The 101,462-nt window shown below is 38.2% G+C and overlaps 2 protein-coding genes and 1 long non-coding RNA gene across 42 annotated transcripts; 1 reads left to right on the plus strand and 2 right to left on the minus strand.

Moving 5' to 3' along the window:
* Positions 1 to 1,478: 1,478 nt before the first annotated feature.
* Positions 1,479 to 10,496, minus strand: LOC111931175 (uncharacterized). Its single transcript, XR_002865472.2, has 3 exons — positions 10,214 to 10,496; positions 4,295 to 4,395; positions 1,479 to 4,206 (listed from the first exon to the last, which is right to left on the minus strand). It is a non-coding gene; the product is annotated as an uncharacterized LOC111931175 (long non-coding RNA).
* Positions 10,497 to 23,895: 13,399 nt separating this feature from the next.
* On the minus strand, positions 23,896 to 57,577 carry KIF20B (kinesin family member 20B). Of its 3 annotated transcripts, XM_086900512.1 has the most exons (34): positions 57,177 to 57,408; positions 56,051 to 56,120; positions 54,808 to 54,964; positions 54,253 to 54,339; positions 54,011 to 54,127; positions 53,678 to 53,816; positions 51,338 to 51,522; positions 49,335 to 49,383; positions 48,566 to 48,760; positions 47,877 to 47,988; positions 47,363 to 47,434; positions 46,786 to 46,932; positions 46,186 to 46,348; positions 44,963 to 45,217; positions 44,059 to 44,198; positions 43,366 to 43,516; positions 42,208 to 42,430; positions 41,588 to 41,649; positions 41,295 to 41,414; positions 40,544 to 40,709; positions 36,357 to 37,545; positions 34,963 to 35,101; positions 34,556 to 34,678; positions 34,027 to 34,087; positions 33,255 to 33,380; positions 32,832 to 32,968; positions 31,752 to 31,907; positions 30,695 to 30,871; positions 29,955 to 30,119; positions 28,441 to 28,644; positions 27,981 to 28,058; positions 27,090 to 27,237; positions 25,601 to 25,743; positions 23,896 to 24,133 (listed from the first exon to the last, which is right to left on the minus strand). In XM_086900512.1, the coding sequence occupies exons 3-34, from the start codon at positions 54,961 to 54,963 to the stop codon at positions 24,056 to 24,058; spliced, it is 5,463 nt and encodes a 1,820-aa protein (XP_086756638.1). In that variant the 5' UTR covers position 54,964; positions 56,051 to 56,120; positions 57,177 to 57,408; the 3' UTR covers positions 23,896 to 24,055. The 3 variants fall into 3 exon arrangements, with proteins under 3 accessions (XP_086756638.1, XP_086756637.1, XP_086756639.1); XM_086900511.1 differs by lacking the exon at positions 56,051 to 56,120 and having other exon boundaries at positions 57,177 to 57,577; XM_086900513.1 differs by lacking the exons at positions 28,441 to 28,644; positions 56,051 to 56,120 and having other exon boundaries at positions 57,177 to 57,577.
* PANK1 (pantothenate kinase 1) lies at positions 57,312 to 101,096 on the plus strand. 38 transcript variants are annotated; one of them, XM_086900556.1, is made up of 14 exons: positions 57,315 to 57,589; positions 57,671 to 57,877; positions 58,491 to 58,660; positions 64,569 to 64,655; positions 64,906 to 65,024; positions 65,849 to 65,919; positions 68,504 to 68,569; positions 69,662 to 69,774; positions 82,265 to 82,617; positions 91,755 to 92,008; positions 93,554 to 93,730; positions 94,065 to 94,188; positions 98,875 to 99,000; positions 99,615 to 101,096. In XM_086900556.1, exons 9-14 carry the CDS (start codon positions 82,282 to 82,284, stop codon positions 99,672 to 99,674), a joined length of 1,077 nt encoding a protein of 358 aa, XP_086756682.1. In that variant the 5' UTR covers positions 57,315 to 57,589; positions 57,671 to 57,877; positions 58,491 to 58,660; positions 64,569 to 64,655; positions 64,906 to 65,024; positions 65,849 to 65,919; positions 68,504 to 68,569; positions 69,662 to 69,774; positions 82,265 to 82,281; the 3' UTR covers positions 99,675 to 101,096. The 38 variants fall into 38 exon arrangements, with proteins under 38 accessions (XP_023785380.2, XP_086756682.1, XP_086756698.1 ...); XM_086900558.1 differs by lacking the exon at positions 57,315 to 57,589 and adding an exon at positions 71,555 to 71,610 and having other exon boundaries at positions 57,791 to 57,877; positions 64,565 to 64,655; XM_086900557.1 differs by lacking the exon at positions 57,315 to 57,589 and adding an exon at positions 71,555 to 71,610 and having other exon boundaries at positions 57,791 to 57,877.
* Positions 101,097 to 101,462: the final 366 nt, after the last annotated feature.

Here is a 101,462-nt window from a genome sequence, read left to right on the forward strand (position 1 = left end):
TCATCTATTTTTAGATGCTCTGGTGTTCAACTCAAAGCTTTCCTTAAAAAACATTTAATCTTCATGAACACCTGATACTGCTTTTTTGTATATTCATTTTGCAAATTGCAAAGCCTTACATACATGGGTAGCTTTTGTCCTCAAACAGGGGAAAAGCAAAGGCTTCTTACAGTCCCACAAAGTCTTTTCATTTACATCAGGAGGCACAACTGTAGACTGCTTTTTTGTTTAAAAAAAACAAAGTGAAGCAAAATAGAAACAATACTACCACACTGAAACACCACACATTGACCACAAAAACTTCCCAAAACTGACTGCAAAATGTCTACCCAGGACAAACACATAACTAATCTTCACATTCAAAGGTGAAGAGTACACCCCTGCACAGAACTAAGATTTCTGTTCATCACTGAATCAGGTCCCAGAAAAAAAAGTTATCTATAGGCTATAATCCTGTATTTAAAAAAATACTATATATATATAAAAAAAATCTGTAGGCTATAATCCCCCTTCTCTTTTCTTCAAATTCTTTATATAGATTTGACTCATTTTCCCAATATGTTTCCAAATCACTTTCTCTTGTGTTGTTGGAAGGGATTTCAAAATTCAAGGAATTTTGAAACCATTTGTTCAGCTCAGATGTGCAAATCTATTGTATTTCACTGGTTATTTTCAGCAACAGAAATATTCTGTGTTTGTCTTCATATCTCCAGATAAGAGGCTGGGAAGTGCTTGGCAAAGAATATTTTTCAAGATGATGGAAAATGTAGCATGTTCTTTTTCCACCTCCCAACTCTTGAGCAATAATTATAATTTATATACAAATGACAAATTTACATACAAATTACATACAAATACAGTAATTCCATCAGATAATGAAAATCCTAAGTGTATTTCCCATTCACTTCCAAAGGAACAACTTAATTTGGTAAAACGTTCTGAGCCATTGAGTTTAACTAATCAGAGGGTCCATCCTGACACATTCCAGATGACTCCAGTAATCTGACACCAGGATACCTGAGGAGGTAAATATGACATTCTATTTCTGCACAAATTGTTTAGAAAATTCAGTTAAAGACAAAAAATGTACCCATGTCAAAACAGCTGTTAAAAGCAGGATTACATTGGAGTAGTTTTGGAAATTATTTCAGTAGGCAATATGTTACAATTTTTTATATTCATAAAGCTGCAAACTTTTCCCTTCCAGCACTGGGAGCCTGCTCTCCAATAGCCAAGGTTCTGTTGTGAAAGAGGTAAGAATAAATTCAGGTGACCTTGCTGCTGCCATCCATAGCAGGGCAGCTGACATCTAACCTGCAGAATGTGAACTACAGACACCATCCCACACTGACTGCAGGCCCAGCTCTCTATACCCCATGGAATACAGGTGGCATCACACTCTATTCCTGAATGACTGATGGAACAGAAAGCTAAACCAAAATTCACCACAAAAAAAACTCACACTGCCACAAGCCAGGTAGACAGATATATTTTTTTATTTTGTTCTTAAAAGAGAAGTTCATTTTAGGCAACCTACAACAGCAGTCACAACCTTCTCTACATTTTTTCACAGGGAATAACTTCAGAGACCTTTGATCTCTTGTTATCTTGGTCACAGAGAATGAAGGCAGAAAGATTTAATGCAAGGCTTTAACTTTCTGGTTTTAATACTCACTCTGAATAGGTTCTCTTGGAACAGTCCTATTACTGCGTTCTTAATACAGCCAACCAAAATCAGGAGATTAGGGCAGAAATAATTTTAATTTCGCTGCCTCCTGAAAAGATGTACTTCAAGGTCTACTTTAAATTTAAATACTGAAAAGTGAAACTAGTAAGTTTGTCACGTTGTTCTGTGTTTTCAGCTATTGTTTCCAAGGAAACATTAAAACTAACTGTCCAGGTAAATGTCTCATTCAGAGCTACCAAAATGCAACAGGGGAGAGTTAGCAGTGGCAAAAATAAAGCAGCTTGTTTCACAGAATATTCTAGGTAGGAGAGAAGGACAAAGAGAGAGAGAGACAAAGGAAGGAGAACAGGAGGAGAGAGGTGTAAGGACAGATGACTGAACCCAGCAACTGAGAAGGCAAAGGAAGTGACCTAACATGAAAAATATGGCTGGCACAGAGGTGAACCAAAAAGACTGATCTCAAACAACATTTGTATGACCCTTTCCACCTTACAGCAGTTCTACAAATTTGCTGAAGGCAGGCAGGAGAATATTAGCAAACCCTCTGTTTTGAGAGGGAATGCTGAGACATCCAATACTGCCTGTTGTACGTGCAGGTCCATTGGTTGAATGTTCTCTTTTTCATGTTTAACTCTTCCATTCATCATGTGATTGTCTTAAAACAGTTTCTATAACTAGAAAACTTAATAAAAGCTGAGCCCTAATAGCTGTGTCATATGCTTGAAACAAAGGTCCATTTTCCCCTACAACTGAGCCATTACTCCCTCATCTCAAGCAGCACAAAGAGGTACACCATTCCCTTCAATTTCTCAAAAGAATCAGAGAGTTAGAGGTTTGATCACTACACCAGAAAGATTTTTTTCCCCTTATTATTAGCATTCTGGCTCATACCTATTTACATTACAGTTCTACCACACTGAGAGCCAGCTGGCTCTGGACTTGCCTAAAGCAGAAAAAATTCTGTAGTAGCTTCCTATTATCTCAGAGTGATTACTCACACAAGTTTTGGCCCTATTGCTTTACTCATCTTTGATAGTATTCTTCTACCTAATTATTTTGCACTCATTTTCCAGTTTTCATGGATGTGGTCTGTTTGTCCTTGAAGTGACAGAATTGCATCAAAGAGTTAACTCTCACTGCCAGGATTTAAAATTTAAAATAATGAGATATGTAGGAGGGAGCTGAAAAGAAAGGGAGTCTGGAACAGCAATATGACAAATGCTTTAGAACATCTTAGTGTAATTGATACTTAAAAAAATATTAAAAATAGGCAACACAACAACTTATTTGCATTGTTACTTTTTATAGGTATGTTTAAAAATAGAAGTTTGTGCTATGATTTTATGACTTATTTATTGAGTCAGAGAGCCCCTCTAATAAGTACTTTAGAACAAACTAAGAGAACAAAATAAATGAGTATTCACATATGATGGTAATTATGCAGGTTGGCTCCCTGTGCTATTATCTCCTACACAAAGATGAAGCAGAGGTGGTGAAAATTTCTGTTAAGGTTAAGAATGGAAAACATTGACAAAGTGGCAAAATGTTGAAATTTCTGCCTGCTGAGTATCACATCGTGGTGCCAACAGCATCACATCCCCATAATTTCTTGACAGGGCATTGGCAGCACTGGAGCAGCTTGCCCCATTGAAGTAGGTCAATGTGGTGGATCAAATTACTCTGAGGTAAAAGATTTTAAAGGTCTATTTTTAGGGTTTGTTGTTGTTTTTTCTCCCTTGTTCCTTTCTTTCTTGGGGAAGCTGAAAGCAAAGCTCAGCAAGAAGCACACAAACCTACCAACCTGCTGAAAAGGGACACAAAGCCACAGGCTGAGTCAGAACTATGTTTGCAGTGTTACTTTTTCAGCTTGTGGGCCCTGCAGAGTAAAGCAAACAGCAATAATTTTATTGGCATGACAGAGGCACAAGTCATTATAGGGCTAAAGAAAAAAAAGACAGGACTCCAGTGCTTCACCTTACAAGTGGTTCAAATAGTTTCATTTGCTGTCTAAATAGCATAACATTTACATACACTAGTAATAATTTATCATTTACAATCTCCTGACTGGGGCTAACCTTCCTACCCCTCTCCATGGCACTGGAGCAATGGATTTAAAGGTGAGTTTCAGACTGATAAACACAGAATTGAGATTAATGTTCAATACAGCAAAGACTGGGTATAAATTGGAGAAGACAAAATAGAAATTCCAGGCCAAAAGAAAATCGAACCATCATGTTATAAATAGGTATTACTTGGCTGATGGAGATGCTCTTACTCAACAGGGCTAAAATCCAGAGCTATGATAGGAAGTTTCTTAATTGAGAGGTTGACATGAGTCAAGCTAATACATTACACAATTATACAGAACACCCTTCACAGGAAGGGGAGATGAATATCGCTGCAGAGTCCCTTGGTATGACGTGTCTGGAGCCCAAAGGATTATAAGAAAACTCTTGCTACTGGCAGGCAAAGCAAGCAGCACTTCCTCACACATGCAGGGGTCCTAAGCTTAAGGATGCCTGGAAATAAGAGAGCATAATATTAGTGAGACAAATATTCAAGGGAGTGAGCTCTGGACACTGATAGGTGACAAGGTCATCATTTTACCTAACTGTAAGCCTCAACCCTTCAGCTTCTTCCCTTTTCATCACCTCATCATTTTCTCCTGATATGCACAGGATCTTAAGCAGATAGGGGTAAAGCTATTCCTGGCATGAAACAAAAAGGCAGTATCTTATTTCATCACTCACTTTAATGAGACCAAAATTCCACTTTGTTTAATAAAAATTAATAAAAAAGCTTATAAAATAAGACCCAGTTGAAATTCTGTGATTGAGTTTAATGCTGGAGTAGCCACTGCATAAACTAATCTTCTGCAAAATTGCAAGCTATTTTAGCCATGCTCCAAATTTTATTGGGAGCTTTTATTTTTTGCTTCAGCAGTCTTCATGATATACCCCAAGTTATGATTTTTTTCATATCCAGTTAAATTATTATACATAGAGTATAAGGTGGTTTATTTTTTTTTATTTTACATTTTATTACTGTAAGTGAAAACCAGCTGTGTTGCCCAGATGCATTAGGCAACATAACATTACTTAGGAGGAAGAGAACAAAAAGAACAACTGAAGTTTTTGCCTGACCTCTAGACCAGAAATCTGTCAAGCTGATGAAACTCAGTTTTGAGAGTTAAAGTTTAGGGGAAAAGTGAACTTCCAACGAGGAAGTTTTCAGGGCACTGTGGAGCTGTTACACCAGAAGCCCAAGTCTCCCAGCAGAAAGGTGCTGCTGCAGGAGGAGCAGAGGAAGAACCACACTGGTGGGACACCTACAAGGTTTTCCACAGACTAATGCACATATGCTGTCACCTTTGATGTTGAGAGGACCAGGAGATTGTGGAAAGCCACAAGCAATCTCCTATTCCCCTCTGCATTGCTTCTCCTCATCTGGAAAGTTTCAGACGTTCTCTGTTTTAGATCTTTACTACCAGCTGCTTGGCATTCTAGCTCCCTGTACCTCACACAGCTGATCAACTTTACAGCTTTTTCTCCAGCTTTATTGCAAATGGTGCTAGTGATGAAAAATGAGCGCTCTTACAGAGTACCAATTTGCAGACAGAGTCAAGAAAGGGGTACTGATATGGATCTGAGCAACTACATCTCAAAAGGAAATGCAATCAATATAATTCCATTTCCTAAACTTATTTAGATTAATTTTGTTCTTAGTAAGAATATTTTAAAAGCACACCTGCTTAATTCTAACAATCCCCAGAAAAACCATACATACATTAAATACATATATTGTGATCGTTAAAGTTCTGTGTCTTCCACCCCAGCAGCACAACTGAGGACACCTTTCTTTAGCCCATCAGTCCTTTTAACACTCCTATCACACACACTTTAGATGCATATGGGTATCCAGGTAAAGAGGAAAGGACATCGGCAGAGAGCTCAGGCTAACTGCAGTGTTAAAAAAAAAATAAAAATACAAAAGTAAGCCAAACCATAAACACTAACTTAAGAAGTCAATTAGAAGTATAAATTATATGTAGTAACAGTAAGGCCAAGCATCCTTTACAATCAGAGCTGTGAGTACTGCTGTTACCTAGGCAACATCTGCTCCTTCTATTTAGGACATAATCCATGTACAGGGACAGGAAAAACAAATGAGAGTTTTCAGAAATTATTAAGGACCCTTTAATTAAGGCCATAATACAAGTGTGACTCCATGTCTATGAGTAAGGTATTGTGTTAAGGGGAAAATGTCATACTTTATAGAAGAAAATATTATTAAAAACCTCAAAAAACTATTTAATATATTAAGAATGACAAAAAAGTTTAAGGCACCTGAAATTCATGCCTGGGCCAAAATAGGCATCATAATTATTTCAATACAGTGAATAATATTTGAATGATTTATGTCTTGCATACCTAAAGCCAGTTGGTGAATGAGTTTTATTCACATCAGCATTTTACATTTCTCTGAAAACAAAGAAAGCTCAAAACAAGAAATAAAATTCCCACATCATGAAAACCTGTTATGAGCATTGAGGAGCTTGTCAAATTGATGGGGATTATTCAGCTTACAAATCTAATGGAATGTGCACAGAAATATTTCAGAGTTAATGGAAGAGTTAAATCAATCCTCTTGTAACTTGTGTAATGGAGTACTTCAGGCAGAGAAATAATATGATTGAATTTGGTTTCCTTCAACACTAATATTTACTACTGTTAAAATCCTTCAGCCTAAAAAGAAAACCCTCATAGGCAAATTTGTATCCAGGAAGACAAATTACTGCATTAACTGAAATTCACTAATTTGCTCTTGCTGCAAAATGAAAATAGCAGTCATCAGATTGGAGCAAAGAACAAAATGACATTTCTGAGACATTAATCTTTACAAGATGTTAAATTACTTGTAAAAATCTCAAGAAAAACAAAGGAATTAGTCAGACTATCATTTTCTCAAGAAATGAGAGTGACTGAGCTAATCAGATCATGTAACATACTGAGAACATAATTCTTCAGGAAGTTTGGCAAGTTAGTGAGGTTCATTAAAGACTGATGACTTCCTGTGGACAAGCAATGAAAATTAAAATCAGAAAGTTTTTGTCTCCTATTAATTTTGCCTTTTTTACTTGCAACCTAGTCTTAAGCAACACCTTGTGACCCTGAATATTAATTGGACAGAATATAGGCTTTTGGAGCCAGGTGAAAGAAAGATTTAACCACATAAACTTCCAGAAAATCTCCCTAATTATGTGGAAAATGGAAGAAGATAATTCCACTGATATTAAAAAAAATGGATAAAAACTCATCTCATACCTATACTGGTCACGTCAACCTATTTGAATGATCACTGCACTTAAGCTAAATCCCAGATAATCAATTTCATTGTCTGTCTCTCTGTTTAAACCTTAATTATTTAGAAGATCCAAATTAAAGTCCATTAAAAAATTCACCCAATCACCATGAACTGGCATTGTTTTGCCATTACAAAGAGATGACACACCTATCCTTTTTAACTCTTTGAGAAGTTACCTAGTTTGTAACTACCCAAATGCACACTATTGTTTTGAAATTGGCTTGTAATCATTTTCCAGGAGTCCAGTGCTGAACATTGAATGGTTTTTCTTGGTTTTTGTTTAGTTTTTAATATTTTTTTTGAGTGCTTGGGTAGCCTTTTCTCACCAGGTCTGGTTTTTTCCTTGAGACCTTTCATTAAGAATTTTCCTCTTGTAGTGCTGTCACCCCTAGCCACAGCAGTGAGTTCTGTATGAGAAGAAACTGGTGGCTTTAACAGTGGACTGGAGAGTGGAGGTGGAGAGGAACAATTTTCCCAAGTGACCAAAATCCTGTGTACAAGGAAACCTGAGTCAGGTGGAGAGGGTGTCACAGCTGAAAGCACAACCAGCCCTTCCAAGCACAGCTGTGTCTGAAGACAGATGCTTGGTGCCTTTCCTAACCTTCCCTGCTACTCTGCTTTGTCCCCCAGCCATCAAAAATTGTGTCATGCCAACCTCCATGGTGTTTTCCATGGAAAACTCAGTGCTCCAACTTGGAAAATTTGTTAACAGTTCAGAGACACAAATTACGTCTCTATGGACCAAACAGTAGCTCTTGAATTGCAGCTGCATCTAAAATGCTTTGTGCTTACACAGAAAATTCTTTGGCCCTTGGGAATAAAGCAGGAAGCCCTCAGGACCAGCCAGGCATAGTTCACATTACAGTGCAGTGTAGCCATTAAATACAACTGTGTAATTGTCACAACAGAGGAGAGATGGTGTCAGTCTCTTCAGTCAGAGATGAAAATGTGCATGAGCAAGGTGGGATATTTATGAATCACATAAAACCCACATTCTAACCTTTGCATTTTAAATTCACACAGAGCAACGATTTACTGGATGTATTTTCTTAGAAGTGTTTAAGAACTTGCACTCTTCAGGGGAAAGAAAGTACTTTAAAAGGCATCTAAACAGCTTTATTAACTAAAAATTAAAGGTGCCAAGTGATTTTTAGTACTGTTCCAGGATGGCAAGTTCATCAGAATGTGAGTAGAAAAACCACATTTCCCTCTCCGAACTCTGGTCTCTTTAAGCAACATCTGACATTTCTACTGCCCACGTCATCCCACCCACAGAAATAAGCCTCTGTACAATAAGCTTCAAAGTCCTGTTGGTTCCCACAGTGCCATCAGCCCACTTTATAGCAATTACCTGTCATTACATCTGATGTCCCACTGATCTCCACTTTAACCACTGAAGACCTACAGGAGGCTCACCTCCACATCTCTGCAGTGAGGAGCTGCAACTGATGCTTAAGCAAAACCAGCTGGGTCTCCTCAGATGCAAAGCAGAGTAGCACAAAACCAGTAAGCTGAGACCCTAAAGCTCCTCACTACATCTGAGTCTCACAGCACTGCCATACAACCCCAACTGATCTGACAGCAGTTACACCCAGTGCAAACAGAATTATTTGAAGGCATCCTCTTTGGTACCACCACCTGCAGAGAGTGGAGATAAAGTTGTGCAAATCCTTGTATACATCCACATTTTCAGATGTTTGGTTCTTGCTGAAACCAGTATTGTGAATAAATTTAAGCTTTTGCCAAACCATTACTGCATTTAATGACCGAATTAAAATGGATCTAAGCAAACAAAAAAGCCTTTTTGTACTGATGTGTAGAGTGAAACAACTTTCAGGCAAAAGCACCCTTGTGTTGTGTCCCTCCACAGGGAGGCAGGGATTTCAGGGAACATGCTACTGCTTATGGCTGTACTTCCTCCTCTTTGTACCACCTAACACTTCAGACAGGTTTTGCTTTAGCCACCTGCTGAAAGTATCATCCACAGGTGCCACAAATGAAACACAGCTAACAAGGATCAGAAAGATCCAAACAGAAACCTGGTTTTATATTGGCAGGGCCCATACCGACATAAAACAGACCTACAGAAAGCAATCATGGCTTACTCAACACAGCTGACTTACAGATAGAGCTGTCCTTCCTTCCTTCCCCAGCCACAAATCAAAAGCTTTCATTCCACTTCTTCACTGTTTGTTCTTTTGCAAGAAAGGTCTTATAACAATTAATGAGAAATCGGGAAAACTTCATGAAAACTCTGTGTGTTTTGGCTAACAGCTTGGTATTTCAGACTGTCACATTCCAAGAAAGCCTGTTGTTACTCCCAGCCTGGACTGCTTGCAATGAAAGTCAAAGCAATTACAAAATCAAGCAGGTTAGATGGAACTCTTAACAGAAAATCACACTCAAAGTCAGCTCTGGAGCCTCAAATCCCCCAAATAATTTAAACGCCATGCAGTTGTTTCAAGCCTGCTTCTCTAGGAGAGCATTTGCTTCATGTGTGGACCTACAATTTGTTTTTCTGAGCCAGTCTTTCTACAAGTAAAGAGAAGAAGTGATTTGTCTGCTCAGACTCACAAGATAGTTCAGCAAAACTCAAGGTTTCCACTTACAATTAAGTGAGAAAAAGCAAAACACTTCTGTATAATATTTGGTTACATTCATATATTTTATGCCTTGAAAGCACCATATCATTTACCTACACACTTATTTAAAAATCTGATAGTTAAAATGCAGATAAAAACAACATACTGTACTTGTGAAAGCCCAAAGATTAACAAAAATTTAATGGAATTCTTAGTCAAGCATTCACTTCCCCAGCACCAAACACACAGCCCAGCACAACAGAAAAAGTACAATCTTTTCAACTGCTGCAGAAATAACTGTTCTTTAAAACATTTACTTCAGTTCTTATGTAAGCACAGCACTCTTTGAAGTGAAATAAAGTATTACAAAACACAGGCTAAATCAAGATCAGAGAACCTGAAAAATCTTCAGTATTTTTATCTCTTTCTGCACCACAGAAGATAAAGCCTACATCAGAAGTCTTCTTCAATAACCTCTCAGACAAACAGCAGAAACACTTTGCAGATGAGGAAAAGAATTAACCTCTTTAGATTGGATAAAAGATGGAAAGCAGAACATAAACATCCAGCTAGTACCTACCAGGGAACTGAAGCTACAGGATTTTGCTCCATGTCTTCAGCTGGCAGAGCTCCAAATTTGTGCTCAGTAGTTCAGACCAGCACCTGCTCCTCAAAATCTTCCTTTTCCAGCCTCCACTGTCACATACCTCCTCACCACATATCCCTTCTCTCCAGCCCCAGAAAACCTCACTACCCACTGTTTTCAGCTGTCCTTAATACATCTATTACCCCTGCAGAGATCCCTGTGAGCTCTCACACCTTGAATCAATTTACCTCAGTAAATAATTATGCTGAGAGTCAACAAATAGTAGTAGACTCTACCTCTTATATTTCCCACTAGAAATTTGTGAAATGAAAGGGACTTTTTAACTTTATATGATTTTCTGTAGTCAAACATATAATCAGACAGACTCCAATGTCACACCTAAATCTTTAAATATGCTGCACTTTAGGTAGGCACCATGTCCAGGGCTGGTCACTCTGGAGCTAACTTCAGATGCACTTTTCTGGGTGTTGATGAAGCTCCTTTTCAAACTGAGCTGCAAGCTCCTCTAGTCTTTATGACTCCCACTCAGGGATTGCTGAGTAGGATTGTTTCTAAACATTTTCACATCACAGAACATCTTCTGTGGGCTTTTACCTCATCTTGTGGAACACGTGAAATGCCATCCTGTGCTGCCCTATGGTGACACTGCAGGTGACAGGAACACAGGTACTGGCAGCTTTTGCCAGTCCCCTGCTTCAGTTTTGAAGGGAACCAAGGCCAGAAGGGTTCATAAGGAGATTAACTGGTTCCTTTGCAGTCCCAGATTTCTTTGGAATTGTTTAGAAGAGATCAGAGTTTTTAATTGAACCCACTAAGATGTTTTGTTGGTTACAACATCTTTTTTAGAAAGGCCTGAGGGTATCATGATAGTGTGTTTACCTCTTCCTGGAGATGTGCTAGAAACACTTCAGCTTTCTAAGTCTAAAAAGTGATGCTTGTTTTTCCATTTGAATTGCCTTGATCTCTGCACTCCTAAACACAGATCCTGAATGTGTCATTAAAAACCACATAGTGGTGTCTGATCTGCAACCCTGCAAAAGTATCAGAAACACCATATTCCAGAAGCACTCCTCCCTTCTGTAAGCACGGCTATCTAGCATTTCTGCTAAATGCTGGACTTGGCATTTGATTACATTTAACACACATCTCAGCTGAATGGGCTCAGCTTAGCTTAACATCATAAAAGTGTAAAAGATTTCCTATGCCTTTGTCATATTTTTTTTTAATAAAACCCAGGCTTGTTCCAGCACTAGCATTTACAGCTCCATTGGAAATACTGTTGGTTTATGACTTTTGTGGACCTGCCAGTCCATACACCATTTCTCCTAGGTTTTGCTCTTACAGTGCTATACATTTTTGGTTGCTTGCTTGATTAGGTTTGTTTTTTTGGTTTAGTTTTTTGTGAGCACACAAAACACAGTGAAGTCCCTGGATTCTTAGAAATTGCTTGGATGCCTTTGAGAAACATTACTGAATAGCATCTCTAGCTGTGTTTACAGTCCATAAGAGAAAGCCTCTTTATCAGAATGTTCTCTCATATAAAGCATATGGGTGTATTAGGATGTTGTAAAATCCATAAATGAGAGGTATCTATAAACTTCCTCACTGAAATGTTCAGCAGCTTCGTGCTGTTACCTCTTGAAGCACTTAGGGCTGAAATTATACTGAGAATCCTACAAACACTGGAACAAAGGACTTTTTACCCAATGATGATTTTGGCTTCATGACAAAGGAAAACTCTGATCCTCATTTCCAAATTACCAAGACCCTATCAGATACAGAGACAACACTGACAAGAAAAATACAGTTTACAATAGGGCACCTCAGAGTGGATGAAATAAGCCTTTTTCCTTTCCCTGCACATTTACACAGATATGTATTACAATGAAAATATATTTAAGCAGCTTTTGTAATCATCTTTGTCCAAACACTCCATGAGACAGTCTGATGTTAAGGCCAGCAGGATTCTGCAGTAGGAATATCACATCAGCATTTACCTTCTCACTCCCATAGGGGCCTCACTTCTGTGGCATGTTTAAATCTAATTGTTTTCCTGAAAAAAAAAACCAAAAAACAACCAGAAAAACCCAGCATCTGTACCTGGAATTGTTGACATAAGGCAATAGCAGTTTCAAGATTCTCAAATTCAGTGGCAAACAATGAAATATCATAAAATGGGTGTTCTAGATGTTAAAAAACCACAAAAGGAAAACATAAAACATTAAGTTTGGAACAAAGCTATACTTTTCAGACTCTTTATGGCAATTTTAACACATAGTTACAGCTCTTTTCTAACCATTTACAGCTGATTTTGAGGTCAGGCTGCTTTTTCCTATCCCACATAACTTAGAGGGAAATTATTTTGAAGATCCAGTTATACCATATAATGCAGTAGCTACAATTAAATGAGAGGGAACATTATGAGTGCTCAACTACATTGGGGTATTTAAAGGATTTGTGAGTAATTGGTTTAACTGAGAACAGCTGTAAAATTATGCTAACAAATCAGAGCAAAGGTTTGCTTACCATAATCGAATTTGGAGTTTAAAAGTATTTTTCTTTCCCCAATGCATGTGCACATACATTTTATTTTGTTAGTTGGGGTTTTTTTTAATACTGTAACATCCTGAAAAGTAAAAAAGAATTCCATAAAATGTGATTTTAGAGAAAATTCCAATAAGTCTTAACCAGAAACTGCCTCAGATTAACTCCTTTGGGTATTACATATTTTCCAAGCATCCTTTGTTGCACTTATTAATAGAAATCAGGATACTGAGCTCTGTGAAGGAGAAAGTTTAGCTGAGATTTGGGATGCTCCTAGATTTTTCAAAGATGGTCTTATGTGGGTTTTTTTCACATGGGTTTTAATTAAATAAAGTACAAATACTGTCAAAGACAACAAACGATGCTAAACTATACCACACTTCTTATCTGTTTTTTGACCCAAATACAGATTTTGTCCTATATTTTTTATGAGGTTTTTTAAGAGAAAAATATTTACCAAGGTCCATACCTCAGCACACATCAGATTATAAGGGAATACATAAATTGTGTGAAGACAGAGATAAAGCTGCCAATCCTTTACCAGTGTAGGGCTTTGCATCAAAATTTTGTGTATCACTTAAAACAAGCTGCCAAAAGGGAGGCCTGAGATGGAGGTAGAGCCTTTTGATCTTTTGTGGAGTAGTTTTGTACGCAGAGCTAAGAGAAGTGGCACTGGAGACAGCTGTGACCTGCATGAGCACTGCTCCATGGGCACTCAGATATTTGCCCAAGTGGAGCAGCAGCCATCAGTGTCTGGGGAGAGGGGACAGTCCTTGGCTCAGCCTCTGAGCAGGGCCACAGCAAGGCACCTCTGGTGTCCTTTCCACACCCCCAGCTAGCAGCTGGTGCAATCAAGGAGAAGAAAAACCTGTAATCAGGAAGAAAAATGGGTATCTATCCCATCCCCAAGCACTAAGAAAGCACCCCTCAGCCCAGAGTTATCAGGCAGGGTCAGCAAGTTTCCTTGCTTTGTATATGCTTCATCTAAAGCAAAAACTGCATTTGAAGGAAAGGCTTTTCATTGCAGAATTTAGTGCAATTTCTCCCTCTTTTTGCGTTGCTGTGGTGAAAGAAGCACAAGAGAAAGCTCTCGATTTATGGCCAGTGTAAATCTATGAAGGGACCAATGAAGGGCTGCACAAAACTAATTTGTCTGGGAGCCCCAGAAGAGTTTGGTAAGCACTAAGAGATTAGCAGTTCTCACTTACCCTAGAGACAAGTGTGCCTTCATCACTGATAAATACTCAGAGACTATCAGCTGCAGACTGCTCGCTGTGTTTTCACACAACTGTTCAGATTATCTCCATAGGGAAGCTGAGAGGGACAGAAGCTTAAACTGTATGAATTCTGAGATTGCAGCATGCTGCAGGGACTGAGCAAACCACAGGTTCAAAAATTTAGTGAGGCTTCTCCCCAAAACAGAGTTATGAAGGGCAGTACAATTGCTGTACTCACACAATAATCTGCCTGAAGCTATTCAGAGGTATCCTTTACTACAAATCTACAGTCCACATTGTTTCATAGTTACATTCCTATGTTTATAGTGTGTCTATAAACTTATCAATGTATCAGTGTTTACCTGAAGATTGTAAGTATACATGCTGTGTGTACCTCCACCTCCAGAAGAGTATTACAAGTACACCAGAAGCACATTAGCTTGTCAGAAACATTACTTTATTAACCATTTCTGCACTGAGAATTACTTTAACATCCTGTTTGGATTCTTTTCCATAGTTCCAGCTCTTCCCATAACACCTGAGGCACCAAGGGCACAACTAGCCTTCTACCACCAAGAAATTAAGAGCAAAAAATTTTATTGCCTTTTTTATGTGAAACTGGTACTGAAATTCTAGCATAAGTCATTTCAGATATCTAAATCAAGACATACAGACAGAAAAATAAACCCCAGGAATTTAAATTAAGCTAAGCAAAAGGTGAAAGGGCAGGCATAGTGAGACAGTCTTATAATAGCTTTTCATGGTAATATTCTTCCTGCTGTGTTTGATACACCATGCTAAGAAAAGTCTGGTAACACTAGAGGGGCATGTTAGTTTTCACCGAAAGCACATTCCTCCTCACCTCTGGCTTTTTCTTCCTCTTTGCATCTCACACCATTTGCTGGATGAATTTGGCTGGATGCACCTCTGACGACAGCAGTTTCTGTGAAACCCCAGCCTTAGCTCAAAAAGCAGAGCACATTACTACCAGACATTAGAAGACATACCTAACATCCATCCATCCATCCATCCATCCATCCATCCATCCATCCATCCATCCATCCATCCATCCATCCCTGCACCCACTGTTGTGCCCCTGTGTTCTCAAATCATCTCTGGGTCCTGCACCACCTGAGCCTACTCCCTAAACCAGCAGCCCCCACTCCTGCAGCAATGCCCACAGCAGCCCAAGAGATGAAACCTCTTGAATCTCAGGGAAGAGCCAGGGTTTGCTCTGGAGGAGCACACTGCAGCTGCTGGGAGACACCCAGAATTAGCTCAGTCTCTGTTCTGTGCTTGAAAGCAGAAACAAGAAGCTCGTCATGCTGATCTACCACTTGTCTTCAGCTGTTCAGTGAGGTGGAATATTGTGGATAAAGACTGACATTAGTAAGACAAGTGACTGGAACTATAATTAATAGAATAACCTTGCTCTGTCCTAGAGGAGTCTGTTGACAGCATTTCCTGATGGTCTTTTTTTTCTGATGAAAAAATTACCTTAAGTTTTATGTGCCAACATGGGAAAACTACAGGTAGAGCACATCTTGCAACAATTCTTTTTAATTCTCTCTACAGAGAAAAATTATGCTCCAGTTTACACAAAGTAAGAATCCATCTCTTGATAGAGAGAATTTTTATGATCATTTATGTATTTTATTTACTGTTATTTATCCCTGGAGAGCCTGAAGTCTCTTAGTTAAAAGCAGATGAAAATTACTTTGTTAGCTTTTTCCTTACAAGCACATAAATCTCATTACATATAGCAAATATTTGTCTCTAGAGAAAACAGATTTAAACCTCCCCTGAGATTATAAAAGCTCTGCTAAAGCAAGAAGCCACACAGAGCCAAAATGACATCTAAGCCCACCCCAGTCCCCTGTGAAGTGGCCAATTCTTCTCGCACCCTCCAGGTTTGTGTGTCAGGCACAGCATTACAGTGCCCTGGGAAGAAACCTGCTGGCAGCCACCTCCCAGTCAACCTCCAGCCAGGGCCAGTCAGCAGCTGGTGGGGCAGGTGGAGCTGGGGCAGGATGGGGACCAGGAGAACCCCCACACATATTGGGGATAACAAAAGGAGAGCACAGGGAATGAGCAGACGTCTAGAAAATACGACCTTTCAAGCAAGCCTGAACATCATAGGACAAAAATATGATCTTTAAATACATTGAAGTAGTTACAAAGGGGTTATATCCCGTGAGAGCAGAGCAAGGAATACAGTGATACTGTAGCAAAGAGATCCAGAGGGTAAAGAGTTCTTGGACTAAATTTCCAGATTTCCAGAACTGGTCTGGACTCCAATTCTAAAGGGCTTTGATACCAATTGTGCTACTGTCTGTTATGGGTGCAGCAGAGAGACCTGATTCTTGAAAAATCCATCTGATTCAACCCTATTCCTGTCTCTTATTCCTATAGCTATTTCTATTTTTTTTCTCCTTTATTCAAGACATTTTGTCTCCGCCCAGTAATCCTTACCCTAATTTTTCATGGAGGTAATCCACCCTATTTTCCCCTTAAATTTCTATTGTAAAGCTTACTGAAACAGTCAAAATAAAAATAAAGTACATGAAAGGCATTTGAAGTCAGCAAGATCAAAACAAATGTGAAATGTTTATGCCTAGATGTTTTCTGAAGTTTGTGTCATATAAAGGGGAAAAATAAATCTTGAAGAGATATGCAATGTAGGGCATTTTCTGAGGATTGTTTCCCACAAAAGTTGACTGCAGTTACTGTCAAAATTAAGAATTATCTTTATCCTTTGCAGAGATGTGCTATTCTTTCCTGCTTTTGTCATATCCCTCTGCAAGAGACAACACCTGACAGCCTGCAGACACTGCTAATCTCTATTACAGGAAAATTACATCACTGGCTCTAGAAAGTCCTTTTGCTGATGGGCAACTTAGATAACTGCAATCTCAGATTTATAGCCTCACATTCTTATCTTCCCTAGCTTCATGGATAAATTCACAGCTTTCAGGGTGTTTTTGACAGAATACAGATCAAACTGGGGAGAAGTGGGAATTCAGATTTCTACCATGCTGGTTTTTGTTCTCACTGGCTACTGATGAAACTCTGTGAGGTCTCTCTGCTCCTAAAGGTGCTGACACCATAACTGTATGCAAGAGAAGATTGATGCTAAATTGTGGAGACAGACTTGCAGAACTGATTTTTGTCAAAGGTTTGTGGTGTTCACTAAGGGCAGAAGGCTAGAAATGTGGCAGTTTTGCTTCATTTGCTTGGTTTTCATCCCTTTGGTATTCAGAGTCCTATAAAGAGCATTGTGGAGACCAAGCACCCATCAATAAAAAACTATTTAAAATACCTGAGGTAGTCTAAGCTTTATGCTCCTGCTGGTTTGAGGCTCTGCTCTTCATAGCAGCTGCCAACAGCTTCTCCAGCTCCCTGTTTAAATGAAATCACTTTTTCAGCACCTGCCTGTCAATGAATCTGATAACACCAGCAAGTAACTGAGTACTTCGGGAGCATTTTCTGATCTGCATCCATGAAACCGTAACTTTTTGTCATTTTGGCATACTCTAAGCCACACATTTTTTACTTTTCATTCAGAACTCATAGGCTGTGTCTCCTAAAGTATTTTCTTCTTACTACAGTCCCTCACAAAACCACGGGGATAAATTCTGCTTGCAGGCAAATGTCGATGGAAGCCAACCCAATCAGATAAAATTGCACTGAAGGACAGATTTTGGCACACTGTGAGAAGTCAGTTAGGACAGCTGGAACAATATAGCAGCTAAACCAGACATTTTATTTACCACACAGGAAAATTGTTCCAATTTGATTTACAAATTAAATCAATTTCCAGACTAGGACAGGATTTTCTAACAAAAAGGGATGTGTGCTCCCAACACAATGATGTAGTCTCCTCTTTCTGCTTTAGTCCTTAGTATATGTGAATGGCAGCAGGGGAAAGCAAAGCTGTGAGGTATGAAAGAATAATTCCATTATCTAAAGTTTTACAATTGCTACCTTCTCATATCAGTATTCTCTGCCAACCCAGGGTGCTTGGCAGATATCCAAGTACACGGAACAAGAGGCAGAAACTGATGCACAGGCTGTTCCACCTGAACAGGAAAAAAGAACATTTTTACTGTGCAGGTGACCATGCCCTAGAACAGATTGCCCAGAAAGGGTGTGGAGTCTGGACATATTCAAGAATCATCTGGACACAATCCTGTGTACTCTGGAATGACCTTGCTTGAGCAGGGAGGTTGGACACAATGGATGGCCCACTGTGGCTCTTTCCAACCTGATCCATTCTGTGATTCTGTCCTACCTGTGGTCTGCAAAATCTCAGTTCTGAATGTAGCTTTAGTGGGGTGTCCAGCAGTGCATCTATCATGACTTGTTCCCAACCATTTGTAGTTAGTTTTAGTATTTCCTGCGCCTGTAGTTAATGCAAAAAAACTGACAGCAACCAAGAGAAAAATATGTCAAAAGACAAAAAAAGTAAAAGGCAGTTTTGAAGTTCTCTGCCTACACTTTTAATTCAATTCAGCATTGTGCATGTGGTAATAAATTAATCAGCTTTCAGTCATTGGTGTGTTGACGTTAAAAAATACTATTTAAGGGCTCATTGGATCTGGAACCTGGTTTTTGAATTAAACAATAAGATAATTTTGTTAACTAACAGAATCTTTAAAACCTCAAACATTAGATGTTCAGAAAAAGTGAGAGGTGTTATTATGCTTTAGCAGTAAGATCTCTCTCAGTAAAATTAAAAACAAAACTAAGATTGATATTTTGATTCTGCACGTAGGCTGGGAGAAAAGGAGTGAAGCGAAATAATGTTAGATCAAAGGGGAACTGGGAACATTCAGCCCATTCCAACAGTGGTAAAATGGACCCTCAAGTGCTGTTTTACTGTAGGTGATGCTTTATTGAACTGTAAAACCAAAATACTGATAAAGAACATATTTTTTATAAGAGAACAGCTAAATAGTGGAATAAGACTGCCTCTATTTCACAAGCTGTGACATTAGAAAAAGAGCAAGAGAGGAAAAGAAGGAAGGGTAGAGAAGATTGAGACTTGTTTGCTCTCAAGAAGGCACAACTTCAGCACTTTATAGGCAGCTACAAGAGCAGAACCACCTGAGCATGGAGTGAGCCAGCCTCTGCAGCAGTTTCAGGTGCTGGTCAGGACCCACTAGCCCAGGCTGAGGTCTGTGTGGTGAGAGCCCTGCACCACCTGAAGCCACAGCCCAGCCCTGTCACTCCTCAGCTTGGCCAGGCTCAGGGGTGCAGCCCTGCTCAGAGGCACAAGCTCAGCAGTACAGCCACAGCCTGGCTGAATGGGGACTGGCCCCTCTGGGGCTCCAAACTCAGCCCTGGGATCTCACAAACCAAAGGTGCACCTGGAAAAACTTCAGGTGCCGACCATGCTGTGACTGCTGTAATTTACATTTTCCCTAGTGGCTATAATGCTAAGCAATGAGGAGGTGAGGAAGGTCATTTTACTCAAATTTTTGAAACTTCTTTTGTAACTAAAAACAATATTTCAACATCTTTGGGGATTAAATACTATAAATGTGTTTGAATCAAGCAGGACATTTAATTCCTGTAAATCACAAATGATAAGCAAATATGGCTTGCATATCTTTTACTGGAACACAGTTTTCTACCTCCCACAAGACTGAAATATTTAAGTTACTAAGAACTTTGTATTTTGGCAATATCTGTATAACAGATATTTCTTTCATCAGTTATGTTTATTGCATTAGTAAACAAGAAAATTTCCCTTAAGGGAAATTCAGCTTCAGGATTTTTCTTTCAAAAGCTGTCATGAGAATCAAAGAGACTGACTGTACTTGCTATTTAATTTTTTATTACTTATTTGCATCACTAGAGTCTGACTATGTTTATTAAATTTAATCTACAAGGAAGAGAAAATTTACTTTGTATGAGTCTGTCCAAGTGATTTCCTGCTGGAAACTCAGTGTTCCAGCTTTGCCTAAGCAGTGTCTGCAGGAGTCAGCATTTCACTGGCTGTTTTTTCATAAGCAAGTATAACAGTCAGGATTAGTGATGAAAATATCTATCTGATCATCTTGACATTATCAATAGATGCTACTGGAAATACCACGTGGTATTTCATATATGGACATTGTATGCTTAAAAAGATGAAATAAATTAAGCTCAAAGCAATACCTCCAAAAATTTATTTCTGAAAACAGTTGAAATTGTTGTTTGGAAAACAAGGATCATTCAAATTTATTATTTGGATATGTTATAGCTGGATAAACCACTTGGAAAGAAAGACATCGAGATCATCTTGGTCACAGAGTTTCCACAAAGTCTTCACTTCCCCAATTTCAAAATTATTCTTTGAATCACATAAGGCAAGCAGTCCAAGACTGTATCTTGGTGGAATGCTGGGTGATTCACACTTCAGAGCCGGAAAACTTAAATGGGTGATTAAAAGATAGACTCTTTCTCCTGACTTCTCATCCTAATTAAGACAGAAACACTTTAACATGTGAAGCATTCAACAGGCACAGCTGTGTTCTTTCCCAAAGAGGATCACATCTCATTCAAGTACCCACATGAGCATCACATTTAATACTATCAGATATGGGGTAGTGAAATTAGTCCCTGCCAAAAGAGGAATAAGTGACTTTCTCAATTACCTGTGGCACAGAGGTGTCTCTGTAAAACCACTTTCCTCAGGAATTCAGTCATTGCCTCTATTTCAAAACTCAGAACTGCTCAAAGCATAAGATTCCTTCAAAGCCACTTTTCAAAGACCTCCCTATTACAGAAGCATGGTCCTTCTGTAGAGAGTAAAGGCATGGATCTTTTTATCTCTTCTCAGAATGTCTCTTCCCCATCAAGCTCTTAAATCCCAAATAGAAAGAGATAAAACATGTCCAAATCATTTGTGGTGATAAAGCCAGAGCTTCTTGGGGGAGGAAAGGAGAATGTCAACCTGTGCACCAGCATCTCAACAATCACTGAAACCTCCTTTCTCAGAGATGATCATAAAGTTTCTTCTGATAAGGAAAGACTTGGACTGTGATTGTAGTTATTTCTTTCAGAGAAGGAAGCTGTGACTTCATATGTGTTGAGCAAAGCCTGAGACCTTCAAACACTTCTTACATTTAGATGCAAAAATCTCAGTTCCAATGAAATCATGGTCTAAATAATTAATCAAAACCTGAAAAGAAACATCATGTTGAATGTTAAAAGGCTGATGTATCTGGAAGTAAATGCAGGTGATTTTATTCCACTTATCATAAGGCAATAGTGAGCTCAGAGGCTTTGTAGAAATGGCAAGCCAGCCCCAGTTTACCTGTTGCTCAGCCAACTACTTGGCAGTGTCCACAGCCTGGCTCTGGCAGAGCACTGCAGCAGCCCAGAGGGCTGGAGAGAGAGGAGCCAATACTTTTGTTTGCTAGGAACTTGTGCTAACAAAAGTGCAGTGCTGAAATGCATTTGTGTAGTAATAATGTCTCTTGCCCTCATCACCTCACAAAGATTCAGCCCCGATGAAACTCACTGACAACATGGTATCTCAAAAAATTGCCAATAAATTTGTATGATACCCTATTGTCACAGCAGTTAAGAAAGGTATCAAACTGATAAAACTACTGTGTTAAATGTTCAATTACTCTTTTAAGTGGAGGAACTTATCTTCCCTGCCAGTTGTGCATTGTGAAAATGCACACAAATAAGTCTGATAATCGCCAAACATTGACCTTTTTAAAAGGTCAATTTTGTAGCAGCAGAGCACAAGTAAATACACTGTTGAGGGAGGACAGGTGTTATACAGTGGAAACAAGTAATTGGGCTGTTTTCCTGTTGCAAATGCTGTTACCAAAAAACACAAACAAACCTCTTCTGTGATATAATCACATATAAATATTAGATATAGATGAAACCAAACTAGCATGTCTTGTTCTAGATTGTTCACTACTATGCCCCTGCCTCCAATGTCACATTGTCAATAACTTGCAGATCTCTGGAATAGAAAAATCAGCTTAAGCAATTCACAGAGTGCAGTTAATCAGAGTCAGTTTCAATAGCATTGTGATCACTTCAAGTTACAGTGTTTGATTTTGCAATCTGGTCCTGAGTCACACTGCTGTCTACTGGAAGCATTTGTCCTGGTCTCATTAACACAGGAAGGAGATGACAGCTTTTATCTGATTAGATTCTTTTTTTTCTAGATACTTTTTCCTCCCATGTATTATTTTTTTCCCCCTCTTTTCAGTGCTATCCTAAAACCCAAATCCAAGTGAGTAATACAGGATAGATGTAGCACACACCTTTTGCAGTGCAATAAAACACTGATGATTTGAATACTCTTACAGTATCCAAACTTCTGAAAGTGGTTTCTCACGAAGTTCAAACAGTGTTAATATTGTAACTATTATACATTGAACAGGTTAAAAAACTCTGGTATGGCTAATTTCAAATGCATCTGCTTCTACAAATTCCTTGGCTTAGTACTTGTGTAGTAGCTGCCTGTCTCTCCTGGGAACATGATTCTATGATCCCTCTCGAGATCAGTACTAACTTCCATATTGGCATTGCATGCAGAAGTGTCTGATTAACACCAAGCAGTTAAACTAAATGAGGTATTTAAATATAAATATATAACTTCTCTCTTTTTTTTCCACCATTCCTTTTCTCTCAGAACACAAACCTCGATATCACAAGTCTATGAGCAAGGAAAAACTAATTTGTACAGCAACTGTGACTCTCTTCAGAAAATAAAACTGTGTTCTACTGTCAGCTGCTTTTAAGGCTCCTGTCAAACACTCTCAAGTAACTCACTCATGTTGGCTTACTTCCACATGCTTCCATTCTTTAAGAAATTGAATCTGTAGGAGATTGCATGGAGATGTACTGCCAGCCAAGAACCCTTCCACTGGCTCATCTGCCTATAGCCAAAGTATTAAAGGTAGCTGAGGGGAGAACTAGTATTTGGTGATTTGCAGAGCCCATGCAGTGTGCAATCATTTCTGGTGTCGCATTTCAAGTGTCGGCACAACACATGGCAGAGCAGAAGTAGTTTAAGGGATATTGACCAAATCCCCCAGTGCCAGGTTTCTGTGCCGATTGCTGCGCGGGCAGGCAGGAGCCGGGAAAAAGACCTGGAGGGCAAGGACTTGGGCAAGAGAATATAGTCCCGAGGCCCCGCTCTGAAGCTTCTTTTGCGGCTAGCTGGGATCAAAGGGGGTTAAAACAAAGCAAGGGGGTTAAAACAAAGCAGCCCCTCCGGCGGGCTCCCCGTGCCGCGGTGTCCCGGCGCCACCTCCCGGGGGCTGCGCTCCTCGGCGCCCGCACCGAACCCGGCCCCGCACACACCCTGCGGCCACCTTTGCTTAAAGCAGTCTTATTTCTCCTCTCTCACAGCACGAAGCAGCTTTCAACCACGTTCCAATACTTGCATGATCAGCGGAAAGCTGTCCTATTACTGAAAGACCTTCCAAAGAATATTCTCTTCCCTTTTTAATTCAAGAAAGTCACCCCCTCTTCATCAGCTCTCTGATCAAATGGTGCCATTCTTCCTCCTTGATTTAAAGGCTTAGCCTCTATGCAGTAGTGTCCTCATATTTTCCTTCCAGAACCCTTTACTTTATCTGTAACTGGAGTGCCATAAGGATAAGGGTAATAATAATAATTAAAAAAAAAAACATTCACCAAAAAGGAGCTGAACTTGAGGCAAGCCATTTTTTGAGTATTTTAGAAGAATTTAAGGATCTACAAGTATCAATGTGTACTCACTTCTTTCCACTCAAAGTCAAGGTAGATAGGCTGCCTGAAAAAAAGCAATTTAAACCATTCTACGCAGGCATAGCTCTTACTGCATAACAAATAAGTTATGAACATTTCCAAAGACACTGTTCCTAGTAAATGGAAGTTTCACACACAAGGTTTTTTGACCTTTGCAATTTTAATGGAGTCAGAACAATTCTATACAACTATATACAGATTTTGAAGCATGACTAAATATCTATTGCTTTCTACACAGAATGAGCTGGAATAATAAAATTGGAATAGGTCCTAGCTAAGAAATATAAACACTTTTGCAAGGTTATTTTGCTATTCTTGATCGCAGCCGTCGCTTGATGATTAGATGATCACTTTCTTTCTCTTTTTGTTCTACAAGGATCTGAAACAGATGGATTAAAAGACAGTTATTCAGCATTTTTTCAGTGACAAATTACATTCACCTTCTAGACCTGCATGCCTAAGAGAAGAGTTTCTCCCAGAATCTGTTTCCAGGGTTTGACCTGAGTCACTCTGGTGAAACTTATGCATTCACTGAGAGGCTGGCCAGGGAAATGCTGTAAACACCATACCTGGAAGAGTTCAAACACTGTGTGGATGTGGCCCTTGGGGATATGGTTTTGTGGAGTTAACCCAGTGGTGCTGTGTTAACAGTTGGGCTCAATGGTCTTAGAGATCTTTTTCAAGCCTAACAATTCTATGATTCTATTACCTTTTTTTGTCAGGGGTCTCCAGGATACAGAGACAATCTTAGTGCATTTGTTGCATAAGCAACAAATCCCACACAATAATTCCATACAAAATCCCATTTTTGCTGGAATACCAAAGTCCAAGGAAAAATCTTATTTGAATGCAGCTCTCACTTCTAGTCTCGGATATTTATTTTCTGACACAGGAAATGCCCAGAAAACATTTTCAGCTTAAATTTCTCTAGCTTTCTCTGACTTCCCCAGGATTCAGTCTTTCAGCTTTGTAGCTCATTTTGCTCAGCACTTCTGCCATTTTCTTCTTCCTCCTAACAGACAACATATTGGGTCCTGCTGCATCCATTCATACAATTTACAGAAAATTCAACAGTATGGGAAAATGCTTACCATAGCACAGGGAAGAAAGGATGGAACAGAATGAAGAGATGTACTTCCAACAGAGCAGAAGAATGCTGAGCACTACAGTTACTGTCTAAACCACAAAGCTGTATTTCTGAAACAATACATCAAACTCTGGGCCTGCAAGACTCAGACTGGCTTAGACAGAGCCACAAAATTAAAACAAATCCAGAAGGCTAATATTTAGACTATGCTTTGAAAAGCATGGATGTATCCACATGCTATTATGCCCAAATATCACTTGGGCATAAATGGAATTGAAAAATATCTTCGGTGCTCACCTGTAAAGTTAATTGTACATGCATACCTTTATTGTGTTTCAACCATGTAATTCCAAATCTGTGGATGCCTTACTGGTCTCTATTCTCCCTTTATGCTACACTTAAATGAACTGCAACTATTGGAAAAACAAATTATGACTTCACTGCTGTAGCAGAGAAAAAGTAATCCTCCACACACTACAAGTTATCTGTGAATCCAGATGTGAAGTTATCTCTATGATTGCTGTATCACCTACACAGTCAGTCAGCAGTCAAAGAAATACAGGTAAGAAAACAAAAAAAATAAGTAGATCAGCAGAAAGGAAAGACCAAAAGGAATGGCTAGGTAGAATAAATACGTATTTTCAAACCTCTTCTGTAATTCGATTAGACCTTCGGATTTGTCTTTTCCCCTGTAATAGTTTTAATTTAAGATTACAGGAAAACATTACAGTGGGCAAAACAGGAATCTTAATCACTTACTGAGGAACCAGGGGTATCCAGAGGGCAATAAGTGTCTGTTGAATACAGCTTTCTCTTAGCACGTTTTGGCTTGAGCTCGTTTTCTTTGACATTTTCTAGTTCTGCAGACTTGGGAGAGCTTATTGTCTCAATAAGCTTCTTTGCTAGAAGACAAATTTTATCATAAATACATAGCATGGTTTTGTGAGCCTCAAAATTAATGAATCAAATTTTATTAAAACAATTTAAAAATTAAACCAGTGTAGACCAAAGCTCAAATATAAAAATTCAGAAGTGGTATTTGACTACCAGTTTTCTATATCTGGAAGCAGTTTTCTGTAGCTTCAGGTGCAAAAGCTTAAAGGACACATTTAAACAGCACATTAAAAATCAATTAGGATTCAGATCTCACTTAAATACTACTAAGTTGAACAACAGGCATAACTTTTATGCTGACAGAAGCACAGTGTACAGTCAAATTTTTCTATACCTTTTTATAGTTTTATCAAACCAGTACTAGCGCTATAAAGAGAAGAGTATGTGTGTTAGAAAAAAAATAAAAACAATAAATAAGTAATACTATTATACAAACAGGGAAACTACACAGGACATGGTAAGAAATGTTACAAAACAGAATTCCTTTGCTCAAATTAAGGATGAAATTTTAAGTAGTCTGACTTTGGCTTCCATTGATAATAACAAATACTGTGTTCCTGGAACCAATATGACAAACATAGAAGTGTTAAGAAATTTCACACAGTTATTATTGAGACTGTATTATGTCAGATAAATTAAGATTTACTTTGTAGCAGGACAAGCTTTCAAGTTGGTACAGGAGTTTATTTTAACTGTCCACATTAAAAAAACTACCAACTTTGTTTTAAACAAGTAATAGTGTCTTTTAGAATTAAATAGTGGTGATTCCTTGTGCCCTCTGCTAATTTTAATTCTTTTTTTAAAAACACAGTAACCCGGAGATCATTCTTATTGTAGGCAAGAATAAAAACATATCCTTCAGTGGAAAGTCCAAGCAATTAATCTTCCAAAAGCTATACCTAAACTTAGCAAAATCCATTAATTGCTCTATATTCAGTTTAATGAAGTCTTCTAAATATTTTCATCACTGGCTTTCAGATTTCATAGGATTAATGTACATCAAAAAACATTAGCAAAGTTTCCACAGCAACAAGGGATCGCTTATAGAAGAAGGTAAGATTTGGAGTCTGGATTCAGCCCTTCATCTTTTTAGAGCAGCAGGGCAAGTTTGTAGAACTGCTTTTTATGTGTAAATAAGTACAGAGTAACTCCAACATTCCGGGCCCAACAATTATAATTGCTTTTTTGACAAATATGCACATATTTCACACTGCATCTTTCATTCCACTTGGTTTATATTTCACACTTATCTAGGTTTTAGAATTATGTGGTCCTCACAACCAAGACAATCTTTTCTTCTCTGCCATTGTAGAACAACCAGAAAATAGGGAATAAACAACACTTTAGTACAAACCTTTTGAGTGAATAATAGTAGGAGAACTTTGGAAAAAATCACCAATCTTCTGTAGCGTCCCATCTTTCTTCTTAGCTGACTTTTTATTTAGGGTAGATTCTTGCCTTCTTAAGGGATATTCTTTTCTAAGAGATTGTGCAGTAGCTGTCTGTACAGAAATACAGGATCATTGTTTAAGCTGAAAATTGTCTTAATCCTGAAGTTTCATTTCAATTTACTTCAATGTTATTTTCAAGCTGACATACTGAGCTTTGCTACTGACACTTTTGTTCAATTTAGTAATGATATCACTACAGTAAGTAATGTAGACAACCTCATTTTATACCTAGAAGAAAGAAAATTGCTGAAGTTTCACAGAATACAATTTAAGAGCATGAGTCATATAGGAAACAGAGGATTTTTTTTTAAAGGCAGATTCAAAGTTGTAGTGTATTTTACTAGACAAGGTAATTATAATACTATATTATTCTTAATAAAAGAATCTGATGGGGCAAATAAATCATTCACCTTCTGAACCTGTCCAGATTACTATGGCCTAAAATAATCTTTTTATAATTGCCATATATATAAATAAACTTTAGTTTTATTTCAAAGGCATTGCCTATAAAACCACACTTCAATAACATGCTCAAACTAGTCTTTTTAACTACTCAATATGCAACATCCCTCCCCTTTGAATCACTGCACACTGCAGGTAAGACACTACACATTCTTGGCAAATATAGACCTTATAGCTTATAGAGCTTAGTGGAAGGACACCATAAATGTTGAAAAATTCTGCTGAAACACAGATAAGGAAAAGGTACTTCTGAACAAGAATATTTGCTCTTTCCACAAGTTTACCTTTACAGAAAAGGCTAAACTGACTTAAAAAATGGAACAAAATCAAACCTTTTTTTTGTCGCTTGTAGATGGTGAATCAGCCATAGCAGGTTTTGCATTTCTCTTGTTCTCACTTGTCACAAAATCCTAAAGAAAATTAGAAGAAATTGTAATTTATACCAACCACCACCTAAATCAAAAGAAATGATTTTATAGAACTGATTTTTAATCCCACAGATCAGAGCTCGAGACAGCAAGAAATGGCACTGTCCGGGAGAAAAAAATGTAAAAGGTAAAGAGAAAGTGCAAATCAGACACAAAGGAGACAAAGTCTGGATCAGCTGAAGCCTATGACCTTACTCAACAGAGGCCAAAGACCCACCACTTGGGAGACATGGGGTTTAAATAATACCCTACATATATCCCTGGGATCTCAGCAGAAAATAAGAAGTTAGAGTTTTAATAAATTATCAGAGTAATAAACTGAAAAGCTGCACAAGCGATTTTTGTCAGTTGGTCGAGTTCACACCTCGTTCATCTCTACACTCTTCCTTTTCCTCCTTGGCTTGAGCATTTTAACTGTAACTGGTGAGGTGCTGCCCTGGTGCTTCACCTCCATCTTATGGGGTTGCAGAGGTGTGAACTGGATTTCTATCTCTGGTTTTGGGAACCGACTTGTTTTTCCATCCTCTGTGGACACTTCAGTAGAGTCAAGGACAATTTCAGAATGGTCCTGGAAGTATATGGAAATTGGAAGAAAACACGTTTTAAACTAACTGTGAGTTAAAAACTATATATAATACATATCACCCTGCACCACCAAGTGGATTGTAAAGTAGGCGTTCTATTTTCCAGCTGTTGGCTTTCAAAAAACTTAAAAAACAGAAGTGAAGAAATCAACTACAGCAGAGTTTAAGCCTTATCTAAAACCCTTTTTGTTAATTTTTGAGCTTTATTGTATCTATGCTCACAGAATTTTCCTTGCTGAATTCAGCCTGATACTTTGTTTCCAAGTAATTATTCCTCAAGGGCAGAGACCCTTAGTGATTGTCTCCATCTTAACTCTGCTGCTCCTTAGGAACTAGGCAGTAATAGCAGCTTTTGTGAGTAAAGAATATTTCTGTAGCATATCTTTAGAGAGCTGTCTTTCTCTTCAAGAGAATTCCAGCTGTTCCACCCTGAAGGGTGAACCTCCTTCCTCTTGAAAAGGGAAACAATAAAAGCTCATTGAAAGCCAAAAGGTGATTCTCCCAACAGGTTCTGCTGAGATTCTGACAGGGAATCCCAACCCAGAATCCCAGCAGCACTGCATTCTCAGGAATGGAGCAGACTAATAAAGTTGCCCAGGAATAGTGTCATTAGCTAACAAAGCTACACACAGGCTTCCTACAGTGGAAGGAAGCAAACCCCAGTCTGCCCTGCTATTGGTCACACTTTCAAAAGGGTTTATCTGTTTTTCCCAGATGACTTATGTAATCATCAGCCACTTCATATGCATCACTCCAAGGTAAGTTCTCAAGAGCACACACCTGAAGTCAGATATAATTATTCATATGATTATACTATTACAGCATTTATTTCTACTTTTATGTGCACTTCAAATACTGGCTTGGTTTTGTTTTAAGTAGGATGCAAGATAATGTTTTGTTCTTATGAACCCCATGTGGGCTGGCTCATCACAGAATCATTTCACTACACAATAGGTGACAGCATGAAAGCTGTTTGAGTTGAAATCCCCTTAACACTGACATAATCAAACTGAGATGACACTACAAATAACACATCTCCAGAATCTATATAACCTGGACTAGTTAACTAGTTTTTGCCTCAGGTACAAAGGTTCTATAATGCATAGAGAAGTAATATGCATTTATGTACTTATTTTCTGAGAGTGAGTGTGAAAGAATGAATAAGAACTCAGAACTGAAGATACAGGTAAAGTACAAAGAAGTTTTGGGAGATTCACAGAACTATATACAGAAATATATACTGAAAAAACCCAACAGAATTATTAATGTATCATTAATACACAAACAACCATACCTCTTTGCTTACAGACTGATCAGTTTTATCTTGTCCTTCTTCAGGTAAAGGTACTTCTGCCAAAGAATGAGGATTTTCATGGTTAGTCTGCTGTTTCATTTCCTTTATAAAGTCATCTTTCTCTGCCAGCTGTTGTTTCAGATCTTCTATGTCAGTTTCCTTATCCTAATAAACATAGCAAAAATTGTCACAAATATCAGGACTGTCGAAAGAAAGTAATATATTATCATGAGCATCATTATGAATACTTGGTCATATCAGTTTTAGAACTGTGGGCTTAACCAGTCAGGTGTGTCCAATACAAAGCAAATAATTTAATGCCCCTATGTAAAGTGAAGAAAAGTCTTGTAAGAATCTGAGGAAACATAATGCAAAACTTTTATTTTGCTATACTTATTTAGAATTCTAAGTTCACCTTCCATTTGCTCATTAAAAAAAAAGACAATGAAAAGTGCTATGAAAAAGACAACAAATGGGAGAGTTGTTTCAGATATCTAGTCCAAATTAACAAGACTGTTTACTTGAGCTACTAAATATTTTCAAACTCCAATTACTATTACAAATTCAGTTGCAAACAAACCTAAAGCTTTTATTTTTAAATTAACTGCAAATGGTTTCAATATGATAGTATTTAATAACAAAAAATAGAGCCAGAATGCAAAGAACAAATACAGTATTTTGCAGAATTAATAGGTAACAAAAAACCTCAAAAAATCACACAGAAGAAAGAGACAATTGACCTTTTCTGAAGCTGTCAGTGCAGCTTGTTTCAGCCTTTCTATTTCTTTATCTTTTTGTATGGTGCTAGAAGCCAAAGTCTTGAGCTGTACTTCCAATGCTTCTACTAGTTCATCTCTTTCTTGACGCCACTTTTGAAGACTGCTGTCCTTCTTTACCAGCTGTGCAGCAAGTCTTTCCTAAATATTAAAAAAGGATTGTTAGAATACCACTTCTACACAGTATCTGAACTCTTCTGCTAGTTTTTTTTGCACTGTTACTACTATTTTATAGCTTTAGTAAACTTAAGAGCCTATACTGATCTTATAAAGCTCAACTAGAACTAATTTTAGTACACATATGCAGATGTAAGCCATGTTTTAACTAGAAAATCTGTATTTATACTCTTTGTGAAGAGAATTTTCTTTTTGAGAACCACAGCTCCTGTTTGCTCACTTGAAGATTTTATTAATTACAATTCTCAGGCAAGAAAAGTTGCAGATAAAGTAAAAGTAGTTGTAAGCTCCTAACATCCTCCTGTATTGATTGCAGGTCCACAAAGGCATCACTAACTACTTCTAGTTTTAGAGTGCAGAGGTTCATACAGTAACTTCATCTGATTCAAAAATTACAACCATGACGCAGTCCAGTGAACAAGTAAGGGACCTTATTTAATACCTATCAGTCTCCCCAAAGCCAGCACATATTACTGCAGCATACTGTATTTTATATGACCAAGTATTTTCCAAAATAAGCTTTCTTGGCTTTTAAGGAGCAATTCATTAAAGTGTAGGTTATTTATTGGTGTTTTAAACACAGTATGAAATTAAGACTTCATCGTGAGATGGCAGTTATAGAACAGGAAGGAACATGCATATTAGCTTCCATTATGTGCTAATATTTTTCATTTTATGATCCTCCTAATCTTCCTTTTTCATACTGAGAACATCTCATCTAGGCTTTGTCACATGACAAGGTAAGGGACCTGACTAAGGCCAGGTACTCTCAAGTACCCCTATTGTTCAACTCGACATGTTATTTACTCTGCACTAAAGACACTGCTGATACAGAGTCACTTACAATTTCTGCTTGTTGCTTTACATGGTGTTCTCTATCCTCCACAAACTTTCTCATTTCCCTGTTGCGATGGTTCTCAGCTTCTTTTACTTGATTTATGAGTCCCATTTTTTCCTCAAGCCACTTTTTTCTATCAGTTTGATACTTTGCCTCATTTTCCTAATTTGATGAAACCAAAATAAAATCGTAAGTAGAGAGGAAAAAAAAAAAAGACTTAAAATTCAGAATACTATTGAATTGATTAATTTCAAAAACATAACAGAAACAGTAGCACAGTTTTACTCTAGCATACTCCCAGGTACAAGTACTCCTTTGTTCTTCTGTATTGCAAAAAATGATCAATTTTCAGCATTTCTTATTCAGACTAGCACATCTTCATGGAATAGTTTTTTTCCCTCAAAGCATTCTGGGTCAGTCAGGTATGCCAAAAGCTATGGTAAACAGACACTTCTGCCTTACAAACCCCCAAGCCTTAAAGGACATGTTAGAAAACATCTCTGCTTCAAGACTGAAAGGGAAACAGTGCAGTACTGTTTGAATGGTAGGCAGAGACAGCACGTACATAAGAATGTCACTTCAATTCCACAGCAACTCCATCTCCTTTCCTATCACAATCAAACCTGTTGTCAGACATTCTGCCACACAAGACAGGAAGCACCTGTAAAGTTGCTTAGAAAATAAGTCTACTTTCTAATCCAAGGAGAGTTAGAGGAAAGTCCTTAGCCTTACACAAAGGCCATGCAGTAAGCACAAGATCTTGAGAAAGAGTTTGATTAATCAACTGACAGGAGAGATCCCTGGAACTGATTGATATCAGGAGCTGGATTAGGATAACTGTAAGAGGAAAGCAGCTACAGAAGCCCTGTGCATAGCAGTAGCATAACATAGGGCAGGGTACACTGTGCTATGGGGCATCAGTGATGCCATATGGAAAAGATGCTCCAAAGGTTTCCTTTACCAGTGTAATGACTTGCCATATCATGCCCTAGGCTCTTGAAGACAGTGACACAAAAAAGCCCTTAAGACTGCTAAATGGGCCTTATTGCCTTAGATTTAATTATGAATTATATCATTATGTTTTACCTTCAGTTCTTTTTGCAGCTTTATTAATTCTTCATTTTCATTTATGGATTTCTCCTCATTTTTGCTCATCTTTTGCTGCCAGTCACTATTGCAGTGGTTATTCAGCTCTCTACATTTCTGCTTCCATGTTTCCAGTTCTACACCGAACACAAAATGAGTTTACATAATGTATAATTTTAAATATGTATTTGAACATGTTCCCATCCTTCTACTAAAGTTGCTTGGATTTATCAGCTGTGATCAGAGACAACAGAAGCCTTTTAGGAAATTGCTATTTATAAGTAAAAGTAATGCCTTATAGCAATTAGTAATATAGCAATAGTAAATAGCAATTGATAAGTAAAACCAGAAATGTAAAGCAGCTATTACAATACACATTCAAAGCAATTTTCCTTCCCTCCTCCCTTTCCATGAAGAGATTACCCAAAACTAATCTGTTGGTCTCTTCTAATTTGGCTTCAAGCACTTGATCTTGTTCAATCTGAGTCTGTTCTTGTTCTTCTAATGTCATCCGCATATCTGCAATTATTTTTTCCTTTGCACACAGATCTGAAAATTCAAAAATTAATTTACAGATGAGCCTCCTCCTAGTTGCCACCATTCTCTTCCAAACTGCCTTAGTTAAAAGTCATTTCTCCATTCCCTCAGATCAAAAGCTCTATTACAAGGAAATAGAGCATCTGTACTAAACTATCCACATTCCAAATTCTTAAGTGATTCTATTCTCACCAGTTTAACTTAGATGTGTGTTTTGGTGTTAAATATCAGATTCTGGCTTGTACTGCTATAGAAAACTAAGTACTGTTCAACTGCTAAACGTTCATCAAATCTGCAGAAACTTAGTGTTCATTTAGACAATACTGAGATTTACTTGGTTTTATTTTAGTTGTCCATTTTCACAAAAGCATGAACTAGCACACTGTTGTGTATGCTAGCACAAATAATTTCCCTGCTTACATTTCTTAACCTGAGACTGTTTCTTTGCTTACAAATATATCTAATAATAATTCAATAAAAATTACTTTCTGACTGTGAGATTTTAATGTCCAGGTTGGAATGTCTTGGTACTCATAAATGTACAAGACTCTCCAAATTTGTTATTGACGTGATCACTCATGATGTAGTCATTATGTTGTCATTGCGCAGACGCAAAAAATAATATTAGTTCTTTCTGAAATAATAGTTTTTTTCTGACCTTTCTGTGTTTTCTCATACTGTTTGGAGATTTCTTCCAGCTTTTCTTTATTCAACTGCTCCTAAATATCACATTGAAAGCAAATTAGAGAAATTAAAACATGCTGAATGAAACAAATACATATGCTAGAAATTAATATCTTTTCATTTTGAATTTAATAAATAATAAGTAAAGCATTTAAGACAAATAGTCCCAATGAGTAAGTTCTTCATATAGTATAAAGCATTTCAGCTGTTTAAAAAATAAAAAAGAGACATTCCTACTAACACATTTAAGTGTCACTAATCAGAAACTCTGTGGGTATTAAGTATTTATTTACTAGACCATTTGTCAAATTGTTTTAAATAAGTCTTGCACAAGAATTTATTTAAACATTTTTCATTCATCTGTTAAAACTAGTTTCAGGTGGCTACTCTTATTTTTACCCCAGCTTCTGTAAGCTTTCTCCAGTTGCTTGGAAAACTTGCCTCATTAGTAGATTAGTTAAAAAAAAAATTAAGAGCAGGTAAAATTTGATAAAATAAAATACCTTTCTAAGTTGCAAGATTGTGCGCTGTTTGAACTCTAATTCTTCACTAAACTGCTTTTTAATTTTCTCAAGTTCATTAATTTGTTTCGTCAGGGATTTCTCCTGAGTTTGCATTGTACACACCTGCAACAAGACAGCAAGCAAAACTTACATTTATTTATAAGCCTTTTACAATTTGTCTAAGTTATCTAGATAAACAACTACCTTTATTTGAGCTAAATTTTTGATAGCATCTTTATCAAGTTTCAGGGGATGGTAGTGTGCAAGTAAAAATACTCTAAATGTATCACTCAAAATAACTTTATTATGAATCTCTTTTAATATCCATAGATTGAGATTTGCAAAACCAGGTTTTAGTAACAGAAGCCCAAACTTTTAGAAGAAACATTTTGCCTAAGGTTACCAACCTCTTTTTGTACTTGCTGAATTTGTTTCTTGGCATCAGAAAACTTCTCTTTCAAATCTGTGTATTCTTCCTCTTTCCTCTGCAAATCTTTTTTCAAACTTTGTACAAGGGCAGAGCTTTCAGAAAGATCTTTATGTAGCCTTGGGTTAGAAATCAAGAGACATAAATAGCATTAGTCTTGCATATTAGCTCAGGCTCTTTTCAGGTTTATTTGCAAATAGAGTCTCAGCTCTATCAGATCAATGACAAGGCTTTATAATTTTACATTTGGATTTTCAATATCTATTAGTATGAGCCTATAGTAACAAACTGCACAGATTCACTTCTGAAATTAAGCACAGCAACCACTTTTATCATTAGGTGACCTTACAAATTAGAAAAGCCCAGGGTTAAAATAAGTTTAAAGTTGATAACTACATCCCAGATCTTGTAAGTAACAAGATGAATAAAAAGTGAAAAAAAAACCCCACCAATAATATTGCAATAATTCCTGCTATCACAAGTTCTAAAAAGTAAAGAATAAGTTTGATGGGTTTATTTTTAAGTAATCACATTTATTTCAAAGAGCTTCCAGTAAGACATCTTGGACTTTTAAACAAACTAAAGGAATGTTTTTCAGGTCCCCTAAATGACAACACCATTCAAAGCCTCACAAAAAGAAATCCTTTCAAAGCTTCACTAGCACAGAGTTGGGGATCATCAGACCTTTAGGCTAAACTTTGGAGTATGTGCAGTACCCACAGATATGGCACTAAATAACCAGTCAGGAGAAAGGCTACATAATTGCTTATTTCCTTACATAATTGCAATTTCCTTACCATATAGCAATTATAATCTCTCGATGCACATCATCTCTTATTTCTTACAGATTTAAAAAGTAGAGGGTGCTGAGGATAGTTCTACCCTCTACACTCATTATTTCTTCAAGTCTTATAGTAGATTGTTCACCTAGAATAGCTGCTAGCAAAACCATCTGTTACCTTACATCCTTTCCTTTTACCATTCAGTCCTTTCCCAAGAAAACATGTCCTACTTTTATACAAGTTAAGGATATAATAATGCACTCTGTCATTTCTCTCAGAAAGGGACTGCAACAAAACTATCAGAAATCACCAAATAATTAATTTAATTGTTTGCTCCTGTTTCTCTGCACAATAGTTCCACATGATTTAGATGTATATGTTTGAAAGACTTTACAGACAGGTGAGGAAAACATAGCCAGCAGAATATCCAAACATAAAATTCAAGTAGTGTATAGAAACTTCTCAAAGAAGCAGTTTAGGCAATCAAGTTTATAAACATGCAGATGTGGTATGTCAAAATAAACTGATGTTGACATAATGGAGTATTAATTTTATTCTTAAAGGGTTAGGAGTATTCTTATTATTTACTTACAGTTCTATAGACTGTATTTGCTCATCCTCCTTTTTCTCCTTTTCCTGAAGAGCATGTTTCATGGTTTCCAAACTGTTCATCAACTGCACAACTTCATCCTTCAAATTTGCTTCTCGGTCACTGAGTTCTTTAAGTTTTTTGTCTGCACTGGTACATTTCTCTTGCAGAGCTACTGTATTACTTTCTAGATTTAAAACAGTAGATTCTTTTTCTTTTAGTTCTTCTTCTAACTCTTTCATCCTGTCATCTTTAGTCCTAAAAGTCTCCAATAGGCATTCAAAATCTCTTATTTCTCCCTTGTAGCTGGTAACTTTCTCCTGAAGCTCTGCAATTACTCTCTGATTTTCTGCAGCCTGTTTTTCAAAACTCTGGGTTTTCTTCTGCATTTGCTCTTGTAACTGATTCATAAGATCATTTTCCTTTACAGATTGATGATCTGTAATCTCATTTAATTTTATTTTTAGTTGATTATTGCAATTCTCACTATCATGAAGTCTCTTCTTTAAGTCTTCAACTTGTTGGAGTAGTTGTTGAATCCGATGACTTTTTTGTGAGGAAGCCTTAATCATAATTTTGCATTCTTCCCAAATGCTTTCAATACTTCGGTGAAAGGAACTGTCCTGTCTCAGATCTGCTGTAGAAGCAGTTTGGAACTGCATGGACAAAGGACTCATTTGAGCTGTCTCTGGTTCATCCATTTGAGGGTCTAAGGAATCCTTTACATTAACTAAATCAATATCCACAGCATCAGATTCTGAGTGACATTTATACAATTCATCTACCTGGGACTGCATTGTTTTAATTTGTGACACTTTGTCAATTATATTTTGCTTAGCACATGTTACTTCATTATTTAGCTGAATAATTTTTTCTTCTTGCTCCTTATTTATAATTTTCTGTTTGTCCAATTCAGAATCAGTCTCCCGATATTTAGCTTGACACTGTTGAAGTTCTTCACTTAAGCCAGAAATCTTTTCTTCAGAAGCAGAGAGTTTGAGATGCAAGTTTGCTATCTTCTGATTTAACTCTTCTTTTTCATTTTTTTCTCCTTGGCATTGTTCTTCAAGGGCAGCTATCTGACCTTCCAAGGTTTTAGTTCTTTCCTTCAGTGCTAATATTTCCATGTAGGCCTCAGAATTACTAGTTCTATTTAGATCAAGACAGTTTTCCCAATTCTCTCTCTTATCTCCTAAAAACAAAACAAAAACAACATCATGACCAAATAAATCCCTATACGGCTCAAGTTAATCAAAAGCAACAAGTCATTAGCACCACCAAATTGTAATTGCTGTGTGGAAAACTAGCACCACCTAAAAGCCACACTCTCATAGCATTTTAGAGTCTTGAAGTTGTTTGAACCCTCTGAGACATTTTATATACACTAAAATTCCTCTTGGGATTCTAGGCATAATTTGCAGAAAGAGGTGTTCAGAAGACTTAGAAAAAGGTTTGCTACAGTTCTATTCCAACCTTCTATTCTGCCCCACTAGCAGAAAAATCTAGCTAATTTCAGTAGTATTTGCAACACCTATGAGCTAAGTAACATTCAGTGATAACCAGTTTCCACCTCCACTGATTCAACAGTCCCTTTAAATAAAGCCAGCAATTACCCATCCTCCATTTATGGCAGCAATGATGTCATACACCTGTCTGAGAAGTTTTATGCATGCTTTACAATACCTTATTTTAAAAACAAAGCTAAAAATCCAGCAAAAGTTGTTTTGTTTTTTTTTTTCTTTGTATTTGGAACCTTCCTCTCTTCTATATTCAATAGGTTTCTAAACTAGATAAAAGCATAATTACTAATGCCTACACCTAATATGTTACATGTAAAGTTCTCCAAGAAAGATTTATAACATGTCATTCCAAACCAAAATTTCCATATTTTATTAAGACTGTTTTCCCAAAGTAATGAGTCATTTTAACTAAAATCACATGTATTTCATCCCCTTACAAAACTGACTCCAGCTATATTTCACACAAGTGTTTTAGAATCCCATTGTGTCCCTTTAGTAACAGGCATGCTATATTGAATCAAGCCTCACTATCTCTGAGGGCTAGATTATCACTACTACATACGACAGGGAGATATATGGATTCTCGTGAGCGCACCTACAGTAAGGTAGAGTTAAGCAGTCATCTCACTTTGGGACCATTAAGCAGAGGTGTACTGCATGGAAACATCCTTTGAACAAACCCAACAAGTTGTGTAGTCAACTTGAATCACTAACAAAAGGCCATTCTGAAGCACGAGCAACAGTGTTTTGGTTTTTGAAAGTCAACAGGACACTTTCCTCCTGCTTGTCCATAGCTTTCCTATTATGAGATACATCAAGTGCTTCTGCTAGCTCAACCACAACAGCAGCCTTACTGTAGCATATGAGATCATATTTTTAAATCCTGCAAGATTAAGAATTTTGGATTTGGAAATTATTTTCTCTGAAAGCCCAGTTGCACAGTCCTAAGAAAACAGATCAGACAAAATTCTATATATTCCTCTCGCTGGACTGGAGTTTTGCAAGCTTCACTGAAAGTGAGAGGTGCTGAGGTGTCTTAACACATGATTTGTCAAAGTCCCTATTCTTGGCTTCAAATGACACTTAAAGTTGTACAAACAGAAATGCCCTACTGGATGACACAGCATCACCTGACCTAGCCTAATATTTTTACCTCCTTTTGCTGCTACTGACAGGCCTAGCTATTTTCTATGGACCTTTCTTGACATCGAAGAATTGAGACAATATAACCCTGCTTAAGTCTTTCAGTATCCATCCACGCAGCTGTTGGCTGTTAGCTTATCTAACTATGCCTGCAATCTGAGAATTATCTGCCTCTCCCACCTTATAGGGCAGCAAACATCAGAAGTTTAATACTTTCTGCATGAAGTGCTTTGTTAATGGCATCATAGAAGATCCTGAGTTGGAAGGGACCCTCAAGAATCAACAAGAGCAGGGTTACTCTCCAGCCTCTCACTCCCCAATCTGTACTTAAAGCCAGGGTTACAAACTTGTATTAGTTAACTTCAAAGGTTGGTGACTGCCCAGCTCTGTAATTCGTCTATCTATCTCTGCAGGGCTTCCTAGCCTTCAAGGGAGTCAACAGCTGTCATCACTAGAAGACTTAGGATAGTTTTGGGTCTTACATCCAAGCTGTTCATGAAGATGTCGAAGAGAAGAGGGCCTGTTATAGTTCTGGGGAGCCCCACTAGTGCCTGGATACCAGGCTGATGTTACCCCATTTACTAGAACTCTTTGCACCAAAAACTTAAAACTGCTCTACTACAGCAATCTCCTTGTTCTTTCACTGCACAATGTAATGAACGATAGTCCAACGTTCAGCTTATTCACTGTATCCTTCTTTTTCTGTGATCATGTGAGTTTGATAATTCTTTTATAGAAAGGAAAGGCTTCTCATCTTCCTTTTGCACATGATTTCCATATTCTTTGAGATACCAAAGCCAAGCTGGGTCCTGAAGTCAAGTGAGAGTATCTTACACATATCATTTTGCACAAGTCCCACTTAGTTCAGTTCCACTTATTAATAGATTTTATTCAAATGATAAGCTCACAGATAAACTAAGAACAGCAAAAAGACTAAAAGTCCAAGCATGAGAGTTGTATAAAACACACCATTTGCGGACTTAATTTTACTCCCATTCAAGTGGAAAGCTTAATTTTTCTCCTTTGCCAGCATTGTCACCTTGACCAGAGCTGGTGTGTTCACAGCATGCACGCAGAATGAAATGTCAAGGTTCACAGCACATACTAATTGTTCAATCATGCAGTAAGTCATTGACACCTTTGATGCTTGCTTAGGCAATTTTCAAAAACTTAAGCAGGACATGCAACTTTCTCAGAAGTCCAGCAACAGAAAATTTAGCACAACTGTTAAGAAATTGCCTAAGAACTACAACTGGGTATGCAGGTACATACACAGATAAGAAAAAGCATCAGAAATGAAAGAGTCTAAAAAACTAACTTTTATTTAAATCTTTTAGGAGTAAATGATATAGGGCCCTTTGCAAAAGAGATTATATTTAGAGAACAGTTACTTCCTTTTACAGTTTAACATAGCAGATTTCCTCCTCAGAGCATAAATTTTATGCTTCCCAGCTTTTTTCTTCTGTTCTGGAATAGTAATCAAGCTTTTTTTGAAGACCCCCTGTTGAGTGATGGTAGAAATTGTACCTTTCTTTGTGGGTGGCTCTTCTTCTGCAGTACACTTAATTTCCAAGCACCGTTTTCTTCCCACTTCCAATACAGTTCCCTCACAGTCCTTGAACTGGCTGCTTTCAACCTCTTCATTAGAGTGCTTTTCTGCTAATTTTCTCTTAATGGTAGTCAAAGTGTTCTCCTGTATTAAAATAGAATCAATTGCTTTGAAGTTGTACAAATTGAATGCTTAAAGCACTTAAAGGCTTAGTAGCTTTTTCTACACAAATATTTTTACAAAACCTTATGGGTAAGGTGCATAGGGGTTGTCAGAGGAAAAGTCAGTGAATTTTTTTTTTTTCCCCTAACTTACACAATTACTACCTTTTTTTACATTCTTAAATTCTAACTTCAACTAAAATTGGCCTTTTGTTGCAGCAAAACCTCATTTTCTTCCTCTTATTCAGATAGTGATGCACTTCCTCTATTCCCACTGCTTTAAGTCCACACATTTTGAGGTAGTTATTTTTTTCTAATGGCTCTTCAGAGTCTCATCTAGAGTCCTCCAATAATAACTTCAGATCAGTACTTCTGAAAGTCTCATTACTTACACACACCCCTGCTAACATTTTGCTGTGGCTTTAGTGTCAATGCCAACTGGCCTGCTATCACTTGAAGTAAATAGCAATTATTTAAAAAAAAAAATCCAGTTTTCCAAAGTAAAGTCCATTATAAGCATATATTAAGATTTTTTTGTATAAAGACAATTAAGACGTCCAAGACTTACATAGTCTTTAATGGTTTCTTCTGAATGGGTTATCTGAACTTGTAGTCTCATAATAGTTTCATCTTTTTGCTTCACAATGTCAATCAGTTCTTGAATCCTTTCATTTTGTATATTCATTTTCTTGAAAAAGTAAAAGAAAGTTCAGTGTTAAATTGAACTCTACCATGCATTTAGAAGCAAGATCAGTTAAACTATGCCTGATATAAAAAAAACCTAATCTAATAGCATTTCAAGTTATTTAAATTTTGTATTAAAGCAAATAATTTTGTACAAATTTTTTTTGAGAAAGTTACCTCAGTTGCTGCTTTAAGTTGCTCAGCAGACTCATCCAATTTAATCCTCTGTGTTTCAAAACCTGTAACAGGAAAAAAGCCTACATCACAAAATCAGCCATCACAGTTTACTCAATAATCCATGTCTTTGTATCTTCTGGTACTTCAGTAGTTTTTAAATACATTTATTTTCCACTTGACTTATACAAGAACATTTCAAAAGTTGTTTACATTTTCTGAACTGGACAATTGAGCCTTGCAACCCATTCAAAATACAGATCATATCACCTCTGCTTGAGATCATTATGAGGTGCTGCTAGTTTTTCCTCCATCAAAGTTCCACATGAAGCCTGAAAACACTGCATCAGCAAAATGTGAAGTACAGAGATATACAAAACAACAAGAAAATCACTAACTTTGATGTTTTATGCCACAATTCTTAAGTCTGCAATTGACAATTTTAAATTTCATCTTAGGCACATAGAAATGTTGAACCTGAACATACACAAAACAAGGGATTGCCACCATTACACATATGATTTGGTTACACAATCTCGCTCAATGAGATTATTATTCTTATTTCACAGTACTCAGTCATTTCTTTTTTTGCGTCTTTCACACCACACTTAGACCCAGCTTACCTTTGGTTTTCTTTTCCAGCTCTTCCTTGCACTCAACTAGTTCAGCAGTTACTTTTGCCAGCTGTTTTTCAAGGTAACCTATAGCTTCCTGTGCATCCTCTAAGGATACAATGTACTGATGTGCTGCTTCTGCCTGATTTTTGATATCAGTGATATCATTTTGCAGAGAATCAATAACACCCCCAAAATCAATGTAGGCACCTGTGTCTGTGTTGTCTTCATTCTGAAAGAATTTATATTAATTCAGAAATGGGAAATATTTGCACAAAAGCCATTATTTCTACAGAAAATATGAAAGATTGTTATGAATTCTAATACATAAATACAGTTATAATCCTGACTTTAAGACCATCCTGTGGGCTCATATGCACTGATTGCCAGTTTCTGTCTACCTTCACACACCAGTTTCCAGTATCAAGCTAGAGCTACATCATCTTTATAACATTTAATGACCCAACATTACCCCTTATATCTCCACAAAATCATCCCCTCTAAGTTTACTACAAAGGTTAGCCTACTTTAAACCAATGAAAATATTGAATGAACAGAGCAAGCAAACTGTTTTGGAAGGAATACATTTGAAATTTTCATATGGCAGGAAAAATTTGTGAGGTCAAGTAAGTCCATGGTAACTTATCATACTAAGTTATACCCAAAAGACTGACTTTACATATTGCTTCTGTTTTTTTAAAAAAAAAGGATTTCAAACTCTCAAGAGACTGACTTAAGAGTCTAGGTATGGCTCAAGTGGATGAATACTTCTCATTGCTTCAGTTTTAAACACTACTGCCCTAAGAGAGAAGTCTCTGTGACTACTCCAGTAGAGTCCATGGGTGGGGCCTAAGAAGTCAGCCTCAAAGATGTTAAATAGGCACTAAATGCAATAGATTTTATAGCATAAAAAATTGCAGATTTCCCCCCAATTTCTTTTTATGGAATAATTGTCACTTTCTGCTGGAGAAATGCAGAAAACCCTCAAAATTCCTGAATCCCAAGGCTCAGCAACCTCATCTCTTAAATAAGATAAATATATCTTGCCGAGGACACAGTTACATTGTGCACAATTCCTTGAAACCATCCTTGGCATTCCTTGAGAAACGCCATGACTGTAACAGGTAGTTAGTAAAAGGGACATTTGGGGCAGGCAAATAAATATACCAGAGGTCCAGCTTGGTCACTGCAAGGCCGATCTTGTGATTTAGTTTTTTCATCTGCATTTTTAGTGTAATTATTCACAAGTTCCTTGAAGATTTCCAGGCGTTTTTCAGAATTTTCTTCAAGCTGTGCTCGTTCTTGAGAAAGGCACTCTCTAGAGTAGAAAAAAAAACAAGTCAGAAAAAAGCTAGCCATGAGAGAGGCTAAAAAGTTTTCAGCACAGTTGCCTATACACAAAGATGATGTCTTCTTTATTTTGGCACAACAAAACAATACATAAAACAAGGCTGCTACCCTAAATCAGAAGTATATTTCATGGACACCAGAATAAGAAGGATACAAATACACAGATTATGGACAGCATTTAACAAAAAGCATTTTTGATTTACAAACGTCATTCTTTCTACATCTTACCAAAGCAGCTCTTCCCTTAGAAAGAGTTCTACATGAAAAAAACACTGCTTACAAATTATACACACACATTCCTACCCATCCCACAGAAAAATCAAAGCCTTTTCTAAAGAGCATTTTTCCTGAGCTCATAATCCAAACAGAAACCAACCCATTAATTGATACAGTAGAAGATCAGATCTAGCTAGATTGTGATCTCTTAAAACCAAGAGAGATTTAAGAAATAGGTAAATTTACTTTCACTTTCTTAACAAGCAACTTTAAATCCACTTAACGACAACTTACTTGAAATCCATTTCTCGATCAGCAAAATAATGAGAAAATTCTTGTATCACTTCTTCACGAATTTTTATTTCCAGCAGTAATTTATTTTTCTTTTCAGTAATAAGTCTGTTCTTCAGCTCTTCTACCAGATTCACCAGCATCTAGAATCACAATTAATATTACACTTTTCATAAAGACACACTTTCCCCACAAGTGAGTCGTCAAACACTACAGCACTTAACTCTGCAGCTGGAAAGTTTTTCCAGTTCTTTTATTAGCTTACTCATAGACAGAAGGATTTATGAGTAGATTACACTACCTGTTTGGCACCAACACAGGTTTGAACAGTGTGTATATTTCCAAAGAACGCCAAATTTAAAGATAACTTTTAGAATTTTTGTTATAAAGATAGGCTTAAGATCCACAGAATTTGGTCTTGTTTCTCCAGATGCCCCTTTCTGGGTATTAATGAAACCCCCACTAAATGGTCTCTAGTCCTCTGTTCCCCTACTCCTTTGTCTTCCCCAGGAGTGACTAAAATCACTGTTGCTTAAAGAACAGTGTCCGGAGTTTTCTTGTGCATAAAACAACAAAGGAACAATCTTGTATTGCTAAAAAACAGGTAGTATCTTCTGTGTATTGACCATAGGATACCAAAAGAAGAGAAAGCCAAATCCGCAATCCTTAGTGCTCAGTTTGTACTTTGACACCTTCTGTAATTTTCCCACAATAAGCACCAAGGCATAAGTAATCCCACTTGTAGCTCCAAACACTGAATTTAGGTAGAATAAGGCAATGAGGAGAGAAGAGAGAAAAAAAAAAAAAAAAAAAAAAAAGAGAAAATTGTGAGATGGAGGAAATGAGAAGAATACATTGCTTCAAGGCTCCATGCTATACTAATTCTTTAAGCAGCCCTGGCAGATACCGTATATTTTTCTTTCGCAATAACAACTTCATTTCCTTCATTTTCCTGCACTGCTTCTTCTCTTGACGTACTGGGCTGTTCCTCCATCTCAGCATCTTCATCTTCAAACACATCTTCCAAGGTTCTGTCCCATAGGATTGTAGCTCTTTTCCTTGGGATTGGCAGTTTATTGACATTAAGCAGTGACGATTCTCCTGTCAATTTCTGGTTAAATGACTGATCTTGGGGAAGAATAGATGTGTCCATAACTAAAACCTACCCAGAAAAGTCAAGAACAAAAAGTTATTGGTATTTTTTTAAAGCTCCATTGGCACTTTGAAGACCCGCTACATTCTCCTGTAGGTCTCCTGAGCAGAGCACTCTCCCAGCTTATCTATCCTTTGTTCAGAGTCACTACATAGACCAGTTTCCAGCTAGAGTACAAAGTTGCCACATTATAGCCTAACACTTCTTTGGATCCCAGGAACACCAAGTTTCACTGACTGGATAACCTACAAGAGGCAGCAACAGACTGTCCATTTCCTGTACTTTGAGTTTCCAGTTGCATTACATAAAATCTATTTCTTTAACAGCTCTATAATCACTACAGTCTGCTCCTTCGGGCATTGTACTTAAGCTGCCCAAATTCCAAAGGCATAGACTTAACTGTCAACAAAACTTTCATAGCTTCCATTAAAGCTACAGCACTGATCCTCCACACTTACATCTTCTAACTTTGCCAAAGTTACATCACTGCGCTTACTCCTACTGACTCTGCTTCCACCTTCCCACTGAAGACTTTGTGAACATAAAGATGACCTTTCACACTCTTTGGTGCTCAATCTATTTTATCGGTACTTCAGATGAGCAATATTCCAAGTTAAGATAGCAGTAGTATATGGGACAGCTAGAAGTGAGAGCATGTTGTATCTGCAGAAAAAATTTATCCAGATCTCAGGGAAATTCTCCCAAATATAATAAGCTTCTTATTAGGCTAGATGTTTCATAGCAATTACAAATTCTCAGTAGATGCTTCCACCCCCACACTCCAAAGAAAACAAAAAATTCCAATAAAGACTTTTTAAAAGCTGCAGGAGATAAAGCTCAATCCAGTGTAACAGAAATAGAATTGCAGTACAAGACAAAAATCCAGTAAATTTATCCATATTCCTAAAAGTAAGAGAACCTACACTTTAAAGCAAATCGAAGTTACTGATCAACAAGATAGACTACAACACACTTACTTTTTGTGCAATGGCTGAGAACTTCAGCACATTGAGTGTTTCCTCATATGCTGATGCACATTTGCTGATGTTGACTATCATGTACACCTTCCCCTTTCCACTGAAAAATCCTTGAAGGAAATGAGTTAGCTTACTTTCCCGAAAGGGTACGTGCTGCTGCAACCTTTAGAAGATGAACAGATGATCAGAAGTTTAGTAAATTCCAGTCAGTGTAAGAACTATTCAGCCTGAATACTTGAAAGTTTCACTTTTACTATGGCACTAGTGACAAGGGTGTTTAAAATATAAACTTAAATATAAATTTATTCCAAAGTTTGTTTGATAAGCCAAGCTCAGAACAAGTAAGTAAAATCACTAACATAAACAACAGCATGTTTAAAGGATGTTATAATTTAAGTGATTTAATTAAAAAGCAAAACAAGGCAAGTTTACAGATAACTTTGGTACATCAACAAGACTACAGTATAGACATCAAATCTATATATTTTCTTCTACCAAAAATTTAAAGTGTTACTATTGTGTATTTTAAACAATAGCTTCTATACATTGTAGGCAATATCTAAAAAACACATCCACTTGACATTTCAAAGAAGGACTTACTTTGACTGCTGACAGTTCTTGAGTGCATTAATACACTTGCCTAGAGTCAGGAGAGAGGTATTTATGTTCCCACTCTCTTTCAACCTGTCACCCTCATTGCGGGTTTTGGTATATCTCTCAGAACCAGCAAGATCACATAATGACAATCTGAAAGCAGACAATGAAAAATCACTGTATTTACCTTAAAGATGCACAAATTATCTGCTTTTAAAAATGACCACTTTTCCTTACCCCTCTCAAGTTTGTTTCCCTAATCAAATTTCCTGCTGTTTTCTGCTAATACTTGCCCAACATACTTCAAATTCCATGCCACCCAACACCTCTTCGTCCTCTTCCTTCTGAGGACTAGCATGAGTTCAGGAGTAAAGTAGTTCGGGCAAAACCTTGTCCTGAGCAGAGGTGACAAGACAGAACAGCATTGACACCTGATGGCTTGAGGCTGAATGAGGGTGGAAGTGGGGAGCCACCATCCATGCAGGAGGCTCTGCCAGTGAGAACTGGGTGCAGTACCAACGCATCAACATGGAAGGTGATTGACAACTGCAAGATGACAAGAGACAGACTATTCTGAACTTACTCATTGACTCGAGTCACTGTTGGTGTTCCTGAATCTTCAATTTTTAGTACTTTAACTGTGAATATGCTGTGACTAAAAGAAGAAATTGAAATCAGCAGAGAGGTGATAAAGTAGATAAATACTTTCAAAATATTTTTAGCCTCCACAACATCTCTTTGAAATATTGTTTGATCTGTCAATACATTTAAGCATACACAACCATACAAACTTCTACAGAGATATTTATGCAGCATGTATTTTGCTTTTTCCTCAGGCATTTAGATGGAATAAAGTGCTTTTGTTCAGTATTTGATAAAATACTATGAGTTTTAGTACATGTTCACCCTACTGAAGGATTGAACCCCTTTGGCTTAAACCATTGTGTCACATGCTGCTTAAGGACATCAAAACTGAAACCTAGAAATCTAGACCTTGTTAAAGTCGCTTCCCTTCCTAACAACCATAAGCCATGTTTTACTTTCTCCTTCCTCCCACCCACCATTCTATGGCCAATGCTATTCAAAATGTTACTTACCTTCTGCTGGAACTATTATTTAGTTTTGTGCTCGCAATACTCTGGTGTTTCAATCCCAGTTTTAGAAGTTTAAAAGCTTCTTTAGAGTCAGAAATCTGAATCCACTGCAGATCTTCAGGAAGAAGAAATATGATAATTTTTTAGATAACATTACCCAAATAAGTATTTTGGGGATAATGTATGCAGAGCAAGGGCACTACATTTACTTGAGGCATAGAAACATACTAGTTTTATTAGTAGAAGGGGTAGTCATATGGGTATCTTTCCAGGCCATCAACTTAACTGAAAAAAATCAGAAGAATTTTGCCTGCAATATGATGACCATATGTCTGAAATCTGCTTCTCTACAGAGAATACTGAAAAACAATCCCAGAAACAAAAATCTAAAAAATGGTTGAGCTAATTATGTTAAAAACTACTGGCCTCTTTAAGAAAATAGAAAAAAGCAAACCACTAAAAAATTTGTCAATTGTTTTCAGTATTTCTCCCATTTCAAAGAAACATCAAGGCAGTGGAGTGTAGAGGCTTTTAACAGTTCCAGTCAAGAGTAAAGTTAAAACAGTAAGGCAGAGATACTAACATGTGTAGATTGTAATAATTCTGTTACTGAGTTTTCTAATTTCAACATCATTACAGGTAAACCCACTTTTCAAATGACATTTGGCAATTTGCAATGTAGTCTATTTCACCTTTTACAAAAGAACATCCCTTGATATCTTGTGCAAGGCGGAGTGTTTTTCTTTTCTTGTCATTTGATATAGGAATCAGTAGATCATAAAAACATTCATTGTAAATCTCAAAAAATGAAACCCAAACAGAAAACTTGATGTAATTTCTTGCAGTTGTGATAGATTGTTCTGAGTCTTTTGAGATATCTTCCAAGTCTGCCAAGTACAAAACATTACAAATCAATATAAACCTAGTAAGTTGAGTTTAATTTAAGAATTAATAAGTAAAAATTGATACAACAAACCTTTAAAAAACTCTCAAAACCTAAAATCCTGCTTACTGTTTCCTTTTCCACTTTTAAATTCTATCAACCACATAAAGCTTGGTTAGAATTAGTCAAATCTCTTCAACATTTTTTGAAGACAAAACTAAACTGACAAAACCTTCATTTTGACTTTTTAAAGTAAACCTAGTATTTCGATAGTTTTTTTAAATGCTAGAATTAAGTTCATGTAATTACACAGAGGTACTCTAAAACCTGTCAGGATCCACAGCAAAAGTAGAACTACTTTTCTTTGCTATAACTTCAGCTCATTTAATGTCTGCTCATATATTCTTCTAACCATTTTATCCTTATGCTTGCTGCCTGGATTACTTGCTCACTATCCAATTCACAAGCATATGAAATTGACAAGAAGTAATTTAATTAACATAGGCCAGAAGTCAGTTATTGACCTTAAGAAGGCTTATTTGCCAGTTTTAAGTGCAAAACTCGTATTTAAAACATACCCTTAGAATCCATAGGTGCTTTGTTGCTAGTGTTAATCTGGTGGTCTACCTGGAAAAGAAGACAAACTTAACAACATATTGTTGCAGTACAAGCTATTTCTAACAGCTCTATTGTATTACTAGATGGGAATACAGCAATGGTTGCAATTTACCAACGGCAAGATCCTGGTTACACACCAGGTCCAGTACAATGCACCTACACACTGCTATTGACAGGGTTGTTCTTATCTCGTACTCGCCTCTTCCCTTCAGAACTCAACATCAATTTCCATCAGAATACAGCATTTCAGCTTGCTGACTTGGAAACAGTCTAGCCACAGAAAACTAGAGGGGTAGGAACCCCCCACATAAACAGGGTGATTCAAAAGGATGATTTCAGGACTCTAGTTGCAGTTTAAACATTAGTCTTAACCTGGTAAATCCAGGTAACTCTGAATTCTTTTATTATTGGTATTTTGCTAATATTGGATTTCATATTTTTCCAGCTTACTTGGCTAACCCTTGGAAATAGAGGTAAATGAAGAACACTCATTCACTTAAAAACTGAAATAAGCAACTTATTGCTTCATGACACGTGTTTGAAATAAATGATACAGTTGAAATGAAGTCCAGGTTTTAGTAAGAGAAAGACAATTTTCTTTTGCTATTAAAAAAAAGTAAACCAAATAACTATAGCTAGAGCTTAGGAGCTTCATACATACACTCCCTTCTCCATCTTAATTTTGGTTAGTTAGGCTTTTTCAGCCACAGAACTGTAAGTGGAAGTGCTCAAATAAATGAAATCCATCTACTGAAATAAGTATACTTAAGAGAACTAATATGAAATAAAAAGCAGGTATGGTTTTGGTTCAGGTTTTTTAGTCTTCTGTCAAGGGTGTATTTCAAATTTTTCAAATAAAAATTTTAGGTATTAGGTTTTACACATCTAAAACACCCACACAAACATCTGTTGCAGTAGATGCAAAGCCCACAGATTTGCTGTCAAAATTGGGTGTTGTTCTTATAAAAAGCTTCAGAAACCAGAAAGTGCATTCAAACACAAACAAGGTTTTTCTGAAGTCCTTTCTGAAGGCTGACAGAGCTAGATTTAACTTACTCCTGTGCTTCTCAAGTGGAGTCACAGAATTTTGCTGCCACCTACCTTCCACACTGGAGCCCAGTTAACCAAAAGATAAAAATCAAGGCAACAAATACGTTCCTTTTTCCTTTCAACACTAGCTATTACAACCTAGCATAATACAATGGAAGTGCTCAATTCTTTATGTAATAAAAAAAACCCCAAACCTTTCTAGTTTCAAATCCTTGCATATGCTCAGTTTTATTTTACATTATTCCACTTATTTCAGAATTAGAAGACACCAAGGAAAAGGCATGGTTACACAGAACACAAATTCCCCATAACTGTAATTGAATTAAACTGCTTTAGAATTTCACTCAGCTCCTAAAACTGGAGTGTATTTCTGGACTGCCCAAAAAGAAAAAAAGCCCAGCAAAAACCCATCTTTAATTCAAGCCTTTAAGTCTACTGGCTTTATATCTGCTGCTTCAAACATATTTTTGCTTCTTTTTAGGATATTTATCCAACTGAAAGGGCAACAACCTCAAAACTATTAATTTCTTTCAAGTATCCTGGAAGACAGTGTGTTCTTTAAAGGATCAGATGTACTAGCATTGTCGCAGATAAAGAAGGGACTATTTCCATTCAGTTCTTATTACGGACAGTAATCCCAAAGGATAAATTATCAGGTGCCCAAGCTAGAGGCACCAAAAAAAAAAGCTTAGAGTTTACATGCCCATGAAGTATTGAGCCACAAGACAAAAATCCCCAGGAAAAGGGTCCATCAGCTCTACTGCTGACTTTACTGCTAATATGAATGGTTGGCTGCCAGCAAATAGACACATCCATGGTTAAATACACCCAGTCTCTTCACACTGCAAATGAAGAACATGGAGCTATCTAAAGACACAGGTACTCAGCAACATAGAACGAAACTCTCCTCTACCTCTTTTATTAGACGAAGTAATGAATTTTTAATAGCAGTTTCTTCTCTCACTTGGTTTTCAGTCAGTTTTATATAATCTCTGCATCGATAGGGTTTAAGATCCATTGCTGTGTACAACTTTCCTTGAATACTTTTAAACAACATATCCATAGTCCTTGGCAGAATACCAACATCATCTTCTGTTCCTGAAAGAACATACAAAAGGAAAATTTAGTTATTACAAGGTATACAGATAAATGAGGACAGAAAGATAATATAAATCTCCAGGCACACATTAAGAGTTTGAAGACAACTTACAGCAATGAAGGAGTTTTCTTTGTACTCTCAAGGTACAATATCAAGATATCAAGAGTTTTGAAAAGTATTTGGCTTTCAGGAACAGTTCATACTCTGTATCAGTAATGGATATAACATAAAAACAAAAACTCCTGGAGTATTTTGTTAAGCTTAGCCTTAAGGGAAAATAAAAAAACCCAAAAAAACCCCATGACCAACAGACATTTCATAAATATTTGCAATTTTTCAACTGTGTTTCATAAACTGCTTTCACTCTCTCAAGGAAGTAATCTTGAAATAAAACTCATGAATGATCTCTGCTGCAGTCCTGCACTAATTCCACAGAACCTCCAAAACAGTTTGTAGGAGCCTTGCAAAGACTTACTCCGTTCCCTATCCCAGACCCTTTTCTCTGAATATATTACTTTTGTACCTAAAAGACAAGGAGTCAAATAAAAGCCTCAGTGCACACTTGATCTTTCTGGATCCAAATGCTAGTTTAAAAAGGGTTCACTTACATTTGATTTCTAAACCAGAGAAAAGGGAAATGTGAAAGAGGATCTACTATCCTGTCTCAGGGTGATAATTTCTCTCGCTTTTGAGACAGATGGGCATTTAATACTCAGAGCACTAGCTGCATCACCTAAGTCAGAACTTAGATAAAATTGGCTGGTACTCATACCCCTAGCTAGTAGCCAAATACCACATTAAACTCAAGTACTCTTACATTACATTTGCTTTTCCTCATATCCTCTCTAATACTTTTTTCTTTAGTACAATGCCATTTGTAACTCAACCTAACACAAAGGAACAGTCACTGGTGAGCAAGGAAAAGTCCTAAAAACCTGGTTTATCCTTCACTTTGGTTCTTTGCCATTGACTGAATACAGGCTCCCATGTAATGCTAAAGTGCAACCACAGAAGAGTAAATCATGGTGCCCAATAGGCAACATTATGCTGTGCCTACTTTCATGGTATTGTATCTATAACTACTGTTATAGATATAAAGACACTGTTCGAGATACAAAGTCCTAAAAATATAATACCACAAAAAAAGCTTCTAGTCTAAAAAGTGTCAATCAAAAATTCTTGAATCCCCACACAATATACCCACAACTAATCAAGCTCAGGGGACCGTACACACATGAAATTGTTTGGGTTTTGTGATTTACCTTCACTAGTACAGAAGAGAACATCCCATTCTTTCCCCAGACAAATGATAACTCGAAGTTCTGGCAGTAATCTTTAATTATAATCCAACTAACAGAAGATTGCTTAGAAAATAATGTCTCTTCAATAAAGATCAGTTTCAAGAGACACAATTCATTGTCCTTCTACTATTTTTATAAAATAACTGGTATTGCATCGAGATTTGTCATTTAATTATAGGAGAAACATTTTCAATGTGAATCAAATCACCTCATTTGTTAAAATACTTTGAAAAATAACTGAAGAATGACATCATCTGATCACAAAGGATATGAAGCTTTAACAGAACAGAAATAGTGAACCAGGAGACAAGGCTTCCTAGGTTATTATTAAGCTTGGGAACTCTAGCCAAGACAGAAATATAAGAAAATAATAAGTAAAACGTTTCAAAACATTTCTTCTCTATAATAATTAAAATACTCAAATATTATTTCTTATTTGCAAATATAACCTTTATAATAATAATAATAAAACTCGAGAAAATGCTAGTCTGGTGTGGAGTGACTTAGATTTTTCAAAACCTGTTACATAGAATATATATTTTTTCCAACTCCCCCTCATTCCTGGGGTACAAGATACTTGGAGAAAAGTAGTAAGATCATACATACCTGGTTGAAACTATAGAGCCTTACAAAGTAATATGACTGTGTTTAGGTTAACTCAGGTAGTGACTGTCTGCTGGCAGTTAAATTTATTATGGAAGGAGATTTTAGAAGACTATTAATATTCAAGAGAAGCAAATGGATAGAGACTACATTTTAAGTGAAGGAAGAAGTTACGTTTCTACTAGAAATAATCCTTACTTTAAAAAAAATAAAGAAAGTGGCTGCAAGAAGAACTCATTTTGACTTTTACCTTGGAAAGTGTAAGTTTTCCCAGCATTTGTTACACCATATGTAAAAACAAGACGATTATATCCATCTAGGAAATCTTGCACTGGTTGCTTCATGGTACCTTCAAAGAATTCCTCTTGGGTTGTTTCAGGTCCAAACACCTGAGTATCACCAAGAAATATTTACATATTTGGAGCAATTATTAGAGACTTTTAAAGAATCTTTTGAATTCTGTTAGTTTATAATCTTAAAAACTATAAAGTTAAAAAATACAGTTTGCTTGGTATTCAATAACATAAGTTAAAACAACCTGTACCAGAAATAATTTAAAAACATTTAAATGCAAGTCATTTACGTGAGAAAAAGTGAACTTCTGTAACATTGGTCCTGAAGCTTTTTCACTCAGTCGATTCAAGTAGTGTTGGGGGGGTTTCAGTATAATGTTTGTTGAGTCTTCAAGTGAAACACAGTCCTGTTAAAAGGAAACAAACAATGCAGGCATGAAGAGACTATGAAGAGCTCAGGTCACAGGAAAAACAAACAAAAAACCCCCACAAAACAAATTTTAAATATTTTTAAACTAAATAAACGTCACACCTGTGATCCATTTTCTCTTTCCAGTGATGTGAATGGCCGGATACGTAGGCAAACTTGTATGTGTCCCTTAGACTCCAAACTGCCCCTCTTAAAAAAATAAATAAATAAAATTAAAACAGTTAGAAATTTGGTTATTTTCTCGACAATTAGCACATGAAAACGGTTTTATTTCATCAGGCTGTTCTGAACAGACTTATTTGATAACATGGGAATCAAAACTACTTCACTAAATCAGCTTTTACAAATGCTTAAGGACCTGCAGAAGCTTGCTACGATAAGTTAATCTTGCAGCTCTTGCAGTGCATTTATGTAAACACTGCATTCAGGCCAATAAAAACATTCTATGAACTGGCAATCGGCCTCATTCACAGAAAACTGATATGCCCAATAGATCATTAATGCCGTGCCACACAACTCTGTCTAAATCCTATGCATCTATTTCAAACTAAAAAAAAGCCAAAGAAGCTTCTCTGTAAAATTCTGACTATTCTTCTCTATGAAAGAACTAAGCTTATGCTTTAAAAAATAAATATCCAAACAGTAAAGTTTTCTTACCTGGCTTGTGTCTGAGCCTGAAGAAACCAAAGAAAATTCAGAGGAGAGGTCTGTTTTAATATCTTCTACACTTACTGGTCCTGCTCTTGGAGATGGCTCAATGCTAGCAATATAGGATGGTCTGTAAAACTTCTCATTATCCAAAGTTGGTTCCATTCTGCAAGATAAAATAAAACTATTTTGTGCTCTCTGATCATGTAACAAAGAATGTCACAGTTATCTCTGCAGTACTTGACAAATACTTGGTGTTATTAAGATAACATAATATAGCTTGACACAAGACACAGTTCCGAGACATTCCAAAGATTAAGAGAAAATTTTAAGCTATTAAAGGGGCACTAGTATATTAGAAAACCTCAGAGTATAAGTTAAAGTATTGTTTTTTAGTAATTTTACAGCTCAGCAATTAATTTATTAATCCATAATTTACTTATTTTTGTACATTTCACTAATTGAGCAGTGAAAATTTGCTACAGGAAATAAAAGTAAAATGATTCAGTGTTGATAGTAGACAAATTTCAAAATAACCTTTAAAAAGGGAATTTTATTTTAAAATACTAATATATTTTTTCTGCACTTTACTCTCCTATTCTCATTTTTCCTGTGATAGTATAGATGTGATGTGGCAGGTTTTTCTTACAGATCAAGTTTAAAGTAACCCACTGGGTGATTATTAACAAACTATAGCAGCAAGGGATCCAGCAATCAGACAATTACCATAAGACTTCCTACATTTTGAAGCTCTGGACACAACAATTCAAGGGTCTTTTAGTGCTGCATTGCCATGTCTAGTTTACAGCAAAACATAAAAATTGTTTTACTAAATACTAATAGAGAGAATGCAGTGTTCATCAAAGAAATGGGCAGAGTAAGACGGGTTAAAACCCTTTTGCTCAGGTGAAGTGTTGGTCTCCTGCCTGTAATGCAGTCCCATTTCAATTTCTCCCAGAAGAAAATCTGAGATATGTCTGTATTTCAGTGTCAAAACATTTAAGAGCTCAGTTTTCCTATCTAGGCTGTAAAAGCCAGACACAACTTTAAGCAGGTCGACAAATTTCACCAGGCTGCAAATGAGATAAAGCAATACATAAACTAAGCACCAATGTTTGTTTTGGTTGCTTCTAATCTAATTTTTTTTTGGCCTAGCATCTGTATGAAAACCAGGAAAAACTTGGCCTGAAGTATCATCGTGGCTTGAACAAAGACTGACTTGTGAATAAGCTCCGTCTGGAAAGAAACATACCTGTGCCTTCACGATCTGGAAGTCTTATTCATCAGCTACACAATGCCACACTGCAAAACTCTTATCAGTTCTTTAACGGAAACATATTTGTTAGATGGCTGACATTTAAGTAGCTTTAAAGCTAAGCATAAAGCGTGATTTGTCAAGATTATACTCTCATTCTGTATCTTTTTCCTTAAGAAGCAAAAGGCAAACATTAAGCTGTGTACACAAAGCCAGAACTATAATATTCACACAGCCCAGAGGTCGGAACAGTGAAATTCAAGCCATTATAGGGCGCAAAGCCCAAGATGCAGACTGTTTATCTGCCTCTACCTGGAGTCACATAGCTCTGTAAATACTGAGGTTATTTTGGTATGAACAACTATACTGTCCGGCTACAGGCACTAAAAAGTACTCGTGTCCTAGCATGCGTTATTATAAGCCTGCTAACCGTGGCAATAGAATTTAGAGCTATAGACACCCTAAAAGAAGGGGACCCCCAGAGACCCACAGAGCAGAGCACGGCCACAGCACACACACAGCCCGTGGTGCTGCCAGGCAGCACAACAAAAGATAGAAAGAGCTCCAAACCACACAGTAAGGCTAGCAGCTTACATAAAAGCTAAAACACAAACCCTAACACCTAAAAAAAATAAATGGAAACTTTCCTCTCTGTAGATCTCAACCTTTCACTTCCAGGCTTTACACTATTAGCTTGTTTTTAAGGGACACAACCGCCACAGCTTTATCGGCAGCACAGCCCTGGGCAGGAGTTACCCAGGCCCTGTAGGCTCCACCGAAAACTGCTCACATCCCACAGCCCTTCCCGCGTAACCGGGACGGCAGCGCGGGGAGCCAGGTGGAGCGGCCTCCGCCACAGAGACCATCCACAGCGCTTCCTTGGCCCCACGAGCCCCACATCACAACCACAGCGAGCCTTCTGCCAGAGAAGGCCCGGTGCCCCCACAGACCCCCGGGCCCGGTGCCCCCACAGACCCCCGGGCCCGGTGCCCCCACAGACCCCCGGGCCCGGTGCCCCCACAGACCCCAGGGCCCGGTGCCCCCACAGACCCCAGGGCCCGGTGCCCCCACAGACCCCAGGGCCCGGTGCCCCCACAGACCCCAGGGCCCGGTGCGCACTGACCTGCCCGGCCCCGGCCGCTCCTGGGCTCGCGCTGCGCTCCGGCCACAGCCGCGGCTTCTTTTCGAATCCGACCAATGGCAGAGCACAACGCCGCACAGCCTCCTGGGAGGACGGCGCTACTGCGGCGCAGGGCTCGACGGGAAGTGTAGTCCCGGAGGGGCGGGGCTGCCGGGCCCGGTTTGCCCTCGGGAGGCGGCCGCGCCCCGCTGGGTCGGGGAGCCCGAGGCGGTTCTGGGGAGGCTGCGGCTTTGTGGGATCTGTGGTGCCGCCGCCACGCGGGGCCGCTAGCGCCCGGCTCCTCTGTGAGAGCAGGACCTCCGCTGCCGCGGGAAGGCGCCCTGGCCCCGCCGGGCCTGCCCTCACCTGCCTGCAGCGGCCGGACTTCGCCTCTCAGGTGCGGCAGAAGGACGAATGTAAGTTCGAGCTTGTCGGGGCTCTGGGTAATTACAGGCCTTTTGCTGTCTGTTTATAAACAGGATGATCACTGTTTGCAGGTGGTGAGAGGGAAGATGTCAGTGACCTTCTCGATGCCTTGTACCGAAGCAGGGATCAGCTGAATTGGGAAATTCCCGTTTTAAGATCAGGATGTGTTTGTGCCTTACCCTGGGTTCCAGTCCTGACAAATGACAGCTGTAGAAGACACTTAGTATGGATCCTTTGTTTAAAACCTTCCCCAGGCAGAAATTGTTGCTGAGTGCCAGGTTTGCATGATGGGTATTTAATTTCTTAATCAGCAATGAGAGAAATTATTTGGCTTTATTTTCAAAACAATGTCATAATGCCAGTGAGATCAGTGAGACCTGGAATATCAGGGTATAGTAATGTACAGAATTTGGTAACAAAAATCACCATGAGTTTCTCTTTAGAATTGGACAGAAAGTCTTTCAACCTTAATAAGGAATGTCTGCTAGTTTTGAATTCAAATAAAATGACAAGTAACTTGAAAACAGTCAGTATATGCCAACACCAAGTGTTTGTTCTTTATTTGAAGAAAAAGCTGCCAGTGAAAGCAAGCAATTCTGTAAAGGAATAATTCTACATAGATTTTAAATCAGCTGCTTTCCTGAGGTTGTCTATAACATTAAATTCTATCTTTCTTTAAGCAGAGGCTGTATCATACCAGTAAAAGAGGTATACTAAAATATTTCAGTCTGGTTGTAGGCCACGTTGTAAGAGTTGGTCTGTTTCAACAGCAGAAAATGATGCAATGTTGAATTTGAAATTGTTTGCTAGCAAAACTGAAAAGTTCTTGAAATCATGCTGTAAGACTCTGGCTAACCTTTTTAAAATTATTTTGGTTTCTATCCTGAACAGAATACAAACTACTGAACTTACCTAATGCCAAATCAACTTTTTCATATTGGGAGAGGACTAAGAATGAGTTTCAAAATAAGGGAAAAAATTAGCTCCTGCGAGAAAACATGAAAGTTGTTGTCTTCTACTTGTTGGAAAGGAACACTGAGGATCTCGGAATATTTTTCAAGGTATGTTGCTAAAAACATTGGGGGCTATGTCCTACAGAAATTTTTTCCTGCTAAGTTGGGGTGTCACAAAGCTCCTAGTACAAGCAATATTTTGATTTTGTTTGAATTTTAGGTATCTGAAACTGTTTTTATGATACTGCAGGTGCTACATAAATTAAACTAGAATCTTAAAGGACTCCCATCAGGATACTGAAAGGGCAAACTAAACCACAATCTGACATGTGTTCCCAGCCTCACGCAAACCATGATAAAGAAAACATTAGGTCAGCATAACCAATCCAGCCTGCTTTGGAGTGGGTGATGATGAAACTCCATTCATGTAAATAAGCTTTACAGCTTTCTATCAAAATCTTTACTGTTCTTAAAATGATTTGTGCAAGGACACCAATTGCAACAAAAATATCTGCTGCTAAAATAGCATTCAGTAACTCATTCACCCCTGAAATTGGATTATGTTTCTTTTCAAATTCTTTAACTTGTGTAGCATGCTTGGCACTCACAAGAGGAAAAGATTTTTATAAGGGACTTGTTAGAACTGTTACCATTACCCTTAGAAACTTATGTTCCTTGTATTTGAGACAGGATTCAAAACTTGTGGATATTCTCCTCATGACAGTGATGAGATGATGCCCTATGAGACAGCATATCTCAGCTTGCTTTTACATTACTGTCAGAAGTAATTAGAGACAGTCAACACTCCCCAGCATCCTTCAGCACATCTGAGTAGCAGCCAAACCAGAAATGACTTCAGTTTCTTTGTACTCAGCTCACCTTCCCCAGGGAACTAACCAAGTACTTGAGTTTCCTCTCATCACTCTTGGTTCTGCTGTGCTTCCCCATGCCCTGACAGCACTGCAATTCATCCTGGGTGCAGACCAAGTCCTTCTGCAGGGGTCATTTGGAGCTGACTGGCAAGAGCACTCCTGTTTCTTGTCACAGATATGTCTTGGAGGAAAGTGGTGCATTGTGTAATCCTCCTGGTAGTCTGATGTGCCAGCCCTTTTGAATTCCTATCTTTCAGGGCAGTGTCATTTATCCTGCTACTTGCACAGTCTGGTAGATGCATTTCACACTTCCTTTAATTTGATCCTGTACCCTCTGCTGCACTCTCATCAGTTACCTTCAGGCTTCTAATGCATGTACAGCAGATTTTATGAACTCATAACTTCACAGGCTGTTGATTCACATTTTTTTCTTTAGCACTGTAGGTATGTTTCCCTTTATCATCTATTTTAAGCAATGAGGTACTTCTTCAGTCTCATAGGTACTTCCTGGCTTGGAAGGTTTTGCCCTGGGGGACCGGTGGCTTAGGAGCAGGGAGATATTTGGTGCTGGACGAAAACAAGCAGCTGGCTGAGGCATCAGGCCCAAATTTCTGAGGGAGGCAGGAGCTTTCTCTCCTCAGGCTACAGATGCTGCTGCTGTTTTATAGCAAATTTTGCTAACTGAGTAATTGTGGGTTTTCAGGTGGGGTAGGAAGAAACCTGGAAAGAACTCACAGATGGTTGTGAGGCTATTCCTTTGAAGCTCTAAGAATATAAAATATTGTTTGGAAAATAAATTATAAGCTCACATGCAAAAAGGGGCCTTCAGGAGTGTATTCAAACATGAGAGAGCCATTCAGGAGCCTGGAAAAGAAGGAAGGGATCACTGATGGGCAGCTGGAGGCACCTGTAACACCTGGTCTTGGACTTAGGCCTTAATGCTTGTCCTCTGGGTACTGTCATGCTTGTGCTTCTCAAAGATGCAGTGAAGTCACATGCTGGGGTTTTATGTAATGAAAATGTGCTACATGTGCTCACTATATCATTTTTAAATCTTCAAAGCTTCATGTGAAAATCTATGCATGGCATATAGAGTATTACTTCTTCAGCAAGAGCCATGTTGTCTTAGGAGGAGATTTGAAATACATTTTCTGAGATCTATTTCTTTCGTTTTGCATAATTCAAGACTTTGTCTTTGGAGAGGGTGCAGCTGAGACAAAAAAAGCTATTGCTGTGTCTTCCTGTTTCTCCCCCCAACTTCTGGAATTCCTTCTGTCCCTCTTTGAATTATTGCATAATTCTCTGATGAACTAAAGAGATGATTTCAGCTGTAACCAACCTTTAAATCTTGTAATGAAGCCAAAAACTTTTAATTATTCTCTGCAATGCTTTAATACAAATAATCATTGCTTTGAAGGTCAGATCTTGCATTTTGAAATCAGAACCTTCTACTTCTTATAAATGGTAAGAACTGTTTTCATATTGTGACACAGGTATTTGTCCTGTAAATGTACAGCTGGTGAATGGTGTAGTTAGTTTTTAGGGGTTTAAGATATGTGTATTCAATAGTAAAACTATTGTTAATATAATTATATGTGATAGAAAAATGAATAAGAACATAATTAATAAAATATACAGTCAACAATTTTATTCTGTGAAATTCTGTGTATTTTTATGACAAAAGATGACTACTCTTAAATTGTATGCTGTGTGATTTTTTAGGAACAAGTGTGCATAGATGGCTTTTCCATAGCTAAATATAGTTTGTGGGACATTTGTGTTGTGCCCCAGTAAATGAGCAGTAGCCCAGCTAGACCAGTTGGGGGTCACAGCCCTTTGTAAACGAGGCATTTTTGAGTTATTGGTAATCACATAATTGGAACTCTTGACAGAGAATCCTCGAGAAGGAAGACTGATGGCTGATATTGAATAATTGGTAAATATTCTTTTCTCCTAGTCAGCATTATACTGATACCTCAGGATATACTCTTAGAAATGACTCTACAGGTAGAATAATAAATTGAATACCATACTTACAGTAAATCAGGATGAGCTTTGGCACTGTTTTCCCATAGTCTGGATCTTGCATCTTAGTTTTCCTGTGGATTTCAAGTTCTTATAACCTTTTGTCATAAAAATGGAGTTGTATTGTTGGTACAGAAGATACAGTCCAGAAACACTGGCTACTTCAGATTTTTTTTAAATGTATGTTGCTTATATTTCATGAATGGTGTTTGAACTCTGCACCAACTTTTGTTTGGTTCCTTGAAATGCCTCCTGCTTTGTTTGCTTGTTTTTTGTTTTCTTTTTGTTTTTTTTAAAGCTGTGCCTAAGTTCTGCATAATGTCTTTTTATCTTCCAGGTTTGAGTCCAAATATATTGCCACTTTTTTGTATACATGATGTTAACTATTTTATTTGCAGACAGTGTGCTAGCTCCAGGTTAAGGGCTGGAGGTGCATTCCAAATCTTATAAGTAGAAGTTTATTTCTCCCCATGTGTTATTGATTCTTTTTCAATCATCTGCTGAGCTGTATAAATACCAACAAGAGTAACTATAATTTGAAGGTAAAATCTCAGGGTTGGCTTTTCCTAAAATGAAACATATGTTTGAGTTTTATTGCAATTGAGATTTCAGAAATTTTATTTCTTTTCCAAGCTGCTTGTGGAAATTCTTCATGGTGTAAGAAATTCAAGCTTTAATCCTTAGTATTACTTTTTGAAGAATATTGTTAAGGGTTTTTTTTTTTTGTAGTGCTGTGTAAAATGCAGGCTCTAAATAGCTATCTAATGGTCCCAGAACCTTCAGAACAGCCCCAGAAAATTTTACCAAAGTCATTCCATTAAAAGTTACATTCTCAATTGTTACTCTATCATCTTACTAAAAGCTTAACAAGGTAAATAAATTGGAACATGAATTCAACACGTACCTAGAGTAATACAATTCTGAAATAGGGAAACTGGCCAAGATACCTCTAAATATATATCAGATACATAGCTTTTAGCTGAAGAAGCTGAAAGAATTCCAGTAAAGGGGTGGGTACAAACATCTGTAAGTTCTCTGCAGAAGGCAGAGAACTGGGTAGTTTTTTGTCTCAGAAATATAAGGTGCCTCAAAAAGAAGTGGATCAAGAGCAAGAAGTTTACTGCTTAAATAACATGGGCTAAATCCAAGAAGCAAGCTATGGTATAGTGTAGTATTACTCATCTTGCTGGCTCTGACACCCAAGACAGTTTCTTTTATTCTTGCCAAATGTCAACCATCTGTCTTGATCTCAGGAATTAGTGCCATTCCCTGACATTATATACCTTCCCTTGGAACGTCATCCTGGCTTTGGGCACTCAGGACTTCTGCTCTAACTCACGTGAAGATGTGATTGGAGTGGGAAAGTCACACCACTGGCCTTCAGATGTTTTAACTTGAGGTTTCTGTACAACCTGTGCTGAGAAACACTCAGAATGGATTCAGGCCTCAGTTAAATTCTTGTTCTTGAAGTGGACTTAAACTCCATGGTACAGCTAAGTTATGTAATGATAACCCAAATTACCCTTTGGAGGAACCTTGCCTTTTTTGGTAGCTTCTTAGTGTAGATATCAAAATTTATGTCTAGTTTTGGGTGACATGGTTATCCTACAGCATGATAAAAGGGTAAGAAATTAACATTCAGAAGACAAATTTCTTAATCAGTGACATACCTTTAAAGGACTGAAAAATAGTGATTGTTTGACAATAGCAAATGGCCAGGGCTTACATTTTACTGTATTACCAGCTAAGCATTGGCCATCCTGGAGGAAAAACAAACAGAAGGCAGAGAGCTTAATACATGCTAGACATCTGTCCTGCATAGAACAAAATCATAGTCCTGAACAGAAGAGCCTGCATTTGTGCCATGCAATTGGTCTACAGTGCTCCTTGCACTCCTGAAGAGAGACACAGCCTTCTTCACTCAAAGTGGACCAGCAGACGAAAGGCTATGAAAACTCCCGAAGTCTCAGTTGCTTCTCAAAGGATGGGTTAATGAGTAGCTAACTTTTTTGTTTGACACATTCTTATGCCATTATTTTTAGCCAAATCAGCCAGTAGATCTGTGGCCAAACAAATGCTGGGGCAGCAGAAGAGCAGGCATAAATGCTGGTGGGACAGGAGGGCAGGGCTGCTTCTCTTGTGTTAGGCAGTCTTAGGTTGGCTAAACTGTTTGTAAAGTTGCATCTCTGGCAGTTCTTCAGCAGGGACTTGAGTGTGCAGGTGCCTGCCTGGATTGCAGCCTTTGAGCATATCCAGACTTGCAGAATTAGAGAGTATTTCCAAAGGTAGTTTAACATCTTGTTCTCAATTTGATACTGCCCTGCCTGATGTTGTCACAACATGCTGCAGCCAAGGATAAGCAAAGTTTTGAAATGGGTCAGGCTTCCTTATTGAAACTCTCACAGCTGAAATCTGAAGAAACTGAAAAGTTGAATGCTACTAAGTACTGGCTGATCTGATCCTCAGTAGTCAGAATAAACCCTGATTTGCAAAAAATGAGTGATAAATAGTGAAATTCCATTGTTGCTAATTCAGTTTTTCGCATCTGAATTTTCCTGTCTTGTTTAAACAAATTATAGGATCTGATTGCTGTTTCAGTCAGGTGCTTTGAATAGTGTTGCCAGGTACTGTCATACTGCCTCACTTCATTGTATATGTGATGCACTGAAGAACACACACACATTTAAAAATTACTGTGAGATCCTTCTGGATGAAAAGCATTATAAAAAGGACATAATTATTTCAACATTTGATTCAGATATTCTATATAAAGCACATTTTGGCATTATGAAAAGAACCAAAACATTTAAGAATTTGGGGGGGAAGAGAGGAACCCTTTTCATTTTTAAGGATAATATTAGTATAAAGTTAAAAATGAGTCATACTCTAATTTCTGACTTGGTGACTCATGCTCTTGGCAAAGTAATAACCCGAGACAAGTGACTCAGAAATAGATGCTATAGTTTTATGGCTATTGCTGTTACAACTAAACATGAGGTATGATTTTTGGGTATAACAAATGTGGCTATACCCTGCAAATTATGCCACAGTGCTGGTTGAGGGTGTATTATACATGCAGATTCCTTTAATCTGATGTGGTTTTTTTCCTTTTGAGGTAGGATGGTGTAGCTGGCTTCGGGGTGTCTAAAGCAGCCATGGCCACCAAGAATCTCAGGAGTGCATTTGGACAAGGAAAATCTAATCTGGTATGTATTTCTTTCCATCCAGGAGTGGTGATTTGTTAAAGCCTCATCACAGGAGCATTTCTCTGATTAAACTTTTCACTTCAGATTCTTAATAAATCATTCGATGAGTATTGTTGAGAATATTGATCTGGAGATGATGGGAAGATTCGTGCCATATTTGCTTGGGATGAATATAGTTAGCTGTGATCCTCTCTCTGTTTTTGTTTCTTTTTTTTTTTCCCATGCCCTCTCTGCTCCTCCTTGGCTGCAGTCTGTAAAGTGCTATCACAATGCTGGTCTGATCTGATGAAACCACAACTAATGCTGATGCCTGCCTATGGTGGGAAGAGAACCCAGATTATAAACTTGGGATTTCTGGCCTCTTAATAGGCAAGTCTGTTGCTCATCTCCCCATCGGTTCCCTTTATTTCTGTTCTTCCTCCTTTATTATTAACTCATATTGAAGTTCAGTGTCCCTGTTTCCTGGGAACCCAGTTTCATTTGGGTGTACATACAGTCCAAAGAAGTCACATATTACCTCCATGGTGGGAGTGCATCATGCAATGAAAATAGAAAAAATTTCTGTTTCAATAGTTCTGAATGATTCTCAGCTGAAGCAATGAAAAGGAAAGGCATATTTTAGTGAAACGTTCATGTTTCTCAAATATGATTCTTAAATTGAGAAATTAAGTTTATAGTAACATTAGATATTAATCATAAGTATTGCACATACCTATGCAGCCTTATTATTCATTAATATAGCTGAAATGATTCCTGTAGTGAGGCAGGAGAATGTCCTAAGCAAGCTGCATTGAATAGTAGTTTGCATTCTCTTTCTTTTGTTTCATTGTAAGTATAGCGGACAACAGATGAAATAATTATTGACGCACAGAATAACACAAATCATGTCAAACAAGGACTTCAAACACCATGCTTTGAGGTCAGTTACCTGTGTGCCTGGAACTTTGATCACACTGGTAATGGCCAGATGACATAACTTGGGTGGATGTACAGGCAAAGATAAATAGGCAGGCTTTTCATTCCGTTTTAAGCAGAACAAGAAATGTCAGTGAAGTGAAAATGTGTATTGTAATATGCTCAAGGAATTCCAACAAAGAAAGCTAATACTGATGAGTTAATTTGATGAAACTGCAAGCAAAGGGGTTCATTTGTTTGGTATTTAAACTTAAATGGATCCTGTTTCCAATAAGCAGCATGAAGGAGGAGTATTTCCAGGGCACTGCCATACCAAATGGAAGACATCGTGTTCTCTGCCTGATGAAATGTAAGTCTGACTGTTAATCAGCCTGCCTAAAGCACTGCTATATTAATAGCCAGTTGTCCTGAGAATACAGCTTCTGGGGAACTGAAGATGTTTCCTAATTTATTTTTTTTAAAAAAAATTTAAGATTTTTTTTTTAAGATATTCTGATGTTTTTCAAAAAGAAGTCTTTCAGATTTCCATTTCAGCACTGACCCTGCCTAGGCAAATGAGTTCAAAAACTGAGAATGATTCTGGAGTTCTGCTACTAAGTTTTTCAGTTGGGGGGCATGGACATTTGAATTTCTGTTTTGGGTCAAAATGATCCAAATACAGCTTTCATTTTGGAAGTGAGTCCTGTCTGCAAGTCCTTTCTTAGCTATCTTGCTATTTTTTATTTTAGCATTGTTGGTTTTTTCTTTAAATGGAATGTGAGAAGAGCAGTTATTCCCAGTTTGTAAAGGCTTTGAAAATCTGTGTGCACAGAGCACTATGTACTTGAAATTTATTTAAATTCGGAACTATGTTTTGTCTTCTTACTTTTTTCCTTATGTCAGTCTATGCTGTGACTGAAGTCAATCTGCTTATAATCAAATTTAAACTTGGTTGGTGATTTGGGACGGTGACTTTTGGGATTTTTGTTTTAATCACAGACATTCTTATTCACTGAAATTAGGGTTCCAGCCTGATTTCTCTCTACAGAAAAGATAAGGGTTTTTTCCTTCATGTTTTCATTAATTGTTTGTCTTTGCCATTCCTATGAAAATAGTCGTGATAAGCCCATCATTGCTGCTCTTTGCATTTGCTTCAAAATATGGGAATGAATCTGCTCTAAAAATTACTTTGTCTATGTATGTCTTTATATATTCTGGGAGTGTCTAAGGTCTGAAAACTGCTGATGATAAGGATAAATCAGACAACTTTTTTTTTTGTTTAGGATTTTAGGCCACATGTATAGATTTCAGTTTGTATCAGATTGCAGTTGTACCTATGAATGAAGACTAATGTCCTGTTTGTGGGCATTATGTTATGTGCAGTCCATGACCACTGATGCCTCATAACCACTGCATCAGTATTTATCTTACACCTTTATCTGATGTGGTATGTGTACCTTCCTTTCTGACCCGTGTGCTTGTTCTGCTTGTTTTCAATCTTTTTATTTTCCTTTTCTTTGTGTGTGTGTGTGTTTTGGGTTTTTGTTTGTTTGGTTCTATATTTTGGTTTGGTTCCCCCAAGAGGAAATGGAATGAAGATAAGATACATGTCTCCTCTGGTACATTAATTAAATTTTATAAATGAAGAAAAAGCAAGTCAGTTGGTGCTTACTACTTTTAGAGCAGTCAGGAAAAAAGGATGAGGGATAGATGTCTTTGCTGTATCAGTTCTGTTTTTAGCAGATACATAAAGGTTTTGTAAACTGGGAAAAAAAAGAAAGTATCTTTGTCTTCTATTTTATGGGAGATACACAATGCTTTTGTTTTCTCATTCCATGTGTGAGACTACTGGCACCAAATGAAATAGTAGCTTCTTTATCTGACATCCATGTCAAAGTTAAGGATAAATGCAATAAATTTGGTCAGCAGTGTTCATGAGATCAAGGGTTGAAAAGAACAATAAATGTCTATAAATAGAGCTTTATATGTGACTGTTAAAGTAATGTCCCACGGTGTTACAGCATATGTTACAAGATGCAAAATCTTTTGTGCTCCATGGTACTTGGCATATGTTTCTTAGATACTTCCATGTTAATAATTGATCCAAATAACTTGTTTTGATCACCCCTATGGTATCTTTGAGACTTAAATTCCCGTTAGACCAAGTGTGTGTTTGTATTAGATATGTTTTATTGCAAGAAAACAAATATTTTGGTGACACTTAAGATCCCTGCAGTGAAATACAAATCACCTCCTATGCAGGAGAGACGCTGAAAGTTGCTTTCAATGCTAGGGTTTTTTTCCACAATGTCTCTAATGAAAATACAGGAGTCTATAATTACAGTTCTGGTATCTTTTTTAGTGTATACATAGTTTGTATTGTCCTTGTGAAAGCCTGAAATCTCTAAATTGGCCTCTTGAACATAGTGAAATGCACAGCACAGAACATACTTATTTAAGGTAAAGTCATTAGTTCCAGAAATATTCAGAAGATACAGCTAGGGTAAACCCACCCTATGCTACCATAAGGTTATTTCCCTTCTTTGTTACCAGGTAGTTGGAGCATATAAGGACAAATTTGTCTTTTGCAGCATAGCTCCATCCTACATAAGACTCTCATTCTTTGCAAACTTAGATTAAAAATGTATTTTTAAAAATATTAGCATTTGTGTGTTATTGTCTGTGGTTTCAACTTAAGCTCACAAGGACATTCTAAATGTTTTTTAGCCTAAACAGGTCTTTGGTTTATCTGTCTGAAAGTACATATTCTACTAAATTTTTAGCTCCAGGTGAGTTGCAGTGTTTGGACCTAAACCCTGTGCTTAAATATTCATTCAGACATAGCCTTCCTTGCTGGAAAAGTACTAAAAGTGTGGTGTGTTTCCATTTTACACTAATTCTCATCTCTGGGCTAGTTTAAAAGAAGGAAAATTAAACCTCTGTGTCCTTTCTAGGCTCTGATGGGCACTGTGTGCTCCCTCCTGAGTTAGAGGAGTAAGCCAGTTTTGTCTGCATTGGAGGTATGTGTATGCAGCTAGAATAGTTTAAAGAGATGCCTTTTTTATCTCTTCCAAACATAGGAAGGCATTCCTGAGGCATAGGAACTCAGGTTCCCTGTTGCTACCTGATTCATTATCATTAATATCCATGGAAATTTCATGTCAGCATTTAAGCTCTGGGAGTGCAGACCAGTACAAGTAAAAAGTCTCTTGAGCAGCTGACTGTTGATGGGAGAACCAGTTTCTCCTCTTTAGATGTGGCAGTGCTGAGTAAGGAAGAGATAGTCCTTTGTATTTGGCAGCCATTCATTCTTCCAAGCTGCTTGTTTTGAAACTTACCTCCTGATTGCATTGTGTAGAACCATATGAAAATGCTGAGTTGAAAAGAAAGTGAAAGACATTCAGCTGAGCAAAACCAGTATGTATACATACATGAGGATAATTGTCTGTGGGGGAGCAGTCAGGAGCAAAGGTCATTGTTTTCTCTACTAAGTGCTCTGCCACTTGTTGCAATAATTTATGATGATATGATGATGAACATTATTTCTCAATCAGTGGGTTGTGAACTTGCATGTTTTCCAGTCACATTTTGTATATTTAAGTTTGATAGTTAAAGATAAGCAGCAGTACACTGAGCCAAATACTTGGGTACAAGGTAGACTTTATGGGGCAAAGGAGAGTGCATTGGAAATGAGTTTTCTAGATTTTTTTACGTACCTAAGAGTTTTAATCCATTACATGTTTGTTTTCTTTTTTAAAAAGTTCTCTGCAGAATAGAAACTATGACCTGGAAAAAAAAGATTATTTGCCTCCAACATCTGCTTTATCTTCACTGTCTGGTACTCATAAGAAATAATCAAGGACCCTAAAAGCTACTAATTTGGGCATTTTTATTTGAAATGTCTGAACTAAGGCACTTAAATTTTTTTGTTTCCTGTAAAATAAGAGCACCAACAGCTCTTTAATTGCCAGGGATCAGTTAAAAGTTGGAGAGAGCAAGTGTAAACTAAGTTATAATTGTCTAGTTGGACATAGAAACAGAGGTATTGGCAGGGAAGGCTTTAGAGAGGAAAGGTTATCACTGCTTTGTGACTATTGCATGCTTTCTTTCAGTTGGGATGAAAGACAGCAACCACAATCCCTAATCTCATCTCAGAACTGCCAGAGGAGAACTGTAGAAGCCACTTGGACTGCTGCAAAGTCTGGCCACAGGGATAGGCAAGATGGTAAGACCAGCCTACACCTATGTACCCTTCTGACTCTTATTCCCTAGTCTTGGCTGCTGTTATTAGATGTGTAAGTCAAGTCTGTTACACAGGCAGGTAGTGATTGGACAAGGGGGAGCAGAGATTTACAGTAGATACTGTTAGGAAGAAATTCTCTACTCGGGGGATAGTGGGGCACTGGAAAAGATTGTGCAGACAAGTTGTGGGTCCATTCCTGGGAGTGTTCAAGGCCAGATTGTATGGGGCACTGAGCAACCTGATCTGGCAAGTGGCATCCTTCTACGTGGCAGAGGGGCTGGAACGAAACGGTATTTAAGATCCCTTCCACCCCAAATAATTCTGTGTCCTAGTCCAGACAGCATTCCAGGTAGCATTCATGCTGCCTTGCCTGGCCACTGAGCTTGGTGCTTGGGCCAGGAGATCTATCTATGCCCTATTTGTCATCAACAAAGAGAAAGAACATTCCTCCTCATGGCTGTTCAAACTGCCAAAGCAATGTTCATGCTTAGACAGAGTGCCTTTTTCTGTGTTTCTCTCCCTGGATGAAAGTGAGGGGGGGATGAGCTTCCCCTTTGTGCAGGGCTTTTCTTCATAACATCAACAGGTTTTCTTCAAGTGCCAAAGAAGGCATAATTGAAAGAAGCCTGTACTAATAGGTGGGTGAAAAGGGAAGGAACTACTAGTCTCAATATAATCTTTCTTGGCCTCAATCTGACAAAGATTTAGGCATATGACTAAATTTATGCCATTAATTTCCTCTGTCATCTGCAATCAGTTTCCTCTCTCAGATGCATTAGTGTTTGGGGGAAGCAGAATTCTCATGTGAGCTAGCTGTTGTGCTAGTAAGACTTCCTTAGCTTTCCTGAGTCACACCAATAATTCCAGAGGTCTTTACATCCATTTTTAAATACTCTGACATTGTACTTTCCAGATAAGAATTTTGCACAGTTTTAGAGCTGTTTTGTCCTCTTTGATTTACACGTCTATCACTTGTCATTATATAGTTATGTTTGACTGTTCGTCTTCTAGCCCTGCAGTTTTTGAGAAAAAGCTTGAAAAAAACCAAAGGTCCTGCATACACCAAAACAGGATGGTTTTTTTCCCAGTTCTGAAGATAAATTGAGAAGAAATACCAGACTCGTAGACCTGGCACTTTCTATTTGATATGTGCAATATGTGAATGTACCTAAAACAAATCAACAGTATTTTTTGTTTTGTGATGAATGTTCTAAATAGTTAATTTATTCTGTTTTACTGCACTTGCTTTATTTCAAAGAGGAAAAATTGAGTAAGAACTAGTATAACTGGCCTGCAGTATAGAAATAGGATAAACACGGAAATAATTTGAATAGAAATATAAACAGAAATGGCAGAGAGCCAGCAACTGTTTGAATATAAATACTCAGGCAGCTATAGGAGAAGTCTCTTTCCTTACATTCTTTGCATTGTGTGAAACAGTCTGTGTAGTTTGAGATGTGCATGTGTCTTGTTACCACTTCTCTCCAAAATATGACCAAACCTTTATAGCTGGTTGGCTTTGAATTAGAATTACACCACTGGTGCTCTGTAAGACTTTTGTTGGTTTTGGATAACAGATTTACATGTGGACTGCACCTGTTTGATACTTATTTTAGCTTAGCCTTAGACCACGGATATAGGAGTCCCATGGAACGAGAGAGGGAAACACAACCCTCAGAAGTTCCTAAAACATTTCAAGCCAGGATGATAATATACCTGAAAGGGTGGTGTATTTTGTTTGATTGTTTGTTTGTTTTTCCAGTTCCATTGGTTTTGAACTGTAACACCTGGAGTACAGCACTTTTGAACCATGGCAAGGTATCCTAACTGCAAGGGAGTCAGTATTTGCTGAAACTGACAGAGTTAAAGAATTACAGACTTGCCCTCTGTGTTTATAAACAAGTAAGAGGTGAGAGAAAGCTGAGTGTCTGAAGCACAGGCAGGTATGGAATAATCCATGAAGTATTTGCTGTGCAAATGTAATATGTGTGGTATGTATGTAATAAGTGGGTCAGTATAGCAGACTTTTTCAGCGATCTGAGGTCATTTGTGTCCCGGAATGTTCAGCATAGTTTAATTTGTTCATCATAGTTTTCACGGATTGTTTGTAGCCCTTTTCCCACCAGATTGCTGGTTTACAGTGAGATATATAGAAAATACTTTATAATATAAACTAGGAGCTTCCACCTGCTTCCGTTGAGGAAGAAAGACAGAAATACAGAGTAAACGTTAATTTTGAAAGAACTGAAATCATCCTTGACTTACTTTGTCAGTATTGCACATAGATTCTATTTAGATTGTCTTACAAGTTTAACTGAAAACTGAACTGGTAAACAGGGTTTGCTTAGAAAGCTGGAGTAAAAGGAAGAGGAAGAAATTGCTTTAGTTGCACCAAGGTGTTAGAAACTTAATTTGTAATACATCCCATGACTTCAGTGACAGATTTTATATGCTCCAGTCTACTTCTATCTGTGCCATAATTGTGCAAAATTAACAGCAAAATATTAGGGAAATACTTAATTAGAAATAAAGGATTGGAAGGAACTTAAGAAAGGTACCTTTTCCTTGCTTCAAGTCTGGATTGGTTCTACTTAAACCGTTCATCCACAAATACTTAGTTTCTTGTAAAAACTCGCCAGCAATGAACAGTCAAGTCTTCGAGTTCTGTCTAATCTTTGTTTAACTTCATGCTAGGTAATGTCTGTCTCCAGTGTAAATTTCCCTTCCTGCGGTTGCCACTTTCTTGTTTCTGAACAACTGTGATGATTTCCTTTGCTGCTACCTGTTCCAGATTGTATACCCTTTCAAATCTTTCATTTCATAGACTAAAACTTGATGTTTTAATTGCATTCTGTTAGTTATTCCAAAAGCTTTTTAGAAGCCTAAAATTTGACACAGTATTTGAGTGCAGTATTCCAGTATGTCAGTGGAAGGATTATTCTGCTACCACAAGGAAATTTAAGTGTGCAATTAAAGGTGCTCTTGCTTTTGTTGGAGTAAAGTAAAAAGTTGCCACCTTTCAGCTGAGATACAGTAACTGCTCTTGTGTCTGCTCCCAGCAAATGCGGAGAAAAACAGGTTTGTTCTCCTGTTCCATATGGGACTGGCTGTATGTGCAGTCATTTTCTGTGGGGGATGAGAAGGGACAACTGTTACCAGCTGGAGACAGTAGCAGCAAGGATTATTCATGCCCTAAGAGGCTGGACTTGACAATTTCATGAAGTGTACCTAGCCAGCTGCCCAGATCTGCCACCAAATGACATGAAGGTGTGTGCCAGTCCAGGCAGCAGGTTTATGTAGTTTAAACATAATCTGGTAAATTAGGGACTTCTCAAGGAATTTCACAGTTTTGGAAGAACTAAGCCCCCATGTAGCAGTAAGTGTTTGTAGCCTGACTTCCTTCTTACCCTCTTCAGGACAGTTGCTTTTGGACTGGCAAGTTCAAGTGCTCATGCGTAAGAATATTAAGAACACTTTAAATATTTAAATAATCTTCAGAATATTACTTGCAGGCTTTGAGGAAGAAAATTTTACTTGGTTCTCAAACACTCTTTCTTCATTTTCCCAACTTGGTGTGCATGTTTTTCTGTTGTTTGCTCCCAGCTACCTAAACACAATGTTCTGGTCTGGGCCAAGGAGTGGAGAGAATGCTACATTACCTCTCATGAAGCCATTTCTTAATGCAGTATCCCCTCCTGGAGGCTGTTATAATAGTTCTTCGTTCTTTGTACGTGTTCTACTGTGGAAGCCCCCTGTCCTGCCCCATCTCTAGGTGTAAGAAGGAGACATTGTGAGACTTGTTTTTACTTTAAGGATAACCATGCATACAGTGACTGGCAGTTTGTATAAAGAAATGACCTTCATGTGCAGAGCAAAATTTAATTAGTGTTTCTTTTCTAGTATACACATGACACCACAGCATCGTTCACCCAGTTTTATTTTATGTCCACTTGATATTTGATATATTCCATTCAGAAAATGCATCTTTACACTTGGATATCTCAGCGGTCAGAGAATAAATCACAGTCACAAGATTATCAGTGCTGTGCATGGACAGCCAAGATACTAAAAAAGCATGAGGTCAAACACATTCAAGGTCACCCTAGTCCCTCTAAGCTGTTAAGTGACACGTGACAATGTCGACAAAAATTTGAACGTTCCGACCGATGAATAAGTAACTTTGTGTGATGTGCAAGGCGTACCTGTGAACACACGCACCGAGGCCTCGGAGACACAGCTACCTGAGCCGCATGAGTGTGCGCCAGGGTACGCCGAAGCGAAAATGACACCGCAGCCGGTGTCAGGGGGCAGCGGGGTCGCGGGGGCCGGGCCCCAGCGCAGTTGTAGCGGGGGCAGCTTGCGGGTGGCCGTGCCCCGCCCCGGCGCACTCCCGGGGCCGCCGGCGGAGGCCGCAGGTGCGGGGCGCGGCGCCGGGAGCGCGCACGTTGGCCGGGCGGGGGGGTCGCCGCGTCCCCGGCGAGGGCGGCGGCCGCCCCTCTGCAGCGCGCTGCGGGCAGGACGCCTGCGCCGTGCGGGGGGGCGGGCGCCGCATCCCAGCGCTCGGAGCTGCGGGCACGGGCGCCGGCATGAGCGGAGGCTCCGCCGCGCCCAGCCGGACCTGAGCAGGGAGACAAAGGAGAGAAGCTGCCGCCATGGGCGAGCAGCTCCGCGCCCAGCCCGCCGCCCCGGCGGGGCCGCCTCCGCCCGCCGCCGCCTCCTGCTCGCTGCTCGGCGGGCTGCTGCAGAACGGCTTCCACCCCTCGGGCCCGCCGCTCAGCAACGGCGGCTGCGGGGAGCCGCCGCACCCGCTGCTGCTACGCCCGGAGCTGCCGCCGCTCAGCCACGGCTCCCCGGCCAAGAAATGCAGGCTGCGCCGGAGGGTGGACTCGGGCCGGCGGCACAGGCCACGTAAGTGATGACCGCGGCGGCTCTGGGGAGCGGCGCCGGGCCGGCCCCCTCCGCGCGGCGCTGCCGCAGCCCGGGCCGGTGTCGGGCGGCCGCGGGTCCCGCGCCACCTCCCTCCCTGCGGAGCGCCGCCCGGCCGGGACTGACGGCCGCCCGGCTCCGCGCCGCGGGCGTTCCGCCCCCCTACGCCGGCTGCCGGGCGGGCGGAGCGAGGGCCCCGTGCCGGCCAATGCGGCGGCGCCGCCCGGGCACGGCCCCGCTCCCGCGTGGGCCGGGCCCGCCCTGCGCCAATGGGGCGGCGGCGGGCGGGGAGCGGCGGCCCGGCACAAACGCGGGCGGGCGGCGGGCGGCCGCTCCTTGCCGAGCAGCGCGTCGGGCGGTGCCCAGGGTCCTGCCCGTCTCGCCGCCTCCCCGCCGCACACATGAAGCTCATAGTGCCCAAGCAACACTGTGAGTAACGCCGGGCCGCCGGGGCGCTCTGGAGCGTGGGAAGGCTCCAAGGGCTTAGTATGTGCTCCTTTCCCAAGTGTTGTTAGAATGAAGAAAAAAGTGAATCTGGGGACCCGGAGCAAGTTATTCTGACTGGCGGGGAAAAATGCTTGTAAACAGCTTAAATTTGTAATATGCTTCTAATTTAGGAAGTGTTCGTCAGCTGCTGTCTATTTCATGTTTGGTTTTAAGGCTGAGAGTCAAACTTCCTATTTGTTAATTCTCTATTTCCTTAATTCTCTATGGATTATTGATAAGTAAATACGTATTGATAAGTATTGCTTGCTTGTAGGTGGGGAGGTATTGAATAATTCTGTGGTAAACTCTGCAAGTAAAACGATTTAGCGGAAAAAAGTACTCTGTTTCTTTTCACTCTTACTGTCCTAGCTCTTTGCATAAACCCACAAATGTTTGCTTCTTTGTTACAAGTTCAGCATGTTCCAAAAGGGTAATGGGGATAGTCAGAATCACAGCTGCCTGCTGCCAAAACTTAAAGATGTTTCTACTCAGGAGGAAGTAGTGTGATTCGGCTACTCTGGGTTTTGGGTTTTTCCTTTGTTTTGAAGTGAATATTTTAAAAACTTTTCTGGTTAAACAGAGTAACATATTTAGAAACAATCTTGAAGAGCTGCACCTTTCACAGGACTGTATATTAGCCAGTGCCTTTTCTGACGTTTTCAATGCTTTTGGTGAGCCATTCATGCCACTTTCCCCTAGAGTGTTATCTGAATTGGTTAATCATGTAGTGCTTACAGTACCTGTTGATAGAAAGGTTAAATTTGATAGAGAACTAAATTATCTATGACCAAGTTGTTCTCTGTCATAAACTGTTTTTATAGTCTTTGTCCTCCCTCACACTTTCTTAATGAAAAAAAACCTTCAGAAGTTGGACTTGATTTGTTGTAACTAAGAGAAGTCAGCACTTGCATATCAAACTCTTCATAACAGTAAAAACTATTCTGAAGCAAAAAATAAAACTTTTAGGGATTCATATAATGACTTGATTAAGAAACAGTGGGGGCCTTGGAATTTCTATCCCATCTCGAGGGGAAAAAAGAGCCCATCAGAGTACAAAGCACAGCTGACTGACTATATTGCCCAATATGTATGACAGCTGAGTCTTCAAGTGTGGAGTTTTAGTGAAATGAGGCTTTAATGAAAACAGCAGTCGAGGGAAGTGCTTTGTAGAACTATTCTGTGGGCAATTTATTTGCTGATTAAAATATATGAATGCTTGCTGATATGCTTTTTAATATATATAGTATATTTTGTACAAGAACAAGTTTGAAATTTAGTATTAGTCGTACAGGAAATATGGATAGCATATTGTGACCATCTTAAAAAAATCATTACATTATTACTCAAATTGTCCTGGTACTGCATACCTTTTCACTGTATCATCCTCTAGTCAATACTACACAGTACCATTTTTACTGGTTTGTTTGGTGCTTTTAATCCTGGTTTTGCAGATGTTTATTCTTTTCTTAAGGACAGATTGCAAAATGAAGTGCAGTTGCCACATGGCATGTGGAGACCAGTATTGATTGCAGGGTTTGCTTTGTGTGGTGGTGAAGATAATGAGATAATTGGTATTTCCCAATATTTCAACAAATGAAGCCTATCTTTCTGCAGCAATTATTCCTTTAAACTCTTACTTTATTGATTGTTTTTACTTTCTGACAAAGTGAGGTAGAATTCTATGTTCACAAGTCTTTTTCCCCTCTCAGAAGGGAAGATTTCCCATGAAATCAGTATGCTTTGCTGATAAGCCTGCTGTGAGAGGGGATTCTCCTAGTACTGCCTCTGTTGGGAATCCTGTCTTTGCTTTCCTTCTTCCTTAGTTTAACTGGATGGGTTGTCAGGGTTGTTAACTAGGCCTGTGTCCATTTTCTTTTTCTTTAGAAGTCAGTTTGCGGTATTATAACTACACTTGTGTGGATGGTCACACTTGGTTAACAAAAAGCTCTCTGCTTTTTGGTTTGAACTTTCTATGGGGTTGATTGTAACTTCTGGGTTTTGTCTGTTTGTTTTTCTGGTGAGGAGGAAGACATTCAATAAGCCCTTGTTACCGAAGATGAACTGGAAGTCTTCACCTGATATGTGTGCATCATTTAGCTCTAGCTTTCTAAGGTTTGAGGAATCTTTAATTACTAAGCAGATATAATTAATTTTTTGAGCTGCATATTCTAGTTTTGTTCAAAGAAAAAAATGCTTCCATTTTATTTATTTATAAGTTTGTAAAATGGGAAGAACTAATTGAAAAATATGTGTAAGGTATTATCCCTTTATTTTTTTTTTTTAAATAAAAATCAGCTTTCAGAAGCTGTAAGAATACTGTGCCATGTTATGTGTCTTGTTTTGATGTTTGGGGTTTTTTTTCCCTTTACTGCTTTTGGCTTTCTCACCTCTTCTGGACCCAATTGACACAGGAAGTTCCTAGGTCATCAAAGTATCAAGCAATGCAAATGAAATGTAAATGAAGTAATAGGATTTCAACATAAGTGTGTTCAGAAAGAAAAGCAGCCAAAATGAAGGTATTTCATCTGAGATACTTATGACTAAGATATCAGAGTATTGATACCACCATTCAAATTATTGATAAGAAAAAATTAAATACTGTACCTGTCTTGAAAATGTGCAGGCACTGTATTTGTACCTGAAAATACAGATCTTGTAAGAGAGATATATACTAAAACAGTTTTGGCAAAAGAATTAAGTGCTCCAAGCTGGTCAGGAATAAATCCAGGGCTCAGGTGCAGAGAAGAATGTTCTCTCCAGCAGGATTCAAGCACAATTTCTTTCTGAATGTTGAGGAATAAAAAGATTCATCTTACCTTATGTGGTGGTTGTTTAAATATATGAAAAGGATTAATCTTGGTTATCTTCTTTAGTGGGGGCAAATGTTACTTGATGACCCAGGAGTTCCCTCTCATTCTTGCTTCTCCTGAGCTCTTGTCTGTGAGGAGACTATTGTGATTTGATATTTACTTTCCACATGCCCTCATTATATTGTGTTTTAAGCATAAGATTTTTAAAAATGCAAGGTGTTGAAATCTGAATATAATACTGTCTTGTAGGAATAGCCTGATACTGCAGAGTTAATGCAGAAACTAGGTAAAATGTATCGTGGAATTTCTCGTGAGTGAACCTTTGCCCCAGATACACAGCTGTTGGTGTGCATCAGATTACCTACTTATGCAATGCTGTAGATACCTTCTGTTTGCATTGTCACATGCTTCTGCAGCTAAATTTTGGACTAGTACAGATTTTTATCTCATGATAACAAATCACAAAGTAGTTGGGACAGTTTATTAACATAAAGAGAATTAATTTTTTAAGAAGGTAAGTAGAGTCTTTGATTTATGCTAGACTTCTGAGAACATATGATATATTTTCATGCTTTCTGTATGAGTTCTATAGGACCTAAAACTAGATTTTACAGTGTTATTTTTTGACTTATTGCTGTGTAGCAATGCAGTAGAATAGGTCTGCTTTTGCCACAGTTATAGATTCATTTGATCCAATAGGGATCTTGCATACCTACTGAAAAGAGAGATATCAGCTTATAAGCCTTATCAGACAATTTTAATTAAGTGCATTTTTTTACATTGTGAGAACATTTCTGCAACATACCTGGTGTCCATGCCTGCTCATAGTACATCACACAATTTTGAGTAACTGAGATCAGACTGAGATGTGGGTGGGATGGATTTTATTTTCCCCTCCTTGCTTTCCTGGCTTTTTGTAATTCAGGGACACTTAAGTTATCAATGAAATACAGGACTTCCAGTTTAAAACAAACCAATAGGAAACCTCAAACACTGCTCACCACCCCACCACCCCACCCCCCACCCCACCCCACCCCCCCCGAAAAAAAAAACCCCAACAAACCAACCCAAACAACAGCCCACAAACCAAAAAAACATACCAAACATAAAAACCCAAACCTCCACACTTTTCTTCCCATTTTCCCTCAAGTCTGTGAAAAACTTATCTACACAAACACCTTTCTTTCATTCCCCCTGGCTGTAGTAGTGGGCAGGCTCTATTAGTTTTGATGGCCTCTGAATCATCTTACTCTCTGTATTCACAGGGGCAGCAAACCCCGGGAGCACCTTCAGTCTGTGTGTGTATTGCCATTAGCACCGCATTCAGTGGCCCCAGGAAAGCTGAAGTATATAGATACCAGCTGAGATTAATTATATATAGATGCAGAAAAGAACTGATGATGGGTCAGCGGTGCATTTTGATTTGGAACATACTGATAGTAACAAAGGATACAATTAATACATTTTAAAATGATCACTGGAATACAGAAGTGTTTTTACTCACACTGCAGTTGTGCCTAAGTTATATGAATTTCAGTTGGAAACTTGGAGACTTGTTTTTTTTCCTAAGTGGTCAACCAGTCAAGATGGTTGTTGAATTATTGCAAGTAATTCCAACAGAGAGTTGGTGTTAGAAGTTGAGAAGAAAACTAAGTTGTTTTTCTGCATAACTGAAATACCTGGTTTTGTTGTCTGATCTTGGGCTCTTTATTTGTGCTGAAGAAAACTGCTGGTGTTCTAAAAGCAAAGTTCCTTTCTTTCTGCAGCAGTCCATTTGGCTCACAACAAAATGAAAGGAACTTAGAGTCACAGAGAGAATTAACTAAAAAAAAAGTGTCCTGGTATTTCTGCTCACTTTATAAATGCGAGCATTATGTGTAGCTATCCCAAGAACTATGCAGACTTGAAGAAACTTCATAGTTGTTTTCTGCAGTACTTATTCTGTTATTTGGTTATAACTCCTTAAAATGTTAAGATACAAAATGAAATGTCTTGGCAGTCATTTATGAATAACTCTCAGCTGTTAGTGCTTACTTTAACACTTTTATTGCTGGGCTTGTGTTTGATAGGAGGATGGAACACTTCTTGCCTCTCTCAAAGGTGAAATCTGCACTATGGCTTTATAACTAATGTTGGTGCAGGTAAAGTGTAGCAGGTTTTATGCCCTTAATGAAAAACAGTAGAAATTGGCTTATACTTAGCTACAGGCTGGTTCTGTGTTGCATAGTTCAACCATGCTGCTTTTAAAATAGAACTTCCTGCTTTCATATAGTATACATCTGAGGAGGAGACTTAACTGTTCCAGTGGGTCAGGTAATTAAAGTTCTCAGTAGCTTTAATAAAGATTTTTGTAAATCACTAATGGGACTGGCATCCTCAGCTCCACTGCATTGGAATGTTGTGCAGTATGGACCAAACAGCTTTCACATAAATATTTACCTTGTACTTTCAAGAGTGTCTGTTAGTCTATAACATATTTTTCTTCTTTAAAATAAAGCCTGTTTTAGAAACACTTGTTTTGAATTCTTCCCATTTAGGGGAATTCTCATGTATCTGCATACGATTATGTATTTTCCCAAACCTCAAATTAGACTTAATTTCACTGTCTTTATGCAGCTTGTACAGCATGGAAAAAAAAAAATCAAATCAGACCTTACAACAGATAACCATAACTTCATTGCAGTGTATGCATTATGCCTGCCTTGTCCGTGGGGGCCTGGGAGGAGAAACCGATGATTCAATTACTTGGCATACAGCAATGGAGTGAAATAACTGGTTTAAATATCTGACATTTAAGGATTGGTTTGGGCAGGGGGAGCATATTAAAAATTGGGGAATTTAGACAAATTATTCAGCCAGATGATGCTGAGACATTTGTGATAAGAAAAAAAGACTTAGCCTCTTTCAGCTTGAAACTGAGTAACTTAATAGTGATCTGTGATCACATGAGGAAGGACAGTGTGATAAGTACCTCCTATGCTTATTAAAGTGTTTGCCCCAAGTTGTTTATTTTTAGGTTCACTGGCAGAAAAATCAGCTATGCATATGGTATTTATGGTTTCAAGTTTGTATTAACACCAAGTTGAGATGCCCTAGTTGGTAGAATCATTTTTCTAGCAAGTCCGCCTGATCCTCCCTAAAAAGCAGGAAGATGACTGTGTGACTGCTATTTTCGAAGTGTGTCTTAGATGTTAATCATATACTCAGTACTTTTAATTTTTCTAAGAAACATTGCTAGCTCCCTCCATCTACAATGCCTGTGTATAGATTTTCTATTCTCAATTCTTACTGCTTCATAAACTTACCTGGCATACTATTTAATATATATATGTGTATATATTTATAAGTGGAGCAGGTAGACCAGCTTATTCAGGTCTTCTGATGGGTTTTCTCCATAGTTATTTTCTCCTGCTATTAATAAAACAAAGATTTTGGAGGACCTAGGCCAGCTGTGGCAAGCTGAGAAGCAAATAGCGGCATTTTTTATATAATTACGTGATAGACTAACACATATACCAGCAAAGGGAGTCTACACTCAAGGGATGGGTCTGTCAGTGGTAAATACTAAACATAAGCCAACTCACTTTTGGCTACTATGTACAAGTACTGCAGTCAACAAAGCTACTGGTTCTGGTGGGTTGGAGTCTGGAGGCCTCCTGCATAATGGGAGCTCTGTATTGCTGCACTTCAGAGACAGTCTTGTGACCATGGAAAGCTTGGAAAAAAGCTGACTGAGCTTGGAAAGGCAATTGTAAATGTTACACAGTGGAAATATGACTTGAGAAATCTTGTTCTCCTGTTTGCTTGGTTGTTTCTTCCTCCTTCTCGTTGCCTTAATTCTTAGCAGAATTGGAGCCAGTTGGGTGAAACACAATTTCATTTAATTTCCCACCCATTGGTGCTGACTGGGAGAAATGCAGTAAATGTGCTCTGTCAAGAGGTGGTAACTGAAGAGTAAAATTATTTCCTGGGAAAAAAATGTTTTCATTTTATTAAAACCTGCTTCTTCAGACAATAATATTTTGAAATATTCTTTATTATTTTTCTTAACTGAGAGCCTTATGAAGGCTTAACCTAGAGATGTGTTTAAAGCATATAAATTGGGTGCAAGTGACCCCAAATTCTCAGGAGTAGATACTACCACTGTGCCTGCACTGAATTGTCATTCAGCAAATTATTTAAGTGATTTGTCTAGCTTGTATATTTATCGTGACTTTCTCTTTTTTCCTCCCTAAACCCCTTGTTCTTAGCATTCCCATGGTTTGGAATGGATATCGGTGGAACGTTGGTTAAACTGGTCTACTTTGAACCTAAGGACATTACTGCAGAGGAAGAACAGGAGGAGGTAGAAAACCTGAAAAGCATTAGGAAATATTTGACCTCCAATACAGCCTATGGTAAAACTGGCATTCGCGATGTTCACCTGGAACTGAAAAATTTGACAATGTGTGGACGCAAAGGAAACCTGCACTTCATCCGCTTTCCCAGCTGTGCCATGCACAGGTTCATACAGATGGGTAGTGAGAAGAACTTCTCCAGTTTGCACACCACGCTCTGTGCCACGGGAGGTGGAGCTTACAAGTTTGAAGAAGACTTTAGAACGGTATGTGAACAATTCACATGGGTTCAGTGGGAAGTACTTTGGGAAAACATCATGAGAGCCCATCTATTAAAACTTGCTGGGAAAATAACTTTTTTTAGTCCATCCTAACTGTTTAGGAGCAATAGAATCAATTCATATTTGTTAGCTGGTGACATATCTGAGAACATGGAGAGGGCAGGGAAGGGTATTCTACTGAAGTGTTGCAGTTCAGGATGTTGTTAGTAAATGTGGAGTTTTTTTAGAGCACAGCTGTGATGATCAGATACTTCATAATCAACTGAGGGTATGTTATGACAACCTAGAAGCCTGATACTATAGGTACTTGCAAACTGGTTGTCTATTGGAAACCAGATATGAGACCATACAGGCTGGAGATTGATTCATGTTCCCTTCCCTTTGTATTAACTTTCAGACTGGTCAAGAGTCTGGAAGATCAACCATGGAGCATGGGGCAGAAACAGTGTGTGGGAGCATAATAAAACCAGCTAGCTTTCGATTTCAATTCTGTGAGTGTGCCATTTTATGAGATGAGTAAGTCCCAGATCCCCAAGGATTTAAAAATAGCCTTTGCAGGGAACTCCAGAAGCTGATGTAAACATAAAGTTTTTCACTAGAGTACTCTTCAAAGATTGACTATGGTGCAGAAGCATGGAAGATCTGTTGTACAAACTATGTTGAAGAGAAAAAGCATTTGGGAGGCAGTCGTCTGTTGTGTATCCATCTGTATTGGGACATACCTTCATTTATTTTCTGAGGAAAAGAGACTAATCTGATTGTCCCAGAACATTGTCACTAAGAATAATGTGAATTATTTACTTGACTGGTGGGTCTGGCACTTCTGTCCCTAACTTTTGACCTGATCTTGAGGCTGAGGGATGGCTACTGGGTATGACAGGTTACAGCTGCTTTTCTGTCTCTGTGTCAGTCCAGGGAGCTCTCATATTGAATGACTTACTGCTGTTGACTGTAGTCCTTGGCTCTATGTGCTTCATTTTTAACTCCAAACATCTATTCCTGCTGTACAAGAGGTTTTTTTCTTTGTCAATACCCTTCTGTCATCAATATCCTCGCATACCAGATGACCGGGATTCTGAGGGGGAAAAAGAATGCTGTAAGAGCTCAACACAAATTCCAACTGTTAGGCTGTTGTGCAGTCACTTTCAGTGAATATTAGACTGTTTCCATGTCCAAGGAAGGATTATCAAGTTTCTGAATTGGTGTAGTAGTCCATCACTAGTGCTAGATTTCTTGTCTTTTAGGTTGATTGCAAGTCCCTTACAAGTTAGAGTCTACTGATGACTAAGTCCTCAAAAACCTGTTTGCCTTGCATTGTGTAAGGATGTTGGCACCACAGTAGGAGGTGAGTTGCAGTTGTAGTCAGTGTGGCTGCAGTTTAGGTGTTTCTGAGTATCTTTTCATGTGTCCTGGGTATGATTCAGGCCACATTCTTTAGTGACAATGGGAGTTCACTTCAGGACTTTTGGAAGAGGCTGACTATCCCCTTGGAATGGTCAGTCTCTCCAAATTCATTCTTCCTGCATCATGTGATAACAGCTGCAGTTGCTTAGTAAGGAAGTTCATGTCCCTCGCTCCCACAGCTGTAGAACTGAACTGAAAGGTACCTCTCAAAGGTGGCTCTCACAGCTGATCATTTCTCTTTGTAGCTTTGGCCTTACAGGCTGTAAATACGCAATCTATGGTGAGGGATCAGTCTTAGCTGCAATATAGTCACTATAGCAGGGGAAGACATAGCTGGAGGAGTTTGCCAGCTGTTGAACACAAATAAGAGGTCACATAACAAATGACCAGTGGACTTAGGCATGAAATTCCACATTTCTGTGGTCTTGTTAATATCCTGTGTGCTACAACACTTGTAGGTAGTTTAAGACAAACCCTCTAAAGGCTGGCTGGGGAGTTTTCTAGCATAAAGCAATCAGTGCACTCCCACTAAAATGAGTGCTTGGACACTTCTTACAGATATCCAGTTCCATACCTTCCTTTATAGCAAGTGTTTCTTGGCTCAAACTGGAATATCCATAGAGAATCACAGAAGCAGAATATTATCTATTACATGGAAGTTTGCTTGCTTAATCTCTCTCAAAGGGCAGAGTGTTCTGGGTACTGGCACTTAAATTGTCACACTTCATTAGCCATGGTAACAGCAGCTGCCTCTCAGTGAATTCTGCTGTGTATAAATTGTCACTGGGCAACAGCTTCAGGACTGCTCTGTCAAAGCTCAGAAATACCTGTTTCAAGTATTTGAGCACTAATGCACCTCTAGAAGCAAAGAATATGTGCCAGGTCTAGATCTTGCTATCACAGGATTCAGTATTGTAAAATGCTTTATATGGAGGAGACTTTAAATCTTCCTGTTTGTTACTTAGAAGAAGTGTAGAGAAACTAAGGTATGTTTGTAAAGTTACTTTCAATAAAAAATTCTAGCTAAATGCTAGTAAACTCTAGCTAACTTGCTTTTGTTTTGGCCCTTTACTTTCCTGTGTATATGCTTTTAAGTTACTTGTCTTTCCTAGTGTTTCTCAATGTGACTGCAAGATTGCATAGATTTAGGACAAAAGATCCAATATATTGCAAAATAACATTCAAATCCCAAGGAAGGAAGCCCTCTAAGATTACAGAAGCTTTTCCTCCTTAAAATAGAGAGGCAAATACCATTGTTACTTGCCTCTGTTGCATTGGTTCTGAATCCCTAAATGAGTTAAATAAGTTTGATCTAGATGTCTATGTTGCTTTTGTGTATTTTAACAAAAATAATATAAAATGGTGAGACATAGTCTGTTTACCTTAAGACTGGCTTTTTTTTTTTTTTCTATAAAAAGGCAACTAAATCTACAAAGCTACCTAGGTTTAGCTATTTCACCTCCCTCATAGGATCTGTGGTGTTGGAGAGTTGGATACCTGAAGAAGTCTCTGTGGTCTGCATGCTGATTGCTGGCAGTATGTTGGATCTTTTGTCAGTCGGTAGCTTGGCAAATCATGTGACTCATTCTGAAGATCTGAGTGCTTCCTCTGGAAGTAGGAAAATTGACTCTATTCATTAAACTAGACCACAGAAATAATTTTAACAATCATATGGTTATACTTAATGTTCATTGAAGAGCACATCAGTAAGTAATTCACCAAAAGGACTGTTTCCAGCCTAGGGGTTTTTTACTTGCGTTTTTGTTCTTTTTTTATTTCCTCTCTGAATGGTCTTTATGGCTGGCTGTCTTTATTTTCAGGTAACAATGGTATTAAGGCATGGATGAATCTGCAGCCTGATTCTGATTAGCCTTCTTCCTTTCCCCAACTATGTACTGTCACTTCACATTCTAATGCTCAAGTAACCACTTCTGTAAAAGTAAGGAGTACTTAGACTTGGTTGTGAGATGAATCTCTCTGTGCTGTGACTCCTCCATGATGGCACAGGAACATTACTTGCACAGAAGTTTGCTGCTAATGTAATGAGGAATAAATTTTTAGGCAGCCATTCAGTTTTGTAAAGCAACTCAATGTAAAGGATGGGCAGGATGAGAGAAGGAAGGAATATTCAGACTTTTGATTAAAACCTGCTCTATTATAAAATTTCTGTTGATTGCAGTGCCTCAAAGGTGGGATTTCTGTATTCCTTTCCTGAACAGACAGCTGCAGAACCTGCCTTGTCTTAATAGAAATTTTACTCCTGTCGTCAGTGGGAGCAGCATCTGTGCTAAAAGCCCCCAATCACCAGAACATTTGGGACAGGGGAAGAAATATCTTACCAACACAGACTCAAACTGTGGCCTTGACTTCCCTTAAAAGAAAATGCTTTGAAAGTGAGCTTGGCTGTTGGATAGTGCCAGTTACTAGCTAATTCTGAGGCTTGACTTCATGGTATGAACTGAATGCCTGAGGATGACTTATGGACTGTGTTCATCTTAAAACAAATAAACTCACTGTCCTGTGTTGTAGGGTGAGTAAGCTGTGTAACTCTTTCACAGTTAGTATGAGACACTCAAAAATCATCTTGCTGAGGAGGCTGAAGGCAAGGGGCTGGGCTGGAGTTGAAAGCAGCATCCAGAGAATCGGTAAAGTAACCTCTTTAGAGGGAATAGGGAGAAACAATGTTCATCTCTTCCCTTCCAAGAGGGAAGAGATCCTTGAGGCTTGCTGTGCAAGAGGGCAGAGCTCTGCACAGGATTCCTGATGAGTGCTTTTTTTGCCCAAAGCTGATATGGAATGAATCTTCCGCCTCAGTGAATGTTGGACTTGCAGTTTATTTGCATTAGATTTTGTCTTGTTTGAATGTGAGTGGTTATTTTCAGCTCCATAAAGTAGAAGGGGTGGGGGTTGAAATGAAGATAATCAAAATATAAAGAAAGCAAAGTCTTTATGAAAATAGAGGAGAGGTGATGGGAGAGAGATGGAAGGAAAAGCTAGATTGTAAGCTATTCTAAGAAATAAAAACTGGAGCAATGCCCAGCAGACATAGAAGTCAGAGTGATATGAGGCTATTGTAACTGATAATTAAAAACTTGCAAGATGTTATGTTCCTAACAGTTTTTTACAGAAAAAAATATTTCTCATTGGAAGTCCAAGTGAAAAATGAACTTGCAATTGCATGTAGGTTCAGACTTCCTTGTGTTCACCAGAATACAGTAGAAGTGGTTGAAATGTTTCATGAGCTGGAGCTTCATTGAAAATATGTCTGCACACCAGTGGTGATGCCTTAGACTTTAACCCTAGTGCATATATGACATGGTTACCCTCAGCTCACTTATAGAGGACTGGGTGAAACCTTGCTGAAGTGGAAGTATTTGCTCACCCATAATAAAAAACAAATGGGACCCAAGTCTTTGATTTATGTGCTTCCTTACTTGAAAGCAGAAGCAAGGTGGTACCATGTTTTTTCTTTTTATACTGCTTGGTATTTGAATGCAGCTAATTTTTTTTAATGTTATGCACACTATTTAAAAAAACAAAAACAAACAACAAGAAACAAGAGAAACAACAAAGAAATCTAGGTCTAAATGTCAACAGGTAACACAATTTTCCAGCACTTTTTGCAAGAGTACAAGAGATGTTCTTTCATTCTTCTTGGAATAGCATCTGTATGAAGTAACAGCAGACTTTGTATCCTTGAAACCAGCTGTGTTTCAGGACTTTGTTGCTAATGTCATGGTGGAAATGTTGGCTACATTCCCTTGGTGTGTTGCACCTGCTTGCAAGCATGGTTGAAGTCCTAAGTCACTCCTTTTGATGGTCCTGGAGAGTTTCTTGAGATCTGAAGTGTTTTGTTCCCTCCCCCAGTATTTAAAAAGCAGTCTTAAAGAAAAGAGGAATAGCTACAGTCTGGCTCTAATGCATAAATTGTTTGCTTTAAAAAAAACATACGTGTGGTTTCCCTGTAATCATAAATTTTCCCTCCAGGGTCCTGTATACTACTTTGTTCTGCAGTTGTTTTTCTCATAGCACAACTTTCTGACATAACCTGTAGAGAGGCACTGTGCTGAATATAGTCACAGGAGTGCAGAGTAGGGTAAGTCGACCATTTTGGTGTCTGCCTTCATGATAGGAATTGTAAAGAGCTGAAAAATACCTACAAATGCATTTTGTAATCATTGTAGGAGAAACATCCAATTAAAATTTGCTTCTAGACACAGCTTCCATTTTTGTTATGCATATTTGCACATAAACTTTGGTTCCTCTAAGGAGAAGAGGTTTGAGCAGCTGAAGGTTGAGGGTGACTAGAGTGTGGTAGGTCAGGTGATGACAGCAGAAGAAATGATTGCCTACTTGTAAATTAGTTACAACGGTTACAGGTAAATCTATTGTGCAATGCAGTTTTGCTGCTTTGAGACATTGTGAGCAAAGTAACAGTAGTATATGCAGGGAAGGGGACTGAATTGTGACTGTGGCTCTATCCTGGCTTCCTGTACAAGATTGAGTTACTACATTTCTTGAAGCTTTGCCCTACTTTCTGTTTAGAAATGAGAACAGTGGTGGCTCAGTAAGCTATTTGGAGTCTTGGGTACGTGGTGGCTGCAGAACTTTTGGTTCTCTGAAGGAAGGTGGATTGACATAGCATGCTGATACCTATCTTGATTATTCCAAAAATCAAAACCAGACTGCTGCAATGACACAGGAAAATAGTTTTTCAATCTGCTGTGAATATCATACAGGAAAGGAAGTGTGGTGGCCAGGCCAGGTCTGTTGGTCTGACCTGGGATGCCAGGACTTTCCCAGAGAGAGCAGTCCCGCAAGAGACGGCAATCCCTGGCCACCGGGTAACCTCAGCAAGGGGCAGCCTGTGGCTGCAAGTGATTTCAGCTCAGTGATTTCAGCTCTGCTTGTGAGGTTATCCCAGGCTTACTCAGAGACAGAGAGACAGGAGCGTCGTGTGGCGATTCCACAGAGACAGCCTTTATTGTCCAGTGGCTCTGTGAAGGGTAGCCAGGGACAGCAGCTCCCTGCTGAACTGGGCAGAAACTGGGGCTTTTATGGAGGAAAGACAGGGTGGTACTGGGGGGAAAACCAATGGGATCAACGTAGTCACCAAAGCATGGTGGGATAGCTCACTATGACAAGAGAGGATGGTGCCATCTAAGGGCTATCTCTCCAGGAGAGGCTTGAGATAAGCTTATCACAGCTTCCTCAAGGCACATTCTTCCAAGGGAAAGCCTTGGCAGGCTAACCTGCCTCCACAAGAAAGCAGTAACAGGACTTTCTGCTTATAGTATATAAACTGTTAAATACAGCACAGAGCTATAAAAAGCAGAACAAAATTCAGTGTGCCTTTTATACATTGAGGGCTGAACCTAATAAAACCTCTATGTGTAATGCTTGAGAAAGAACCTGATTAGTTTCTCTTGTTTTGTTCTTACAGAATTGGTGAGGTGAGTTTGTAGAATAAATGGGTTTGTCTGTGGTTTTGTACTGATGTCAGAAGTGTTCTACTCTGATTTGTATTACTTGTTTATGTCTTGCAAGGTCTCTGGCTAGTGCTTACCTGTTTGTAAAAGTGTAACATGGATCAGGCAAAAGCAGCTTGTGGCTGGGTATTTGGCTTACATTAGAATAGAGGTTTGGACAGTAGGGGCCATAAACCTGCTAATGACTCATCTTTGTACAAGAGCTTCTGGTTCACAGCACATTTGTGCATCTGTGTTAGATTGTGTTTGGTCATGCTGTGTCCAACTTACACACTGAGGTGAGGAAACTGACGCTGCAACACATAACCTGGGGGAAGATCTTGGGTAGTACAGAATATTTCCCTATGTCATCCAGGTATGTGCAATGTTTATTGAACTAAGTAAATCCTGTAAGGAGTGATGACTTAGTGGACTCCATGCAATGTTGATTGTGATAAAGTGCACGAAGGTTGATACCTTGCACCATACCTTGTCTTGTGTGTATCTTGGAGCTTTTCCTCTTGGTCTAATAGTTAGAAATCAATTAAATCCAAGATATTTGTGAAGTAGCCTTAAGAAATCATTTTCTCACAAATTATGCTTATTCTTCATATTTGGTAGCTAAATGGTTCAAGTCTTTTATGCTGCATTTCTTTAATTTGTGTAGCAATGTGGTAATAAAAAAAAAAAAAAAAAGAGGGAATTGCAGAAGTTGCAGGAGAAAATACAGAAACAAGAGGAAATGATTTCCACCTCTCTCGCTTGTCCTGTGAATAACTGAATCTCTCTTAAGGTCCTTGAGACTGCTGGTTTGGTCCTTTTGGTATTACTTCTTTTCCCTGGTTATGGGATTTGAGGAGTGGCAAGTAAAACAAAAGGACAGACCCAAACAGTGGGATAGCTTTCACTTACAGCAAGTTAGAGCTGTGTACAAGAAGAGTAAAGACTGAGCAGGGATGATTTAAATAGCTTAAAAGAATGTAACCTATTGACCATGCCTGTTCTACAGAAATATCTTCCCTGTTTATAGTGCCTTAATATAGCTTCCAGTATTAAAAATAGGACATAGTTACCCATGTAAACCTTCTCCATTAGCCATTATAAAAACATCCTGCAGTATGCAAATGCTGGAGAACCAGCTGTGTACTGTGTAACTCCATTATACTCTGTTACTTTTTTTTTTTTTTTTTTTTTTTTTTTTTTTTTTTTTTTTTGCTGGAAAGTAGTGTTAGGCATGACCTGCTTTGCATGCTTGAGGATGAAAATGACCTCAGGATTTGGATGGGCAACTTTACAGGTCTTTTTTGCCCTCTCCTCTACATAAAAATGGAAAGGAGACTTTCTACAGTTGGTCAGTGTGTCCTGTTATGAGAAAGGATGTTACTTCTCATTCAAGTGAGTAGAATACTATGGCAAGTAGACATGTCTGTTGAAGTACAGTCATGGTGACCTGCGAGATCTCAGAGGGAATGTCTTTTGTCAGCTTTTGTTACTGGTTGTCTGCCTTCTCTTTAAGTTATATTCTGCTGGGGGCATGGGCCGGACAATCTTTTTGTTTGGATTTTTTATATAGTTTTTCACCAAATATAGGGGTTATGTTATTCCTCTGTTTTTGATGAGGCATTTTAAAGTGCTCATTGTAATTTAAAAAAATAACAAGAATAACTACTGATATATACTAAAAAAAATCCACTGTATATTTAATGCATATTAACATAACATGCACATCTTAATGCTTCTATTGAAAATTTCATTTAATTGCTGGGAAATCTAGTTGGATGATGAGCTAAAGTACTTTGTATCCTGAGGAATTCTGCTGTGTAGGCATATGTCTGATACTGCCCAAAAGCTGCAGAACACAGTTCCTCTTGGGCTGGGAATGAAGGGAAGGACATTTATTGTGTCAGAATACTGGGCAGAAATTCCTGCCTGCAGAGCCCAGAATATCTCAAAGGCAAAGGGACTAGATGGCATTACTGCATGTAATGTAATGTAGCACATCACTGTTTTGGGAGGTACCTGTTGTCAGACAGATAGTGAATTTTTATTTCAGACTTCATGCTTAGATCTTTGTACTGCTTACATGCTTAGATCTTTGTACTGCTTACGTGCTTAGATCTTTGTACTGCTTAAACAGCATAATGTGTTACTATTCAAGTGATCTGTGCTTCAGTGGAGCCTTTTGTCCTTCTCAGTGTTGTATTATCCTAGGAAATGTGTGTTTCTTAATTTCTTGTTATTCTTTTACAGATGGCTGATCTACAGCTCTATAAACTGGATGAATTGGACTGTTTGATCCAGGGTCTCCTTTATGTTGATTCTGTTGGTTTCAATGGCCAACCAGAGTGCTATTATTTTGAAAATCCTACAGATCCTGAACAGTGCCAGAAAAAGCCTTACTGCCTTGATAATCCATATCCTATGCTGCTGGTTAACATAGGCTCAGGGGTCAGCATCCTAGCTGTCTATTCTAAGGACAATTATAAAAGAGTGACAGGATCCAGGTAAATTTACTTTTGTTTCTTTAAATTGTTTCCTTTTCTCCTTCACAACAGGTAGAATTAGAGAGTGTGATCAGTAGCTACAGTTCCAAATTGTGGATGTATTCCCATTTCTTTTAGAAGGTACCAGTAGCAAGGCTGAAAATATCCTAGTATACCTTCAGAGAGGGTATCTATGTCAGGGAAATCATTGATATGTTCTACTTTAGATCTGCCTTAGTCTCTTGTTGGTGTTCTTACCTATTTCCCATCTCTTGCTGTGAATTACCAAAATAAAACTGTCGCAGTAAGTGAATCTTCTCTCCCCTGCATTCCGTTGTTTGGTGCATGGTACATATTAAAGTTTCTCCTGTATAATGCACATGACATGTATATATATATTTCTGTTGCCTTAGCCTAGTGCATGCCTTTGCCACAAGGGTAGCCACGAGCCATTTCTTTATCTGCAGTACAGAAGGACACAAGTTCAGTGGGAGGCATTGGATTTCCTGCAGTTCAGAGTCTTCTTCAAGCACAGAGATTTTGGCATCTTTGGTAGATGTGCTTCTAATCCTTTCCACTATGGAAGAAAAAACATGACCACTGTGTTGACTCATTATAGATGATGAAATCAATACTGTCTTGTGGCTGGTTTGCAGAGTTTTCTACTGTTCAGATACTGAGTATATTACTGCTATGAGATGTGTTCTGAAAAACCCAATAATCCAAGAGCACGGACTAAATAGTGTTCCTATCTGACCTCCTGTGTCTTTTCATGAAGTACAAATGTGGTATCTCACTGATCACCTTGTTTTCAGTGGCTCCAGTTGCTGTGACTGTCGTCAGTGCAAATAAGCTAACTTTGTCGGTGGCCAAGAATGAGGAAGGATGTAGAGATTAGTAAATTGAAGCTCATGTCTGTAAGACTGAAAAGTCCAAAGTAGAACTTTAATGAGTTAGCAACACGTTATGCACAGTTAAATACTCCCTGCTAAATTTATGTAGTCAGTAAATACTGTAGTTGAACTTTTACAAAATATTCAAGTGAGTGCTCCTTGCTTAGAATTCTTGCAGAGAAAGAACATTCAGGGCTGATGCTAGGCTTGCTTTGAAAAGGAGCCAACCAGACTGCTTCCTGCCATTGGCTAGGGGGACAAGATCTGTCTTGGCTGCCAGCCCTTGTAGATTTACCTTTGTTCACTGTTCATTCTTTCCTCACTCACTTGAGTGTTCTGCTGGCTAATTATTCTTGTGCAGAAAACTTGTTAGAGTGCTACAAATAGTGAAGTGGTATCTGTGGTGTTGGATTGGACCTTATTCTTAGCTGACCCTTTAGTATAATTTCTCCTTTTTAAGGATTAAAGACTCAAGTCTAGTTCAGTTAAAACCACATGGGATGACACTTGTGTTAAATAGGAACTCAGCACAGAGTGTCTGTGCTCACTCATCTGAGGGAGGAGTTGTGAGATACAGTTGGCACCTGCGTGCAGCACATTGTAAATGGCAGTCTGGAGGGTTATGGTAAAAGCTGGTTCAATCTGCTGGTCTGAAGGGTCTGTACTTTTCTAGCCTTGGAGGAGGAACATTCCTGGGCCTGTGCTGTTTGCTCACTGGCTGTGAGACATTTGAGGAAGCGCTGGAAATGGCTGCAAAAGGAGACAGCACCAATGTGGATAAGCTGGTGAAAGATATCTATGGAGGAGACTATGAGCGGTTTGGCCTTCAAGGATCTGCTGTAGCATCAAGGTATGTGTTAATCAAGCTGTTTGTAAGCAGTCCCTTGGGAAACTTCCTGTGCATGCTAAACTGAGTGCATAATCCCTGGACTATGCACTGTGTCCATGTGGAAATGTCACTCAATGTATCATGGGGTTTGTCCTTAGATCTCTCACCTACTTCTGGTGCTTTTTTCTTAAATAGGTGTAAGTAATGCCTGATGCATGAGATCCCAGTTCACATTTCAGATCTGTCACAAAGGAAAGGTTATCAAATCTAGCAAAAGTTGCTAAATGATAAAATTTTAAGGTCTTTTATCACTCCTGAATATCTCATGTTAAAAGACATGATCTTCCTCACACAGCTTTGGTCATATGATGAGTAAAGAAAAGAGAGATTCCATCAGTAAAGAGGACTTGGCCAGAGCTACTTTGGTCACCATCACCAACAACATAGGTTCTATTGCTCGCATGTGTGCATTGAATGAGGTAAGTTATTTACCATGAGTTTAAAACCTTTAGAAACAACAAAGTGAGATTATCAGGATGCAAAAATGCAAATTGCTGATGTGGTAGGTGTGTCCTGGCCTTGGTAAATATGCATATATTTAATGTCATGTCTTGTGGCTTGTTATGTGTATGCTTTGATGCAAAGTGTAAGACTGTTCAAGCAACAAAGCTAGGGAAGAGGGGAGAAAAATTGTAAACATCACATTGAGGCATTGAGCTTTAGCCTGGAGTGTGCAGTTGTTCTCAAGCTGTAATACATAGATATTAACATGTTTGCAATACTAATTATTACTCTATTACCTTGTAGTTATTTACAGGTTTTACTACAGAATGACAGATTTTGTTTTGAATACTACTTTGCTTGGATTGTTTCCATAGCAGGATATGTTCAAATTGTGTATTGTTTTAAATGTTTGGATAGATGCAAGCTCCATTGCACTGTGTCAGAAAGAAGAAAAATGCAGTTCATTTTTCTGCCTCAAACTCCTATCAAATGCTTATTACATTCTTTTCATTAGGCATGATATATGGGGATGGATTGTTCCATCCATACACTTCAGTTTCCAGCAGTTAAGAAACAAAACACAAAAAACCCCACCACAAACCTAAACATTAGGCCCTTGCTTTTATCTGCAGATTGCATCCTTTACAATTATGTGGAAACTAATACTTTTTATCTGCTCTGAGTAGATAATGAATTCGTATAATTTTTTTAATGCACAGGTGTTTTAGCTGCACAGCATTCTGTTGGGAGAAAAAAATTGCTGCTGATTTTATATTTTTAATCAACAGCACACACACAGAGCCAGAAAAATTTAACAGAATATACCCAAGAAACTCACCAAACTGCCATCTAATCATTTTATTGGGTCCTGTCTAGCTTATGGCTTTATCAGAAATAGTAAATAATTAATCACTAGTGCTTTTGGTGTGTGGAGGTTTTGATTTGATTTTTAATCAACCTTTGTCACATCTCCCTCTTGGTATTTCCAAGACAAAAGGTCCTAATACTTAATCTCCTAACCTAAAAAAAGAGAAGACACTCTTTTATGCACTCCTTCATTTTGTCTTTTTGATCTTTTTTTATAGTTGTAATTTTAAGATTGAATTATGAGATCTTCATATGGTATTCAGAGTGTGGTTGCTTAATGAATTTATGTGATGGCATATTGATAAATCTTGTGTTCAGAGCTCCTTTACTAACAGTTCATACTATCTCACTTTGTGAGGATGGAACTAATTTCTAAGAAATCATCAACACTCTCTCCATGGTCTCATCTTAAAGTGGCTAATTTGGAGCCTATTTTGTGTCTGCATAATCAAGTGTCTCCATCTTTCTCCCTTTTAGTTGTGTCATTTCACTTTTTAAATTTGAACTTGATCTGCCATTTTTTCCTCAGTCACGGGATATAAGTCTCTTCAGCACTGCTGTGCTGTTCATTTTTTATTCTCTTTTGATTTTGTATGCCATTAGTATGTTTGTTGCTCATATTCCTCTCTAGAGGACTTTCAAAACGTACTGATCTGTATAAGTTGTAGTGTATGCTCTATCAAATGCCACTGATAACCTCCCTTCGTTGTGAAAAGTGGCTACAGACTTCTTTTTCTTGGCAATTCGACTCTGTCGGTCAGGATGATTCTCTTTCAGTGTTCTCTTTGCTTTCAGCTTCTTTACAGTGTTGCCTTGTGGCATGGAGTTCAAGCAGCATTGTACAGGGCTATCAAAGCATAGAGAGTTGCAGCAGGGAACCACATGTGGTGCATTCAGAGGAGGAGATAGGCTGCTAATGAAACTAAATGCTTCTGAGTCATTGTGAAAAAGCTCCTAACATCTTTGTTCTGCGGGCAGGCCTCTTAAAAACTGATGTGATCCATAGAATCTTGTGGAGGAATGTGAACTTGATGTGTTGAATATTCTTCATTTCCCAGTGTCAAAGCAGAATTTCTCCAACATTTGAAGTAAATCGTTGTGTAGTTGTAGAGAATGAAAACTTTATTTAGTCACTTTACATACTATTAAAAAGAAAAACATACAGTATCATTTCAAGTAAGCTAATCTTCAGATGGCTTGCTCTTGGGGAAAAAAAACATAATGCTATCATTCTGCTAAATAATCTGGACACCTAAATTGCCTTTGGGAGAAATGGCTCTGACTTACAACAAGCTTGCTGAATCAAATCCTCAAATAAGAGCTAAATGAACAGTTGAATATGATATTCTTTTGTGAAGCTTGTATGTATTAGATTAGGGTTATGGTAAAGCTCACTTTTAGGTTGACAGAATCAATTTATGCCCTGAAGCATGACTTTTGATAAGTCTTTCCCAATGATTGCAGCTTTAATATTGTGTTGAAAATGACTTGCATATGTGCAGGAAAAAACGAGGCTGGGGAATAAATGAAATATTCTGTCTGCAGAACTTCAAAGCAAGTTTTCTTGCACAAAGTTGGCAGTGGGGTAGAAAAATTCCATAGTCTGGAACCATTTGACCACAGACCCTTTGAAATGGCCTGTCCTAGGCACAGCAGATCTGCATAAAGGAAACTGATCTCCCGTTTATACTTTTCTTATTCGCAGAACATGTAAGTTTGCATCTGGACAAGCTGCATTGTGAAAATACGTGTAGGGTTGTTTATTGTGTTATTGCTATAGATTTCCCAATTCAATTATATTGGCAAATATGTGAATATACTACATTAAAGCTATACTAGAGCTTTTTCCTGCAGGGTAAGTTGAACAATTTTACAAGACCCCACAGAGTGAAAGAGTGCATGTCTTTTCCAGGATGCTGTAATTTGATTAGCTTAAATAAGCATGCCACCACCATATCTTCAGCAGTTTAAGATTTTTGTCTTTCAGGTTTGAAAGTTTCAGCAGTGGACAATTTAAAAGTAAATTGACAAGACTCCCTTAAGGAGTAGCATTTTGACTTCTGAAAAACACTAAACTTGTTTTTAGTTCAGTTCAGAAAATCTAGGAAACTTTGTACTATTAATACAGTTTTTGTCCTTGTCAGCTCAAGAAATGTTTGAAATAAAATTGAGATTTGCATGTTAATATACACTGTTATTCTAGTAGATATAACTAGTACTATTAGATTTAAAATTTGCAGTATTTTTTATACTGTGTCTTAGGTATTGCTTCTGGTAACAGTAGCTTTGTTTTTATTTTCAGAAAAAATCATGCGCACGTGGAATTGAAATGTAGATTCTAATCAATTTTATGCTATGGCATTACAGGAAATTAATTAGTTGCATATTTGTTACTCCTTTGTCTGAAGTTGCTTCAGAGATAAAACTGCCTTATCTGAGGATGCAGGGTGCTTTTGGCCATGTTCCATAGCAACATTTTGAAATTTAAGAAGTTCTTATTTTCACTCATAAATTCCCGAGTATGAATGCTTGCTGATGTGACTGCAGAGTCTAAGGAGATAGATGACTGAAGCTAAATTATTGAATAAAGTTTGTGTGGCTGTGTTTGGTTTGAGGACAGTCAGGCATGTCCATCACTCAGTCAGCAGAGTGGGTGAATGAGTTATGGTGTCTGGGGATCAGCTCTCTCCAGCACTGGGAATTCCAGTGAGGATGTTCCCTGGGGTGTGTCACAGGCTTGGTCCTGGACATGGCACAACTGTGGCTGTAGCACGGGAGTTGCTGCAGAGCCAAGTGTTGCTCTTTAGAGCTGGATCAATCTAGAGGGGTAATTCTTGCTAATTCTAGCCCCTGTGCCGCCTTTCTGGCAAACTTCTGCAGAGGACTCTTAAGGATACATTCCTAGGGCTCTTCCAGACTCCTGTAAAAACTTTTATCTGCAGGATGTAGCTTCTTACTGAATCTTCTAGACAAATTCTAGTGTCTGGGGAGCATCATCTGGTACACTTGCAAAATGCAAGTGCAATTCCATGCATAAAAGGCAGAACTGGGCTTGGTAAGGTAGTTATGGGCATTGTTTAAACACCACACAGAACCACTGCTTGCTGCAGTGATGTACATACAAGTAAGGATGGTCTGTGGCTTTCTCATTGGCAGCCTAGTGCTGATGGTTCAAAAAAATCTTAATTTCCTGAAAGAAAACTGAGCTTATATGAGCTTTGAAACAAAGGAATGGCATACATATCAAGTCTTATGTATAGCCCCATTTCACCTGATTTTTGAAAATGGAGTCATAGTCCTGATAATTGATAATGAAAGATGCTCTTTCCCATCTCTAATGTAATCCTTCTCAAATATCCTTCAGAGGTTCTTCATCTGGATTTGATAATCATAGTGATCTCGGGGAAGTTGTTTCATTTAACATGCAGGGGAGGGAAGATGTCATTTTGTAGCCATATACAATTAAAAAAAACCAACCACCACCAAAACTCATAATCTGAGTCATGTTGGGAAGGTTGTGATATTTATTCAATATTTTAAGCAAATATTGATTATCAATGATAATAGCCTCTCACTTTCTTTGGAATATGACTCTGCACCTCCCTGCTCTTGCAATTTCTCTTACTTAGCAGTCAGTTACTGCAGTATTTTTTGACTTTCCAGTTTGAAGTATTTAAATATAGCCTAAAATTCCCATTTAACTTCATAGTAGAGGCAGAGGTACATGTTAAATGAGACAAATAATTTAACTGAATATAATTTTTCTGGTATGTTTTTCAAATTCAATTTTGCAGAACATCGACAAGGTGGTGTTTGTTGGCAACTTTCTCAGAATTAATATGATTTCTATGAAGGTGCTAGCATATGCTATGGATTATTGGTCCAAGGGACAGCTAAAAGCTCTGTTTTTGGAACATGAGGTAAGGAAATATGTGTTGAACTTTTATTTGCAAGTACAAAATTCTTGTATTTCTTTATTTGGTGAATTTGAAGGGGGAGACATGCCATTGCTTTGAATTGCAAGCTAAGTTTTGCATAAATGCTATTTAGTTTACAAATTTGTTTAAAAATACTACTTGTTAACTCCTGGGTTTGATCACTGACTGTGTGGTGTGTGTTATTAAACACTGTCCTTTTCTCATATTTGCTCTCTGACCCTGATAGCAACAGTGTTCATTTGCATGGGCTGGTGTATGAAAACCTCGAGTATCATTCATTTTTGTAAGCATAATTTTGAGGTGACTACCAGAATGACAGGTCCATAATGGAAACTTCCCTGCCTCAGTACAGCATCAGTATTATGGTTTTGTAATTTTTTATTTATTTTTTTAATATATAATTTTGGGGAACTATGTGAGACAGGCCCTTTCTTCTACCTAAGGATGATCTTATTGAATCATATTTTAGATAGAGCAAATATTTGGCAGGGCTGACATTCTCTTAGTTGCCTTAATAGAACTGAAAGCTTTATGTTCATGTTTTGTCTTATTTTGGAGTTTGATTGGTTTTTGTTTTCTTTTGTCTTTGTTCAAAGGGTTATTTTGGAGCTGTTGGGGCTCTTCTAGAAATGCTTAAAATGACAGATGATCAGTGATGAAGCTGTCTGAAGAGATTCCTACTGCAGATGCTGCTGGGTAAGAGTGAAAGCCACTACAAGGATGGAAATGAAGCCATTATGGTAGTTCTGTCTACTGGATTTGTAAATAATTTAAAATCCTTTTAGCTGATCTTTAATTTCTGGGTTTTGACCTTATACTTCTGAATTCATACTGGGAATTACGAGATTTTTTTTCTGTACACTGTATTTTTTAGGGGAAAAATGTGCAAAGTGGCCAAACATACAGATTTTATGGATTTATTTTAAAAAATTGATACTGTTTAATGTAAGACCTGTGATATATGAGGCATCTGCTTTTCTTCTGGGGTTTACTGATTAGTGTGGTAATTTTAACTTCATTTAGTAATCACTCTAGGAGATTTTTTTTTATCTTATTTTCATGACGTTTCATGATTTGTTCTTGGTTTCAAATGAAACTACAAAGCTGATGCATTTTACTGTGAAAACTAGTCATTGATTTTTTTGCCTTTCCTTTCCTTATTAGATGAGACACTTTAACATCTCTCTGCCCCCCTCAAAAATAAATTTGCAACCATTATGTGGCTAAATGCGTTTCTTCAAAGGACTGTGAGGAAGCTTGGTAATAACAGGGGGTTTAAGATTGCAATTTTTCACTAGTCATGAATTGCAACAGGAAGAGAATGCCAGCTGGTTTTGCAGGGCTGATTCTTCTCTATAATAAAAACTTTAAAGAAGATGTGTACTAAAATTTTAATTATTTAATCAACACTAAAATGAAAATCTGTTTCTGATTAAAACCTCTGATCAACATGAAGAGTATGAAGAGTTCTGTAGTAAAGATGTTATTCACACTTGCTATTAGATGGCAAAAGGAGATTGTCGTTTATTTTTTAGTCTGCAACCTTTAACTTGTTCTTAATTGGAAACAACTAATAACAGCATTATTAAAAGCCCAATTACTAAAATCAGAAAAATACTGACTAAAGTACTTTCTGCTTTTAAACTAGCATTAACTCTCCCTCCAGGACAATAAAGTTTGAGTGTTTATTCCAATACAGTATTTTGTACCTTTTCTGATTTGTGGACCTCTCTGGATTTTTTTCCCCAAGTTAAATTGAGATCCCTTTGAAATCCATGTACTTAGGTTGCAGCAGAGCATGTACAAACTTGCTTTCCTTTGACACCTTGAGGGCTCACAAATGAGAGGCCGAAAAGCAGTTCATAAATTATTTTGTCTTGAAAGACTGTATGTGATGTCACATAATGTAAATGACTCATCAGAGGGACAGTATAAAATTCAGTATATTTTTGGAAGGGGGTATATTTCACTTTTTTAAGTCATTAACTTACATATCTCCCAAATGTTGGAAGGTGGTAACATTAACTGAAGTGTTAACTTGTCTGATGGAAATAAAGACCTCTACTGTTTAGACAGTTTTAATGTATCTGTGGAATTCATTTCTTGAAAGCAATGATGTGACATACAAAACACATTTTTTTTGTGACATACATAACACTATATTTGTAACATACATGACTGCTTATTTCCATGATAATCGTTTGGTTCTTGTCATGCTATTACTCTTCATAACAAAGCTTTAGTCTTTGAAGCCTTTTGCCTCCTTGAAGTTGACTTTAAAGGACTGTAACAAAAATATGCGATAACACTAGTGTTCAAGTTGATACTTTCTGTAATATTGAGCTTGAGATAAGTGCAGATGGTTCTGCTCAGTGCCTCTATTTTTCTAATAAAGAAAATAAAACTTTGATTTAGGTTATTGGCTAAGTTTTGCCTGTGAATAA

This window comes from Cyanistes caeruleus, chromosome 8, assembly GCF_971803275.1.
Source record: "Cyanistes caeruleus chromosome 8, bCyaCae1.hap1.1, whole genome shotgun sequence".
NCBI classification, from domain to species: domain Eukaryota; kingdom Metazoa; phylum Chordata; class Aves; order Passeriformes; family Paridae; genus Cyanistes; species Cyanistes caeruleus.

Bases quoted from the DNA above. Each gene is read 5' to 3' on its own strand.
- PANK1 (XM_023929612.2), top strand. From the start codon at position 58,598: ATGAAAGTTGTTGTCTTCTACTTGTTGGAAAGGAACACTGAGGATCTC. The intron at 58,661-64,568 runs GTATGTTGCTAA...CTTTTGAGGTAG, and splicing joins ATCTCGGAATATTTTTCAAG to GATGGTGTAGCTGGCTTCGG. The intron at 64,656-65,848 runs GTATGTATTTCT...TCCAATAAGCAG, and splicing joins GACAAGGAAAATCTAATCTG to CATGAAGGAGGAGTATTTCC.
- KIF20B (XM_086900511.1), bottom strand. From the start codon at position 54,963: ATGGAACCAACTTTGGATAATGAGAAGTTTTACAGACCATCCTATATT. The intron at 41,650-42,207 runs GTAAGCTGGGTC...TTCCTGTTACAG, and splicing joins GCTGGAAAAGAAAACCAAAG to GTTTTGAAACACAGAGGATT. The intron at 27,238-27,980 runs GTTTGATTTTGT...ATTTCTGTACAG, and splicing joins CTACAAGCGACAAAAAAAAG to ACAGCTACTGCACAATCTCT.